Source organism: Amphiura filiformis, chromosome 13 (assembly GCF_039555335.1).
Source record: "Amphiura filiformis chromosome 13, Afil_fr2py, whole genome shotgun sequence".
NCBI lineage: Eukaryota > Metazoa > Echinodermata > Ophiuroidea > Amphilepidida > Amphiuridae > Amphiura > Amphiura filiformis.
Window position 1 is genome coordinate 32,556,957 of NC_092640.1, and position 139,010 is coordinate 32,695,966.

Genomic DNA, 139,010 nt, shown 5'->3' on the forward strand with positions numbered 1-139,010 from the left:
TCCCATCTGCAAAATGGGAGGATTCAGTGCGCAAAATCCCGGGGCCGGTAAAACGGCATTAATTTTCCGCGCGCCTAGAAAAAAAAAAAAAAAGGCATTAGGCCGAATGCAAAGCTATAAAGAAATGTTAAAATGAAGAAGTTGACCAAAATTTAAAACGGCACTTATATAGCAGAGATTATTGGGAACATGAAGGAAAGAAAATAATAAACAAAACAATAAAGCAAAACAAAAAGAAAACAAAAACAAAACAAAACAAGACAATGATGATTCATTCAGTACGCAAAAAATTACTTTTTGTCTCATATAAACTCAGCATGATTGCTATCTTCGGTAGACAGAAAAAATCAAAAAAAAATCATTAAACATAAAGAAAAAAATTAGAGGTATGAATCAAGGGCCTAAATGCTATCTACAGAAGATAGCAAGGAAAGCAAAAACATTCAAAATAATAATGTTCCCAAATAACTGCCTAACACGCGTTCTATAGATGATGATGATTCAGAAGGCAAAATCCCGGGGCCGGTAAAACGGCATTAATTTTCCGCGCGCCTAGAAAAAAAATCGGCATTTGGCCGAATGCAAAGCTATAAAGTAATGTTAAAATGAAGAAGTTGACCAAAATTTAAAACGGCACTTATATAGCAGAGATTATTGGGAACATGAAGGAAAGAAAATAATAAACAAAACAAAAAAGCAAAACAAAAAGAAAACAAAAGCAAAAAAACCCAAAAAAAACAATGATGATTCATTCAGTACGCAAAAAATTACTTTTTGTCTCATATAAACCCGGCATGATTGCTATCTTCGGTAGACAGTCATATCATTAAAAAATCATTAAACATGAAGAAAAAATGAGGTATGAATCAAGGCCCTAAATGCTATCTACAGAAGATAGCAAGGAAAGCAAAAAAACATTCAAAATAATAATTTTCCAAAATAACTGCCTAACACGCGTTCTAGATGATGATAATTCAGAAGGCAAAATCCCGGGGCCGGTAAAACGGCATTAATTTTCCGCGCGCCTAGAAAAAAAATCGGCATTAGGCCGAATGCAAAGCTATTAAGTAATGTTAAAATGAAGAAGTTGACCAAAATTTAAAACGGCACTTATATAGCAGAGATTATTGGAAACATGAAGGAAAGAAAATAATAAACAAAACAAAAAAGCAAAACAAAAAGAAAACAAAAGCAAAACAAAACAAAAAAACAATGATGATTCATTCAGTACGCAAAAAATTACTTTTTGTCTCATATAAACTCGGCATGATTGCTATCTTCAGTAGACAGTCATATCATTAAAAAATCATCAAACATGAAGAAAAAAAATGAGGTATGAATCAAGGCCCTAAATGCTATCTACAGAAGATAGCAAGGAAAGCAAAAAACATTCAAAATAATAATGTTCCAAAATAACATTGCCTAACACGCGTTCTATAGATTTTGATGATTCAGAAGGCAAAATGGGAGGATTCAGTGCGCAAAATCCCGGGGGCCGGTAAAACGGCATTAATTTGCCGCGCGCCTAGAAAAAAAATCGGCATTAGGCCGAATGCAAAGCTATAAAGAAATGTTAAAATGAAGAAGTTGACCAATATTTAAAACGGCACTTATATAGCAGAGATTATTGGGAACATGAAGGAAAGAAAATAATAAACAAAACAATAAAGCAAAACAAAAAGAAAACAAAAACAAAACAAAACAAAAAACAAGACAATGATGATTCATTCAGTACGCAAAAAAATTACTTTTTGTCTCATATAAACCCGGCATGATTGCTATCTTCGGTAGACAGTCATATCATTAAAAATCATTAAACATGAAGAAAAAAAATGAGGTATGAATTAAGGCCCTAAATGCTATCTACAGAAAATAGCAAGGAAAGCAAAAACATTCAAAATAATAATGTTCCAAAATAACATTGCCTAACACGCGTTCTAGATTTTGATGATTCAGAAGGCAAAATGGGAGGATTCAGTGCGCAAAATCCCGGGGCCGGTAAAACGGCATTCATTTGCCGCGCGCCTAGAAAAAAATCGGCATTAGGCCGAATGCAAAGCTATAAAGAAATGTTAAAATGAAGAAGTTGACCAATATTTAAAACGACGCTTATATAGCAGAGATTATTGGGAACATGAAGGAAAGAAAATAATAAACAAAACAATAAAGCAAACAATAAAGCAAAACAAAAAGAAAACAAAAACAAAACAAAACAAAAAACAAGACAATGATGATTCAATCAGTACGCAAAAAATTACTTTTTGTCTCATATAAACTCGGCATGATTGCTATCTTCGGTAGACAGTCATATCATTAAAAAATCATTAAACATGAAGAAAAAAAATGAGGTATGAATCAAGGCCCTAAATGCTATCTACAGAAGATAGCAAGGAAAGCAAAAACCATTCAAAATAATAATGTTCCAAAATAACATTGCCTAACACGCGTTCTAGATTTTGATGATTCAGAAGGCAAAATGGGAGGATTCAGTGCGCAAAATCCCGGGGCCGGTAAAACGGCATTAATTGCCGGGCACCTAGAAAAAAAAAATCGGCATTAGGCCGAATGCAAAGCTATAAAGAAATGTTAAAATGAAGAAGTTGACCAATATTTAAAACGGCACTTATATAGCAGAGATTATTGGGAACATGAAGGAAAGAAAATAATAAACAAAACAATAAAGCAAAACAAAAAGAAAACAAAAACAAAACAAAACAAAAAACAAGACAATGATGATTCATTCAGTACGCAAAAATTACTTTTTGTCTCATATAAACTCGGCATGATTGCTATCTTCGGTAGCCAGTCATAAAAAAAAAAAAATCATTAAACATAAAGAAAAAAATTAGAGGTATGAATCAAGGCCCTAAATGCTATCTAGAGAAGATAGCAAGGAAAGCAAAAAACATTCAAAATAATAATGTTCCCAAATAACTGCCTAACACGCGTTCTATAGATGATGATGATTCAAAAGGCAAAATCCCGGGGCCGGTAAAACGGCATTAATTTTCCGCGCGCCTAGAAAAAAAATCGGCATTAGGCCGAATGCAAAGCTATAAAGTAATGTTAAAATGAAGAAGTTGACCAAAATTTAAAACGGCACTTATATAGCAGAGATTATTGGGAACATGAAGGAAAGAAAATAATAAATAAAACAAAAAAGCAAAACAAAAAGAAAACAAAAGCAAAACAAAACAAAAAAACAATAATGATTCATTCAGTACGCAAAAAAATTACTTTTTGTCTCATATAAACCCGGCATGATTGCTATCTTCGGTAGACAGTCATATCATTAAAAATCATTAAACATGAAGAAAAAAAATGAGGTATGAATCAAGGCCCTAAATGCTATCTACAGAAAATAGCAAGGAAAGCAAAAAACATTCAAAATAATAATGTTCCAAAATAACATTGCCTAACACGCGTTCTAGATTTTGATGATTCAGAAGGCAAAATGGGAGGATTCAGTGCGCAAAATCCGGGGGCCGGTAAAACGGCATTAATTTGCCGCGCACCTAGAAAAAAAAATCGGCATTAGGCCGAATGCAAAGCTATAAAGAAATGTTAAAATGAAGAAGTTTACCAAAATTTAAAACGGCACTTATATAGCAGAGATTATTGGGAACATGAAGGAAAGAAAATAATAAACAAAACAATAAAGCAAAACAAAAAGAAAACAAAAACAACACAAAACAAAAAAACAAGACAATGATGATTCATTCATTACGCAAAAAATTACTTTTTGTCTCATATAAACTCGGCATGATTGCTATCTTCGGTAGACAGTCATATCATTAAAAAAAACATTAAACATAAAGAAAAAAAATTAGAGGTATGAATCAAGGCCCTAACTGCTATCTACAGAAGATAGCAAGGAAAGCAAAAAACATTCAAAATAATAATGTTCCAAAATAACTGCCTAACACGTGTTCTAGATGATGATGATTCAGAAGGCAAAATCCCGGGGCCGGTAAAACGGCATTAATTTTCCGCGCGCCTAGAAAAAAAAATCGGCATTAGGCCGAATGCAAAGCTATTAAGTAATGTTAAAATGAAGAAGTTGACCAAAATTTAAAACGGCACTTATATAGCAGAGATTATTGGAAACATGAAGGAAAGAAAATAATAAACAAAACAAAAAAGCAAAACAAAAAGAAAACAAAAGCAAAACAAAACAAAAAAACAATGATGATTCATTCAGTACGCAAAAATTACTTTTTGTCTCATATAAACTCGGCATGATTGCTATCTTCGGTAGACAGTCATATCATTAAAAAATCATTAAACATGAAGAAAAAAAAATGAGGTATGAATCAAGGCCCTAAATGCTATCTACAGAAGATAGCAAGGAAAGCAAAACACATTCAAAATAATAATGTTCCAAAATAACATTGCCTAACACGCGTTCTAGATTTTGATGATTCAGAAGGCAAAATGGGAGGATTCAGTGCGCAAAATCCCGGGGCCGGTAAAACGGCATTCATTTGCCGCGCGCCTAGAAAAAAATCGGCATTAGGCCGAATGCAAAGCTATAAAGAAATGTTAAAATGAAGAAGTTGACCAATATTTAAAACGACGCTTATATAGCAGAGATTATTGGGAACATGAAGGAAAGAAAATAATAAACAAAACAATAAAGCAAACAATAAAGCAAAACAAAAAGAAAACAAAAACAAAACAAAACAAAAAACAAGACAATGATGATTCAATCAGTACGCAAAAAATTACTTTTTGTCTCATATAAAAAAAATAAAAAATAAAAATAAATGTTGGTATTTATACAGCGCCTTTCACATGTGAACATGTACCAAAGCGCTTTACATTTATTCCGCCGTCATTAGAATATGTCAGCTGCCATACAATGCCCAAGGCATGCTCATACCTTTGGGCGGCGCTCAATGGACAGTATTCATAAAAGCGCATATAAACTCGGCATGATTGCTATCTTCGGTAGACAGTCATATCATTAAAAAAATCATTAAACATAAAGAAAAAAATTAGAGGTATGAATCAAGGCCCTAAATGCTATCTACAGAAGATAGCAAGGAAAGCAAAAAACATTCAAAATAATAATGTTCCCAAATAACTGCCTAACACGCGTTCTATAGATGATGATGATTCAAAAGGCAAAATCCCGGGGCTGGTAAAACGGCATTAATTTTCCGCGCGCCTAGAAAAAAAATCGGCATTAGGCCGAATGCAAAGCTATAAAGTAATGTTAAAATGAAGAAGTTGACCAAAATTTAAAACGGCACTTATATAGCAGAGATTATTGGGAACATGAAGGAAAGAAAATAATAAATAAAACAAAAAAGCAAAACAAAAAGAAAACAAAAGCAAAACAAAACAAAACAACAATGATGATTCATTCAGTACGCAAAAAATTACTTTTTGTCTCATATAAACCCGGCATGATTGCTATCTTCGGTAGACAGTCATATCATTATATAATAACTAAACACATAACAGCACTGGGCAGCCATTCGATGATGCCAATGCCTTTATTCGTTACGTAATTAAAACGCCCAGTCAGATGTATTTCACACCTACCAAACACAAGTCACCCAATTTCGAAAACTGGACGTTGAATGTACACTCTCATGAATATTGATTGGCAACATTTTCCAATATGTCAGCGCTCTAATCGGAAACAATAGAACAACAGACCCTGCAGAGCGTTGCTCATAACTGTTTTTGTTCCTGGCTGGTGGGTGGGGGAGACACATGTGGTGGCTGGCGGGTGCATCCTTGTAATGTGGATGTACACACAATGTGTTTAAACAGTGCAATAGTATATCTTTTTATGTAATTGCCCCAATGGGTTGGAGGAGTCACACCTTTTGGTGACAGTGTCTTGATGCTTCTGACTCTTCCTGGCTAGCCCATTGGGTCTATTTTTACTTTTGTTTCCTTTTGTATGTATTGCGTAATTTTACTTTGGTTTTTGATGTATTTTTAGCCGAATTTGTAAAATAAATAAAAAAATAAATAAACTGCTAAATTGTAAGGGAGTGTTCAGAAATACTCTGGTGGGGGGCTGGAAAATATGTAGGGGGGTCATAAAATTTTAGGAGTTCTGAATGGGGGGGGTTAAAAATTTTTGGGTGGATGAAAAGGGGGGGTTAAAAAGTTTTTCGGCACGTAGAGGGGGGGGTGTAAAAAATTTCGCGCGCGTTAAACCAGAGCAAAAGTACATTTGATATAGTGTTAAAAATTGTCTTGTCTATAACTTAATTTTGAGGTTTGTGTCAGCAGTCAGTTCTTTCTGGTCAGCTCTTTAAATCACTATTTGAAACTGCAATTTCGTATTTCGTCTGTGCCCCCCCCCCCCGACCAAGAAAACTGGCTACGCCCCTTTATTTTGGGCTAAAATAGATTTTTCACGCTTCGCCGCAACAAAAAGTCCCAGTAAAACCAGAACAAAATATACTCGTCCCTCGACCCCCCACCTAAATTGTAATGCTTCCGTCGCCACAGATTCCAATCATAAATGTATGGTTTATTAATACTGGGTTGCATAAACATACTTATGTTACTTTAAAACATTTCCTCAATTCCACATATTCTATATATCAATGACATGGGTACAATTTCATTGCACATGAATACAAATTTTAGTATCATTAATATGTTTCCTCGGCCATTTGATGTAGAATGGCACATTATGATGGGGGGGGGGGGTCAAAATAGTTTTGAACCTATATGAGGGGGGGAGAAAAAAGTTTTAGGTCCATTAAGCTGGAGGTCAAAAAAGTTTTGGGTTCGTGAAGAGGGGGGTTAAAAAATTTTCGACATGAAAAAAATATTTTCCAGCCCCCCCACCAAAGTGTTTCTGAACACTCCCTAAAGTATTAAAAGTATACATATTTAAAATGGCAAAGACTCGATAAATTCATCTGTGAGGTCAAATTTGGGCCAAAATGCTCATTTTTTGCCAAAAATCCAAAAAAAACCGTTTTTTGGCCCACTTCTTTATCATTAATCGTAATAAAAAAAAATTCTTGGGCCAAATTTGTTTTTTTTGGTTAATTTTTAAAAACTAGATAAAAATATCTGGGAGCCGTTTTGAATTTCGACCAACTTTACACAAAAAAATACTGAATGTTCAAAAAAATCATAAAAAGTCACATTTTCGCCCAAATTTCAAATATTTTTGGTGAAGTTGGTCAAAATTTAAAAATATAAAAAACGGCTCCTAGATATTTTTTATAAATGACGATTCCTTGTGTACACATGAAAGAATAGGAACTTGATTTAATGGTGTAAGCCCTTGGAATGGAAAAGTAAGGCGTCTTTTGGGGGTGACAGAGCATGGGGTTGTTGGGTGACAGCGATGCTGGCCCTACATATGCGTCACCTCCAACTGGTAGTAGCCCCCTAACCCGGGCTGAGTTTAAATACATTCTCATTTGGGCAAAAAAGCTATTTTTTGGAGAAAATTACCAAAAAACATGTTTTTTTGCCCAAATTTCATTTTTCTTTGAATTTTGACCAACTTTGAGAAATTGGTAATAAAAAATATAATAAAAGAACCTGATTTTTGCCCAAATTTCAAATATTTTTGGTGAAGTTGGTCAAAATTTAAAAAAAGTCAGCTAAATTGTTGGTCTGAAGAATATATAATTTTAGAATGGCAAAGACGAAAAAAACCTATTCCCAAAATTTCAGTTGATTCCGATTTTGCGTTCACGAGTTATGCATGATTATGTGTATTACACTGCTCCATAGACAATGCGTTGTAATTTCGTTCTGGTGCACCAGAACGAAATTCAAATTTCACGATATCTTTGCTAAACGAATTAATCTGCAAGAAATATTTTGTACATAAACATTATGTAGCCAGATGTTTCCAGTGATGTAAAAATCTCAACATTTTTTGAGAAAAGTGGGGGATGAGGCTGTGGATCACGAAATGCCCTTTAAATACACGGCTTTCGGCTGCGAACCACTCGCAGGCTATGTTAGCACATCTATGACAATTTACAAAGGTACCAAAATCTGAAATTTGCATGATGCACTTATGGTCCATTGCAAGCCCGATTCGACCTTTGTGGCATTAAACCCAGTTAACAGGAAATTAATCCAGTAAATCGATTCAATAAAGCAAATAAGCTCATGCATTCGATCACTAACGGCAACCAGCTTCGGTCGATTACCCCAGCTGCAGCGTGTGTAAACTCTAATTTGCATAGAGGCTGTACGTGAAATTATTGATTGGCTCCAAACAAAGGATTTGAACCGGTGCACGTAATCATGGCGCAGTGCAGTCCATTCAATCAAATGTTGTCATCAACCTATTTGATCGCAGTGCATTGTTATGTGTGTGAGACGAACTGTCGCGGTTGATTGCAATCAAACAAACGATGTCTTATGTATTACTTTGTTCCGTGATGAAAATCGTGATGTTTTATTTAATCACTCTCGCAAAAATGTATTTCTTTTGTAGGCCTATTACTTTGTTTTGTGATGAAAATCGTGATGTTTTATTTCATCACGCTTTAAAACAAACGATTTCTTATGTATTACTTTGTTTCGTGATGAAAACCGTGATGTTTTATTTCATCATCACGCTCTAAAACAAACGATTTCTTATGCATTATATTTGTTTTGTGATGAAAATCGTGATGTTTTATTTCATCACGCTCTAAACAATAATTATAGTTACATGCATTTCAAGAAAAAAATCTTATTAAAACGGTAGGCCCTATGTTGTTTAGAAAAAATGTAGAAAGTGATGATGATGATGATGTCGATGATGATGATGATGATGATGATGATGATGATGATGATGATAATGATGATGATGATGATGTCTCCAAAAGTGTCCCGGTTTTTTTTTCTTGCCGTAAATCGTGCGTAACCATAAATAATTTAATAATCAATAATTAGTTCCGTTACGGCCTTCACTAACTAGCTACTAACTTGGGTTATGGGCCCTGATTTTCATGTTCACTGTCACTTACTCATCAGCGAAGTACGACCCTTTGTCAATTACCTACAGTACCAAATTTCGGCATACTATTTAAAAACTCATCATGATGATCGAACAGAGAGTACTTTAAATGTAGCTTGTACCGTTTTCGTGTGGCATTCTTCAGAAGTGAGCGGTCCGTTTACCAAAATTTTCGGTCAAATCTCCATTCAATTAACACGGGATTTGGCTAGCTATGCCTTGCCCTCACTCACTGTTTTACCAAAGTACGAATATTTCTGAACATCTAACCTAGCTGTAATTTTAGGTCATGTTAGAGAAATATATTTGCTAGAAGTTTTTGAGAGTACTTTTAATATTGGCCGGTTATTTTTCACACATTGACGTTAACTAGGCAAATGCCTATCCTTTTAACGTGGCACGATTTGTAGAGGTCACAGCTCAATGGTGAGAGCACTGTGTATTGTGTATAGGAAAACGGACAGTAACTGCAGTATGGATGATTTTTACGATCGTCCGGATGAGCAAATCACAGAATGTGCCTGTGTGTATGAAGAATTCCTGGAAGAGAGACATAAATTTTGATGGGTACATATGCCCCAGGGGCAGGGGGGGGTTGGGGGGCACTCCAACTTTGGAGGTGACGCGCACATGCTCTGTCACCCAAAGACCCCCTATTTTTCCATTTGATCTGTCACCCAAAGACCCTTACAAGTTCAATTTGAACAGCGATTTTCATTTATCACTGATTTTGTTACTTATTTTGAAAAAACAAAGAAATTTGAAGCCATTTAGGGGCTGTGCAATAATTATCAGCCCCCGGGGGGTAAAATTTCCGAACGGTTCGCCAAAATCGCTTGCCCCCCCCGGCCCGCCAAAAATTCTTTGCCCCCCCAATAACTTGAACATGCCAAATTTTTGGGATCCCAAATTCCAAACTTTAAATGGTCTAGATGTATGTTGCGAGCGCAGCGAGCAGGAAAATTGGCATATTTAAGCATTTCCGTACCGTTTTCCTAAGCCTTTTAGAGCGTTTTATTAAAAAGGCGCCCGTGAATGCGCGTGCAAAAATCACTTCCCCCATCTCGGCTTGCCAAAATTGCTGGCCCCCCCTTCGGCTCGCCAAAAATTTCTTGCCCCCCCAATTTTATCCTCCCCCCAGGGCTCATAATTATTGCACAGCTCTTAGAACTAGAAATTAGATTTTTGAGGTTTCTGTGGCACTGTTTTGGCTCTCACCAGAAGATTCCATTTAAAAAAAAAAAGGTCATGTTCTCACCCAATGACCCCATATTTTTTACATTACTCTCACCGAATGCCATATATCGCCCTCACCCAATGACCCCATATTTTTTACATTTTGCTCTCACCGAATGCCCCTTAGTGCGAAAGTGCATGCCAGCCCTACACCTATATCCATTTCATATTGAAGTGCCCCCCCCGGCTCCCCTGGAATTCAGAGATGCTATGGGTTTTGGGAGCTAGTCGATAGTGTACCTGTACAAAGGGGTTATTCAGTGATGCGAACAGCAAAAAAAAAGTGTCTTACTTGGTTTTCTGATTGAAAATGGTCTTTCTGGGGGGAGCATACCCGTATCATCATTTGTGTTAAGTGCCTCCCCCCTGAAGATTCGAACCATCAGCAAATTCTTCCCCAATTTAACCCCATCAACATTGAGATTTTAGCATAAGTATAGAAAGCTCAATATTTTCTCAGTATACATTTTTAAGCCTCATGTTTTCACCTGGATGGTATGAACAAACCAGAAGAAATGTCTTATTTCCATGGTAATATACCTCCTGTACTATTACACGGGCCATTGTTATACACATGTTTGCTTCTAATATCTAGAATGATTTATATGTGATAAGCCTTCACAAACAAATTCAATAAGTAAGTTCTGGTATGTGATGTCATAGAGAGCAAACATTTGTACAATATTATAAATTGATACGGTTTCACTTTTGTGAAAGTTCTGATGTGTTTGAAACGGGTGATGACTATTTATGTAGCAATGACCCCCTTTGGGTACGCCCATTGCAGGACCCACATATTGATCCTATATGGATCCTAATTTGAGGCACCCCGTAGGTACCATGCATGCTGCCATTCCTTGGTTATGCTTCAAGTGGAAACTCTACAACATTCACTTTAAATAATTAGACATTCAAAAATAAGTTTCAATTTCAAATTTTATTGCAAGAAATAAAATAACATTTTTCTTTCTTCAATTACCAGCGTACATTTCGTGGCAAAAACATTCTGTGATATTAACTCACACTATAGTAGCTTTTATTGTTTATGTGATTACTTACAGGATACTTTTTTGGAGCAATATATTTCTGTTGTGCTCGCACTAAGGTTTCTCTGAAAAACATGTGATTTACAATGGTGTAATTTCAGGCAAAAGATTTCTTACAACTCCTTACTCACACTAAAAACGTTTCTTTTTAGTGAGAATTGCCATGGGTTTTTTTATTCATATCACTTAATTATCTTTGGTATGTTTTATGACGTGGTTTACAAGATGTTTTCTAGCAAAACATTTCTGACAGTACTCACACTGAAAGGGGTTTTCTTTGGTGTGAGTTTTCATATGCCTTTTAAGATTACTGTTCTCACTAAAACATTTCTGACAGAACACACACTGAAAGGGTTTCTCTTTGGTGTGAGTTCTCATATGCCTTTTAAGATAACCGTGCTGATTAAAGCATTTCTGACAGTACTCACACTGAAAGGGTTTCTCTTCGGTGTGAGTTCTCATATGATTTATAAGATTACCGTTCTGACTAAAACATTTCTGACAGTACTCACACTGAAAGGGTTTCTTTTTGTTGTGAATTTTGATATGTCTCACGAGTAAAGTTTTTGTAGCCAAAAAAATCTGACAGAACTCGCACTGAAAGGGTTTCTCTTTGGTGTGAATTCTTCTGATATGTTTTACAAGGTTACCTTTTTGGGAAAAACATTTCTGACAGTGTTCACACTGAAAAGGTTTCTCTTTGGTGTGAATTCTGATGTGTTTTACAAGTATAACTTTTTGTTTAAACCGTAGGTACCATGCATGCTGCCATTCCTTGGTTATGCTTCAAGTGGAAACTCTACAACATTCACTTTAAATAATTAGACATTCAAAAATAAGTTTCAATTTCAAATTTTATTGCAAGAAATAAAATAACATTTTTCTTTCTTCAATTACCAGCGTACATTTCGTGGCAAAAACATTCTGTGATATTAACTCACACTATAGTAGCTTTTATTGTTTATGTGATTACTTACAGGATACTTTTTTGGAGCAAAATATTTCTGTTGTGCTCGCACTAAGGTTTCTCTGAAAAACATGTGGTTTACAATGGTGTAATTTCAGGCAAAAGATTTCTTAAATTACAACTCCTTACTCACACTAAAAACGTTTCTTTTTAGTGAGAATTGCCATGGGTTTTTTTATTCATATCACTTAATTATCTTTGGTATGTTTTATGACGTGGTTTACAAGATGATGTTTTCTAGCAAAACATTTCTGACAGTACTCACACTGAAAGGGTTTTTCTTTGGTGTGAGTTTTCATATGCCTTTTAAGATTACTGTTCTCACTAAAACATTTCTGACAGAACACACACTGAAAGGGTTTCTCTTTGGTGTGAGTTCTCATATGCCTTTTAAGATAACCGTGCTGATTAAAACATTTCTGACAGTACTCACACTGAAAGGGTTTCTCTTCGGTGTGAGTTCTCATATGATTTATAAGATTACCGTTCTGACTAAAACATTTCTGACAGTACTCACACTGAAAGGGTTTCTTTTTGTTGTGAATTTTGATATGTCTCACGAGTAAAGTTTTGTAGCCAAAAAAATCTGACAGAACTCGCACTGAAAGGGTTTCTCTTTGGTGTGAATTCTTCTGATATATTTTACAAGGTTACCTTTTGGGAAAAACATTTCTGACAGTGTTCACACTGAAAAGGTTTCTCTTTGGTGTGAATTCTGATGTGTTTTACAAGTACAACTTTTGTTTAAAACATTTCTGACAGTATTCACACTGAAAGGGTTTCTCTTTGGTGTGAATTCCGATATGCTTCACAAGGGCATATTTTGTAGTAAACCATTTAGGACAGTACTCACACTGAAATGATTTCTCTTTTGTGTGAGTTCTAGTGTGACACACAAGGTAACATCTGTCACGAAAACATTTTTGACAATATTCGCACTTGTAGGGTTTTTCTTTGGTATGAGTTCTGATATGCCTTTTTAGATGAGAGTTATGACTAAAACATTTCTGACAGTACTCACACTGATAGGGCTTCCTTTTGGTATTCAATCTGTTATTACACCATAGCTTCCCATGGCTATTCAAATGACTTTTAAGGTTACCGTTTTTGACAAACAGTTCTGAGAAAATTCACTTTTGTATCTACGAGCTCGCACATATTTAATAAGATGTCTGTTTATGTGGGTTTTCAACTTATCCAAAGAATAATGCTCGATTCCACAAAATGCACAAGTAAATGGCTTTAAACGTTTCATTATCATCCTCCTGCTGTATTCATATGGAGCTTAAGATGCACCCAATAAGATTCAAAGATCTGAATTAGTTACTGTGTGCACATTAAACCCACCATGGAAGCCAATTCTACATGAGGTGTCCTTGAATGGAAAAGCCAGCAATACAAGACCACAGTCCTCACTGGCTACTGTCTTTGTTCTGTCCAATCCTCACTGGCTTCTGCCTTTGTTATGTTTCTGTAACTTCTAATCGAAGATATAATTAGTGGATCAATACCCCTGAAATATCAAAACAAATGAATGCCTGTTTTAATTGCTTATATTGCTCTCCCAGCAGATCCTGAAGAGAATTGATCAAAAATTGAATTCCCTCCTGTCATCAGGTAGTGTAATAAATAAATAATTTTCATCATAATACAAATCAGACTGCTTTTCAGCTGATCTTGAAACTTTATGTTAAGACCCAGGATTTAAATTGCATGCCGAAATATTTTAATGGTGTTTGCAGGTTAGTCAGCTAGGTTGGTTTCCGTGTGCCCATTTATTAACTTATGCGCTGAAACTACATGAGCTCCATCCAGCATATGAAAAACCCAACCAAGTCCATGGAAAGTGATTTTGAGAAAACTAATCAAAAATGTGTATCATTTTAATTCCTTAGATTTACCTGGTAGGGCAATTAGTTTTACATGCAAATGAGTGGGTTAAACTGTATTAGGCATGACGATTAGCATTTCGGGAACTTCGTGGAGGGGGTCATTTTGTATGGCGGACTTAGATTGTTTTTTGAATCACATAGTGTATTCAAAACCGTTTGCTCTGGGTTTTTTTCTTGTTCTGTCCCCATTCAGCTTCATTTTTGCGTTTTTACCACTTATTTTGTCATCACTGTTGCTCACCTCAATTTAGCATGTCAGTCATCTTGCCCTGTTTGCGAAGGCACTATAATAATATGTATGGACTTGGGTGATTTTTGGGTTTCCCATACTCAATAGATGCACGTAGAGGATGGATTTGTGTTGTTCTTTTATAAATATGATAGGCCAATGTATTTAAGCAACAATTTCCTGTGATTAACTCAATTTGGCCAAATTATGGACTTGGGTGGGTTCTGTATTCAGGTATTCATATGAATACATGAATACAAAAAAAACCCAGTCCATGGGAAGTGATTTTGAGAGAAAAACCTGTGTATCATTTTAATTCCTTAAGTTAGATTTACCTGGTCAATATGGTAAGTTTTACGGGCAAATGAGCGGATTAAACTGTATAAAGTATGACGATTAGCATTTCAGGGATTTTGTAGGGTTCATTTTAAATTTTGGACTTGGGTGGTTTTTTGAATCATATACAAAGACAACAATGTTGGAATGAGATTACCACTAGTAAGATAATACAAAATAAAGCACACAGGTATGTATAATGTTGATAAGCATTCTGCCATGTAATATAAACCACACACGTTCCTTTATTAAACCCATTTTTTCTTTTCAAAAGTCACTCTCCAGCAATGAATGTGTTACAAGTGAACTTTTATACATACTGGATTTCAATCAATGTGTTACAAGACTCAAATCACGGAATTGGGTGGTTCTTTCATACATGCTATTTCTCACATGCTCAATAGACACAGATGATGAATTTAAGTTGCTCTTTCAAACATATGACAGGCCTATGTATACCAACAATTTCCCATGCTTAACTCAATTTGGTCAACGTATGGACTTGGGTGGGTTTTGTATTCATATATTCATATATATCTTCAACATAAATTGAGCGGCATCGTATGCGTTATACCAAGTTTATTTCCCAAGTGCATTTCCTTCAAGTTGATTTCAAATGGCGAGGGCGAACAGTGCAGTGTGGATTACCACCAGCAAAATTATTACAGTAAATACACATCTTTCGAGTGGATACGAAAAGTAGACAAAAAAGATACCCTAAATGCATTTGAGACGATTTTAAAAAGTACTCCTTTTTCATGAAATTATGTAATGTGCCCAACAACAACAATTAAACCTGTTTACACGCAGGTGTACATCATTATCCTTGTGTGACAGGACTGACCGCATCCCACCCCAATTTTACAGCAGAAATTTGGACAATATTCGCACTGATATGGTTTCTCTTTGATGTGTTCCAAGGAATTTTATGACAAAAAACTTCGAACAGTACTCACACTGATAGGGTATATGTTCTAGTGTGAGTTCTGATGTGGTATGTGAGGCCTTACCTTTGAGCAAAACATTTCTGACAAATAAACACACCGATAAAGATTTGCTTTAGTGCGAGTTCTCATGTGGTACATGTGAGAGCATAACTTTGAGCAGTAATTTATTTTTCACAATGCTCACACTAAGGTTTCTCTGAGAACAATGGTATATAATTTCGGGCAAAATATTTCTTACAAAACGCATTACTGACACTGAAAGCGTTTCTTTTTAGCGTGATTTGCAGTGGTTTTTTTTTTCATGTCACTTATCTTTGGCATGACTTAAGATGTGGTTTACAAGAACATATTTTCTAGCAAAACATTTCTGACAGTACTCACACTTGTATGGTTTTTCTCCAGTGTGAGTTCTCATATGCCTTTTAAGATTAGTGTTCTCAGTAAAACATTTCTGACAGTACTCACACTGAAAGAGTTTCTCTTTGGTGTGAATTCTGATATGTCTCACAAGTAAAATTTTTCTAGCAAAAAAATTGTGACAGTACTTGCATTGAAAAGGTTTCGCTTCAGTGTGAGTTCTGGTGTGGTTTACAAGGACCCTTTTGTCACCAAAACATTGCTGACAATATTCACACTGAAAAGGCGTCTCTTTGGTGTGAATTCTGACATGGTTTACGAGGACACCTTTTCGGGCGAAACATTTTTGACAGTATTTACACTGAAAGGGTTTCTCATTGGTGTGAATTCTGATATGCTGCACAAGGGCATTTTTTCTAGTAAACCTTTTATGACAGTACTCACACTGAAAGGATTCTTCTTTTGTGTGAGTTCTAGTGTGGCACACAAGGTAACTTTTGTCACCAAAACATTTTTGACAGTATTCGCACTTAAACGGTTTTTCTTTGGTGTGAGTTCTGATATGCCTTTTAAGATCAAAGCTCCGACCAAAACATTTCAGACAATATTTGCACTGAAAAGCTTTCTCATTGTTGTGGATTTTGGTGTGGTATGAAAGGCCACTTGGGTCAGCAAAACATTTCTGACAGTATTTACACTGAAAGGGTTTCTCTTTGGTGTGGATTCGGATATGGTTCATAAGGTGATATTTGCCAGCAAAACATTTATGACAGTACTCACACTGAAAGGGTTTCTCTTTGGTGTGAGTTCTGATATGGTATGTCAGGCTATAGCGCTGAGTAAAACATTTCATACAATATTCACACTGAAATGGTTTGTCTCTGGTATAATTTCTGATATGTTTCACCAAGTCAATTTTTCGGCCAAAACGTTTCTGGCAGTGCTCACACTCGTAGGGCTTCTCTCCGATGTTCAAACCGTTATTACATTGGTACGATATCTTACCATGGCTATGCAAATGTTGTAATAGCTTGCCGTTTTTTGACAAACTTTTCTGACAAAATTTACTTTTATATCTACGAGCTCGCACATATTTAATAAGATGTATGTTTACGTGGGTTTTCAATTTGTCCAAAGAATAATGCTCGATTCCACAAAATGTACAAGTAAATGGCTTCAAACGTTTCATCACCATCTTACTGCTTGCAACATGTATTCGCATGGAACTTAGATGAACCCAACAAAATCTTGAATTACTGTGTGCACATAAAACCCACCATGGAAGTCAATTCTAGCTGTGGTGTCCTTGCATGGAACAGCAAGCAATACAAAACCATATGCAGTCCCTTGTTCTGTTCAATCTTCACTGGCTTCTGTTGCTCTGTTTCTACTTTCAGCAGTTTCTTATTGACGATCTAGTGGATCAATACACCTGAAATGTCAAAACAAATGAATGTTTGCTATCATTGCTTGCAATCCCTGCAGATTGCATTAGAACAGTATTAATCTCCACTGACACCCCAGGCATATTTTCACGAAAACGAGCACTACAGTCCAGTTATATCAAGTTTCCAAAGTAAAACGCTATTTATAGTATACCTGTATCTATCAATCCAAAGGTTCATGGAAATGAATGAGGTGTCACTACCTAGTATGGAATTTTGACATTTTCAGTGCAGTGTGGCTATTGTCCAGGGTTTTTTCATAACAATAGAGTACCGAAGTGTGACATCATAAAATTGTCTTTTTTTGCATTTCAGCATTTTCATGACCATATTTCAGTAGAACATGATGAAAAACATCCACAGTTCAAATTTGGTGGGAATCAGATCATGAGGGCCCGAGATATGGCCGCATGAATACCTAATTAGCTCCATTGAAATCAAATTGGCCTGGCTTATAACTGTTTGGAACAGGCCAATTTACAATGATTTCTCAATGGGGCTAATTAGGTATTCATGCGGCCATATCTCGGGCCCTCATGATCCGATTCCCACCAAATTTGGACTGTGGATGTTTTTCATCATGCTCCACCCATACATGGTATTCAAAACACTTAAATGCAAAAAAAGTTTTCGTCATCACTTCGGTACTCTATATAGCATGGTCCAATACATTTCAATGTGTTTAGGGGATGGGGTATGAACGTTTGGAGAGTATTTATTGTGGGACATTAGAGCACATCAGACATATCGAATTGCATTCTGAATAAAAAGAATGTCCTGATATCAAGTAATTTAGATTTTATGAAATTCGCAATGTAATACACATATGGCAAATGATTAAAATTGTGTGGAAAATATGGCCCATGAATGATATCGTTGGATATAGCAAATTTTATGGCAAATGATCACAATTGTGTGGAAAATATGGCCCATGATATCGTTGAATAGAGCACTTTTGGCTAATGTATTAAAACTTGTGATATCATACGTCAATTCGTGTATAGGAAACTTGCTGCATGTGAATATATGTTATCAAAACATGACAGTATACTGCAATGTATATGACGAACGGGGTGATGACTGCGTGATGGGGTGATGGTCATGTACCGATGACCAGGATCATACGCGGATCATACGCCCATTATAAGACCCACATATTGATCCTACATTAAAATTGGATTTTAACTTGTGGATCCCCAATTTCAGGGTAGGTATACCATGTATAGTAGTACATGTACCATGCATGCTTGCATTCATTGGTTATGCTTCCATTGGGTACAGGAGTGTATGGAAACCTCTACAAGATTCACTTTAAATAATTAGCCATTCAAAAATTTTCAATTTCAACTTTTATTAGCTTTTATTGCAAGAAATCAAATCTTAATTTTCCTTTTCAATTTAAAGCGTTAACAGTAAACCTTTCACTGCAAAAGCATTTTCCATACTAATTACACTGTAATAGCTTTTATCGTTCATGATTTCAATTTTGGAGCAAAATATTTCTTCAAATATTTATTACAATTACTATGTGTCTCCTTCATATGTAGGAGTTCATCTGAAAACTTTTAAACTTTAAAACACCTAAAAGATATTGTGATTTCTCACCCAACACAAACCTCTACACCTACAATCAAAGAAATTAATGTTGGCACACTTGGGCATACTAAATGTAAATTGCCACCCCTCTCCCCAAGTTCAATGTTGATGAAAGCACTTTTTCCATTGGGCTCTCCAGTCTCACCAACATTGATTAAGGGGGGAGGGGAAAGGAGAAGGTGTGTATTTCTCATCAAACATAGTTATACTAATTTCACTTAACTATCGGAGCGGCAATGAAGAGTTCCAACATATTGTCACGGTGTGCCAACTAACTATTAAATTTGTTGATTATCTGAGGCGATACGCAAAATATGACATCTAAAGTTCGTTTTTGTCTCATAACTCAACATCAGAATATCGTATGAACTTCATATTGCACACGATGTGGGAGTGGACCATGTGCTTTAGAATGAGTATAAAATTGTTGATAAAAAAATTGGTTAAACTTTTGTTACTCACAACTGAAAGCATCGCCTATGCTAAATTACGTCATATTTCGTAATAGCCTCTAAACGGCAAAAAATTCATCTAAATGTAGTTTTGAACACATAATTCAACAACGGAATGTCATATGAACTTCAAATTGCACATGATATGGGAGTATACCATATGCTTTGTAATCTTAATAAAATTGTTGATAAAGAAATTGGCTTTTTTTAGGGAGCGGTCAGTGAAACATCCCATAAGCTACACAAATTTCATGATTAGTTCTCTAAGCTGTCACGCGCAAAGTTAGTTTTTGGTGCTGTATCTTAAGAACGGGAAATTGTATCAAACTTTTGTTACTCACAAGTGTTTGGTAGTTACTCTCCTTTTGAAATATGTTACAAAAATTTTGAGGGCAAACAAATTTGTTTATTTAGGGAGTGGTTATTGAAAACATCCACAATGCTGCGTTTTATATATAGGCCAAAACACGTTTTCTAACAATAGGCGTATATTAACACGCTGTTGCATATTTCTTCTTAATTATCATAATTATTTTAGCACGAATTGCTGTATACGAATACTGGGTTAGTCCTAATTCAACGCCTAATTCTTGTTGTAAACAAATAACATAACAAAGTCAGGAATTGGTCATAGATCATTCATTACATAATTATGTATTAGTTATCTTCAGTAGAGCATGGGTCAATGCGTACACATAACCGTGTGATAAGAACTTGAACTGTTAAATGTGCACATTATACGTTGGCCTCATCTTGTTTTGTTCTTTCTTCATTTATTTATTTTCCATAAATGATTGTTAATATCATTCACCATTTTAACTTTAAAAAATATATATTATAACTGTATTGATGAAAGAATAAAAGGTTTCCATCTATTTCAAACATGATGAACCGGCAATTTAAGTTATCAATAAGGAATTACACCGGAAATATATTAAATCAAAGAAAAAAATAACAACATTGTCATTCAGATAAGTATGGCCAAATTAAAAATTAACAATTAATTCCAATACAAGTAACCTTTTGAGTGGGAAACAAACAAAAAATTGCGCCAAGTTTTGAACCGTGTACCTCTCGATTGTGAAGCGACCTCTGCTAAACGGATAGACGTGAAAATGGTCTTCATTTTAGGTCATAATGGTTGTCATCATAAAGTTGCAGGATCATTCAAGCAAACGGTATTCCAAAACAAACGCTATTGAATTCAATGGCAATTGCACGGTAATCCATTTATCATTAGCAAGAAATAATAGAAAAGGTTTTTTTTGGTGGATTATCGAGGCATATCGTCAGTTACTGAGCAACGCCATTATATTTTGAGGTGTTTCTGTACACAATATGAATATATATCGTGGATTACCGAGTCAATTTGCAAAACTTCATGCATAGCGCATAATTTATTCAGTTTACACAATAGTTACAGAAAAAAGTATTCAATATACAAATCCTGCCATGAGAAGTTCTGGTTAAAACTATGGGCCCGAGGTGAGATCAATAGTACTATTTTCCTGAGGGGCGCAGCTCCGAAGGAAAATCTTACTATAATTCACCAGAATCTGTACATCTGTCCGTCTGTCTGTTTGTCTGTCTGTCCGCCTCTTTTCTCGGAGACTACGCGTCGCACGTTCCTCAAACTTGGTGGGTGGGTGCAGCTTGGTATGAGGAAGAACGAGTTTATATTTTTTAAGGTCAAAGGTCAAGGCCGGGGTCAAGTCCAATTGAAGTCTAATTTCAAATTGCCCCTATGGAGCTCAAACTTGGTGGGTGTGTTGACCTTGGACTAACAAACAAAAGTTTCCACGGTGACCTTTTCGTCAGACCTACGGTTAAGAGGTCATAGGTCAAAAAAAGGTAGAAATTTCAAATTGCCCCTATGGAGCTCAAACTTGGTGGGTGGGTGGATCTTGGACTAACAAACAAAAGTTTCCACGGTGACCTTTTTGTCAAACCTACGGTTAAGAGGTCATAGGTCAAAAAAGGTAGAAATTTCAAATTGTCTCTATGGAGCTCAAACTTGGTGGGTGTGTTGACTGTCCGTCTGTCTGTTTGTCTGTCTGTCCGCCTCTTTTCTCGGAGACTACGCGTCGCACGTTCCTCAAACTTGGTGGGTGGGTGCAGCTTGGTATGAGGAAGAACGAGTTTATATTTTTTAAGGTCAAAGGTCAAGGCCGGGGTCAAGTCCAATTGAAGTCTAATTTCAAATTGCCCCTATGGAGCTCAAACTTGGTGGGTGTGTTGACCTTGGACTAACAAACAAAAGTTTCCATGGTGACCTTTTCGTCAGACCTACGGTTAAGAGGTCATAGGTCAAAAAAAGGTAGAAATTTCAAATTGCCCCTATGGAGCTCAAACTTGGTGGGTGGGTGGATCTTGGACTAACAAACAAAATCCACGGTGACCTTTTTGTCAGACCTACGGTTAAGAGGTCATAGGTCAAAAAAGGTAGAAATTTCAAATTGTCTCTATGGAGCTCAAACTTGGTGGGTGTGTTGACCTTGGACTAACAAACAAAAGTTTCCACGGTGACCTTTTCGTCAGACCTACGGTTAAGAGGTCATAGGTCAAAAAAGGTAGAAATTTCAAATTGCCCCTATGGAGCTCAAACTTGGTGGGTGGGTGGATCTTGGACTAACAAACAAAAGTTTCCACGGTGACCTTTTTGTCAAACCTACGGTTAAGAGGTCATAGGTCAAAAAGGTAGAAATTTCAAATTGTCTCTATGGAGCTCAAACTTGGTGGGTGTGTTGACCTTGGACTAACAAACAAAAGTTTCCACGGTGACCTTTTCGTCAGACCTACGGTTAAGAGGTCATAGGTCAAAAAAAGGTAGACATTTCAAATTGCCCCTATGGAGCTCAAACTTGGTGGGTGGGTGGATCTTGGACTAACAAACAAAAGTTTCCACGGTGACCTTTTCGTCAGACCTACGGTTAAGAGGTCATAGGACAAAAAAGGTAGAAATTTCAAATTGCCTCTATGGAGCTCAAACTTGGTGGGTGAGTGGACCTTGGACTAACAAACAAAAGTTTTCACGGTGACCTTTTTGTCAGACCTAGCCAAAGGACACATCCTGATTCTGAGATCTGCGAAAGCCAATAATTATGATAGCCGAAAACCGCGAGATACGGGTAACCGCCTAGTAGTATTAATTGATCTCAACGAGGGACCATAGTTTTAACTAGAACTTCGAATAAAGGCAGTGTATTTGTTTTATATACTTCATTAATATGTTCTTTGTTCATTGATTGGTTAAAAGAATGTTATTTGACGTTTTGACCCTCCAGCTTCTATCCTGAGTGAACACCACGACCAATTTAAGCACAACCTATACTTTGAATTCAAAAAAATTGAATAGGCTAAAAATCGGCCTAACCAATTACAGCAGCGAGAAATCACGCTATGGCAGTTTAGCGTGCGTGAACTGTTCCATCACATCGAATGCGCACGCACCAAGGCATGGTCAAAAGTACTATTTACGGCTTGGAGGTACTATTTACGGCTTGGAGGTACTATTTACGGCTTGGAGGTACTATTTACGGCTTGGAGGTACTATTTACGGCTTGGAGGTACTATTTACAGCTCATCCGGGACATCGAAAATACTATTTACGGCTTAGAGGTACTATTTACGGATAGGAGTACTGATGGTAGAACTAGTTTTGATCATGTGATCCACTTTTAACCAATCAATGAACAAGAATATATGTATGAAGTATATAATATGCACCATGGATTAACATCTTTAACGTATTAGTACAATGATTCAAGTCTTTATCACAGTTGCAAATAATAGTCCAGTGGTGTGGTATGTGGCCAATAATCTGGAGGTACCGGGTTCTAAGGTTGCTGTTTTTTATTTGTGTCTTCAAAAAAATTTGTCAGTTTTTCAACTGATATATTTCTTTGGCATACATTTCTGATGTGGTTTACATGGTACCCTTTGAAGACGATATTTCTGACAGTGTGACTGAAAAGCTTTCTCTGATGTGGTATGAATTCTGATGTGGTTTTGGGGTACCTTTTGAGGAAAACATTTATGACAGGACTCACACACGGGGAGAGGCACTCGGATATGACAGCAGACACCTTTGATAACATTTTTTCAAATACCCCCTGATCCACAGATACCAAATGAAATTTTTAATGCATTTTCCCCCAAAAAAGACCTCCCTAAACTAGTGTGTCTATACTTTGATCAGCTCGTAATTGGTGGGAAATGTTATGCTTTTACCACCAATATTAAGAATGATCATAGTTGACCTGTTGGCTCTATATTTTGCGAGTTAAAGAAAGTAGACAAAGTATGTGACTTGAATTAACAATTCGTGATGCTTGTGGCGATCGAGTGAACACCTCCCCCCCCCCCACCCCCATGGCGACAGTCCTGTTCTCTTTGGTGCGTTTCAAGGAATTTTGCAGCTTAAAAAAACTTAAGACAGTACTCAACTGATAGGGCCGGGTGATAGGGTTTCTCTTCAGTGTCGAGTTCTGATGTGGTATGCGAGTCCTTTCCTTTAAGCGAAACATTTCTGACAATATTGACACTGGTACGGTTTCTCTTTGGTGTGAGTTCTGATGTGGTTAATGTGAGGGCAATACTTTGAACAGCATGCAGCAATTTACTATTAAAGTGCTCACACTAATGTTTCTCCGAGAACAATGGTGTCATTTCGGGCAAAACGTTTCATACAAATACTCACACTGAAAACATTTTTATTTAGCGTGAATTGGAATGTCTTTTTTTTTAATACCACTTATCTTTGATATGACTTAAGATATGGTTTACAAGAACATATTTGTTAACAAAACATGTCTGACAGTGCTCACACTGAAAGAGTTTCTCTTTGGTGTGAATTCTTATATGTTTCTTATATGTGTAAAAAGGAAACTTTTTCTAGCAAAAATGTCTGACAGTACTAGCACTGAAAAGTCTGGTGTGGTTTGAAATCCAAGGACACTTCTGTCACCAAAACATTGCTGACAATATTCTGATATGCTTCGCAAGAGCATTTTTTCTAGTTAACCATTTATGACAGTACTCACACTGAAAGGATTTCTCTTTGTGTGAGTTCTAGTGTGGCACACAAGGAACTTCTGTCACTATAACATTTTTGACAGTATTCAAACTTTTTTTTTTTTGGTGTGAATTCTTCCGATGTTTTACAAGGTCACTATTTTGGGCAAAACATTTCTGACAATATTTACACTTATATAGCTCACAACGAAACTTTTTCAAGCAAAAATTGTCTAACAGCTACTCGCACAGAAAAGTTTTCTCTTTAGTGTGAGTTCTGGTGTGCTGCACAAGGTTACTTCTGTCACCAAAACATTGCTTACAATATTCACACTGATAGGGTTTCTCTTTGGTGTGAGTTCTGATGTGGACTATAAGGCCAGGTTTTGCGGCAAAACATTTCTGACAGTAATCACACTGAAAGGGTTTCTCTTTGGTATGAGTTCTGATGTGGTTTACAAGGCCATATTTTCTAGCAAAACATTTCTGACAGTATTTACACTGATAGGGTTTCTCTTTGGTGTGAGTTCTGATATGACATGTCAAGGTATTTTGATGAGTGAAACATTTCATACAATATTCACACTGGAATGGTTTGTCTTTGGTATGAATTCTGATATGTATTACCAAGTCCTTTTTTGCGGCAAAACGTTTCTGACAGTACTCACACTGAAAAGGTTTCTCTTTAGTGTGAGTTCTTATGTGGTATGCAAGGACATTTCTGTAACCAAAACGTTTCTGACAGTATTCACACTGAAAGGGTTTCTCTTTGGTATGAGTTCTTATGTGCTTTACAAGAACATTTTTTCCAGCAAAACATTTCTGACAGTAATCGCACTGAAAGAGTTTTTCATTGGTGTGAATCCTGATATGGCATGTCAAACTACGGCGATTAGCAAAACATTTCTGACAGTACTCACACTGAAAGGGTTTCTCTTTGGTGTGAGTTCTGATATGGCATGTCAAGCTATCGTGCTGAGTAAAACATTTCATACAATATTCACACTGAAATGGTTTGTCTCTAGTATGACTTCTGATATGTTTCACCAAGTCAATTTTTCGGGCATAACGTTTCTGGCAGCGCTCACACTCATAGGGCTTCCCTTTTATGTTCAAACCGTTATTACATTGGTACCATATCTTATCATGGCTATTCAAATGTTGTAATAGCTTACCGTTTTTTGACAAACTTTTCTGACAAAATTTACTTTTATATCTACGAGCTCGCACATATTTAATAAGATGTATGTTTATGTGGGTTTTCAATTTGTCCAAAGAATAATGCTCGATTCCACAAAATGTACAAGTAAATGGCTTCAAACGTTTTATCACCATCTTACTGCTTGCAACATGTATTCGCATGGAACTTAGATGAACCCAACAAAATCTTGAATTACTGTGTGCACATAAAACCCACCATGGAAGTCAATTCTAGCTGTGGTGTCCTTGCATGGAACAGCAAGCAATACAAAACCATATGCAGTCCCTTGTTCTGTTCAATCTTCACTGGCTTCTGTTGCTCTGTTTCTACTTTCAGCAGTTTCTTATTGACGATCTAGTGGATCAATAAACCTGAAATGTCAAAACAAATGAATGTTTGCTATCATTGCTTGCAATCCCTGCAGATTGCATTAGAACAGTATTAATCTCCACTGACACCCCAGGCATATTTTCACGAAAACGAGCACTACAGTCCAATTATATCAAGTTTCCAAAGTAAAACGCTATTTATAGTATACCTGTATCTATCAATCCAAAGGTTCATGGAAATGAATGAGGTGTCACTACCTAGTATGCAATTTTGACATTTTCAGTGCAGTGTGGCTATTGTCCAGGGTTTTTTCATAACAATAGAGTACCGAAGTGTGACATCATAAAATTGTCTTTTTTGCATTTCAGCATTTTTATGACCATATTTCAGTAGAACATGATGAAAAACATCCAGTTCAAATTTGGTGGGAATCAGATTATGAGGGCCCGAGATATGGCCGCATGAATACCTAATTAGCCCCATTGAATCAAATTGGCCTGGCTTATAACTGTTTGGAACCAGGCCAATTTACACTGATTTCAATGGGGCTAATTAGGTATTCATGCGGCCATATCTCGGGCCCTCATGATCCGATTCCCACCAAATTTGGACTGTGGATGTTTTTCCATCATGCTCCACCGATACATGGTATTCAAAACACTGAAATGCAAAAAAAGTTTTCTGTGACGTCATCACTTCGGTACTCTATATAGCATGGTCCAATACATTTCAGTGTGTTTAAGGGCATGATGGGGTATGAACGTTTTGACAGTATTTATTGTGGGACATTAGAGCACATCAGACATATCGAATTGCATTCTGAATAAAAAGAATATGTCCTTCTGATATCAAGTAATTTAGAATTTTTGAAATTCGCAATGTAATACACATATGGCAAATAATTGTGTGCAAAATATGGCCCATGATATTGTTGGATATAGCAAATTTTATGGCAAATGATCACAATTGTGTGGAAAATATGGCCCATGATATCGTTGAATAGAGCACTTTTGGCTAATGTACTAAAACTTGTGATATCATACGTCAATTCGTGTAAGGAAATTTGACATCAAGTCTTGCTGCATATAAATATGTTATCAAAACATGACAGTATACTGCGATGTATATGACGAACGGGGTGATGACTGGGTGATGGGGTGATGGTCATGTACCGATGACCAGGCTCCTTTGGATACGTGGATCATATGCCCATTGTAGGACCCACATATTGATCCTACATTAAAATTGGATTTTAACTTGTGGATCCCCAATATCAGGGTAGGTATACCATGCATAGTAGTACCATGCATGCTTGCATTCATTGGTTATGCTTCCATTGGGTACAGGAGTGTATGGAAACCTCTACAAGATTCACTTTAAATAATTAGCCATTCAAAAATTTTCAATTTCAATTTCAACTTTTATTAGCTTTTATTGCAAGAAATCAAATCTTAATTTTCCTTTTCAATTTAAAGCGTTAACAGTAAACCTTTCATTGCAAAAGCATTTTCCATACTAATCATACTGTAATAGCTTTATGATTTCAATTTTGGAGCAAAATATTTCTTCAAATATTTATTACAATTACTATGTGTCTCCTATATGTAGGGGTTAATATGTAAACTTTTAAACTTTAAAACACCTAAAAGATATTGTGATTTCTCACCCAACACAAACCTCTACACCTTCAATCAAAGAAATTAAAGGATATCTCCGGCAATCATAACATTATGCCTTATATGTTAGAAAAATAATTATCAAGCATGAATCACATGGTTTTATTTAAAACAAACTCATATTGACCATAAAAAAGAATAAAAACAGTCGGCTTTCAACATGCGATATTCAAAATTCAATGACGTATTGGTTATTTGTGCTCAATTGTGGTCAGCCTTCATTGTATTACTGGGACGTCATTGCACTCGACAATTTCGGCGCCCGGGAATTTTGAATATCGCGTGTTGAGAGACTGTTTTTATTCTTTTTTATGGTCACTATGAGTTTGTTTCAAATAAAACCAAGTGATTCGTACTTGATAAATATTTTTCTTACATATAAGGCATAATGTTGTGCTTGCCGGAGACTCCCTTTAATGTTGGCACACTCTGGCATACTAAATGTAAATCGCCACCCCTCTCCCCCAGTCCAATGGTGATGAAAGCACTTTGGGCTCTCCAATCTCACCAACATTGATTGAGGGGGGAGGGGAAAGGAGAAGGTGTGTACTTCTCATCAAACATAGTTATACTGAGGGACCATTCACAAACACTTGTAAGGGGGGCCCTGATGCAAAAAAAATTTCATCACGAAAGTGTTTCGCCCCCCCCCCCTTTACAGACCTCAAAATTTCAGGGCCCCTTTTTGACATGAAAATTATGGGTCAACCCCATAGAAAAGCATATAAACTTAATTTTTCCAGGAAAATTTGTGGTCATTTTTTCAGGGCCCCCCCTTAGCAGGGTCAAAAATTTTCAGGGCCCCCCTTTTTGCATCAGGCCCCCCCTTACAAGTGTTTGTGAACGGTCCCTAATTTCACTTAACTATCGGAGCGGCAATGAAGAGTTCCAACATATTGTCATGGTGTGCCAACTATTAAATTAGTTGATTATCTGAGGCGAACGCAAAATATGACATCTAAAGTTTGTTTTTGTCTCATAACTCAACATCAGAATATTGTATGAACTTCATATTGCACACGATGTGGGAGTGGACCCTGTGCTTTAGAATGAGTATAAAATTGTTGATAAATAAATTGGTTTATTTAGGAAGTGGCCACTGAAAGCATCTCCTATGCTAAATTAAGTCATATTTCGTAAAAGCCTCTAAACGGCAAAATATTCATCTAAATTTAGTTTTGAACTCATATATAATTCAACAACGGAATGTCATATGAACTTCATATTGCACATGATATGGGAGTATATACCATATGCTTTGGAATCTTAATAAAATTGTTGATAAAGAAATTGGATTTTTTTGTAGGGAGCGGTCAGTGAAACATCCCATAACCTACACAAATTTCATGATCAGTTCTCTAAGCTGTCACGTGCAAAGTTAGATTTTGGTGCTATATCTTCAAAACGGGAAATCGCATCAAACTTTTGTTACTCTCAAGTGTTTGGTAGTTACTCTCCTTTTGAAATATGTTACAAAAATTTTGAGGGCAAAGAAACTTGTTTATTTAGGGAGTGGTTATTGAAAAAATCCACAATGCTGAGTTTTATATAGGCCAAAAAACACGTTTTCTAACAATAGGCGTATATTAACACGCCATTGCATATTTCTTCTAAATTATCATAATTATTTTAGCACGAATTGCTGTATACGAATACTGGGTTAGTCCTAATTCAACGCCTAATTCTTGTTGTAAACAAATAACATAACAAAGTCAGGAATTGGTCATAAATCATTCATTACATAATTATGTATAAAATTAGTAATTATCTTCAGTAGAGAGCATGGGTCAATGCGTACACATAACCGCGTGATAAGAACTTGAACTGTTAAATGTGCACATTATACGTTGGCCTCATCTTGTTTTGTTCTTTCTTCATTTATTTATTTTCCATAAATGTGACGTGTCATGTCAAAAGGAGACACTTTTGGGCAGGCTATCAATTTTGAGGTTTTTACATATCTTAAATATAGATATTTTGCTCCACAACGCCGTTTTCCCCAATGAAATCGACATTCCTAAGCGAAGATATTGAGTTCACAAGTTATGGTATTAGAAAGTTGGAAATTGAGATATCGGCCTTTTAAAAATATTATTGACTATGTTGAGAGTAGGAATTACCTTGAAAAAATGTCTCAAAAATACAAGATGTCAGTTATATTCCGGTATGAAAATATCAGACAATATTTTAAACATTAATAACATCACAAATTCGCAACAAACCCAAATTGTAAAAAAATCACCCCCGCTCAGATTTTTGGCTATTTCTCCATTTGCGATCCTGCCCAAAAGTGTCTCCTTTTGACATGACACGTCACAAATGACTGTTAATATCATTCGCCATTTTATCTTTAAAAAATATATATTATAACTGTATTGATGAAAGAATAAAAGGTTTCCATCCATTTCAAACATGATGAACCGGTAATTTAAGTTATCAATAAGGAAACACCGGAAATATAAATAAATCAAAAAGACAAATATATTAAATCAAAGAAAAAAATAACAACATTGTCATTCAGATAAGTATGGCCAAATTAAAAATTAACAATTCCAATACAAGTAACCTTTTGAGTGGGAAACAAAACAAACTAGACTTAGCTGTGGTCTAAGACCACGAACACAGCCGTGTTGTGACCCCTAATGACCTTTAACCCCAAAATATATGAAAACGCCCATAGACATTGGCTAATGTCAATGCATGGGTGTACGTGGCACAACTTTGCTATGTTATTTGTGGCAGAATGGGCATTTTGAAGGTTTTTCGTCTCAGACCGGAAGTGACCCCTTAATGACCTTTGACCCCAAATAAAAAAATACCACATATGAATTGGGTAACCACAATTCATGTGTGAAAATACCGTTACTGTCCTATGTTTTTCTTAGCAAATAAAAATTTTTGAAGGTTTTTCGTTTTATACCGGAAGTGACCCCTTAATGACCTTTGACCCCAAATCGGTGAGGACCCCATAGACACTGGGTAATAAAAATTCATGTGTGCAAGTGGTGTCACTGTCCTACGTAATTTGTGGGAGAAGAAGCATTTGAAAGGTATTTCGTTTTATACCGGAAGTGGCCCCTTAATGACCTTTGACCCCAAATCTGTGAGGACCCTATAGACACTGGCTAATAACAATGCATGTGTGCAAGTGGTGTCACTGTCCTACGTAATCTGTGAGAGGAGCATTTTGAGTTGAAATCACGTTTTTGACCCCTATGACCCCAACGTGACCTTTGACCCCACGAGTTTCATGTGACATGTAGGGGCATGGTCAATGATGGTTTTGACCAAGTCAGGTCCAAATCGGTGTAAGCATATGAGTGCTAGAGCAAATGTAATGGTCGGCAGAAAGAAGAAAGAAAGAAAGAAAGAAAGAAAGAAAGAAAGAAAGAAAGAAAGAAAGAAAGAAAGAAAGAAATAAATAAATAAATAAATAAAGAAAGAAAGAAAGAAAGAAGGACCTGTAAGAAAAAAAAGACACAGCCGTGACGTTACGTCACGGCTGTGTAAAAATTGCACCAAGTTTTGAACTGTGTACCTCTCGATTGTGAAGCGACCTCTGCTACCTTTAAGCTAAACGAATAGACATGAAAATGGTCTTTCATTTTAGGTCATAATGATTGTCATCATAAAGTTGCAGGATCATTCAAGCAAACGGTATTCCAAAACAAACGCTATTGAATTCAATGGCAATTGCACGGTAATCCATTTATCATTAGCAAGAAATAATAGAAACATTTCTGACAGTGCTCACACTGAAAGAGTTTCTCTTTGGTGTGAATTCTTATATGTTTCTATATGTGTAAGGAAACTTTTTCTAGCAAAAATGTCTGACAGTACTAGCACTGAAAAGTCTGGTGTGGTTTGAAATCCAAGGACACTTCTGTCACCAAAACATTGCTGACAATATTCTGATATGCTTCACAAGAGCATTTTTTCTAGTTAACCATTTATGACAGTACTCACACTGAAAGGATTTCTCTTTGTGTGAGTTCTAGTGTGGCACACAAGGAACTTCTGTCACTATAACATTTTTGACAGTATTCAAACTTTTTTTTTGGTGTGAATTCTTCCGATATGTTTTACAAGGTCACTATTTTGGGCAAAACATTTCTGACAGTATTTACACTTATATAGCTCACAACGAAACTTTTTCAAGCAAAAATTGTCTAACAGCTACTCGCACAGAAAAGGTTTCTCTTTAGTGTGAGTTCTGGTGTGCTGTACAAGGTTACTTCTGTCACCATAACATTGCTGACAATATTCACACTGATAGGGTTTCTCTTTGGTGTGAGTTCTGATGTGGACTATAAGGCCAGGTTTTGCGGCAAAACATTTCTGACAGTAATCACACTGAAAGGGTTTCTCTTTGGTGTGAGTTCTGATGTGGACTATAAGGCCAGATCTTCTAGCAAAACATTTCTGACAGTACTCACACTGATAGGGTTTCTCTTTGGTGTGAGTTCTGATATGACATGTCAAGGTATTTTGATGAGTGAAACATTTCATACAATATTCACACTGAAATGGTTTGTCTTTGGTATGAATTCTGATATGTTTTACCAAGTCCCTTTTTCCGGCAAAACGTTTCTGACAGTACTCACACTGAAAAGGTTTCTCTTTAGTGTGAGTTCTTATGTGGTATGCAAGGACATTTCTGTAACCAAAACGTTTCTGACAGTATTCACACTGAAAGGGTTTCTCTTGGGTATGAGTTCTTATGTGCTTTACAAGAACATTTTTTCCAGCAAAACATTTCTGACAGTACTCGCACTGAAAGAGTTTTTCATTGGTGTGAATCCTGATATGGCATGTCAAGCTACGGCGATTAGCAAAACATTTCTGACAATACTCACACTGAAAGGGTTTCTCTTTGGTGTGAGTTCTGATATGGCATGTCAAGCTATCGTGCTGAGTAAAACATTTCATACAATATTCACACTGAAATGGTTTGTCTCTAGTATGACTTCTGATATGTTTCACCAAGTCAATTTTTCGGGCATAACGTTTCTGGCAGCGCTCACACTCATAGGGCTTCCCTTTTATGTTCAAACCGTTATTACATTGGTACCATATTTTACCATGGCTATTCAAATGTTGTAATAGCTTACCGTTTTTTGACAAACTTTTCTGACAAAATTTACTTTTATATCTACGAGCTCGCACATATTTAATAAGATGTATGTTTATGTGTGTTTTCAATTTGTCCAAAGAATAATTCTCGATTCCACAATATACACAAGTAAATGGCTTCAAACGTTTCACTACCATCCTGTTTGTAACATGTATTTACATGGAATGTAAATAAATTAAAAAGATCTTGAATTAATGTGTGCACATAAAACCCACCATGGAAGTCAGTTCTAGCTGAGGTGGAACAGCAAGCGATATAAGATCACAGGCCTCACTGGCTGCTGTCTTTGTTCTGTTTAATCCTCTCTGACTTCTGTCTCTGTTCTGTTTCCACTTTCAGTAGTTTCTAATTGAAGATGTATATCCGTGGATCAACAAACCTGAAATGTAAAACAAATGAATGTTTGTTATTATTGCTTATTGCATTCACAGTAGATTGCATTAGAACAAAAATGAAGTTTGCATAAGGTCAAAAAAGAAAGGTTTGTCTCAAAGCTCACGGGTGTTTTGAAAACAGTTTTTTTTTTACTCCCCGACTTTTTTATGGTATCTTGAGAAAAAAGTGTGTTTTGCCGAATTTTTCCGGAAAAAAATTAAAAAAACCCATAGTTTTTTTAAATAAAAAAAATGTCTGCATTTCTTTTTTCCAAATCACGCGATTTTACAAATGCGCGCAAGCTTTGAGACACACCTTTTTTTTTGCCTAATACTTATAATATTTTTATCAAGCAAACCTATCATTACGTTTATTTCATTTGTGGAGACGTTGGTAAATGATAATAGCTGGGTACAAAACTGCATAAAAGGGGGCATGATAGGCAGTCCATGCAGTAAAAGACAAATGACAACCAAGTTGTATCTTACTCAAATGTTTCCGACTACATATAAAGCAGTCAAAGACATTTAAAATTAGCAGTCTTGTGAAGTCACTGTAACTTTAGAGAGTCAACATAATTATACTAATACCTGGAAAAAAGTAGAATACAAGAATACAAGCAGTCACAGACAGGGGTGGCTTTTCCATTGGGATAAATGGAACGGAGTCCCACCCTGATTTTCACAGCCTTAATATTACAGTGGATATTCTTTGTAGGCCCTCATTTCTGGTGAATTATATACATGTATTTATATCAAGTGTGCATCAAATAATAAACTCCCAAGTCCCAACTCTGATAGCTCCCCCAGAGCCTAATATTTTCATTGAAAAAGAGCATTTTCCCGATATAAATCTTAAGTCTGACCTGTTCTAAGTGTATGACCATTCAAAAAATTATTTCTAATTGCCAAGCAAGTTTCCTCAAGAGACTAGATACTTGGTTAGGTGCATGATTCTGGGTTATACCTACATATAAAGAGAGTTTCAGAGGAATTGCAATATATGGCCAATTTTTATTCATTACACCCTTATATTGGTATATGCCAAAACAGGTCAACAAATGGCTTACAACATTGTAGTGAAGATTTCATTTACAAAATTTGTGCAAGAGCAGATGATGCATAACTAGGTAAGATTGTTGTTGAAATCTCATTGATTCCCCAAATCTGAGGATTTTGAGAAATATGATGATCAGCAAATGTTTTGAAAATTGAATTTAACACATCAAATTTGTCCAAAAAAATTTAAATTGTATTTTCATGTCATTTTGTTAGGGGCTGTGCAATAGTTATGAGCCCTGGGGGAGGGTAAAATTGGGGTGCAAGAAATTTTTAGCGAGCCGAGAGGGGGGGGGCAAGCCAAGAGGGGGGGGCAAGCAATAGGCACACATTCATGGGGCGCCTTTGAAATAAAACCCTCTAAAAAGGCTTCCAAGGAAAACTGTACGGAAACGCTTAAATATGCTACGCTCGCAACATACATCTAGACCATTTTAGGTTTGCAAATTGGAATCCCAAAAATTTGGCATGTTCAAGGGGGGGCAAGCAATTTTTGGCAGGCCGATGGGGCGGCAAGCGATTTTTGGCTAGCCGCTTGGAAATTTTACCCCCGGGGGCTCATAATTATTGCACAGCCCCTCAAAACTATCACTATTGCAGGAGTCAACTATACTTTATAGTTAGCCCCACATCAAAAAACACCAAAAGGCCGTGACTAGTCACAGACCTAATATGTAGGCAAGAGCTAATTTGCACATATCACATGATCACCAACTGCCATTTCAAATTTGGTAAGTACCATGCATGCTGTTATATATAAGTAAGCTTGCTAGATGATTACAAAACGAGGTGGGGTCAAGATGTCAAGAGGGCTGAATTTACACAATTTTCATTCCGTCTATCTTGTTCTCACTATGGCAATGTTGTTCCCGGGAGCAGTCTACACCCTTGCCATTCCTTGGTTATGCCTTGGGGGGCAGGAGTGTATGGAAACTCAACAAGATTCACTTTAAATAATTAGCCATTAAAAAATAAGTTTAAATTTCAACGTTTATTGCAAGAAATAAACCTACATGTTAATTTTCTGTCTTTAATTTAAAGTGTGGACAGTATATACCTTTCCTAGCAAATTAGCTTTTATTCAGTGGCATAGCATGTGCCTCCCCCAATCGATTGCAGAATTTAGAAACGCTCAAAGGAAATTTACCCCAAAACAGCTTGCGCCCCTACCCCATATGATGACCAATGCTACGTCACTGGTTTTATTGTTTATGAGAGAACTTACAGGATACTTCTACAAGGTGTCCCAGAATGATTTATACCGCGTTTGAACAAAATATCAAAGATATATAGTCAACAGTGTATCTAATCTTAATAAGTGCAATACAATGCCAGACATATCTCCTACTTATTCTGTGACTTTCATGGAAATGGCTTGATTTGTTTTCGTGTGACATTGCTATTACTGAAAATGGACGAAAGCGGCATGTGTGTAATTTACAGTGCAAAGGCATCATAACACATGGATCCTTTATCACCATCGTCCAGCCACACTGTGCAATATAAGGCCAAAAAAAAAAAATTGTTGTGTTGCCCTCAACCGTCCGGTCCTAAATCCTGAAAAATCAGGGTCGCAATTTTTTTTTTTTTTTTTTTTTTTTGGAATGATGATTTTTACAGATTTGTTCAAAAAATCAATGTTTTTCACTTAAAATTAATATTATATTGAAAGACTAACAGGTATCCAGAAGTCAAAATTGACAAATGTCCCTAATTGAAGAAGCATTATTTAATATTTATGGGATTTTTAAAATCTGAAGGTTAAAAAAAAAAAAAAAAAAAAAAAAAAAGAAATCCGACCGCCCGACCCAACTTTCCCATTTTTCCATTTGAGGGCAACACAACAATATTTTTTTTTTTTGGCCTAATGGAGAAATCCTACATTCTGTTATAGGAAATACACCAAATTTGGCACAGATGTAGAGCTTAAAATGCCAAATAATTCTTGATATGGGATTAAGTGAAACATTTCAATATGACATCATATATTTAGGTTGAAAAACATACTTTTTTTTGTGATTTTTACCCCAATTATTACCCAAAAATGCCACTATTTCCTCCGCAGTTAATTTTAATCTTCTTCGTCACATAGCTGTGGGTTTGCCAATATACTGTGGACATAAATGCATGCTGTGACACTAAGGACGAACCTTCTCTTTTATGAAAAATCCATCTCTGCCGGCATTTCAAATGATGAAACTCACACACCGCAATTGGCTTCAAAACTGCCGCCAAAGAAAGAATAGTTTAAAGTCACTCAAGCGTAGCAAATCCTTTATTCCATATAAGGATTGCTTCGTAACATCATAAATAAACGATAGATATCGACTATTTAGTAGAAGTAAGAACAGGGCACAACAAATATACTGCATAACATTTTCCAAATAACTTTGTGCTGAAAGGTTAGTAATTTGACAGATTTTCAAAATAGGTTGCTTTGTAAAAACTTGGAATTCACCATTTTTATGCAATCCTCTCTAACTAGAAACGTCCAATTTTTAAAATCTAAAAAATCTGAGAAAGCTAAATATATGTAGAACTTATTACAATGCAAAATAATATGACCAATAAAAATGCCGTTTATACCCAAAAATTTTTATCTGTCCCGGTATAAATCATTCTGGGACACCTTGTAGATATCAATTTTGAAGCAACATCTTTCTATAAAGTTAGTTGAGTACAGCCAAAATGGCTTGCTGAGCTCAGCCAAGCTTTGCTTCCTTCACTGGTGGTCTTCGCTAGAGACTTTGATGCTAACAAGCAAACAGTATACCAGTTTGCTGATATGTATCAGAGCCTTCAGCAAAACAGCAGGAATATAAATATGACTCGATGACACAAGCATAATAAATTTCCTTCGTATTCAGTAAGAACATAACTACTCATTAAACAAGCACGTCTGTGGTTGTTTACGGTCAATAGAAAGGTCCATGAGGTGTCAAGGGGCTGTAATTCAAACATGGTCGTAAAATAGTTGATTGTTTGGGGGTCGTAAAATAGTTGATTGTTTGGGCAACTGTGGTATCAGAGCAATGAGTGTAAATTCACCAAAACCAGTTTTTTACAGCCTTTTATAGGGTTAGCATTTGATATAAAATTGGATGATTGAGCCCATATTTATTGGTCAAGCTATGAGTTTTAAAATATTATAAACTCATAACGAGCCCAATAAATATTGGGCGTAAAGCATCCAATTTTATCATTGTTTAGGATCCAATATTTTCATACACTTGGATTCATCAAAACATGCTAACAGCTGGGTACCCCTTCGCTAGAATCAGTAACCGAAGGTAGCGAAGTGTGACTGAACTTTTTTTTGGCTGCCTTCCCTTAATACTCAGTATTATAATTACTATGTGTTTCTTTAATACACAGGCATTCCTATGTTCTATTGCGATTTCTCACCCAGTGTGAACTTCTACACCTAGGTCAGTTTGGCGCACAATTTGTGACAGTAGGGGCTGTGCAATAATTATTATCCACCACCCACCCCCACCAAGCAAAAAACATCTAATATACTAAAAGTGTTTCTCTTCAGTGTGAGTTTTGATGTGAGTTTTACTAGTGTGGTGTGAAAGGGCACTACTATTACCAAAACATTTCTGACAGAACTTGCACTGAAAGGGTTTCTCTTTGGTATGAGTTCTGATGTGGTTTACAAGGACAGATTTTCTAGCAAAACATTTCTCACAGTACTCGCACTGAAAGGGTTTCTCTTTGGTGTGAGTTCTGATATGGTATGTCAAACTAATGCGCTGAGTAAAACATTTCATACAATATTCACATTGAAATGGTTTGTCTTTAGTATGAATTCTGATGTCTCAACATGTTTGTTTTGTGGGAAAAATGTTTCTGACAGTACTCACACTGAAATGGTTTCCCTTCAGTGTGAGTTCTTGTGTGGACTTTTCTGCCAGCAAAACATTTCTGACAGTATTCACACTGAAAGGGTTTCTCTTTGGCATGAGTTCTGATATGGTATGTCAAGCTATGGCGCTGAGTAAAACATTTCAAACAATATTCACACTGAAATGGTTTCTCTTTGGTACATGTATGAATTTTGGTATGTCTCACCAAGCAACATTTTTGGGCAAAACGTTTCTGGCAGTGCTCACACTCATATGGCTTCTCTTTTATGTTAAAACCGTCATTACATTGGTACGATATCTTACCATGGCTATTCAAATGCCTTTTTAATTTACCATTTTTTGACAAACTTTTCTGACAAAATTCACTTTTGTATCTACGAGCTCGCAAATATTTAATAAGATGTTTGTTTATGTGGGTTTTCAATTTGTCTAAAGAATAATGTACAATTCCACAAAATGCACAAGTAAATGGCTTCAAATATTTCATTACCATCCTGTTGCTGCTTGCAACATTTATTTACATGGAACTTTAGATGAACCCTACAAAATTCATAAGACCAAGATCTTGAATTAGTAACTGTGTTCACATAACACCCACCATATGTAAGTCAATTCTAGCTGTAGTGTCCTTCAATGGAACAGCGAGCAATACAAGATCCCAGCCCTCACTGGCTGCTGTCTTTGTTCTGTTTAATCCTCACTGACTTCTGTCTCTGTTCTGTTTCTACTTTCAGTAATTTCTAATTGAAGATGTATATCGGTGGATCAACAAACCTTAAATGTAAAACAAATGGATGTCTGTTATTATTGCTTATTGCATTCCCAGCAGATCGCATTAGAAAAGAAAAGAAGTTTGTATATTGCCCTTTTCCGACCGACCTAAAAATCTGAAAAATATGGTCTTGTTTTTTCCCCTTCATATTTGCATTTTCATAAATTTGGTGTAAAATTCACCAAATGTTTTGCCCCTTGCAATTCCCATCGCACAACTCTGGTATATTATATTAACAACTTGATCCTGGAAAACTTTTATTGGTAAGGATTTTATTTTGTAGTGAGCTAGCGTTTGAAAAAGAGGTAAACCGACCAACAGACTCCAACTTTGGAGTTTAAAAGCATTATAAACTTTATTAGGCCTTAGATTAAGATAAATTACAAATTCCTCTAGGCGATTGATAAAGGTATGGCATTCACCCTTTCATTTGAATTACTGAATTCATTTTATTAGTCTTTCATGTGAATTACAATGGTAACCATTTGAAGTACTAAATTAATTTTATCAGGTCTTGTGCATTACAATGGTAATTGTACATGGACACAAAGAGAATAGCTTTATATGCCTGCCGACAAGCATATTCAGTACATGTACTTCTGACAATATTCACACTGCCAAGGTTCCTTTTTGGTGTGAATTCTGATGAGGTTTAGTAGGGCACCTTTTAGGCAAAATAGAGCTGACACTATTCAACCTGACAGTGTCTCTCTTTAGTATAAAGGTGTCTCTTTGATTTGAATTCTGATATGCTGTTTGGTGTGAGTTCTACTAGATTAATTTTTGGGGTAATAGAAAATGAAGAATTTCTGACAGTAATGACTTAAAGGGTTTCTCTCTGGAGTGAATTATGACATATCTTTAAGATCCCTGTTATCCATAAAACATTTCTGGCACAGTACTCAGACTTCCATGTTCAGTATGTTTTTTGTAATGGAAGGGCAAATGCAGCTGCACTTCTACCAGCGATAGTTGACATCTTGGGGTACACAAAAATTCATGATAGCAATTGAACCAGAGTTACCTTTGGTGGGAAAAGGTCATCAAGATGGTCAAAGGTCAAATATTTGGCTTCTCTATGGGGTCAACAAACACAAAAAATTCTCCAACATATATTACAGAGCAAACTTTTAAAACAAAACCAGCAATATTCAAAGATGTTGATCAAATACTGCGTACACCTCAAACCTACCATGGATGGAAGTCCAGCAAAGATGTCCTGGAGTGAGCTGCAATACAAGACCAAACTCCTTCCTGGCTAATTCTGTTTTGGTCCTGGTTTTATAGTTTCCAAATGAATATCAAATGAATATCAGTGGATCAGTATATCTGAAATGTTAAAACAACATTAATAAACTTTTAATATATCTTTTGAAATCAGATATTGATTCTTTACCCTATCACTGCTTAATGGGAAGAGATAATAAATATACAATTAATAATAACAATAATATAATAATAAATACAATTTAGGATTTAGGATTTGTTACATGGAGATAACCAGTGATTTTCTGTGCAAAATATGTTGGTTAACTGTTCCACCAAATGATCATTTAAAGTCATAATGTGAGATCTTATAATATAAAAGTGGTTAATTTTTTTCAAAGTTGATTTTTTTTTCATATTTGTAATGCTTAAACATATGTCCCAACTTGCACCTAAATGCAATCAGCCAAATTTGTTGTGTTTGAAGGTCAACAGAGCAAAGTTGGACACAAAGTCATATTCTTTTTTAGACTTTATGTCACACTAGTTAGATTTCTTTCACTTTACATTTTTTTCTTTACATTGCTATTTCAGCTAAAATGGACGGCAGCAACCCTTTCCAGCAGTTATTACTAATATCATTTAAAAAAATAACACATTTAAAATTTGACGGAAATCATACATTATGACTTTAATAGTGCATTTCATATTATAAATAGCTCATATTTATAAATACATGTACCAGTATTTCCATCTGTGTTAATCAACATTCCTATTGACTACTGCTTGCAGATGTATGTTTAGACTAGAGTGGCAAGTTTTCCGTGATTTAAAACACCGAATTCCACGATTTTCCGTGCGTGGTTCTAAATACTAAATTCCATGATTTTCCGTGATGTAATTTCAATTCTGAGTTCACATTCAGGGTAAAAAGAAGTCATTTGCATTATCTTTTTAGTTGTTTTAAGCCTGATATCTTTGAAGACGGACTTCATTTTCATTATTTTAACCTCAAATCTCTTTATTTTTTCTTCATTTTTATTTTTCTCCGCAAATTTCTCTAGTTGAGACCAGTGTCTCCATATTATACAATTACAGTCTTATTTGACATTGCGTTTTGTTACCTGGAGAGATTTAATCATGCCTTCCCTCCTCCAAACCAAATCGATACTTAATAACTCTTGTAGTGAGGGATCAACATTTAACCACAGCCTCAGGCAAAACCCACTTCCTGGGAACCAAATACCACACAAGGTTATTTTTATGTAATTTTTATGTAACTCATTGACCCATTTGTGTTATATACTGCCTCTAGCTACATGTATGACATCCTTGTGATCTGGTCAACTCATTGACAGATACGGACCTCAGGAGGGAATTCAATTTTTGGATCAATTCTCTCCAGGTAGTGAAACGTAATGGGTGCAAGAATACAATACTACTATATGTACATGTATAACAGTGTAAGTTGTTGCTATGAAATATACCTAACATTTTAATTTAGTGAACCTAATTCATTTCATTATTTGGAGCAGATGGTAAATGACAATAGCTATAGGTACAAAACTGCATGTTAGCGGGCATAGTAGGCGGTCCATGCGGTCAAAGACAAATGACAACTAAGTCGTTTCCTTTCAAATGTCTTCGAGCAGTTAAAGACATTTAAAATAAGCATTCTTTAGGTGCTGTAGTCACTGTAACTTAGACAGTCGACATGTAAAACCAAATAGTCTAAGACAAATTCAAAATTTGCAGTCATATTGAAGACCCTAATAGGTAGTCAAGGACTAATTTGCATAAATGTCACATGATCATCAACAAATACCATTTCAAATGTGACCCCTCAGCACAACTGAGCCCGGATGTCGCCATTGCCACTATTGAGATATGCTCCATTGAACTTAACAATAAACAATACGAAGCAATGGATTTATTGACTGTTTTATTGATTTTTCGCTACTTTGTCAAGTACTATAGACATGGTATACATCATTTTAAAGCTAATTTCAAGCAGAATATTTTGGTTGAATATCTCAAAAATGATGATTGGCGACATCCGGGCTCAGTTGTGCTGAGGGGTCAGAAATTTGCTGTTAACAGGGTTGCCAAACCCGCGATTTCGTAGCCCATTTGGAGTATTTTTGAAGATTTTTCCAGCGACTTTTGACAATTTCTTGTACCATAGAAACCAATGGTTAAAAAAAAAATTGGGCTACTTTTCAACATTGGCTCCCGCGACTTCAGATAGTTTCCTGTCCCATAGAAACCAATGGTAAAGAGAAAAATTGGGCGACTTTTCGATTATTTGACCCGCGATTCCGGCTGAAATCTTTTGGCAACCCTGGCTGTTAAATTCAATCTGTACAGAAGATGGATGTTAGAGGGTTTTTTTTAAAACTTTTTTAATTCAAACATTTGTACAATAGGAAATTGTACAATACAGATGACTACAATGTATGAACAATAAACTGGTGGCTTCTGGACTAGCTGCATGCAGATAGGTAGAATTGTATAAGATTATGATTTGAGTCGGTATATACTCTACATGATCACTGCAAACCAGTGTATATTCATGTACTTACTGTATTCAAAATTAGTTTCAGTGGCAACCATTATATGTGTACATCCATATCAAAACGATGCACTTGTCGGTTGCTACATGTGTCTCATTTCACATAATAGCTAGGAATAAATACTAGGCTCATATCAAGTGCAGGTCATTTCAAACCATCCCCAAGTCACATTGTTAAAGAATGTTCTCTGTATTCCTAAACCATGTGACTTGGGATGATTTGAAGTGACCTCCACTTCGGAGATGAGTCTGGTATTTATTCCTAGCTATTATGTGAAATGAGACACATGTAGCAGCCGACAAGTGCATTGTTTTGATATGGATGTACACATATTATAACATAAACATATTGTATGGAGCACCATGCAAGTATCATGTCAAAAGGTGCAGCATGATAATGGCGGGGTGGGGCTACGGTAATGTGTGTATCATTTTGGCATGCTAAAAATGAGCATTTTATAGAAGGTCTCAATGTGGGTTCATCAAGCCACATTAGGTTCAACTGCCTGAACAGAATTGATCACAACTTGGATTCCCTCCCTCTGTCAATGCTAACGTACCCAAATGTCATAGCTGTCAGTGTATGACACAGATGGGTCAATGAGTTACAATTTACATAAAATGACCTTGTGTGGTGTTTAGTTCCCAGGGAGTTTCCATGAGGCATGCAATTTTGATTAACTGTTGATAACTCACTACAAGAGTTATTACCATCAATTTGACTGAAAAAGGAGGCGAGACACGGTCAATAATCTTCAGGCAGTGGAATCTAATAATTTTGGCAGATAATTTTGAAGAGACATGGAAATAGCATTATGACAGCATATACTAGTGCCATAGATATAGTCCAGTCAAAGTGGGTTTTGACTCACCACTAATTGCAACAGAATTTTTTTCACTGCTATAAATGTCAGAGATGTCCCCTGAACAGCATACAAAAAGTATACTAAAATATACTTGGTGGAATGGTAGTTTTTGGCGGGAAAAGGTCATACAGGGTCAAATTTCAAAATCGCTCCAATCATTTTAAAAACTATACCAAATTATTCCTCTAGTCATAAGGATTCAGAAAAAGTATAGTTTGCCATATCTGTGATGTACGGTTCTTGAGTTATAACCGAAAAGGTCAAAGGTCAAATGTCGGGTTCAACAGAGGTCAAAAAACTAAAAATTGTCTGATTTTAACCAAAATGGTCTCAAATTGTTCGGCTTGCAAACATAATTCATTTAAAGAATATTTGCACTGTTTGGGTTGTTTAATTAAATGCGTAACATCGAAAACTAGGTCGGGTCAATAGAGGTCAATGGTCAATGACCTCTTTTACCCTGCTACCTAGGTAACGAAACATCCAAGATATGGCAAACTATTCTTATTTTGGAGTGTTTTTAAAGGACGAACACATTGAGACCATTTTAAGGCGATCGGAGCATTTTTTCTAAGTTGACCCACGTGGAGCCCAAAATTTGACCTTTGACCTTTTTGCTTATAACTTGAGAATGATACATCACAGATATGACAAACTATACTTTTTCTGAATCCTTAAGAGTAGAGGAATGCTTTGGTATAGTTTTTAATAAGATTAGAGCAATTTTGAAATTTGACCCTGTATGACCTTTTCCGCCAAAAACTACCTTTCCACCAAGTATATTTTAGTATATTTTTGGTATGATGTTCAGGGACATCTCTAAAATGTATAAAAGTGAAAAAAATTCTGTTGCAATTAGTGGTGGGTGACACCACTAATTTGTTTAGATTGACTGGACTAATAATAATAATTTATTTCTTCAGGGCTTTGTTTTCAAAATTTTGTCACAGTGAGTGGCCTATTTAGCCACAACACAAACATGTTACAAAATTCGAAGTTCATAAGAAAGACCAGTACATTACAGACTGTATAGTCTGTCCACATAGAAGTACAAAGTAAATAGACCTCAGAAACTGGAGGTATGAGAATAATTATTTCAGGGAAATGCTTCTTTGGCGCGCCAACTGCTGCACGATTTGTGCACCACACTCTTCACGCGTTGCGTCGCGCTCGCGTGTGATGCAAAGCATCGACCTCCGACGCCACAGATTTGGTTTGTACTTCTAAGTGGACAGACTGTAGGTTCCACAATTTCGGTATTATTTCCTGTTATGGCAAACTGCATATTCCTCAAATCATGAATATTCAAATCAAATTGAACAGGTGATGACTGGTTATGTACCTTTTGACCCCCTTTGGGTACGCCCACTGCTGGACCTACATTATACCGTAAAACCTCATCTACAAGCATATAGAGTGTCTTTGATGAAAGTTAAATTAATATGAAGCAGTCGTTAATATGCCAATACAATACATTGGTCTTACAATAGTTCTTGTTTATATATGCTTGTTGTGGTAATTTATTTGCTCAAACTCCATATGTTATCAATATTTTCGATGGATGATGCCTAAATTAATTTAGCCTTCATTAAAAACACTATATGTGACCATCCACCACAACTGAGCCCTGATGTCGCCAGTGCCACTATTTAGATATGCCCCATTGAACTTAACAATAAACAATAGGAAACAAAGGATTTATTGACTGTTTTATTGATTTTTCACTACTTAAATGTCAAGTACTATAGACGTGATATACATCATTTTAAAGCTAATTTCAAGCAGAATATTTTGGTTGAATATCTCAAAAATGATGATTGGCGACTTCAGGGCTCAGTTGTGCTGGATGGTCACATATATGCTTGTAGATAAGGTTTTACGGGAATTGGATTTAACTTGTGGCTCCCAAATTTCATGCATGCTGACACGTATAAGCAAGCCTGTTAGATGATTACTATATGAGGTAGTCAAGGTGTAAAGAGGGCTGAATTTACACAATTTCATTCCGTCTTATTTTCACCATGTCAATATTGTTCCAGGGGACAGTATACACCCCTTGTTATTCTTTGGTTATGCTAAGAGAGGGTACAGGAGTGTATGGAAACTCTGCAAGATTCACTTTAAATAATTAGCCATTTAAATGATAAGTTATAATTTCAACTTTTATTGCAAGAAATAAACCTACATCATAATTTAGAGTGTAGAGATTTATATGTGTTGGTAGTAGATATCAAAGATAAGTTTAAAACTAGTTGACAACACTCACATTTTTTTCGGAATAATTTCAGAGTAACCATACTCCGTCATCAGCGGTGTGATACTGGTGAATGAATTATGACCTTTACTTCCTGTTGACAATGACCTTTTTGGACCTTTTGTCAGGTGTTTCTAGAAGTAAAGTGTCATAGATTTTGGAAAGTTCTCAGCCCCTGTCCCTATTAAGGGTGGGCTGGTCTCATTCTTGATGAAAATGGCTTCTCTCACTTTTATTGACAATAGTTCTTTCTCTGCATTGTATCGGCGTTGTCAGTGTCAGCATCATGTCCTGTGCGCTTCTGGTGCTCTGCAATTGCTGATATATTTGAGGCGGTGTCTGCAGCGTGTTCTTTTAGTCTTTCTCCTAAAACTCACATCATTTCTCCAACATATACTTTGTCGCATTTTCATTCTTAATAGGGACGGGGGCCAAGAACTTTCCAAAATCTATGACACTTTACATCTAGAAACACCTGACAAAAGGTCAAAAAAGGACATTGTCAACAGGAAGGTCATACCATAGATGAACTCCTGGATGGGGCAGCTTTAATTAGCATGAGGCCGCATTGATATGTAAATAGCGTATTGTTATTTAAATTTGTGCCCAGACGTATTGAGGGCGACAGTCATGTTATCCAGACGGAGAATGGCTGCATATACCGGGCATGTCAATTTGCTGAGTGAAGGCTGATAATCACCTTTCTGTATAGGTAATAAGCTAGTATATTTCGTGTACCAGTTGGTTATAACAAAAATTAGTATCATATTAAATATATTAAATGTATAAACTGAAATTTACATGAATTTGAAGAGCAGAGCTTCGAAATGTAGCTAAGTCAGGTGATGTGAAATTCTGCTGCGTGACCCCCTCTGCGTGGTAGAATTATATTCATAAAACATTGAATTTAACAGATATCATGGGTAGACAACCACGATCTATCAGCATTTAAAATATATGTTAATTAACAAAGATAAATAATAAAGAGTACAAATGGCAATTAACTAGTAAACAAGCCTGAAATCTTAAAATGTTGCCACGTGATTTCCCGAACACATGATATGTCAACATGTGACCACTATTCAGATTTACCGTAAATATTTGGAGTATGCTTGCACATCATGCACATACACTGTGCATTTCTTTACTTCGTATAAAATCAATAATTCATGCTGGGAGCCAAGTAACATTGTCTGCTCAGTGCAGATTGGTATTTTATTTTACTTGAGAGCATAATAGAAATACATAAAGACGAATAAGGCGCCATGATGGAAGGTCAGGTCGGGTATCAAAGGTTATTATAACTTAAATACTACTTGTATTTCCCACCTTGCCTCTGTCACATATTTCCTTCATATTATTGACAGCAAGTCCTAATTTTGACTTTGCTATTGCAAAATGTCATTTCATATCAAATTAGTACTTTCTTTGAAAAAACATATCACTGGTGCCTGATGGGAATACCCGTCCGCCATTTCATTAAACTGGATCGTTTTCACCTGTTTTGTGCCCAGATGTATTGGGGGCGTGCTATATTCTCATTGAACAGGCAAAGTTCTCAAAACTAACAACGTTGTTATTTGCCAAACTCAATTAACATGATCCAAGGGGTCGAACATGAATTATTCATAACGAGCTATAACGGATCAATAACTGGCCTCACTTTCTAGCTAGTAAACCAGCTGAATTTTTCATAGATTTTGCGTTGCTAATAGAACAACCGTGAATTTAATGTCACCCCTTGGTCATACATCAGTCATTCACCAGTATCACACTGCTGATGATGGAGTATGGTTACTCTGAAATTATTCCAACAAAAACGTGAGTGTTGTTAACTTTTCTTTCATACATGTTAATTGTATTTCTTTAATGTAAGTGTAAACATCTTTCCCAGCAAAAGCATGTTTGATACTAATCACACTGCCAATGGTAAGTTTTATTGTTTATAAGATTACTTACAGGATACTTCTACATTTCAATTTCTATTAATTTAGGGAGTACATGGATTGCAGAGCTCAACAAAGCTTTCCTGCTTTCACTGACGGTTTAGCTTTGTTAGAGCCTTCGATACTAACAAGCAAAGCTCTGTATACCAGTTTATTGATATGTATCCGAGCCTTCAGCAAGCAGCAGAATTATAAATATGTGTCGATGACACAATCATAATCAATTTTCTTTGTGTACAGTAAATACATTACAAGAGCAAGAACGTCTGGGGTCGTTGTCGGCAGTCAATAGAAAGTCAATTTGAGCATGGTCGTAAAATAGATTCAACTGATTTTGGACGATCGTGGTATCGTTACAGTGTGTATATTCACTGAAGCCTGTCAGTTTGTAAGATTTTGCTAGAATGCGTTACTGAAGGCAGCAAAGTGTGGCTGAGCTCAGTGAACCATTTTGGCTGTCCTCTCTTTGGTATGAGTTTTGATGTGGTTTACAAGGATATATTTTCTAGTAAAACATTTCTGACAGTACCCACACTGAAAGGGTTACTCATCAGTCTGAGTATTTTTCATGTGTCTTTTAAAAGGTGTATCTTAAATGTGAGTTCTGATGTGGTTCACAAGGTTGCTTCTTTCACCAAAACATTTCTGACAGTACTGACACTTAAGGTTTTTCTTTGGTATGAGTTCTGATATGTCTTTTCAGATCACAATTCCGACTAAAGCATTTCTGACAGTACCCACACTGAAAGGGTTTCTCATCAGTGTGAGTAGTTTTCATGTGTCTTTTAAAGGGTGTATCTTTAGTGTGAGTTCTGATGTGGTTCACAAGGTTACTTCTGTCACCAAAACATTTCTGACAGTACTCACACTTATAAGGTTTTTCTTTAGTATGAGTTCTGATATGTCTTTTCAGATCACAATTCCGATTAAAACATTTCTGACAGAACTCACACTTAAAAGGTTTTTCACTGGTGTGATTTCTGGTGTGGATTACAAGAAGACTTCTGTCACCAAAACATTTCTGACAGTATTCACACTGAAAGGGTTTCTCTTTGGGGTGAAGTCTATTGAAGTGTTTTACAAGGTCATTTTTTTGGGTAAAACATCTCTGACAGTACTCACACTGAAAGGGTTTCTCTTTGGTGTGAATTCTGATATGGGGTATAAGGTGTCCTTTTCGGGCAAAACATTTTTGACAATACTCACACTGAAAGGGTTTCTTTTTGCCGTGAATTCTAATATGCTTCACAAGGTCATTTTTTACAGTAAAACATTTCAAACAGTACTTACACTTGAAGGGTTTTTCTCTAGTGTGCTTTCTGGTGTGGTTTACAAGAAGACTTCTGTCACTAAAACATTTCTCACAGAATTCACACTGAAAGGTTTTCTTTTTGAAGTGAATTCTGATATGGGTTTCAAGGTGCCCTTTTGGGCAAAAACATTTTCGACAATACTCACAATGAAAGGGTTTCTTTTTGTTGTGAATTCTAATATGCTTCACAAGGTCAATTTTTATAGTAAAACATTTATGACAGTACCCACACTGAAAGGATTCTTCTTTTGTGTGAGTTCTAGTGTGGGATACAAGGTAATTTCTGTCACTAAAACATTTCTGACAGTATTCACACTGAAACGCTTTCTCTTTGGTATGAGTTCTGATGTGGTTTACAAGGACATCTTTTCTAGCAAAACATTTCTGACAGTACTCACACTGATAGGGTTTCTCCTTGGTATGAGTTTTGGTGTGATGTGCAAGGGCACTTGGGTCACCAAAACATTTCTGACAGTACTCACATTGAAAGGGTTTCTCTTTGGTATGAGTTCTGATGTGGTTTACAAGGACATATTTTCTAGCAAAACATTTCTGACAGTACTCACACTGATAGGGTTTCTCATTGGTGTGAGTTCTGATATGGTATGTCAGGCTAGAGCGCTGAGTGAAGCATTTCATACAATATTCACATTGATATGGTGTCTCTTTGGTGTGAATTTTGGTATGTCTCACCAAGTCCATTTTTCGGGCAAAACGTTCCTGGCAGTGCTCACACTCATAGGACTTCTCATTGATGTCCAAACCGTTATTACATTGGTACCATCGCTTACCGTCGCTATTCAAATGTCTTTTTAGCTTACCGTTTTTTGACAAACTTTTCTGACAAAATTCACTTTTGTATCTACGAGCTCGCACATATTTAATAAGATGTATGTTTATGTGGGTCTTCAATTTGTCCAAAGAATGATGCTTGATTCCACAAAATGCACAAGTAAATGGCTTCAAACATTTCATTACCATCTTGCTACTTGTAATATGTATTTACATGGAACCCACCAAAAATCAAAAATCCTGAATCAGTGTGTGCATATAAAACCCACCATAGAAGTCAATTCTATGTAGCTGTAGTGTCCTTCAATGGAGCAGCAAGCAATACAAGATCAGTCCTCACTGGCTTCTGTCTAGTGTTCAATCCTCGCTGGTTTCTGCCTTTGTTCTGTTTCTAATTTCAGTAGTTTCTAATTGAAGATATATTTCAGTGGATCAACAAACCTGAAATGTAAAACAAATGAATGACCGCATTAGAGCAGAAAGAAGTATATTGCCCTTTTCCGACCGACATAAAAAATATGGTCACATTTTTTCCCCTTCATATTTGAATTTTCATAAATTTGGTAGAAGTTTAGCTAAATGTTTTGCCTGTTAATCATGTTGCAATTTACATTGCACAACTTTGGTATATTAACTTTATATTGTCTTCTGGCTTAAAAGAAAGGCGTTACTTGGACGATGTGCGCGTGTAGCGCGCAAAAAATTTGTGTTTGACACTATTTTCGGCCATGATCTGGGTGAAAAGGGCTCCATTGTGACAATGTGCATGATCGGGGTGAATTTTGTGGAAAAGGGACTCCTTGCCCCTTTTCTTTTCCTTTGCCCTCTCCAGATTTTGTCTTTCATTTATTGTCAGAGGGGCACTTTGTTCTTTCATTTTTCGTCGTTGGTGTGATATGCACATTGCGCACCTTAATTACCGACTTAACCAAAAGAAGAAGAAGAAGAAGGACACTCTGCCCCCCTTGCCCCCCAAGCACTGGCTATGCTACTGCCTCAAGTTATAGACAATTTTTAACATTTTATAGTTATATATCTCTGACTATTGAAAGATTTATCAAAATACATAAAGCACCTTATCAAATGTACTTTCGTTCTGGTTTAACTGGAACATTTGCATGCGCAGCGCGCGAAAACTTTTAACCCCCCTTTACGTGCCAAATTTTTTTAAATCCCCCCCCTGTTCATACATCCAAAACTTTTTAACCCCCTATTCAGAACTAAATTTTATGACTCCCCTACATATTTTCCAGCCCCCCCACAGAGTATTTCTGAACACTCCCTAAGCATTGTATTTTATCATGTTTATGGTGAGCTAGCGTTTGAAAAAAAAGTATGAGGTAAACCGACCAACGGACTCCAACTTTGGAGTTTCGCGAGTGGACATAAAATAGGGAAAATAAAAGTCGCGAAAAATAACCTTTTGCATTAGAATTCTATTGTATCAATATCAAAACCGCGAAATTTAATTCTCGAGCAATTGACAAAATCTTCCAAATCGAGAAAATATTTTACAGTATCTTACGAATTGCCCTGTGGTACCTTATGGTGGACAGAATTTTATTTAAATGAGGATGAATGACGTAGTATTCGATAGGGTCTATTCTGAGTTACAGTGTAAAATGTTAATGAAGGTTGTATTCATCAGTACCTCAAGTTGATGCGACATGTATCTTATTTTATAGTCAATCAGCTTTTAAACCAATCAATAATCCTTAGATGTCTATAGAATTGAATACCTGAGTGGAAGAAGGGCCCAACTCCATCAAAACAGTTTTTGAGATATTAAGAAAAAACTGTATATTTGGAAAAGTTTTATAGACAGAATGTTTTTATCTTCAGGGGACCTTTAATACATGAACATACAGTATTACATACATTTGAAATCATATATGATGTTTCCATGGCAACGGTACAGGTCTTAATACATGCTGGAGTTGGGCCTTTCTTCCACTAACATACTGCAAGTGCCAGTTCTGCAAGCAGATGTGTTGAAATAGCTACAGAATTTTGGAAATTATCCATTAATTGCACAAATAGATATATAGAAGCATGTAATATGTTAGCAAGAAAGTTTATTGTAGTGAAAAACAAAATTCCCCTTTAACCTAATAATTTTGGAAGAACAATTAATTCCATGAAAACCATGATTAAGTGTACGGGCGACTATTTAGAGAGTGTATTTTGGCTCATCTTTCACACACAAGGAAAAACAGTCTGCTGGCAATAAAATGCTGGATCTAACCTATTTTTGTAAAAATTGGAGTTGGGCCCTTCTTCCACTCAGGTATTCAATTTTAATAGCCCTGGTCTTTGTTTGCTTTGGCTAAATCCTGTTCAAGCAGTGGTTTACAAAGCATTGTATTCTAGGTATGTATAACCAACATTTGAACCTCGTTGACTTGGAGATGATTTGAAGGGGCATAGCTGCACTGCTATAGATCAGCAATAGTTGACATCATGAGGTACACAAAAACGCATGATAGCAATTGAACCATAGTAGCCTTTGGCAAAAAAAGGTCATCAAGATGGTCCAAGGTCAAATATTTGGCTCTACAATGGAGTTCAACAAACACAAAAAATGCACCGGCATATTATACAGGGTAAACTTTTTTAAAAACCAGCAATATTCAAAGATGTTGATCAATTACTGCGTACACCTCAAACCTACCATGGATGGAAGTCCAACAAAGATGTCCTGGAGTGAGCTGCACTACAAGACCACAATGCACACTGTCTTGTCTTAGTCCTGGTTCTATTGTGCTCTTTTAGTGTAGTTTCCACATGGATATATCAGTGGATCAGTATATCTGAAATGTTAAAACATTAATAAACGTTTAGTATATTTTTAAATCACATACCTTATTGGTAAGAGACAATCAGTGATTTTCTGTGCAAAATATGTTGCTACTGTCTGTCCAATTAAAAAGGCATTTCGTGATCCACAGCCTCATCCCCCCACTTTTCTGAAAAAAAAGTTGAGATTTTTATATCACTGGAAACCTCTGGCTACATGTTTATGTACAAAAAAATTCTTGCAGATTAATTCATTTAGCAAAGATATTGTGAAATTTGAATTTACAACACATTGTCTATAGAGCAGTGTAATACATAATCATGCATAACTCACAAACGCAAAATCGGAATAAACTGAAATTTTGGAAAAAGCTTTTTTCGTGGATATCTACTGAAAAATATCATAAAAAGAGGATGCTAGGATCAGGAAATACTCCTTTAACTTAGACACCCGGTTTTTATGATTTATTTTGAAAAGTTTTCACTTTGGCAAAAAGTCATGAAAGAAAAGTTGCAAAACACTGTCAAACCTAACAGAAAGCGATGAAAAAATATTTTTCCTTGTCTACTTTTATTCAATTTTGATCGATTTACAGCAAGATATCTGGGTCCAGGTGAATATTCCTAATGACTTGAAACTTTTGATGGGATAATCTATTTACAGTAAGGGGTGTTTGACCATTGTAATCATGCATATTGATATAGTGATACCACCATTTGTTCTTTGTTCCATAACATCGATGCAATATAATAATATGTTTTTACTAATTCACAATAACTCAAAAGATGTCACAGTTGGTGCATTATATGCCATAGAAGTGATGTCATAATCGGATTAACTACCATAGCAATGGATGAATACAATTTTTGAATATTCCGCGCTGTACTACAGGCAGGTTGCACTCATCACCTGTGTATGCCTGCAATCATAGATTGAATATAATACCACTCTTTTACTAAATCTGACAGGTGCGAGTGATTAGTATTTCTTTTAACATCTATGGTTCAGTGTATCGGTACCGCGTGAACGTTGTAGTGCGGGCGATATAATCAGAATTGTATTCATCTATTGCTATGGTAGTTAATCCGATTAACTACGTCACTTCTACGGCATATAACAAATGATAGGGTAAGTTACCATGCTTCTGGAATGTATTGTGGATTATACTCCTCACCAATAACATCATAGCATTCATAGGGCATACAATTTGTATTTATTATAGAATTGGGCCAAGCCACAAGCATGCACAGAATAAAATTCAAATACCATGCTGAATTGATGTAATTGGCTGAGGGACAGCTGGGATCTCTGAAGTAATTAATACACTAAGAATAAATATGCCAATGTTTTGATGAGAAGTGTAATTAATTTACTATTCATCCATTCACTAAAATAATGGTGTACACCCAACTTCTACCGGATTATGTTGAGAAAAACCTTCCAATTTCAATAGAATTTCAGGTAATCTGGGGTCGATGCTTTGCGTCACACGCACTGCGTGTTAAAAAAACGCGACAAGTAAAGAGCGTGGTGCGCTCAGCAAGTACAACTCGTGCAGCAGTTGGCGCGCCAATATTCTCATACCTCCAGTTTCCGAGGTCTATTTACTTTATTTATGTGGACAGACTGTAGGGGCAATTACTTTGTGCATAGACCATGCAAGTTGAATCATGGTGAAGTGATTTTAGTGAATTGTGATACCGGAAGTAACTATTGCGTAAAGTATGATTTTATGTAAACAATAGCCGGCAAAAAAAGGTTAAACAATCGTCTAAAGCTTGGCGTAACTGGGTAATTGAGTTAAGTATGAAATGCTACAGTATTACTGAAGTGGCTAAAAGCTGGAAGTCGTTCAACATCTTGGGTAAAGATCATTTGGGCAAAGCGACATTGGCCAACTTTGAAGAATAAAAACACAAGAAACTTCAAAGATTTTTTAACATGGCAGCCTCCACAGTGCAAGTTGAAAATTGGTGACGTTTTGCAGTTTTTATAGCCATTTTAGTTACTTGTGAGAAGTTTATAAATGGGTAAATAAAATGTAAATGAAATTATTGTGTTTTGATGGTTATTATTATACAATATAATATGGTGGGCCATCTTTGAATACACCACCCTATATTCTGATTTCCACAAATCATGAATATTCAAATCCAATTGCACGGGTGACTGGTTATGTACCGTTGACCCTTTGGGTGTGCCGTGTGCACACTGCAATACCCACATATTGATCTTCTGTTATATTATAAATGGATTTAACTTGTGGCTCCCCAATTTCATGGTAGGTACATTACACAATACCAATAACCATGCATGCTGACATATATTATAAGCAAGCCTGTTAGATCGTAACAGTGAGGTGGACAAGGCATTAAGAGAGCTGAATTTGCACAATTATCACTCTGTCTTGTTTTCACAATGGCAATGTTCCCAGGAGCAGCCTACACCCCTTGCCATTTCTTGGTTATGTTCAGGCTTGAAATGTGTGTGGTGGAGGGGGGCAGGGGCAAACGGCCTAAATTGTCAAAATGTGGCTGCAAAGAACAAAAAATAGGTCATTTTGCCAAAAGGTGACCCCCCATGCGAGATTCACTTTGAATAAGCAGAAACTCAAACAAGTTTAAATTTGAACTTTTATTGCAAGAAATACCCCTACATGTTAATTTGCTTTTATTAGTAAACAGTATATACCTTGCAAACCATGTTTGATACTACATGTAATCACACTGGTAGCTTTTGTATAAGGTTACTTTCAGGATACTTCTAGATCTATCACCATTTTTTAACAACATATTTCTATAAAAAAAATTAGGGAGTACAACCAAAATGGTTTGCTGAGCTCAGCCAAGCTTTGCTTCTTTCACTGAAGGTTCAGCTTCACTAGCCTCTGATACTAACAAGCGAACAATATAACAGTTTGATGTATCAGAGCCTTCAGCAAAGCAGCAGGATTATAAATAGGGGTCGATGACACAAGCATAATCAATTTTCTTTGTGTTCAGCAAGTACAAAATTACCCACTAAGCACGTCTGGGTCATTGTCTGCACAGTCAACAGAAAGTTAATGAGGTGTCAAGAGGTTTTCAATTCAAGCATGGTCGTAAAATAGATTTTTTTGGTCAATGGGGGTATCAGAGCCGGGATCAGAGCGGTGTGTAAATTCACCGAAGCCTGCCAAATTTTAACAGGTATGGGTTTGGGCTTTGCTAAAAGCCAGATACCCCTTCGCTGGAATGTGTTGCTGGAATGTGTCGCTGAAGGCAGCGAAGCGTGGCTGAGCTCAGTGAACCACTTTGGCTGTCTTCCCTTAATACAGTGTGTCTTTAATACAGTGTTCCTTTGGTGTGAATTTTGATTTGGTCAACTTCATTAAGACATTTTTTCTAGCAAACTATTTATGACAGTACTCTCCAAGGTTTCGCGATTTTTTTTTGTAAAAAAATTGATTTGATTTCAATCTTTTTTATTATTATTCCAAGAACTGCTAAACCCCATGATAAAATCAAAAGAGACCAGTGGAATGATAGACATACATCTCAATAAAAATAGGCCCTGTGGAAAGTGGTGCATATCGACAGTAAAATAAAAAAATAAAGATTCAAAAACCATGAAGTGTCTGCTTAACAGTGGTGCAAAAATGACCCAAATCCGTTCATGTGTCACTGAGATACAAAATGTAATTAAGTTTGTACAAATAGACACATTTTTTTACCATTCCAATGGGTTAAAACACATTAACAATAATTGTAGCTTATTATAATTTAAGAAAATGCCAAGGGTTGCCGAGTAGGAGTTTAAAATCAATCAATCAATCGCCCAAAGAATGTTTTTCACCATGTTTCTCTTTGGGTTAAGGGCTGGGGTATGAACGTTTGGACAGTATTTATTTTGGGACATTAGAACACATCAGACATATCGAATTGCATTCTGAATACGAAGAATGTCATTCTGATATCAAATAATTTTGATTTTTTGAAATTCGCAATTTAATACACATTTTATGGCAAATCATTAACAAGAGCACCACTGGTGCTGTAGCTCATTTGTTATGGGTTATGGTCAGGAATACCATGCGTAGCTATGTATAGCCATGCATAGATATGTATAGCCATGCATAGCTATGTATAGCCATGCATAGTTATGTATAGCCATGCATAGCTATGTATAGTCGTGCATAGTATAGCCATGCATAGTTATGTATAGCCATGCATAGCTATGTATAGCCATGCATAGCTATGTATAGCCATGGATAGCTATGTATAGCCATGGATAGCTATGTATAGCCATGGATAGCTATGTATGGCCATGTATAGCCATATGTAACCATGTCATGGCCATGTATAGCCATGTATACAGGGCTGACAACTTTGAAAAACACATTTCAGTATTCTCAAAATCACCATAGTGCTGTGATCAAGCACAAATCAGCATTTTGAAAATATACTTACGGTTCTCAAGATATTTATTTATTCAAGGCATTTATTTATTTGTACCTTTTGCTTGTCGAGTATCCTTTGATTTTATTTTGTTTAATACAGTTTTGTTTGTATATTTAATGTCTTGGATGCACCATCGAATAGATGAGTGCCACTGATGTAAAAGCAATTTCCAAATAAAAACTTGAAAGTTAAAAACTACAACACTTTCATGGTAAATGGCATGCATAGCTATGTATAGCCATGCATAGTTATGTATAGCCATGCATAGCTATGTATAGCCATGCATAACTATGTATAGCCATGCATAGCTATGTATAGCCATGCATAGCTATGTATAGCCATGCATAGCTATGTATAGCCATGGATAGCTATGTATGGCCATGTATAGCCATGCATAGCTATGTATAGCCATATGTAACCATGTCATAGCCATGTATAGCCATGTATAACTATGTATACAGGGCTACCAACTTTGAAAAAACACATTTCAGTATTCTCAAACCTCAAAATCACCATAGTGCTGTGATCAAGCACAAATCAGCATTTTGAAAATATACTTGCAGTTCTCAAGATATTTATTTATTCAAGGCATTTATTTATTTGTACCTTTTGCTTGTCGAGTATAGCCATGCATAGCTATGTATAGCCATGCATAGCTATGTATAGCCATGCATAGCTATTTTTAGCCATGCATAGCTATATGTATAGCCATGCATAGCTATGTATAGCCATGCATAGCTATGTATAGCCATGGGTAGCTATGTATGGCCATGTATAGCCATGCATAGCTATGTATAGCCATATGTAACCATGTCATAGCCATGTATAGCCATATATAGCTATGTATAGCCATGTATAGCCATGTATAACTATGTATACAGGGCTACCAACTTTGAAAAAACACATTTCAGTATTCTCAAACCTCAAAATCACCATAGTGCTGTGATCAAGCACAAATCGGCATTTTGAAAATATACTTGCGGTTCTCAAGATATTTATTTATTCAAGGCATTTATTTATTTGTACCTTTTGCTTGTCGAGTATCCTTTGATTTTATTTTGTTTAATTAATACAGTTTTGTTTGTATATTTAATGTCTTGGATGCACCATCGGATAGATGAGTGCCACTGATGTAAAAGCAATTTCCAAATAAAAACTTGAAACTTAAAAACTACAACACTTTCATGGTAAATGAAATAAATAAATAAAATTTTGCACACACATCTAATTTTCCTGACTTCATATTTCAAACAAGTGCTCCCTTCAATCTTCAGAACAGGGAAAGGCCACTAGCCTAGTGTTTACCCCCAGCACTTCCCTGTTCAGACCATGGAGGTAGTAGAGAGTTCAGACTTTCTGTTTGTCTGTTTTGTAATGTCAGAGAGGGGTTGTCATGGTCCCATATACTGATATACTAGGCCAGTGCATGGACCTACCTCCATGGCCAGTGCCAGTCAAAAGGACATTTCACCTTGATTAAATGTTTACATAACTAATTGGGTCAAGATGTGTGATATAAAGTGTCAATGAGTGAGATGTTTGTTCATAGACAGGATTGCCAACCAACAATTTGGTAGCCCAATTAGTTCAGATTTGGGAGAATTTGAGACACTATTTGCTCATGGCTCATGCACAGAAGTAAGGGCCTATAGACAGCACAAGCCCAATTGGTGCTAAAAGCAACACTGAAAAGCAGACATTGTAGCCGCACTAAAACAGTAAAGTTCAACAATCTCTTTTACAAATTCAGCACGATCAAGGAGTTTGTACAGTGTTTGTAATATGAAAAGCACCACAAACAGTCTACATAGGAGACTATTCCATGAAATTAGGTAAAACTTTTTGTAAGAAAATGCTCCAAAAATGATACTTTCCGTCCAAATTTTTTTAGCTAAATAAGTAACAATCATGAACCATCATGCAAAGATCGCCGCCTCAAATTACCAGATCCATAGCTCAAACGATGTAGCAAGAGAAAGAAAAAACATACAGAAAAATAGACCATGCCTAGAGTTCATTGTGCTAACACAATGAGCTAATAATTGATATTTTTGATATTTAACAGTACTCGAAGTAAACTTTATAAATCTGATGATTTATACTTAAAGTGTATGTAGGTGGGATGAAAAGCCGACGATCAATTGAAAATTTGGACCTTTCAGTATTGAGTATATGGATTTTTTCCAAAAACACCAAAAAAAATTAGGTCTTTTGGGGAAAAAATCCATATCTTCAATATGAAAGGTCAAAATTTTCAATTGACCGTCGGCTTTTCCTCCCAGCTACATACACTTTAAGAATATATCATTAGATTTATATAATTTACTTCGAGGACTGTTATATATCAAAAATTTGAAAAATATCAAATTTTTATAATTTGTCATAAAATTTGCATTATATCGTGATTTTCAAAAAATGAAAATTATTTGATATCAGAAAGACATGCTTCGTATTCAGAACGTAATTCGATAGGTCTGATGTGCTCTCATGTCCCACAAATAATACTGTCGAAACGCAATAAACGCTCATTCTAGATCCCTTAAGGGCTCGGATAGCAACGTTTGCACAGCATTGACTACATAACTCGAGAATCACATGACCGACAGAAGTATATCTGTAATATGAATGCCATATTTGCCAAAGCTCACTACCATTCGCAATATGATGTGAACTACCAAATCGCAATGCCTGATGCCTCTTTTCTGTTATTAATGTTGTTTATCAATTTTTGTTTATTTCACCATCAATACTATCACCTGGACATTTCATTTTGAGGGAACCAATTCCTTTTGAATCAGCCACTTCAATATAAAGTTCAGCCCTACTGTTGCTTGACAAATGTATATATGAACAGCAACATTTTAACATTTTTTGTGGGACCTCAGAGCACATCAGGAATATTGAATTGCATTTCGAAAATGAGGAATGTCCTATTGATAGAAGTGGATAGAAATTTTGACCTTTCATATTGAAGATTAAATTTTTTCCCCCAAAACACAAAACACACACAAAAAATGAGACTTTTTGGGAAAAATATCTTCTATATGAAAGGTTACAATTTTCAATTGATGGTCGGTTTTTCACCCCAGCTACATACCCTAAGGGGTCATGTCACTAAATGCACGTTAATCATTGTGCAATTCATTGGACAATATTGCACAATGCCTGTATGCACTGATTGAAATATCATCGTGCAGTTGGCTTTGTATCAACTTCACTGTAGCCTGCAATTATCTGGCCCATTATGGTCCTTTTCCCAAAGGTACTAGTAATCTGGAGTTGGAAGTAGGAGTTGACCTTGTGCTTAACCTTCCCTATAAAAATATATTCCCAGTGCACATTCTCAGATTTGGCTGCCAAAGTCCAAACAGTTTGCCTATGTTTTACAATATAGGGTCTATGGTTTTACCACAGGATATGATATCATGTTATTATAATTTTTGTTAGTTTGTTACAAAATACAAACTGTGTTAATTATCTATTTTATGCATTATATTATCCCACCAAAATATACTTTTTTCTGAGTTATGCATTCTTTATTATAGGTATTGCACTTAGATATTTACTGTATCTTTATATTATAATAGCAATGCATTCATTAACATGAATTTGAGAATGATGAAAATTGTCTTTAAAAAAAATAAACAAGGGCCATCCACTCTTCGAAGGTAAGACGATAGTATGTTTAATTATGTATCAAAAAAATAAATATTAGTTCTTTCCATTACCATTTTTAAGAAATCTGTCTTCTATTTTGATTAATATTTCATTTCAAATATTGACGGCTAACTCACAATTCCCATGAATTATCAGTTACGATTGGAATGAGAATATGAAGTAAAGTATGATTCTTGTAACTTTCATACATCCTACTACCTAACTTAATGCTATATGTACAAGATCACATTGACTTCAACATTGACTGATATTAAAACCATTGCCAAATAGAAGAAGAATAACACAAAATGCATAAAATATAAAGTAACAATTTCCTAAATATAAAATAGGACAAGGTCTATTGTACATTATAGTGAGCTGTGCAAAAATTTGAATGCCAAATTTAGATATTATCCACCCAATTAAAAATAACATGGGTCCATAAAACTGGTTCTATATTTATAGGCCCCTATTAAACACTTATGGGTCACAAAATGCTCAAATTATTGCTTGATGGTAATCAATCAAGATCAATATTTAGGGATATGTAGAACATTTGGAAAGAAAATCATGTTCATACTATCTTACAATGTATCCATGTGTAAAATAAAAATACATGTTTTAAAGCATTACGAATGAATGTGTATGTTTTCTGGTTTATAGTAGAAACATATTCACGTAAAAATATAATAATTTGGCTTTGCAGAAGAAAATTCTGAGAATGACAACATCATCACATGTGTCAAATATCACTGGCTTGTGTTGCACTGACTGTGAACTCCCTGAGGTAATTACTGCGCTATTAGGAGGGAGACCAGTTCAAAGTCATTTATAGGTCAACCTCCTCCTGCGTGCCAGTGCTATGCAGCAATTTCCAGTATACGATGTTAATGTCATCGTGCAATTAGCATTGTCCCATTGTGCAATTTTACACTATAATCAGCAAAATTGCACACAGAAACTGCGTGCATTTAGTGACATGATCCGTAAGTACATATTATTAGATTGATGAAGTTTACTTCGAGGATGGCTAAACATCAAAAATATAAAAAATATCAAATTTTAATAAGTTGCAATAAAATGTGTGTTAAATCGCGAATTTCAAAAAAGGAAAAAATAAAAATTTGACATCAGAAGGACATTCCTCGTATTAGATATGTCTGGTGTGCTCTTAGGTCCCAACAAATACTGTGCAAACGTTGCTATCCGAGCCCTTAACCCAAAGAGAAACATGTGATAAACATTCTTTGGGAGTATGAGAAAGGTTTTTAACACAAGTCAACACATACATAAATGACAGCCAGTGAAAAACTTTCACTGACTATCCAGGATTTGAACCTGGGACCTTTGGATCACCGGACCGATGCTCTACCAACTGAGCTAGTAAGTCAGATGGAGAAGAGCAGTGATGTTATTATCTATTCTTTGGGGAAGAGCAGTGATGTTATGGAGAAGAGCAGTGATGTTATTATCTATTCTTTGGGAGATTGATTGATTTTAAACTCCTACTGTGCAACACTTGGCATTTTCTTTTTCTTAAACTACAATTATTGTTAACATGTATTACCCCATTGGAAGGGTCAAAAACTGTGTCTATTTGTACAAACTTAATTATCTCAGTGACGCATGAACGGATTTGGATAATTTTTGCACACTTCATGGTTTTTGAATCTTTAAAAAAAATTTTTTTAATTTTACTATCGATATTTTAAGTTTTGCACCACTTTCCATAGGGCCTATTTTTTATTGAGACACCGTGTACATGTAGGCACAATCCTATCAGGTATTTACATAGAATCAAAACATGTTTTCAAAGAAAAAAATGGTAAAATCATGGGAAAAAATTCTGCAACTTGAAAATAATTTTTATCAATAGATAAAATGACATTGATATAATTGTCTAAAATGTATAGAAGCATTACAAATGAAGTAAAACAGTGAATTCATGATAGAAATTTACTTAAATTTATCAAAAACTGAAAAAGTTAAATCAATTTTTAGTGTCTCTAGTGTGAGTACTAATGTGGCGTACAAGGACACTTCTGTCACCAAAAAAATTCTCACAGTACTTGCACTTATAAGGCTTCTCTTTGGTATGAGTTCTGATGTGGTTTATAAGGACATATTTCCAAGCAAAACATTTCTGACAGTACTCACACTGATGGGGTTTCTGTTTGTTGTGAGTTCTCATATGCTTTTTAAAATTACTGATCTCACTAAAACTTTTCGGACAGTGCTCACACTGATAAGGTTTCTCTTTGGGGTGAATTCTTTTGATATGTTTTGCAAGGACATTTGTTCTAGCAAAACAGTTATGACAGTACTCACACTGAAAGGGTTTCTCTCCAGTATGAGTTCTGATGTGCTGCACAAGGTTACTTCTGTCAGCAAAACATTTCTGACAGTACTCACACTGAAAGGGTTTCTCTTTAGTGTGAGTTCTAGTGTGGCGCACAAGGACACCAAAACATTTCTGACAGTATTTGCACTTATAGGGTTTCTCATTGGTATGAGTTCTGATGTGCCTTTGAAGATCACAATTGTGACCAAAACATTTCTGACAGTACCCACACTGAAAAGGTTTCTCTTTAGTGTGTGTTCTGGTGTGGTTTGCCAAGACACTTCTATCAGCAAAACATTTCTGACAGTATTCACATTGAAAAGGTTTCTCTTTGGTGTGAATTTTGATATGGTTCACAAGGATATTTTTTCTAGCAAAACATTTCTGACAGTACTCACACTGAAAGGGTTTCTCTTTAGTGTGAGTTCTAGTGTGGCGCACAAGGACACTTCTGTCACCAAAACATTTCTGACAGTATTCACACTGAAAAGGTTTCTCTTTAGTGTGTGTTCTGGTGTGGTTTGCCAAGACACTTCTGTCAGCAAAACATTTCTGACAGTACTCACACTGAAAGGGTTTCTCTTTGGTGTGGATTTTGATATGGCTCACAAGGAATTGTTTTCTAGTAAAACATTTCTGACAGTACTCACACTGAAAGGGTTTCTCTTTAGTGTGAGTTCTAGTGTGGCGCACAAAGGCACTTTTGTCACCAAAACATTTCGGACAGTATTTGCACTTATAGGGTTTCTCATTGGTATGAGTTCTGATGTGCCTTTGAAGATCATAATTGTGACCAAAACATTTCTGACAGTACTCGCACTGAAAGGGTTTCTCATTAGTGTGAGTCCTGATGTGGTATGCAAGGACACTTCTGTCCACAAAACATTTCTGACAATATTCGCACTGAAAAGGTTTCTCTTTGATATGAGTTCTTATATGTCGTTTAAGATTACCGTTCTCACTAAAACATTTCTGACAGTATTCACACTGAAAGGGTTTCTCTTTGTGTGAATTCTGATATGGCCCACAAGGAAATGTTTTCTAGCAAAACATTTCTGACAGTACTCACACTGAAAAGGTTTCTCTTTAGTGTGAGTTCTTGTGTGATATGCAAGGACACTTCTGTCAGCAAAACATTTCTGACAGTATTCACACTGAAAGGGTGTCTCTTTGGTATGAATTCTGATATGGTTTATAAGGACATATTTTCTAGCAAAATATTTCTGACAGTACTCACACTGATAGGGTTTCTCTCTAGTGTGAGTTCTTGTGTGACACACAAGGATACTTCTGTCCCCAAAACATTTCTGACAGTACTCACACTGAAAGGGTTTCTCTTTGGTGTGAGTTCTGATGTGATATGCCAGGGCACTTCTGTACGCAAAACATTTCTGACAATATTCACACTGATGATGTTTCTCCTTGGTATGAATTCTGATGTGTCTCACCAGCTTAATTTTCCGCACAAAACGTTTCTGGCAGTACTCACACTGATAAAGCTTTTCTTTGATGTTCACACTATTATTACATTTGTACCATAGCTTCCCATGGCAATTCAAATGTTTTACCAGGTCACCGTTTTTTGACAAACTGTTCTGACAAAATTCACTTTTGTGTCTACGAGCTCGTACATATTTAATAAGATGTCTGTTTATGTGGGTTTTCAATTTGTCCAATGAAATACTTGATTCTACAAAATGTACAAGAAAATGGCTTCAAACGTTTCATTACCATCCTGTTGCTGCTAATTAGATGAATCCAACAAAATTCAAAGATCTTGAATTAGTAACTGTGTGCACATGAAACCCACCATTAAAGTCAATTCTAGCTGAGATGTCCTTGAATGGAACAGCAAGCAATACAACACCACAGTCCTCACTGGCTTCTGTCTTTGTTCAATCCTCACCGACTCCTATCTTTGCTGTTTCTACTTTTAGTAGTTTCTAATTGAAGATATCAGTGGATCAACAAACCTGAAATGTCAAAACAAATGAAGGTTTTGTTATTGCATTCCCATCAGATTGCATTAGAACCAGTGTTCGCGTTTTAATGCGTCATTGCGTCTTGGACGCAAAATTTTGAAAACGGGTAAATTTGGACGCACTGAATTTGAAAATCCAAGGAGGTTAGGGGGTCCAAAAAATCTCAACTGGACGCATCCAAATCGCAGCCTGATTTGCTGTGTAGAAAAAAAATCCTCCCCATTTAACAATGTTAACTATTTATTCACATAAAGGTGTCATTAATTTTTAAAATCGGCCACAAAAAGTTGTTGTTTTTCGGAAAATCCAAGGCTGTGTGCCGTCAATTTTCAGTTCATATCGTTGCCGGTCATTATTTTAGCCTTCCAAAACTTTCAGAAAGTCCGGCATTCTAGGCTCCAAATTGCCTGAACAACCTTGAACAATATTCAAGAAGGAATAACATCCGTGTATTTGGCATACCACAGACAGAAAAGGAAGATACCAACGACAAAATCATCAAATTTGCCTCTGAACATCTTGATATTGATCTGACAGAAGAAGACATCGACAGATCGCACCGCGTAGGGACTGAAGACGGTAAGCGAGCTATCATTGTTAAATTTACAAGGCATGATATGAAAGAAGAAGTGATGAAAGCTAGACGAGCGCTGAAAGGCAAAAAATTGGTTATAAAAGAAGATCTAACCAAGGAACCACAAACTACTACTAGCCACCCAAGAACATGTACAATGTAAATACATCTAAAGCCTGGTCATGGGATGGCAAGATATTTGTAATTCAACAGGGAAATAAGAACATTTGTATCATTCGCGGCTATGCCGATATAGCAAAACTTGCCTGAACTGGACTATCATATTAAATTTGTAAACTCAATTGCATATACTGACCATATACTATGCATACTTGTTGATTTGTATCTATTTTTCCTTGATATTTTATTATTGTACAGTTAGGTATTACAAAATAGGTTTGTATTTTGCCCTTTCCGACCGACGTAAAAATCTGACAAATAAGAGTTGCGTTTTTCCCTTTTATATAGATCTGAATCTTCATAAATTTGGTATAAAATTCACAAAATGTATTGTGTTGTAATTCACACCACACAACTCTGATATAAAACCCAAGTCTGGCAAAACGTATTGTTTACCATTGTATTTTGTGGTGAACTTCAAAGTAAACCAACTAACGGACTCCAACTTTGGAGTTTAAGAGCAATTCAAACTTTATTTAGGCTTCTGGATGATTGATTATGGTATATTTTCACCATTCACTCTTTCATTTTTTGCCTGGCAGCAACCATGCGGCCTTATCCAGTACATGTACTGACAATATTCACACTGTCAAGATTTCTTTTTAGTGTTGACAGGGGTTTTATTGCACCATATCCCACAATGCAAATTGATTAAGGTGACCTTCAGGTAATGAATTTATACAGAATAAGTACAGTCTTAATGCATTATGATAGGATATCATCTAAGATAGCGATTTCTTGCAACGTGGTGGATATAATTAATGATAATAATAACAAATTTTGGATAAGCTTTTGCGACAGGAGTTCACCAGTCACCACAATTAGCAAGTTTTTAGTGGGTTTGCCATCGGGCAAGTTTGAAACTGTCAAGCTTTTGTCAGGAGAAGCTCTTGACTTCTTCAAGACAAAGTACCCAAGAAAGGGACATGCAGGCCGCCCCTTGCCTACTGATGACTCTGAAAAGAGCCGTTCACTGAATACTTTTGCATGCTTGACAAGCATTTCAGCACAAATAGTCATTTGAAAGATCAATTTAAGACCGATATTCAACTTCAAAACTTCCAAAACACCCTAGATTGAGCAACCGTATCCAGGGTTCGAATTCGTTTGGCTAATTCATCATAATCGGAATACTTCCATATACTAAAGCACTATAAAAAGTGCTATACAAATGCAAAATTGGGTAGCAGTTACTTCAAAATGAGGAGCAAACCGCTATACGATACAGCCAAATTCAAACCCTGACCGTATCTTTATTTGAATAATAAGCGCAGTGATTGGGATCAAGCCAAATGGGATCAAGCCAAATATTTTGACATCTGATTTGTCAAAAACATACTTTATAAATGTCTGTTAACAATAGGTTTTTTATACTGTGTGCCAGTAGTGGCGTAGCTAGGGGTTGTGGCACCCAGGACTAAGGATACATAATGGCACTCCCCCCCAATTCGTGCAACAATTGCGAGGCGCGCAAAATGTTGGACAAACTAATTAATTTTGGTTACTAGAAGTTGAATATCGGTCTTAAAATGTTCTTTCAATTGATTATATGCTGAAATGCCCTAAAATTTTGACTTGCATCGCTTGGAGGAGCGCAGAATCAATGCTGAATTGGTCAATTTGGCACCCCGTAAGGGTGGCGCCCAGGGCATGTTGCCCCCCCCCCCCTAGTTACACTACTGCTGTGTACACCTCAAACCTACCATGCATGGAAGTCAATTGTCCTAAAGTGAGCTGCAAGAGGTATAAGAATGTAAGACCACAATCCTCACTGGCTTCTCTCTTGGTCCTGGTTCTACTTTTATTAGTTTCCAACTGCATATCAGTGGATTGATAAATATCTGAAATGTTAAAAATAATTGGTAAAATATAGTCTAAATTTTAATTTTAAACCATATGTCATGTAAAAACAAGTCAAATAAGGAACGGTTGTAACCATGAAGGATGTTTCGTTACCTGGGAAACATCACAACATAGGTTGTGGTCAATAGGATGTAATGGGGATTGACCGTTATTGGCCAATTTTGTCAAAACAAAGCATTTTAGACAGTGCAAATGATTCCTTCTTTGACTTGTTTTTACATAACAAGCAACTTGAAACCATTTTCGTTGAAATCAGAGCATTTTAAATTTTTGGCCCCTGTGTGGCCAAAAAAACTGACCACCCCCAACATTTGACCTTTTTGCTTATAACTATAAGTGAAGGTGGTGTTGTACCCTTTGGTATGTAAAGAAACCTTTCAACTTGAGATTTAAGGAGTCCAAAATGGGAAAATCAAAAAATAAGGAGACCCTGGACGTGCAAACTCCTTAAATGCGACCCTGGCTAACGATATACAGGTACATTAAAGGATATAAATTGGATGGTAAATAAGCCAAATATTGCAAGAAATCTACTCTCTCGCTAGAATCCTAGCAAGCCCGCAAAAAAAATTACAGTCCATGCAAATGTAATATTGAAAACGTAAAATCCCCACTAGCAGGGACCGGCTAGTGCTAGACTCGCTTGCCAGTCCTACATGTATGCCGTACCTATGTATATTAAGGACTGGCTTACCGTACGCCATATTGGATGTCAATGGGAAATACACACTTATGCACAAATCAATTGTAGTCCCGGCCCCCAGGGCCTGGCAATAGCGGGTCCGACGGGACTTGGCGGGATGTAACAGCTCGATCAATGTGGGGACGTAGCGGGGGCGTGTACAGGGATGTAATACCTCTCAAACAGGCTGGGATCTACCCCAGGAGTGTACCCGGGACGTAATAGAAGAGTACTCACAACTGTGCCGGGTCGTATGCGGGGGAACACTCGTATGTTCTAGCAATTTCTAAGATGCAGAAACCATGTGGTGGAAAGATTTGGGTCAATATTGCCAAATATGGATTGGTGACGTCAGGTTTTTCCCCCAGGTTTTTCCGTTCGAAAGATTTTACCGATCCGACATGCAGTTGGTGTATGCCCCTTAAGGCCAGAGCAGGGTTCGCAGGTTTTTGCCGCAGGTGGAAAAAACCACGGTTTTAACCGCTTGGCAAAAACAGTTTTTGCCGGCAAAAATGGCAAAAAAAAAAAAAAGTGATTTGTAGTTCAGTTTTCATCTCAAAACACATTATTAAGTTACAAAAATAATTTCCTCAGTGTAACAAGGCCAGATTTTGTAATTATAAGTAACATTAAGTAAAATTAAAGGCATGCGTTTTCATTGCCCAAGTGCATTTAACCGAAATGTGGCATATATCAAATTCAAAACTTTTTCATTTTAAGGACTTGATGAGACACAAAATAAGTTGAATGATTCATTAAAAGTTGTGTGTTACTGTTTATGAGCTTTCTGTGTTACTTTTTAATATTTGAGTGACTATAAGTGAGTTTTTGCCAGTTTTTGCCATTTTTGCCGGTTTAAACCAGGCAAAAACAGGTTTTTGCCAGTTTTTGCCACCCTTGCCGGCAAAAACAGGTTTTTGCCGGCAAAAATCGAACCCTGGGCCAGAGTAAGGGGAGACACATTCGTCCACACCCGAATTTGAGATTTCTTGATATTTATCAACACTAAGATGTATTCTTTCACTTGAAACTGATAAAAATACAACTTCCTAATATTTACTTGTATTTTTGCTTGATTAATTTCACTCTTTTCAACTCTAAAAAGTCACATGGCTCAAGACAGCTTAGTAAATTGGCGGAAATAATGAGTCGGCAATGCGCCGAATGCGAAATATTGTGATTACGTTCGCGATTCAAGCGTCGCGTGGCGCAACTCTCTTGGCGTATGTCCAACGCAGTCAAGGCGCATTCGGTATGTTGTTAATGCCAGCAAATGTGATGTAAACAAAACAAAAAATTGCAGTAAAAAGCCACTTAGATTTTTTTTTTTATTTTGGATTTAGGCGCACTAAAAACAGACATTATATAGATTCATTGGTGCAAAAAGATGCATATTTAGACCATACACCAGATACAGCTTTTACAAGCGTGAAAGTCTTGCCGTTTTAAAATATAAGGATGTTTTGTGCATAATTTTGACATTTTTTACTAAAGCGTCGAAAAAAAAGCGTGCAATATTTGAAAAATAAGGCGAATTTAAAAAAATAAAAAAACCTTCCCTAAGTTCATGTCTCTTCTCCATGAAAAACTAACTAATTTTTTTTTACTCCGAACGGATTTTTTTTTAAGTTGTCACAAAAAAATTGGGGTAAAAAAGTGCATTTTTGTGATTTTTTCAAAAACTCGAGATTTTTGAACAAATCTGACGTCACGTCACCATGGGATTCCTTGACTCATTTCCTTTCCAAAAATGTATAGTTTTATATACTTTGGACATACAATTCAGAAATAATGATGCTCGTAAAGGTCCGTGTTCTCTCCCATTACTCTGCCCTTAACTTAATTTTTAACCTAAAACATGGAAGTATTATTGCTAAATATGTGTTTGAATTTATTTTCTTAATATTATTATTAAAATAAAAAACGATGAATAACAGCAATTTTATTAAACTAGTATTAGCCTATTTCACATTATAAAAATATGCGGTTCTCGAACCACGCGATCCCCCTGGCTGGGCGGTCAGTCCCGCGGTCAGTAAACTTGTACCTCAGATGACCCCTGGTGACCCCAAAATGACCTTCCAAAAATTTGGCTCTAAATGTAGACTGTACCCTCTAAGTTTCATGCCCATCAGAGTCTGATAAGTGTATGGCAAAATAATTGATATAATAATTTTCTATACACTTTCCTTCAAAGGTTGATATCAAATTTGATATCAAAAGTTTAATCAATGTGAGCAGAGGAGCCGTTGTTTGGAAATTCGTGCAATTTCAAAAATGACAAATTATGAATTGACCACGCAAAATCCAATTGATGCAACGTCCCGTACAGGAATCGTAAATTGTACACTTGCCTGTGCACAATTGAAAGAGCGGGGTATTTGATTTGCATTTTGACATGCATGGGTAAGGTCGTGCGCCATGAATTGGGGGCCAAATGCGTTACATACTAAAAAATTGAACAATTTACATGTTTTTGTACTTAAACTGATTTAATTCACAAACTGTTCATCAAAATCCTATAAAATTATATATCACTGTAAAGCTTAGAGTACCAGGAATGCACACGTACCAACAATTGGTCAATATACAGGGTGCCACAAATGTCATATAGGGTGGAAAAGTTGAATTTTGGTTCAAAAAGTATACTATTTTGTTCCTCTCTTATTTACTAACATAAACACCTGTTCTGCTAAAACCTTTTTAGATGTGCTAATAACATTGTAGGCTTGGGCCAGAGCCAAAATTACCGTTTGTGGCGGGACGGAATTTTGATAGGCCTTTTAAATTGTAGCTCTGTGCCTGTTTATTTTATGGATTCTTTATGTTCTTAATATAAACAAGTAAGTTACAGACTACATTCACACACAAGAAAAATAGTCCTAAGAATCAACATGTTGCCACGGTAACACAAATTCCTTGATGTGGCGGGACGGAATGATAAACTTCATGTATTTGTGAACACAGTACATTTGTTGAATTTTTATCAAAACTGGGATAAAACATTTGTTTCTAACATTGATATTAACTTCAACTATCCTTCTTTTGTTATGGGAGGAATTATAAAATTCACCCCCTTCTTTTATAGTATGTTCATTAATTTTTTTAAATCATGTCAATGTGGCGGGACGGAATGTGGCGGGACGGAATTTTGTCCACCATGTCAAAATCAAGAAAAAAAGCAATTGATTCACTTTAAACCTGACAAAATTGTTTTTTCTTTCACTTCCAATGAAAAATTATTGCAAAATATTGACTGAGAAAGAAATTTTTCATAGATTCCTGAACTTTAAAAAATCATCTCAAAATGTGGCGGCGCCGTGTTTTACACCAAAGACCCTGAAAATAGAATTATTGCTGGCATCCTACCACAAAAGGCCTGAAATAGAAGAAGTTAAAATGGTTTTGAGCCTAGCAAAGTTGATGAATTCAATTTTTATGTACTCAGGAATGTTTATTACCATAATAGTTGGCGTTTTACTAAAAAATTTTTTCGTCCCTTCCGAACATAAAAAATCACCTCAAAATGTGGCGGGACGGAATTTTACACATATTTTAATTTATTTCTTTATTTTTGCAAAGTCCACTGACATTTTTTTTAGTGCTGAAATTGTCTATACAGAAGACCTTTATAATACCATATAAAAACAAAAAATCCTATCTTTTTTAAATATGCAGTAACATCAAATTTAACAATTCCGTCCCGCCACACCAAGAGGGCGCTACGTGTGTATTTTATTGCTTGTATTCCAAAATTGACGGGCAAATTTTACTTTTTTTTTGCCGATTCATAATCTTTGGTAAGTGGTCTATTAAACCATAGGAGAAATTCACTCCTGTAACAATTTCTGAATTTTAGGTTGAGTGATGACCATTTTTGGCTCTGGCCCGCTTTCAAAAAAAGCAAACTTGCAAGGATGAGTTATGAGATACAGGGTGTTCAAAAGTTGTACATAATTTTTATGATTTTTATTACATTTTCAATCCAAACTTTTTTCCTCCATGCCTCACACAAAAACCAGTGGCATATATTTGAATTCCTCATCAAATTTCCATCTAACAAAAAATGTAAACTTTTACAGCAGTGGAGTAACTGCTTCAAGAAATATGACCTTCAGAACATTTCGGAGCATAAATGAATAGTTAACACAGTAAAGTATAGGAAAAGCCTAGAACCCGTGACACAGAATGCAGCACACTTACAACAAATTAACCTAGCTTGGAGTAAAACTGGTCAAATTGTAAACTAGACATCAATACCACAGCAATGGTACATAATCCATCTCAATACCTTGCTGGGTTACGAAGTTGCAGTAAAATATAAATTCGGGAGGCATGAAAAATCAATATTCCCTATACCGTACTTTAACACATGCCTCAACCGTAGGCACCTCAACCGTAGGCACCTCCACCCCTGACTCTGCATCGTTTGAATTGCAATATCGCAAAAAGTATACAGTGTGAAGTTTTTACTTTCCACAATTTTAGCTAGATAAATTAGCAACAAAATGAGCCCCAAACTAGCTCAGTACCCCTCTCCATTCTTGAGATCTGGGACAAAACGTCCTGAATAAAATGAAAAAATGTAACGCCTCCAACTTTTCCTATACCCCAATTCATGATGCACGACCGTAAACCTTTAACCTGCCGGCACTCACGCTAGCTCTGCTACGTGATACAATTCCCTATGTCATTTTTAAAATTGCATGAATTTCCAAACAACAGTTCCTGCGCTCACGATGATTAAACTTTTGGTATCAAATTTGGTATCAACCTGCGAGGGAAAGTACATAGAAAATTATTATATGAATTATTTTGCCATAAACTCATCAGGCTCTGATTAAATGGGGATGGAACTAGTGGAGACTTTTCTTTTTTGCTGTGTTTATTCAGTACCCTGTTGTCCATGGGTGACTGTACATTGTAGGAACCCATGGATTCGATCCATGTTACATCTTACATGGCATGTACATGGAAATAGTGCCCCACCCTGCAGGGACTAAGCCAGGACTGTAACATGTTTGTAACAGTTTCCAAAATTACATCCCTGGGTAAGTCCCCGATAATTTAAGACTCGGTTGAAACAAAATTAAGGATTGAATGCAATTAAGTGTGCAAAATGGCAAAATTATCGTCAAAGTTCTGCCGAAATCTGCACCCTTGCATGCTTTCAGAATTCGAATCAGGACAGGTGGTGGATGACATGATCGAGCCGGCAACTTGTGAAACCGCCCGGCCCGGCCGTATGGCATTTTTAATATATTTGGTTAGTTTTGTGGGGTTCATTATCGAACCCCAACGGTTTTAGCTTGTATTTCTATATTTATTAACATAGGCCTATTTGTTTGTGATATTTCAAGCGTTTTAAAATTTCAAAATAATCCCATTCAATTACACGGTTGACGATGAAAATTTACTGAATTTAGAGAATGCAATGTGGCCACCACCTGAGGCTGAATCAGGAATAAAAATATCCGATCTTTGCCAAACTTCAAAACACAAAATTACAACTTAAAACATACTATTGGCAAAAGGCATTATTACCAAACAAAATAGAATTTCTCAAAATATTGAAGAAATATGTTCATCTAGTGAAGTTCCTAAATGGTCAGAAATCCTTCAATTCAGTTCAGAAATTTAATTTCAGAATTTAATTGAAGAATTTCTTCTCGCCCCCATACACTGCTTATCACGTGCAGATACAGGTAGTGTATGTGCTTCGTCCGTGATTCGGAAGTCACGTAAAGCCGTTGGTCCCGTGTACAGGAAGAGTCAAACCCTGTGCACTGCACGTTAAGTGTCACTCGGAGCTATTCGAAAAGAGAATGGGGACCATCCCCGGTTCTGATATCTGCAATCAATCCTAGGTTCCAGGATCGTGCATAGGTAAACTGTGCACGTAAAGCCCGTGCGTTGATACTCAACCATTTGAGGTAAGCACGTATGGAAGGAAGGAAGGAAGGAAGGAAGGAAAGATCAGGTGTCAACAGGATTGAAGCTATTCAGAGGCAAGCGGCGAGATTCGTCAGTAACTATGAAAGAACAGCCAGCGTCACTGATATGCTAAAAATCCTGGAGTGGGAATCCCTCGCCACAAGGAGGCTGCTCAACCAGTGCTCGATGTTCTACAAGATCCATTTTAGCCTGGTGAACATACCATTCCCATCTTGTGTCATACCATCTACCCAACAAGTAGGTAACCCAGGCAAACCTTAGTTAACACATTTGCTAGTCAGCCAAATTCGCCGACAATGTCAATGCATTTTTACATAGAAATTTAAAACAAGTGCCGAAGAAAGAAACCTACATAAATGTTTTCTATACTTCACTTGACCCAAATATGTGATTTTTTATGGTGATAAGTCAACCGCACATGGAATTTTAGAGGAATTTGAAAAGAAAAAAAAATTAAAAAAAGCTGCTATCACAATGAGACTTAAGATCTAGAAACACCCCGAAATGCCGTTTTGGGGAATTTTGCTAGCTGAAACTTTTTGATGAAAGTCAATCTTTGACAAGATGTAACTTTGCTACGGAAAGTGCTATGAAAAAATGGTTTTCAGTTTTGGCTTTGTTTACTCAAGGGCTTTAATTTGATATATGAAATGATGCAGTTTGATGTTAGTCTAGATTTTTGGTTTTCCCTATAGCCGTGTACTCAATGCGCAGTCCCTAGCCGCCTAGTGAGTAGATTTTCTTGCAATATTTGGCCTATTTACCTTCAAATTTGATCCTTACATGTACTTTGATTTCAGAACAATATCCAGCGTAGTAAAAAAAAAATTTTTGGCGTTTCTGATCGTCACGATGAAGCATTTTCCAGGACAAAAATGGTTGCTCAGTTCTTCGTCTCATTTGTTTTTGTCGTAGGCAGGTGGTAGGTTAGTCTCGGCACACACTGTATGTGTCTATAGGAACGACGAACGTTAGGACCGACGCAAATTGGCTGTGCAGAGACTATCGTTTGATGGTGATCAATGACGTATTTTCACGTAACTTAATCAACCAGTCCTTCAACTGCTTACGCACGGTCATCGGGTTGTGCTTGTTCCTTCATGTTTATTGTTTTGAGATCGGGGCCTTGAGATTTAGGCTATTTTATTAGAACCAAAACAACAGCGGGAATCGTGTGTTAAATTGACATTGAAAAGAACAGGTGGGATCAGCGAAATTAACCTTTGTGCGCACGCGCAGTGAAATTTGTCATTTTTCATTCGTGATCATTTTTGTCGGACACGGGGAGAGGCGGCTTCTTAAATCATCTTTATTCGCCGAAATTCCAAATGATATTGCGTTTCAAGAATTTGGTAAGAATCCTAGTTAAGTTTCTGATTCTTATTATATGAGTACAGTTTTACATGCATCGTCCAAATTTCAAAGAAATTTTTTTAAATGCCACAGCGGCGCAAAGTCTTAAGCGTGAAAATCACATTCACACACAAAATGGGAAAAACGAGTCTCAGTGGACGAACGGCGTCCATGAGACTCAGCGAGTCTAGTTTGATGGCAAATTTGAATTCACCTAGCATACCTACAACAAGGAAGAGCAAACAATATCTTTAGCTACAATTCAATAACATCCAGTCTCGTGTGAACACGTACAAGTATTCGTTTTTTGTTCGAACCATACCCATCTGGAACCGTCTACCAACAACAGTGGTTCAAGCATCTTCTATAAAGCAGTTTAGACGCTGGCCCTTCCAGTGCTGAGGGAGATGCAACCCACCTCCACCCACCAGAAGCTGTAGGCAGCCATGGTTTTTTACTTGCACCAATGTAATTTTTGAGCACCCAAGACACTTCTGCACAGCACATTCTCCAAGGACAAGCGTCAGCTTACTTATGGAGTATTCATCTCAAGACTCAAGAAGTACGCAATCCAATTCCCATTCAAACGCGTTTGAAACTGAAAGTGCATTTAATCCCCAGCATGCCCAGTGCCAAATTCGAACGATTAAAACATCAGAAAAAAAGCCACCAAACATTCGAAATGCTTCTAAAGTTGATGATGCTACTAACATCATTTATAATCAAAAATAATTCATTTTAAACCAATTTTACGGGTTTTCTTTTAGGTATAATAGTCTCAGTTTTTACCTTCAGATTACGCGATCCTGCTTCCAGAGAACGCCGCCATTTTGTCGTATCAATTATTGTGAAAGTTCCTCCTCTTGAATAAGAGCACCGCAGAATTCACGGAGTAATTTCATGCGAGTTCACAAGTCTCTCAAACGAGTGTTCATGGGGGCTGTGTAATAATTACGAGTACCCCGGGTTGTTGAATTCTCAAAATGGTCTGCCAAAAATCACTTGCCCTTCCTTAACCGTGCCAAAAAATATTTGCCCCCCCACCCTGTTGATGTGCCAAAAACCATCCCCCTCTCATTATCATATTGTTAGGGACCGATCGTTATTTACGGCAGGGGGGGGAATGGGTGTTTTGGCAAAAATATCGACAAAAATTTCGCGTTCCCCCCTTGCGTCCGCTCAAAATTTTCGCGTTCCCCTTGTTTTCCCAATTTTCTCCATTTAAAATTTAACAATCCCCCTCTTGGTTCAACTAAAAATTTCAGGTTCCCCCCTCAAGACCACAAAAAAATTTCGTGTTCCCCCCTAAATTTACCCATTCCCCCCTGCCATAAATAACGATCGCTCCCTTACGGTAGCCTACCGTAGCCCCTATTATTATCATTATCATAAGCCATGGTTTAACCTGTAGGCCTAGGTCCTAATTCAATTTTTAAGTTGGAACATTAAGTAGGCCTAAACTTGACCACTCAAAACTTGACATAACATAAATACAGTTGAAAATTCTAATTTTATAACGTGATCCTAGCATCCTCTAGGCCTATTTATGTCATTTTTCATTAGATATCCACGAAAAAACCATATTCCCAGAATTTTAGTTGATTCCGATTTTGCGTTTGCGAGTTATGCATGATTATGTGTATTACACTGCTCCATAGACTATGCGTGTAAATTTCGTTCTGGTGTAAAATCTTCCCCCCCTTACAAAATAATGCACGATTTTGGGGAACACGAAAATCACTTACCCCCACCTTTGGCCGTGCCAAAAAATCTTTGCCCCCCCCCTTTACACATGCAAGATTTTGGGAACCCAAATTTAAAATCTTAAATTGTCTTGTCATACCATAACTAGCACGCCATCCATCGCAAAACTTATCTTACTATAAATAGGGAAATGTTGTATGTAGGCCTATGTATCTATCTATGTATCTATGTATCTATGTATCACGTATAAAGGCTCCGTCAGTTTCGATCCAAATGTCGCCAAATTCATACGGGGCATTGAACCATATACCGATCGAGACGGTTATGCGAAAATTTGGTTGGAAACGGTCAAGAATTGGCTGCAAAAACAGTGAAAATATGGGTAAAAACGGGGTTTTTGTTATGAAAATCGGTTACCAGCCTACGCGTCACTGCAGCTGGCCGGCAGCGCGTCGGCGCCGCGTGCGTAATGCGCATTACGCCAATGCGCGCGTAAACGGCGCAGAGCCACACGACTTGCGAGCCAGAGACCAGTGGACATGATCGATAATACGGAAAGAAGGAAAAATAAAGGACAAAAAAAGTACATGGGCGGGTCACGGGATACCGGGTGAACACGTCCGCAGACACGCTATGTGAGGACGTAATAAATACGGGAACAGATGTGTGTTGTATAAACAACATGAAGCGGTACTATAAAAAAAAAAAAAAAAAATTAAAATGGGGACAAAAAGGTACGAGTAATTAGGCCAACGGGTTAAAGTAACTAAATGAAACGGGAACGAAACAAAGAAGGAAAGAAACTAATCAGGAATTGTAAGAAAAAAAGAAGTTAAAATAATGAGAACAGAATTAAGTAAAAAACATGGAAACGGGAAATCACAAGCAGCAAAAAAAAAAAAGATGCTAAGGGAAATGTAGGAAAGAACAGATTTAGAAAATAATGATTCAATGATTCTACCTGTTCAGTATTTCTTCCTGTTGTAGTGAACGCTCCCATTTACTCATCTAGCGGGGACCCGCGCGAAGCGCGGGTATCCCGCTAGTCTTACTATAAATAGGGGAATGTTGTATGTATGTATCTATCTATCTCACAGACGTTAAAAGATCTAGACTGCCCTCAAGCGTTAGACTTCGACGAGCTAGCTGGCGGAATGGCGGCTGTAAGGTCATCGCGCACGCGCAACAGATGCCATAATTACCAGCCACCAGCTCAGCAGATGGAGATGGCGCGAGATCAATTGACACTTCAAACTTTTTATCCTGTATTATTTAAAACCAATAATATTCCTTGTAACTGCAGACAATATTGCAGAATGCATGAATATCGAATCGAATGGCAACTCCACCGTCACGGCCAATGCAACGCCGATGCGCCGCCGGTGAGTATCTCACGTCGATAAGCTTATCAGCCTTATGATTTTAGTATTTGTTTTATCATGTTTATCATGTTCATAAATGTTTAGTGCTAGCATTCCGAACATGAGTTCGCCTAGACATGTAATAGCTTGAATATATTCAAGCTTATAAACAGAAGCAGAAGTAAATTGTGTCAGTTAATAGCCTAATGATGATGAATTTCATTGTCAGGCTCGTTTCAGTTGATTTTAGTAGTGGCTGGGTGAGGGAAAAAAAGGAACAAAAATTGCTTCTTTTTTGGTAATCTCACGCCTAGGTAGTAAATCTCACGCAAAAAGCTGGAAAATGAGTAAAATCTCACGCATCGTCATGAATAATTTGTTGCTCCTACCCCCCCCCCGCTTTTCACATTCTCGAGCGCCGTGGCTCAAATAATCATGGTACAAAATGAACATTGGGAGTCGGCAAATCCCAGTACGCCTCTGTCTCACGCCAAGCAATTGCAAAAAGTTGACAGCCCTGTAGGTAGTCTTTGTTTGTATTTGCACACGAAAGTGGCGCATTCGAAGCTAGCCTAGACTGTTTACAGTCATCGAATGTGTGTCACTCGACTCATGGAATGGTCCCAAAATCTTGATGTATTCACCTAAAGTTTGGTACCGATAGTCATGGTAGTGATGTTCATGTAGGCCTGTAATACATTACAGTGATATCTGCCAGCTCGTATTAATATGGCCTACACAGTTTACACACAGCTGGGACTGGGTGCAGCACATACACCTATGTGAAATGTGCTTTGCATATTGTGACGGACATCATTGTGACGTGCAATTTTATGAATTTTCATGGGCGTAAGTTAACATTGACTCATGCAGTACAAAAACCCAAATAAGTCGATTGCCTTTTCGCCGATATCCGATCGCACTTTCATCTCAAAACAATTTTCTACCCACAAAGTATGTGCTGTGTGTGCCTATGCGTGTCACCGCGTACACTTTGCAAAAGCCTTCTGGTAACAGCGTTGAATTTACAACATGGATTTGCATTGCAATAAAAAATGCTCCACACTTTCAAATATATGCTAATTAATCATTTCGCTATTGCATGGGTGCAGGGCGTTAGTCCGACATGCCGCTACTCCGACACGCTGCTAGTCCGAAAATGAAAACCACTGCGCTAGTCTGAATCTGGAAAACACTCCTTCAGTCTGACATTGCGCTAGTCCGAATCTAAAAAATACTGCGCTAGTCTGAAACTAAAAACCATTGCGCTAGTTCGAATTTGAAAAACACTACTGCACTAGTCCGGATGATCTGCATGGATTTGGAAACACTGTGCTAGTCCGATATTCGGACTAGCGCAGTGTTTTTCAGATTCGGACTAGTGCAGTATTTTTCAGATTTGGACTAGCGCTGTGGTTTTCAGTTTTGGATTAGCGCAATGTGTTTTCCATATTTTCGGACTAGTGTATTTCGGATTCAGACTTTGGGCGTGGTGGACGTAAATAAGTGTTTTTAGAGTCGGACTAGCAGAGTGTTGCACTGTTGTAGCACTGGTTACGTGCTCATAATGACAATCCAACTCCCTAAACCACCGCTCCCTCGCGCTCGCAATTGGGGTACCACGGTCAGAGCGCTTCGCGCTCGCAATTGGGGCACCGCGGTCAGAGGAACGGAGCCAGTTCTACACTGTTGCAGTGGTTTTCATTTTCAGACTAGCGCAGTGTTGTCCAGATTCGGACTAGCGCAGTGTATTTCGGATTCAGACTGGCGGCGTGTCGGACTGAAAAAAGTGTTCTTAGATTCGGACTAGCGGAGTGTCGCACTGTTGTAGTGGTTCTCATTTTCGGACTAAGCGCATGCTTTTTCAGACTAGCACAGTGTTTTTCATTTTCGGACTGACACACCCCTGAGTAAAGGGAACTTGTGTAGTTAGAAGTTAAAATATGTTTCACAACAGCCCATAGAATGGTATGTGTGGTAGTAGCTGGTAGTATACCACAATTGGGGATGAGGCTATCCCTTTTCATAACATCTAAACGGAATATATTTCTGGCCTAAAATTTCACTGGGATTATGAGAAAAATGTGAGCTTTCTTCTGATACCAAAATCTAGGATATCAAAATGATAGGAAAAAGTGGGGGATGATACTTTCGATCAGGTCACCTATCTTTAAGTACGAAATTCTTATTTTGCTATGGAGAATACATGTCACATGTATGTACATTCAATATTTGTTTTAAAATCAAAAAATTGAATCGTTATATCTTGGTGAAATATAAAGGAGGAAATTAGGTATTTTGGTGATTTTGTTCAATTTTAAACGAAAAAAAGTTAATATTAATCATGATGATGCTAATTATGTTTTTTGTGTGTGTTTGGTTTGCAGTTGAACCAGCTTATCAATGTATGGAGATGTAAATGGATTGATTAAATCTATGAAGAGTCTGTTACCGGGGTCTTTGAAGACACAATTGATCTGTTGAATGTTGGGTACCGGTACTCGGTAAGTAGAGTCATGACAACAACAAAACTGTTATCATGCATTATGAATTGGGGGCAAAATATGTTACATCTCAAAATTAGAAATACATATGGCCATGCATCACCATGGTTCAAAAAGTATAGTTTTATTCCTCTCTAATTTACTAACTTACAAATTTTTCTGGTAAAACCTTTCCAGATGTGCTAATAAATTGCAGCCGATCAAAAAAAGCAAACCTGTTATGATAAGTTGCGTTGTCTAACTGAGATACAGGGTGTTCAAAAGTCATACATTTTACGATTTTTATGACATTATCAATCAAAAAATTTTCCTTCATGTCCTACATCAAATTTTCTCATCAAATTTTCATTAAATGATTTTGAACTTTTAAAACAGCAGGGTAAATCCTTCAAGAAATCTGACCTTTGGAACATTTTGGAGCATAAATGAATGCTTCGTACATTTTAAACATATAGGAAAAGCCTAGACCCATGGCACAGAATACAGTCACACTTGATACTTCCAACAAATCCATCAGTGCATTGCATAAAATAACATATTGATCATACATCAAATTGTTTTTTTATTTCAAGCTTTTTAAACATGTTCTTATTGTCTTGTTTCACAGGGGCATGATGATTTGCAATAGGGACCTCACTCACCTCGGGACATCAATCTACAATGTACTTCATGAGAGCTGCCATCGTTACAGGAAAAACCATGCTTTTAGAATGGGCGCACATATTCTTGTTGTTTATTCAACCTTCACATTTGTCACACAATTCTATAAAGTACCGTAGCAGCATTCAGCAAAAATCAGTTGTGCTGAATTAAATCACCTTTGGTAGTAAGTGACATTAATCAGACTATCTTTAAAGATCTGAAGATGGACTAAGATGGACTTTACATACGAATGACACTTATGTGTCGTGTTGAAAACTTACTTGTGGAAGAGGTAGCCCAGTCAAATTAAGGTAACTAAGGGCTTGACCCATCACTAATTGCAACACCTCTCAAACTTGAGACGAGACATGATATAGCTGTTATCTTCAGTAGATAGCACTATGCACTGAATAAGGCCAAGAAAAAATGTTTGCTTGCCCTCCAGTGGGACTTTTGCAGTGTGTTGGTCAGTTGGAAATTTTTTTAAATTTTTTTAATGACTCGCTACTGTATAGGCCTCTAGGCAATGAACATTGGTCATGTGGAAAGATACATCAATACTTCACAGTCTTGCATATTGAAGGTCTGAAGTGATTTTTAAAATCACTTCAGACCTTCAATATGCAAGATACACCATAGAAATTGATTCAATTAGAGCGACTGCACATTGATGCATGAATGGATAGTTATTAAATACAGTAGATAGTACTATTACACTGTAATCAGCAGATCAGTTATCTTCATAGCACTATGCACTGTAATCAGTTATCTTCAGTCGATGGCACTAATATGCACTGTATGATCAGCTGTGCGAGTTTACAGTAATGATTTTCTTGTCTTCAGTAGATTGCACTATGCACTGTAATAATTTGATCTGTTATCTTCAGTAGATAGCACTATCCACTGTAATCAGTGGATCTGTTATCTTCAGTAGATAGCACTATGCACTGCATAATCAGTATAGTATTTGAGTGTTACTTTCAATAGATAGTACTAAGTACTTTACACTGCATGATTAGTGGTGTATTTGTCTATCATCAGTTGATTGGTTCCATTTTTGTATCGCCTGAACTTCAGGATGGGACTTAGTAATCACTATTTCTGTCTGTCTGTGTGGATGGATTGATGGATGTGGGGGTGGGGTGTGGATGTGTGTGTATGTCCGGAGCTGTATCTAGGGAACCGTAAGACCTACGGGGACGCTACTAGGTGAGAGGAAGGATATCTGAGTTTGCTCAGTAACATATGTTTTCGGTAAAAAATATGCAAATTAACATAGCTAATTTGCATCATTTATGCGAAAATCAGCGTAAATTGATAGCGGCGTTTGTGGACAGACTACTTCAAGATCTGTCGGGTAACGGAACCTGGTGACAGAAATGATACACACCTGCTAATCACATGATTAGTTTTTCGGCGAAAAGTATGTGCATTTAGTTGTTAATTTACATAATTTATGCGGAACGCTTTTACAAATATGGTAGGAAATCTGAAGAAATTCGCCTTGTGGAGCTGTATCTGGGGATCCGTAAGAACTCTAAGCGCTATGATGATGAAACTTGGTAGGGGGTAGCATGACCAGAGGATCTCGACCTGATTCGGTTTTCTCGCAAAATATAGTAATTAAGTACCTAATTAGCATAATTTATGCATAAAATGCAAAAACCTATTTTCTCGGAGACTAAGTGTCACACGTTCTTCAAACTTGGTGGGTGGGTGCATCTTGACCCCAGACAGAACAAGTTTGTATTGGTTAGTGGGTCAAGGTCACCCAAGGTCATCCAGGGGTTATCTGAGGTCAAATTACTAAAAACTGTCGTATGGGCACTAAACTTGGTGGGTAGTCAACATTTAGGGACCGTGCATTCACAAACACTTGTAAGGGGGGGCCTGATGCAACCAGGGGGCCCTGAAAATTTTGACTCTCCAAAGGGGGGCCCTGAAAAAAATGACCACAAATTTTCCTGGAAAAATTGAGTTTATATGCTTTTCTATAGGGTTGACCCATAATTTTCATGTCAAAAAGGGGGGGCCCTGAAATTTTGAGGACTGTAAAGGGGGCCTGAAAAATTTTCGTGATGAATTTTTTTGCATCAGGCCCCCCTTACAAGTGGTTTGTGAATGGTCCCTTATAGTCAAATTTTTTAAAGGTAATTTCAGGGTCATCCCAGGTCACCCAGGGGTCATCTGAGGTCAAATTACTAAAAACTTGTATGGGCATGAAACTTGGTGGGTACAGTCAACATTTAGAGCAAAATTTTCAAAAGGTCATTCCGAGGTCATCCAGGGGTCACCTGAGGTCAAATTACTACAAACTGTTGTATCATGGGCATGAAACTTGGTGGGTTCAGTCAACATCTAGAGCCAAATTTTTGGAAGGTCATTTCGGGTCATCTAAGGTCATCCATGGGTCATCTGAGGTCAAATTATTAAAAAATATTGTATGGGCATGAAACTTGGTGGGTACAGTCAACATTTAGAGTCAAATTTTGGAAGGTCATTTCAGGGTCATTTGAGGTCACCCAGGGGTCATCTGAGGTCAAATTACTACAAACTGTCGTATGGGCACGAAACTTGGTGGGTAGTCAACATTTAGGGACCGTGCATTCACAAACACTTGTAAGGGGGAAAAAAAAAAAAAAAGGGGGGCCCTGAAAATTTTGACTCTCCAAAGGGGGGCCCTGAAAAATTGAGTTTATATGCTTTTCTATAGGGTTGACCCATAATTTTCATGTCAAAAAGGGGGGACCCTGAAAATTTTTGAGGACTGTAAAGGGGGGCCTGAAAAATTTTCGTGATTAACTTGTGATACAAGTGTTTGTGAATTTGTGAATGGTCCCTTATAGTCAAATATTTTAAGGTAATTTCAGGGCAATCCCAGGTCACCCAGGGGTCATCTGAGGTCAAATTACAAAAAACTTGTATGGGCATGAAACTTGGTGGGTACAGTCAACATTTAGAGCAAAATTTTCAAAAGGTCATTCCGAGGTCATCCAAGGTCACCCAGGGGTCATCTGAGGTCAAATTATTAAAAAATGTTGCATGGGCATGAAACTTGGTGGGTACAGTCAACATTTAGAGTCAAATTTTGGAAGGTCATTTCAGGATCATTTGAGGTCACCCAGGGGTCATCTGAGGTCAAATTACCAAAAACTCACATGGGCATGAAACTTGGTGGGTACAGTCAACATTTAGAGGGTCATTTCAGGGTCACTGGGGGTCATCTGTGGTCAAATTAGTAAAAACTGTCAAATGGGCATGCGACTTTGTTGGTACAGTCACCATCAGCCAGGTAATTGTGCCCAACTGAGAACCACCAAAATTTAGGTGTCAAAGGTCAAATTTCAATATTGGTCCAATCAAGCTCAAATTGAACAGGCAAATACCAAAAGTAATCGCAAAGGCAGGTGGACGCAAAAGCAGGCGAGACTCGTGGTTCGAGAACCGCCTTGTTTTCTATGCCCCCTGTGGTATCCACGAGGGGTCGAAGGTCACAGTGGGACCAAAACTGAAAAACAGTCCCATCATGTTGTAATGTATCTCATATTGTTCCTCTTATCACCAATGATCACGGGGAATAAAAATTGTATTGTCATATTTTTCTACAGTGCTTAGTTCAGGAGTTAAATAGGTCAAATGTCAAAACTTTTTCAGTGTTGCTAGTCTTCAGGAAATTTCCTGATTACAGGAAATTTTACTTGGGTGATCCTGTACAAATGTATAGGCAATGCACATTTTCAGGATATTTTTTGCCATTTCAGGATTTTTGACATCACTGACTGGCACAGAGGTCAAATTTTTAAAATGGTCAGATTTCATCGAAACTGGTGTCATATTACTCCCCTTAACATAAGAAATCTAAAGTCAAACATGTACTTAAGTAACAATTTTGGTATAATTTGTATTGTTCTGTCCCCTTGGCTTTGAGAGTTAATGTAGCCAAAGTCCAATATAGAAATATGTACTGTATATGCATAACCTTTGACCCATGATTTCATCCGATTCTGAGATTATAAATATTTCTCAAACAAATTATTTTCGAATTTCGGTTGTAGAGAGGAGTAATATAAGACAAAACAGTATTGAATCGGTGCATTTTGAAAATTTGACCACTATGCTAATGAGGTATTTGATATTTGACCTAATACCACATGAACTAAACACCAAGACTACTGAAATTAGAATAATTGTATCTCGCTGGCACATAACCAATAGTAAGTAACCTTCATGTAGCGTAGATAGGTCAAAGCCTGGGATATTAAAATTATTTTGAAGATGTTAATTGTGTGTATGCAAAAGTAAAAATGTTGTGTACAGGCTGAGTCAAAAAGAAGTAAACTCATGTTTGAGGGACTGTAACTCAAGATCTGCAAGGAATCTGTTAAAAATAAAAATACCACTGGAAAGCGTAAATTCTACACATTTAAATAAAGAAAAGAATTGTTGCAATTGCTCACAGCAAAATAAAGTTACACTCATTTGAATACAACCGCCCATTTTTGTAGCTGCACACAGCTGATTGATTTTCATCCATTTCAATTTCGACGAATCAGCAAAGAGCTAACAGGATTTATTGTTGAAAAGACAACTTTTGCTTTTAATTAATATTCAACAAAGTCCATGACGGTACTATAGTTTGTAGGGATACCAATTCAAGTCTTTACTGAGCGATCCGGCAGAAGCTTGATTGGGGAATGTTGGGTAAAGGATTGAGCTGATCTTTGGTCTTGCTGTAACGCATGTCTGACTCTAGCAATGTTCATTTATAGCAGTTCGTGGTCTGCCTGAAGCTTCCGGCTGTCTGTTCCTTGGTGTCCCATGCACATTGAGCTTGTTCACATTCTTATATACTGCTCCCTTACATGAAACCCGGTTAGCTGTAGGAAATTGGAGAGCGAAAAAAGGCGCCGAACTTCAGTGGGACTCTAAAGTTAGTTTCATGATACTTCGTCGACAGAAATATGCGCTCCCGTGTGGTAAATTGTGGTGCCATGTTGTCATTTTGCCCGTTTTATTATAATGTAGTGCAATGAGGTAAAATTCATATTGAAAAGAGCCCTTTAACATGTAGGAATTATTGATCGAAACCACACCTGCCACAGAACTTTATTTGCATTTGAATATCGCGCCTTACCAATCAATATAATAGGTAGGCCCCTAGTGAAACCGTGTGCAGCTACAAAAATGGTTGGTTGTATTCAAATGAGTATAACTTGAGTTTGCTGTGAGCAATTGCAACAATTCGTTCTTTTATTTAGACGTGTAGAATTTGCTCTTGCCAGTGGTATTTTCATTTTTAGCAGATTCCTTACACATCTCGAGTTACAGCCCCTCAAACATGAGTTTACTTCTTTTTGACTCAGCCTGTATGCAATAAATAAAATGACTCCCCAAATTTGCTTATGTTTTGAAACTGTGCTTTTGTTTGATGCATTTAGTGGTTTTTCTTATAAGGCTGTATCAAAATGATTGTTACCTAACAGTTTCCAGTACAAGTATATAATATTATGTACAAGACTGCAACACAAAATCACATATTAAATTTGGGGATTAATATATAATTTTTTGACAACTAATGTGTATCAATCACTTTGATGCAGCCTGTAATATAGCCTCCCATATATTTTTTGTGTGCCAGAATCTGAGAAATTAATTCTTGCTCCATTTTACCCTCCCCGAGGACACATGAATACTGTAAAAGTGGATATTTTCACAGAATATTAATATAATTATGCTTTTCCTGCTTAACTCAGATACCACAAAAATAATAATGCTCAATTGAGAATTATATTCTTTCATGTTTAGGACTGCTAGAATACTCACAAATTAAAAGAACCAGTAGTTGATAATTGGCAAAGCACACAAAATTACATACTGTGTGAAATTTCCACTTTTTATGTCAAAATTTTTTGTCATAGGCCAGAGGTTTAGGAAATTTGGTAAATATCTGCTGTGCCACAAAGACCGATAATTCTCTGGCCATGGTTAGTGATGGCTGGCAAAAGGAGGGAAACAGTGCTATACCCTAAGGTGACGAAAAAAGAAACCTGTTCTACCGGCCCGACCAACCCTGATTTTCCAAAATTTGGGAAACAAATTTTTCCTGTACAAATGATGAAATGAATGCCGAATATATCAGGAAAAATTGTTTGTTTGTATTTCCGTAAATTGCAAAATATTACAGATTTTGTTGATTTTAGGCCCAACTTTAAAAGGTACGTCCACCGTAGAACAAGTTTTTTTGCCGCCTTATCTACATGTATGAGGCAAAATAAATTCACACCAAAAACCAGATTCTTGTTCAGCAACTTATTTCTTATATTATTTGATAAATAAAGTTTGTAAAGAGTGAAGCTCAGACAAACTGGCACTCTAATAAAGGAGAGAAAATATCAGACAGTTCGGTTCGATTGATACAAAATGTAGCACTTTACACTGCATGATCAACAGTTTTCATGCCCCTTCAGTAGATAGCACAATATACTGTATAATCAGCTCCAACAAAATAGTACAAGGTGCTATATTGGGTTTGGGATTTTCTTTTGCTACATTAGTGGAACTATCACGATTACACATTGAGGGAAAATGCATTAGTTCAGTGATTTTGTTTATTTTTGACCAAAACAGGTGAATTTTTCATGGAAAAAAACTAAAATTTAAGATATTGGAAATAAAAAGTATACCAATGTATTGATATGAATGTGTGCATCAAAGAAGTGAATCATGGCAACTTCCTAAAAAGAAAGGTTTTTGACCTATCTGACCTCTTGAAAATCAAAGGTAAGCATAAAATGCTTGTTTTTGGCTTTAAAAATGCAATTTTGAGCTAAAAATTGTCATTTTTTTCCGAACATTTTATTGTTTACTTGCTATACACAAGTTTTTATTGCAACTAATATTATTTATATGAACTAGTACCACAATTTTAGGATAGTTGCAGGAGTCACAGGTTGGTCAGTTACGATAGCAACCACATTTCCCACCATTTTCAGTCAATTTTGGTGGCAAAACTGCAAAAACGATCATTTTATGTTGATCTTGATTTTCAAGAGGTCACCTTGGTAAAAAGCGTCTGGTTTCAGGAAGCTCTCATGATTGACTTTTTTGATGTGCACATTCATATCACTGCATTGGTATACTTTTTATTTCAAATATTTTAAATTCTTTTTAAAAATTTAATTTTTTACCTTGTAAAATTAACTTTTTTGGTCAAAATTGAACAAAATCATGAAAATAATGCATTTCACCCAAAATAGTGCATGAAGATATAAAGACAAAATTGTTTGTTAACAAATATTGAATACACATGTGACATGTATTCCCCACAGCAAATATGAAGTTCATACCATATTTCAGGGAGCGTTAAAGGCCGAAAGTCGGGGTTGTTTTCCTGTGTTTTTCACTCCCGAGCTTGCAGAAAATCCAAATACATGGGGAGAAAGTTAAATCTTGGGGGGTGAAAAATATTTTGCAGTGTAGTCAGGGGTAGGAGTAAGGTCCAAAAGTAGAGGTCAGAGTTCACCCCGAGCTTGCACATATTCCCAATATAGAGGGTGAAAAATTGATATTTTTAAATTTAGGGGTCATTCACCCCCCCACCCGATTGGGGATTAACGCTACCCTGCCACATTTACTTTCAAAGTTCTGTTTTAGTAATTGGCATTTTTGGTAAAAAGGGAAAAAATCACAAAACTACACTTTCAAACCAAATAATTCAGCTCACGTCACTTTTTAGAAATGCCAGCGGGTTAATCAGAAAGACGAGACTCTTATGGTTAATTTTAACCCAACTGGCACCTTTGTCCAAAAATTTGAGCACGAAATGGTGCCCGGAAACCTGGACTAGAGTTTGAAGTTGATCGGTTATTGCGCTGAAGCTGCACAGTGGATTTATGAATTTGCTTCTGTCCAGACAGCCAGCCAAACAAACAAACAACCAGGCAAGCAGACAGGCAACCATCTGGATGATATCATAAGCCCCACATATGTGTGTGTGTGTGGGGGGGGGGGGCAATACAAATAAAATAATGAAATAAATATTAGAATTTCTGTGAGGTGAGCCAAATCCACAGACATTTTTCAGGAATATCTTGTGGATGGAAAAGAGTAAAGTGTCAATAAAATGACTAAATGGGACATGAAATTGACAAATGTGGTCAAAAATTGGGCTTTGCCCCCACTAAAATTCTGGCTATGCCACTGGATTAGGATTAGTGCTGTATTTTTCTGGAATTGGGAGTAATTCCAACAGGATCCATTTCACATGCATCCATCCCACAAAAGCTAGCTCACACAAAAACATCAAAAGTCTATGAAATTCGAGTGTTACTTGTGTTCAATCACAAATTTTAGGTTGACAGATTTTGTGTTAACAAGTTTCCACTGTTTTTCCTAATAACACTGGCTCAGTTCCTGGAGCGGGGTAGGGCAATTGGTTAGTGCTAGGGAGGGTCCGTGACATCAGGACTGGACAGGTCTACTTCATCAGCATCTGAAGCTTCCTTCCAAATCATTGATGGTCAACATGATCAATAGGCTCTGCATTTTAAGTCATCCTGGCTGATGTTGAAAAAATGCAACAAACAACAATGTATCACAGGACTTCTCCAGTACCATCATAGCAGGGGAACTTCTCTTGAGCTGACCATTCAGGTGTTCAATCAGAACATGGATATCCGGGTAGATCTATGAGCTCTGAAAAACAGTGAGAGAGAAAGAGATCAAGAGAGAAAATTATAATCAATGTGCAGAATGCATTGAATTTTTTTTTCAAATTTTCAGTTAAAACATACCATGCACAAACAAGTTGACTGTCAGGGTTCCGTTTTTGCCGACAAAGTGGCAATAACTGGCATGCCTGGTTTAAACCGGCAAAAATGGCAAAAACTTACGTATAATCACTCAAATATTAACAAGTACACAGAAAGGTCATAAACAGTAAACATACAACTTTTAATGAATCATTCAACAAATTTTTTGTCTCATCAAGTCCTTAAAATGAAAAAGTTTTGAATTTGATATGCCAGATGCACTAAGTGAGCAATGAAAATGCATGCCTTTAATTTCTTAACATGTTATTTTTAATTACAAAATCTGGTCTTGTTACACTCCGAAAAATAATTTTTAATTTAATAATTCATTTTGAGATCAAAAATCTGAACTTTAAATCACTTTTTTAGTTTTTGCCATTTTTGCCCGCAAAAACCGTTTTTGCCAAGCGGTTAAAACCGCGGCTTTTTCCACCTGCGGCAAAAACCTGTGAACCCTGACCATCAAGTAGTGCATTTTCTGATTCACAACTAGCTTCCCATAACTTCAAATACTGACCTATCTCAGCGACACCTATAAGGAACAACAAAAAGGGCAGTGACATACATATGAATGTATTGCATGGTTTGGAGCCCACAAAATAGGGTCTGGACTCACACCGACTCACTGCTAAAAAACCCAAAGTTTTATACCCCTTAAAAAAGTTGTTCAATTTTTTCAATGACTATAGACCTTTTTCTGATGACGTCACCTAATCGATATTGGGGTCTGAGATGTAAACAAACAACACGTGCGTTTCTCACGTGTCCACAGTGTAAAAACACCAAATACAGCGTATTTTCTCCTCTGTTTTGTCATATTTCACTTTAGCTTCCATAAAATAATTGTTTAAACGGACTCTGTATACTAGTTACCTTTGTTCCAGTTTGTTTTGATGCCATAAAATACAAAAGATACGGAAAAACGCGATGCTATTTAAAATTCAATCTTTGTTTTTGTTTACTTTTTACACCGTGGCGAACTAAGCGCGTACTGCGAGCTGGAAATTCGCGCAGGGCGCCTAGCGTGGTATAAAGTTGATCGCAAGCGCCGGCGCCGGTATTTGCGCGTTTGGGTGCTGATGACTCGAATGCTGGACCCCAATATCGATTGATTGGTGACGTCTGAGAAAAAGGTCTATTCATGGGCATCTTTTTGCAACATGTTGCCAGTACTTGTAACAAACAAGGTGGTTCAAAAACAGTTAAATAGAGTGGGTGATGCTAAGGAGTTGGAGGTACCGCTTGGGGGGGTAACATAGCAAATAAGTCTCCATTGAGGCCTTTTCTAAAACAGTCAAATACAGTTGTGTTCACATTTTGAGTTACACCCGGTGTAAACTTACGCTAACATTGATGAAAATTCCACAATATTTTCCCTACTCCTGCCGCATATCCACACCTAGCCTACACAGAGCACTATGCCGACCAGTTCCACCAAGCATTCCGTCTGGTCGGCGTAAACATCAGCTACCACTTCCGGTGTTTCTGTGACCTTTTTTGCCGCCCTTTCTAATTACAGATAATATGTAATGTCTTAGTTCTGATCAACAAAAGGTCAAACTTACACCAGTTCTGCTGGGTGTACGTCGAACAATGTGAACACAACTGTTATGCCTGCATGCTCCCCTTCAAAAAAAATCATAAATAAATAAATTACCTGTTACATTGTATTCTTCCTCTGCTTCTGTGGTTTTGAACAGAAGTCATCATTCATAGTTTTAAAGCATAGCCAGAATCTCTGAGAAGTCCCTGCAGATGTTCATTCTCAAAAGTGCAGCTGAGATGCAATATACAACTGTCATCATGTTGCTTGATCAAGATTGTACTTTGAAGATTCTGCCCCTGGCGTTGATGATACTAAGTTACCTGTATTCATGAAATTAGGAGATTAAATATTAAATACATGATGGAAGTGCACTGCATTGTTGTCTTTGTTGACATATAATTATAAATGCATGATCATCTGTGATGAGTTTAAAACCTGAAAATCAGTTTTAGGTTTAACCTAAAATACACAGCAGATGGTACAAAAACTCAACTGGTAATGATATAGTAGAATACTGATTCCAAGAAAAAAAAATTTCAGTAGTACATGAAGTGCCTATTTAAAAATAGATAATAATTTGTACATATTTCACCATGCCTATTTCATACTTGCAACACATTTTCAAGTGTTAAAATGGCTTTCCAAGCATCAACTGGCATTCAAGCTCACTTGTTAAACATGGTGGTGTGTATAATACAAATAAATAATGGATGAATGGGCCTTGCAGTTAAATATTTTAAAATATTTTCGGTCAAATTTTTCCTCAATTTTTGGTGAAATTTCAAAAATATTGGCAAAATTGGGCTATTTTTTTATAAAAAAGAAATTGAGAGAATTTTGAAAAAGAACCCATCCATGGCGTGAAAAACGGTTTCGATGATATACCAAAAGGCGAAAATGCTACCAATGTTTGCAGCATGTCCCTGTATGGTCAATCATTTGTACTGAGTACCCCCGACCAATATATACATGTATCAGGGCTGCAGTGGCAGTTTTCATGCCCATTCAGTGAACATTTGCCTAATCCTACCCATGAAAATGCATAAACAATATACAATATGGCTCAAAATAGCTCAAAATAACATAAGCTTTGAATCATAAACAATCAAATCATATGTATAGTGGGTCTATGATACACCAGAAGGCCTAGATATGAGACTCTAATATGTAGTTCACCTCAAGTTCAGTAAATCGGTACTGATATGCACAAATCAATTATAAAAACTACTGCACATTGTGTCGACTACTGCACATCATGTGTGTGATACCTACGCTGAATGCGTGCATGGAATATTTTTATTTTGACTCACTTGTTACTAGAGAATTTGGCTTAATTTGTTGCTAAGCACCCGATGTCCACGCCCACATGTCCACTTAGAAGTACAAAGTAAATAGACCTCGGCAACTGCAGGTATGAGAATATATTCTTCAATGCAATGCGCCTAACTGCTTCTTTGGGGCGCCAACTGTTGCACGATTTGTACTTGCCGAGTGCACCGCGCGTCACATTTTTTTAAACACGCAGTGCGTGTGACGCAAAGCATCGACCCCAGGTGCCACAAATTTGGTTTGTACTTCTATGTGGACAATCGCTGTAGTCATGTACAGAGCTAGACTGCAAGTACATGCTAAATGCAATGTTCAAAAGATGACCGAGAAAATATGGGAATGAGTAGGCCTAATTAAAATCAAAATTGTAAGTGATTTTGTTCCAAACAAGTTTACCAAGTCAACAACAGCCCGTTCTTGAGGAAAATAATAATACATTGTTGTACTTCTAAATCTAAGCCAAGCCAGTGGTGTAGCGTGGGTCATCACATTGGGGGGGCACCGACCATGATATTGGGGGAACTGAGTCTGATTGGGGGCACAAGCCATTTTCCGGCAATTTTTTAATTTTCAGATCGATTGGGTCAGATCGATTGCCCCATGCCCCTATGAAACTATGCCACTGAGCAAAGCAATCGGTGTAAATCATTATTTATGATAATCGATCAATGCACTGACTTCATAACACATCTTTTTGTGAGAATAAAAATAAGTACCGTATGCCGACATATCATGCAAGCCTTGCTCGATAAGCCTAGCCACAAATTTGATCACCGATAGCTTCACATTTGAGGTTAGAGACCTTTGCATTTAAAAGCTAGTCTGATTTGCTGAAGCATGACACCGAATAGCAATGGAAGTTCAGAAGTAAACACAGCCGATGGGCGATCGCATAAAAAATGTTGCTTGTTCAAAATACATGATTAGGCAAATTAAAAAAAATACAGTTGACGGATTGAAATAACTTTAATCCAAATTTCAACATTAACAGAATAAAAATGTCAATGATGTCTGACTGAAAAACGATATCAACATACTCTATCTACCTCGAGTCACCGGCACTAGCTTTGAAGTTCAGTGTGGTCTTCATTTACAGCGTTACTTGCAGTGTGTGTACATTAGGCCAAGTAAAATAAAAAACATGTTTCACGTCCGGTTTTTGAAAAAAAGGAGGAAGAGGGGCTTTTATTTTTTATTTTTTATCATAAAATAGGTGTAAGTACCCATAATTAGAGCTGTTTTAGCGTATGCAATAATGCCTGGAAAAAGGAGGAGGCCTCTTTTTATTTGTTGTTCTGAGAGATAGGCCCCCTCTAACTCTCACAAAACCTTATAAAAGTGTTTCTTGTATATTAGCAAGGCTATAGAAAGCATCTCTACTTCCTAGACATATTTTTTGAAAAGTTATAACTGAATTTCAAAAAATAAAAATAAAATTGAAGAAACCTCAAAAAAGGAAGCGGGAGGGGACTTGAAACATGTTTTATTTTTTATTTGGCCTTATACTTTTACGCGCGCAATCAATGTGCCGCAGAAATATACATGCAAGAAACCAAGCTAAGCCAACGCTAGTACAGGGATATACATGATGATTTTTATTTTTGGGTGGATCATTATAGGAAATTGATGTAGAAAATACATGTCACCCAATGCACCACGCAATTGAATAGCAAACCGGCACTGCACAGTAGGCCCTACTGGCTTTTGGCTGGTTACCAGTTGTACTTGTCTATAGATGTAATCCACGATGAATCGGCAATCAGAGCCTACAAAGCGTGGCGCATATATCATGGCATTGGGAATTGGCGCAAATTTTTTACAGCGTACAATCAGTCATACCTAGAAAGGATCAAATTCAAATTGAGAAAATATTCTAGGTATGACTTGTTGTACTAAGCCAACATAGCACGCTCACGCTGAACTTCCATGACTTCAAACCTTTTGCCGGTGACCCAAGGTAGATATACAGACTATCTATAGCATCGAATGCATAACTACATAGTTGGCAGTGGTGATACAAACCTACCCTTTTTATTTCAAACCCACCCTTTATATTTTGTACCCTTTATACCAAAACTCCGAAACCCACCCTTTCTAAACGTGGTTACTGATAAGTGGTTATGGTGGTCCAGGAGCTGCAGATTTGCATCCAAAGAGAATTACATATTGAAGTTTTAGATGACCAAACACTACAGAATTGGATTTCAATACTTTCTTTGTGTTTCATTTTGTGTCATTCAATCGGAAATTACAGTAAGCTTTGAGATTGCATTGTTGACTTCTAAACCCACCCTTTTTATCAGTGACCACGCTTTATATTTGGACACACATTTTAACCAGAAATTTTTCAAACCCACCCTTTTAAGCATTTTGTGGACCCTTCAAACCCACCCTTTCTAAAGCGTGGGTTACCAACAGTGAACTAAAGTCTTATTCAGATTAAGCGTACATGCTAGCCGTCCAGCGCGTATTATTTGCACAAGGTCCAATGCACACGCTTGACGTCGCGCGCGTATACGCGATGGTTAAGCTGTCAAATGAAATCTGAATAAGACTTTATTGTCATGATTGTGTCATGTGCAGATTCAAAGCTGGAGTTCTCGAGTAAGGCACTGTGCAGTGCATGCAGTAAATAGTCGGCAGTTCGGCATAGTACAGAGCATACAGACTCGGTTCAGAGTTGACTGCCGCTGTGACCGTGCCGCGGACTGGCCCTTAAAGCTTAAACTTACCGCTGAAAACTTAATTTGTGGACTTGATGTTCCTTGTCGTTTAGTCTCTAATGGAGCAGAACAATTCTGCACCATTCTGGCGTACCTTTGTTTACTTTTTAATGAATTATAATCAAAAGATCAGTTCGCATCACAGTGGCTCGCATATCAGCTCGCATGCAATCAGTTGAAATTTGTAACCGGAAGTTGATGCGAACGTCGTGACCTTTAAAGACATCATAAATAGTACACATGGTTCACTCTTCTTTGCTACAAGTGAACTTCGACGTAGGAGACTGCGAAAATTACTTGCCACCAAGCGCCAAGTTTTTTGACGGTGATTCCCGATTCTTATGATCATGTGCTTAAGCAATGGTAGAGCGGTAATTAAACACGGCACCATGGCACTCGCTTAACTGGCTTGATCTATCTATCTATGTATCTGTGTATGCTATAAAGGCTCCGTCACTTTCGATCCAAATGTCGCTAAATTCATACGGGAGATCGATGAATATACGGGAACGTGTTTAAACTTTATTTGGTTGAAAACGGTCAAGAATTGGCCTCAAAATCAGTGAAAATGTGGTCCGTTGCTATCCAAGGTAAACAAAAAAAGCAGTCAGTTACTAAGCTAGGCCTGCGCGTCGCACGGGCGTATGAGCCGCTCGCGTAGCGCAGCGATACCGCGCGGGTAACGCAGCACTACGCCATGGCACGCGTAAACGACACAGAGTAACATAATGAATGATATTAGTACGGGTGAACGACCGTAGCGTAATAAATACGGGAAACAGATGTGTGTTAAAAAGTACAAACAACATGAAGAGGTAGGCCTACTATAAATAAAAAAGAAAACAAAATGAGGACAAACAGGCTGTACGACTATGTGGGTTATACTTAGTCACAAAATGAAACCGGGAATAAAATAGGCTAAAGAAGGAAAGAAAGAAACTCTTCAGGAAATGTAAGGGGAAAAAAAGCTATAATAAAATCAGGAAGTTTAAAAAAAAAGCTATAAAACTGAGGACAGAATTAAATAAATAACATGAAAACGGGAAATCACAAGCTATGCAGCAAATAAAATAGAAGCTAAAATGGAAATGTAAGAAAGGACAGATTTAGAAAATAACGGGAACGGGGTTGAATAAATAAAAAAACATGGTAACGGAAAATCGGAAGCTTAGCAGCAGAATTTTTTTTTAATGGAACAAAATTGGCCCATGTAGAAAAAACTAAAAAGAAAGAAAGAAGTTAAAATGGAAACGTAGGCTTAAAGAGGGTCAGGTTCAGATAAATAAAATTTACCTTTTGAATGATTCTACCTGTTCAGTAATTCCTCCTGTTTTAGTGAACGCTCCCATTTACTCATCTAGCGGGGACCCGCGCGTAGCGCGGGTGTCCCGCTAGTCTTACTATAAATAGGGAAATGTTGTATATATCTATCTATGTATCTATTAAGAAGTAACAGTATCACAGACAGCTATACAGTGCTCGATACCAATAAATGGTAGAGCTATTTTAAAAAATATAGACACAGATATTAATACATTTCACAACACTGTGTTTCACGCCAAAGCGATCATCAGGTGAATAAATTAAAATTGAAAAACACGATGATCAAAGGCCTTTCCAAAAACTCCGTAACCTAGCAACGCGTGCACGCGGTGTCGAAAAACACACCTGGCGCGAGTATGACGCACAACGGTAGGTGGTGACATAGGTTATGGAGAAAATGAATAGGCCTAAACATACCATATAAAACATTACTTTTTCTTAACACGGCTATGACGACATTTGCTTATCAGCTCACTTCTTTTGTTGAGCGAGATTCTTGGATTACTCATTTTTGAGTTTAAGATTGCCATTTTTCTTCTAAACAAAGGTTACAAATTCCTGATTTTCTCATTTTGGTGTTGGATTTTGAACTATATCCCAACTGATGTTGAACTTTTCATATTTGTGTTTAAGTCCCCAAACATATTTCGATAGTTCTGTCTCCTTTTTGTATTTTTCTAGCCGAAAAGACTTAGTGTGGTTGTTGTACCTTTCCTTAAATGTACCGCCTGCTAATCCAATATATTGCTTTGATTCATTGTCTGAGTTTACTGTGGCTTTGTAAACTATAGCTTGAGATAAGCACTTTCCACTGAGAGGACAGCTGTCCTTTTTTCTACAATTACACTCTTTTTCGGGTGGCTTATCGGCGCTACGTCTGATTTGTGCGTTGTGGGATTTCATAATCGCGCCTATATTTCTCATGCAACTATAACTTACTTTCACGCTGTTCTTGTTGAATATTTTAAACAGCTTGCTCCCTCTTGGAAAATGCTTATTAATTAGGCGAATAAAAGTACCTCCTACGTTTGTTTTAACGTTCTTACTAAATGGCGGATTAAACCATATAACCTTTCTTTTTCTGCTTTTATTCTTCTTTTTGCTATTATCTTGTTTCGTCGAATTGATATTCTCCTTTTCACTGTACTGGATTTTTTCAGAATAGCCACATGAACTTAAGGGGTATAATCCACGCGTCTAGTACGCACTCGTTTCTAACTGAAATTTCTGTGAAATCCTGTCCTCGCAGTTCTTACCACCACGCGCGCGTCAAACTAAAAACTGCGTGGAGTGTGCGCCAGGCGCTGGTAAGAAGTTCAGCTACGCGAGAGTACCGTGTTTTCATCGCCATTTACCAATGATTTTTGTAAAAGAAAGAAAGATAAACAAAGAAGAAAAGAAGGAAAGAAATAACTAAAGAAATAAATGAAGAAAGAAAAAGTTCAGGAGGAAAGAAAGAAAGAAAGAAAGAAAGAAAGAAAGAAAGAAAGAAAGAAAGAAAGAAAGAAAACTAGAAAAGAAAGAAAAGAGGAATAAAATGAAGATAAACAAAGAAAGACAGAGTGAAATAACAAAAAAATTAAAAATAAAGGAAACTAAAAAAAAAAATTAATGTAATCAATCAAATAAATAACAACGACAGATCACAGAAAGAAGTGAGAAAGAATAAAAAGAAGAAAGGAAACGAAAACAAAACAAAGACAGAAGAAGGAAAGGTAAGAAAGAAGGAAGACAGAATTAAATAATGAGGGAAAAGAAGGATAAAATAATAACCAAGATAACAAAATATATAGACCTAGGCCTAATTAGACTAAGGCGAGCCCATTTCAGAAATCCAAAAAATGTATTAATTATTTCATGGAAAAGAAAATTATGATGTAATTCAGTGGTATTAACGTTACACATCTCTCATTTGGTTACCTATAAAGTGTAACTTCGTAATGTAATGTAACACAATTTAACTCAATTTTGGTAAAGGTTGGGCAAGAGGAAATCAATAATACGTAAAATTAATATAGGCTATAGGTTTATATATTATATAAATAAAACTATGTCTATATTTTTATTTTGTTTCTTGGGCATACTGTCCATAAACAGGCACAGTAGGCGTACGAAAAAACTTAATAAAAGGGGTGATATCAAACGGCCTTTTTATTTGTCTTATTAACTAGTATTATATAACTTATTTATTATAAAGTAGTTTCTTATTTGACTGATTATTAATATAATGAAATTATTTCAATAGTATTTTAAGGTAAAATTCTGTAATTTGAAATATATATCATATGAAGATGAAGTCAATTTTTTTAAATGTCTATCTTCACATCTGACTTGTAGTCTACTGATCTACTGATAAGTTGTCCCAGCAAACACAAAAAAACGTTAAAACGTTTTAAACATTTGGGTTTTGATTTAAGTAAATTAAATGTTGGGTTATATAAAGGTTATGAAAACGTTTTAATACGTTTTGTATGAAAACACACTACAATAATATTTCTAAAGTGTTTTCAAAGTGTTATTGTAAAAATATGTTTTGCAAATAGTTTTTGCCAAATATTTTGTCAACACTGAAATAACATGTTAGAATGTTTGCAGTATAACGTTTTTGAGTGTTTTGAAAACGTTTTATACCCTTTATAACCCTTTAAATAACCAGACATTTAAACGTTTGCAACCCTTTCTAACCTTTGCGAATGATGTCGAAAATGTTTTGTGTTTGCTGGGTACATGCCTAAAATGAGATGATATTTGAGTAATATTAATATCATTCTAAACATGATAAATAACGGGATCTGCTAATAAAGTTAATAATTAAAGGCCTATTCAGTGATAGCCTGCAAAAAACTAACATTGTTTATAAATTGCATAGGAGTGAAGGATAAGTCATTAAAGTTGTCATAGGTAGGCCTACAAGTATTTTTGCTATATGCAAAACAACGAGAAAAAACGGCAGTATTGACAAAGTTCAAATTCAATTCAATTTGAAATTACAGATTCATGTAAAATATCTCATTTTGTTTGTTGGCTTAACCACTTTTGGTTTTCGATTTTTGAAGAACTTCATATATTTGAGTGAAACATAACTTAATGGATACTTTTGATTCAAGAGGGTTAATAAAACCGAAGAAAATCACCCCACTGTCATGTTGCAGGTGTTTGCGATATCATCTGCATACGCGGACAATTTAGCGCGTATGAGCTGCGACAAGTTTTTGCGAGTGACGCGCTATGATATCGCACTGGTATTTTGAACCAAAAAATATGCCATTTCTGCTCAAATTGTGAAAAAAGTAACTCGGTGACCCCCTTTTTTATTAGCTTTAATGAAACATCCTATCAGTGCGCATATTATATTAAAAAATCAGCAAAATTGTTGGGGTAGATTTTTTGTTATAATCGAAAATATGTCTAGATTTTTCATTTTTCCATAGACGCCTGTACTAATTTTTCCCAAAAACAGCCTTTTTTAAAATGGTTATTTCTCAAAAACGAGCTCAGTGACCCCTCTTTTTATTTTAGATATTCGAAGTATATCGATGAAAGTTAATTGGTACGAAGTTTAAGAAAAATTGTTGGACGGGATCTTGTATGGACTATGCCCCTTAACGCTTCGTTGTACGTTTCGGCTGCTTGGTCGAAAATCTCTTTGCTTGAGGACAAAGTAGAAATTCTCTTACTGATTGCTGCAGGTATATTTCTAATAATTGTTGGTGGATGGTTAGAGCTGGTGTTGATATATACAGGTGGATTGTTCGGCTTACTGTACGGCTTGTAGCTTCCGTTGATAAGATTCAGATTAACATCTAGAAAATTAACTGATTTAAGGTTCGTTTCAACTGATATTCGCAAGCCGTATGATTTGAAAATTTCTGTGATTTTCTTTCGCATTCTGTCTGCGTCACTTCCGGAACATTTTCTTAGAACAGCTAACCCATCATCGCGGTATAGTCCCACGCTTTCCGCTCCAAGGTTTGTTTCAAGGTCATAAAGTATGAACAAACCTACTAATTCGCAGATTTCAGCGCCATCGTAAGCACCCATTGCTACGTCAACGCGTTATCGTTACCTTTTTTGATCCACGCTCTGCCAAAATCGTCGAACAGGAGAGTCTTTCTTGCATGCATGATTGTGTTCTGTTCCAAGTCTGAAATACTTACAAACCGCTTGGCCCAGTTTAAGGCATCCATTAACAGTTTTTCTGAAATAGACGGGTAAAATTCTACTACGTCGAAGACGAGAAATGTTAGTTCCGTTTTTCTGTTTAAGCTGTTGAACCATTCTAGAACTGCAGATGTGTTCCGCCATTGTTTTACGTTCGATTTTGTCCTTATTTCTGCATTGATACGGTCTAACATTATTTTGCTAGCCTTTCCCAGTTCGCTTTTCGTTGGATTTATTAATCTGCATTTTGGATTCGTCTCAAAGTTATCTTTGTGGTCCTTTAAAGTAACGAAAGCCTCCTTATGCGTAGTTTTGTCTATTCTTTCTGTGAGGTTTAACTTCCCGGCAATACTACAAAATTCCTGATCAATTTCCGTTACTGTTTTGTCCTTCGCTAGTTTGTACGTTTGAGTTATGTTTTCCGTTAACAGTTTGCTATATTCAGTATTGTCCATTTTATAAATGTTTCTTGATTTATCAGCTTGCACGGAGATCTTATCAGATGAGTTTATTTTCCTAACATCTTCCTTCAGCTTGGTTTGAAATTGGTCACTTACTTGTCTAAATTCGATATTTTCCACCATTTTAAACATATCTTCCTCGAACTCTGACATGTCTTCTATTTGCGGCGGTGTCCGTTTTGATCTAAATCCAAAATGTCCATACTGATCAGGTTCTATGTCTTCGTCGTCGCTTTGTGATGTCTCTCCATTGTTGTCCTGGTTTAAAAGAAGAATGCCTTCCAGCGCATTCGTTTTATAACGCTTTCCACTTTCTCCAGAAGTTGCTTGATATAGTCTTTACTCGTCGCCATGGGTATGTTTTTGTTGGAATAGTTCATCGTGAAGGTTTCCATTTCCATTTCCATTTCCATTTCCATTGATCATCGTGTTTTTCAATTTTAATTTATTCACCTGATGATCGCTTTGGCGTGAAACACAGTGTTGTGAAATGTATTAATATCTGTGTCTATATTTTTTATCTATGTATCTATGTATCTATGTATGCCTATAAAGGCTCCGTCAGTTTCGATCCAAATGTCGCCAAATTCATACGGGAGATCGATGAATATACGGGAACGTGTTTAAACTTTATTTGGTTGAAAACGGTCAAGAATTGGCTGCAAAAACAGTGAAAATATGGGTAAAACGGGTTTTTGTTATGAAAATCGGTCACCAGCCTACGCGTCACTGCAGCTGGCCGGCAGCGCGTCGGCGCCTCGTGCGTAATGCGCACTACGCCAATGGGCGCGTAAACGGCGCAGAGCCACGCGACTGCGAGCCAGAGACCAGTGGACTAGACTGTCCCACAGTCTCGGTTCGGTCCGGCCTGGATAATGGAACGATAGGCCTACATAATAACATAATAGCCTATCAAAATATGTCATAGTCCTTCACCCCCCCGATTCTAAATACACAGCGCCCAAAACCAATTCACAGCGCCCAAAACCAATTCCTCTTTCTACACAAATTGATGCCACTACACTAATCACACCTCCTATATTGAACGCTAAATTTCAGTGACCGCTTGGTTGGTTTTTAATGCTATGTAATCTACATTACCAGTCGTTCTCCACGGACCCGAGGGAGGGTCTACCAGTGGACATGATAATACGGAAAGAAGGAAAAATAAAGGACAAAAAGGTACATGGACGGGTCACGGCCGCGGGATTATGATAACGGGTGAACACGTCCGCAGACACGCTATGAGAGGACGTAATAAATACGGGAAAAAGATGTTTGTTGCACAAACAACATGAAGCGGTACTATAAAAAAAAAGAAAATTAAAATGAGGACAAAAAAAGTACGAGTGATAGGCCAACGGGTTAAAGTAACTAAATGGAACGGGAACGAAAAAAAGAAGGAAAGAAACTAATCAGGAAATGTAAGAAAAAGAAGCTAAAATAATGAGAACAGAATTAAATAAAAAAACATGGAAACGGGAAATCACAAGCAGCAAATAAACAAAGAAGCTAAAGGGAAATGTAAGAAAGAACATATTTAGAAAATAATGGGAACGAGGTTAAATAAATAAATAGGCCTAACATGGAAACGGAAAATCACAAGCTAAAGCAAAAGAAACTAAAAAAGAAAGTGTAAGAAGAGACAGGTTTAGAAAAATAAAATGTACCTTTTCAATGATTCTACCTGTTCAGTAATTATTCCTGTTATGGTGAACGCTCCCATCTAGCGGGGACCCGCGCGAAGCGCGGGTATCCCGCTAGTCTATATAAATAAAAGGAAGTCGCTAAATCTTGTGCGCGAATAGACTCAGAGATGATTTCACTTTCAGCTCTGATTTATTGGTACATTGATCGGGTACATATTGCCATTAAACCATCTGAGGTTCATTTTTGCAAAATTGGTGGTAACTAAGAGAATAACATAAAAAACTGTCGTGTTGCTATGCAAAATCGATCGCAGTGGCATTGTGGGTAATAAGGACAGTGTGAACCGCGTAATAATATTTCCATTAAATAAAAAAAAAACCTTTAAAAGGGTTAAGCAGCGTCAAAGGAAATCTTTGAAATTTTGGAATCTGTGATGAATTTTTTGTAAGGGGGGGGTAGATGTTTTACTGTTGTATTTTATTACTTTTTAAACAATTTTGGAACTCAACATGTCCGATGTTTAGGATCTTAATACTGTCATATGATTATTCTCTCTTTTTGAAGGTCAAAGCAAAGAGCTTACTTTTTTTTTTTTTTAAGTTTTTATTCCCTGTTCTTGGAACTGGTGGAGGGAAAAAACATACACAATGGGCCACCAGTTCCCAACGATCATGAATTAAAACATAATATTATAGTCAAAAATTTTAAGAACAGGTACAAAGGACAATCACAAAAGAGACAAAGACGATGGACAAAGAGAACATTCACTCTTACAAACAAAACACAAGCACCAGTCTTGTGTCAAACAAGTGCACACATTACTTGGTTACACCCATCTTGATCCTGCCATAATCAGTTTGAAAATAATTGAAGAAAAGGACAACAATTTAAGATGCTTCAAGATCAATGGTCCATTTTTTGAAATGGAGCCGCAGTTTACCTTTACTTTCAGCAATTTTATACTCAATTTTCTGCTTCAATTTGACCATATTCAGAAAAGCATTGAAACTAAGGTTACTTTATCGTCAATATTGTGAGAGCTGATTGTATGTTACGGCTGTCTGGTTCAGATCGCTCAAATTGAAACAAACATATCAATAAATTGATTTGAAGTCGTAGTTGAATTTTCTGTATGACATTTATTAGAAGTATTTATCGAATAGTTTGCGATCTTATACTATGAATTTGGACAATCAAATAACACCCTTGCATTATGATCAATATAAGAAAGCAATCTCTAATGATAACAGACTGTCCATTCGTGTCAGAATGAAGATATAGCAACTATGGTAGGCCCACTTTTTTTTTTATTGTGAAAGCCCGTGTAAAGGGCGGATTATGAACGTGATTACTGCCGAAATATACTCAATATAGGCCTAAATATAAACAATTTCTTATTGAGATGCCTTCAACAATCATGACTCCCTGTTCTTTAGTCACGATTGATCACGAGTTAAAATTTTGATCCTCGGTCTCTAGAATTCTAACAACTATCATTACAAGTTGTCAACTGATAAATTGAACATGATAATGTGATTATGTAGGCCTATCATCAGTTTATGTAGGCCTATCATAGTTTCCGTAACTTTGAGTAAGAGCCTTAAATCAAATAATAATGACCCCCGTTTTTTTAGTGTAATTAAAACGTGATTTTGATTTAACTTTTAATCCAAAGACAAGGAATTAATTCATAATTTCCAATGGTAATTTTCATTAGCGAGCGAGTGATTAGTGAGTGATGAGTGAGTGAATTCTTTATAATGAATCAAAAGTATGTAGGCCTATAATGTAGGCCTATCATCAGTTGCCGTAAGTTTGAGTAAGAGCCTTAAATGAAATAATAATAATATGACTCCCGTTTTTTTAAGTGTAATTACAATGTGATTCTAATTTAAACTTTTAATCCAAACACAAAGAATTAATTCATATACATCGGAAATTATGGTACTCCTAACTTTCATTAGCCAGTGAGTGATGAGTGAGTGAGTGAGTGAGTGAGTGAGTTATATTTGAATCAAAAGTTTAAATCAAAATCATAATTTATATATTCCAATAGAGATGAACTTTCAGGAACGTATTTACAACGTGTCACAAATGATCATGAGTTAAATTTTGTATCATCAATCACGACAAGTTGTCAACTCATGAACTGAGCATATAGCGTATCGTATCGTAGCGTATCGTAGCGTATCGTAGCGTAGCGTATCGTAGCGTATCGTAGCGTATCGGCTACCATGACTATCCTACAGTTGAAAAATCATCATACAGGTGGTCTCACCTTAGTTAACCTCTATACTTACACTGTCAGTCAATACATACTACAAACCGGCCAACCCTTGCACAGACTGTTAAAAAGACAAACTATGCTTATTCTCTTTCTCAGTCATGTACTGCCATGCAAATCAAACTCATAACAAAATACAGCATGTGCATGCGCCTAACCTGTAATATTCTAGGCTCATTTGAGCTCGATTATCGTAATGTATTTTGAATGGTGTATCAACGAAAGTTGAGGAATATCACCTAATCGTATGCAAGCCATTTCAGTGAAATTAAGGGTACATGCCACAAAATAGCTCTCCATAGACTTTACGTGCAAAATAGGGGTCACGTTTTAGGCTATAAGTCGAGTTAGGTCTTACTTTGAAATATATATTTGATATCATCTTAATCAGAACAAAATTCTGCATAACATATCTGAAAATGACACAATATTTTAGGTCTACTTTTTGAGAAAAATAGCGCTATATAAAAAGACCCGATTTTCCCGTGTTTACGGCCGACTGCTAACCGCGTTTTGACCTCGTGTGTTCATGCGCTCATCATCGTAAACATCACTCAAATTTTCGCGTTTTCTGTTCAAATTAGTAGAGATCACATTCACAAGTTCTAGCAAAACACGATTTGCAATACTAAAATTGTTAATATTGTACCGATTTTGCACATTTTTCATGCAAAGTTGGGACTATAGTCGTGATAAACTTTTACCGGAAACCGCTTCACATGCGGATTTAGTGGTATGAACCCTTGAAGAGGCTAAAACATCGTTTTTAGGCCTTGAAAATGATTTCGTTATCTTTTTCACTACATTTTGAATTAATTGTAAGAAATTTTCGTTTATTTTCTTTCATACTTTAGACAGGATGTCGATTTCAAGCACAAGCATGATAGCCGACAATTGCCATTTTTCGTCATTTTGATGCACATGAATGCACAATGGTTGCTGATTTGCTATTTTCATGAAGATATTAATTGATGTTAAGAGTAAACGTTCTTTGAACATCTTTTACAAGTGCATAACTTCAAAATCAAAACATTCTCAGTACCTGCAGAATATTTAAAAAAGACAAGAAATGTCAATCAAGTAGGCCTACCCCCCCCCCCCCCCCAGCGTCACTTTTAACCCGTTTTGTCCAAAAAGCGATGTAATGAATGGCTATTTGAAATTAAATATTAATATAAATTAAACTTTGAATGTTATAACAATTTAAAATACTGGACAGTGGTATAAATAAAGCAAACTAGAAACTTAAATATCTTAAATCTAATATTTTATGTAATTTTATTAAAATTGAAGGCCAAAACTTGAGTTTAAATGACAAAAAAATTGGTTAAAAAATAACAATGATATTGATAAACTTCTTTGTAATTTAAACACCAATAAATAATGTTTTCAATATTTTGAAACTCTTCTTTATTCATATCAAAAGGTTTCAAACTTCTACCAAAATCGGAACTTTTATTAAATTGGAAATAAAAGCAGGCCTATTCGCGGCAAACGCACATACAGCGAAAAAAACAGGCGGCGTCCATGAACGCGCTTGTTGATGTCCGTCCTCTTTTATTTTATTCGCGTGCATTTTAAATAGACAAAGACGCGCGGAAAACGCATGGAATTGCTCCTTAAAGAGGCTAAAACATCGTTTTTAGGCCTTGAAAATGATTTCGTTATCTTTTTCACTACATTTTGAATTAATTGTAAGAAATTTTCGTTTATTTTCTTTCATACTTTAGACAGGATGTCGATTTCAAGCACAAGCATGATAGCCGACAATTGCCATTTTTTTTCATTTTGATGCACATGAATGCACAATGGTTGCTGATTTGCTATTTTCATGAAGATATTAATTGATGTTAAGAGTAAACGTTCTTTGAACATCTTTTACAAGTGCATAACTTCAAAATCAAAACATTCTCAGTACCTGCAGAATATTTAAAAAGACAAGAAATGTCAATCAAGTAGGCCTACCCCCCAGCGTCACTTTTAACCCGTTTTGTCCAAAAAGCGATGTAATGAATGGCTATTTGAAATTAAATATTAATATAAATTAAACTTTGAATGTTATAACAATTTAAAATACTGGACAGTGGTATAAATAAAGCAAACTAGAAACTTAAATATCTTAAATCTAATATTTTATGTAATTTTATTAAAATTGAAGGCCAAAACTTGAGTTTAAATGACAAAAAATTGGTTAAAAATAACAATGATATTGATAAACTTCTTTGTAATTTAAACACCAATAAATAATGTTTTCAATATTTTGAAACTCTTCTTTATTCATATCAAAAGGTTTCAAACTTCTACCAAAATCGGAACTTTTATTAAATTGGAAATAAAAGCAGGCCTATTCGCGGCAAACGCACATACAGCGAAAAAAACAGGCGGCGTCCATGAACGCGCTTGTTGATGTCCGTCCTCTTTTATTCGCGTGCATTTTAAATAGACAAAGACGCGCGGAAAACGCATGGAATTGCTCCTTGAAGAGGCTAAAACATCGTTTTTAGGCCTTGAAAATGATTTCGTTATCTTTTTCACTACATTTTGAATTAATTGTAAGAAATTTTCGTTTATTTTCTTTCATACTTTAGACAGGATGTCGATTTCAAGCACAAGCATGATAGCCGACAATTGCCATTTTTCGTCATTTTGATGCACATGAATGCACAATGGTTGCTGATTTGCTATTTTCATGAAGATATTAATTGATGTTAAGAGTAAACGTTCTTTGAACATCTTTTACAAGTGCATAACTTCAAAATCAAAACATTCTCAGTACCTGCAGAATATTTAAAAAGACAAGAAATGTCAATCAAGTAGGCCTACCCCCCAGCGTCACTTTTAACCCGTTTTGTCCAAAAAGCGATGTAATGAATGGCTATTTGAAATTAAATATTAATATAAATTAAACTTTGAATGTTATAACAATTTAAAATACTGGACAGTGGTATAAATAAAGCAAACTAGAAACTTAAATATCTTAAATCTAATATTTTATGTAATTTTATTAAAATTGAAGGCCAAAACTTGAGTTTAAATGACAAAAAAATTGGTTAAAGAATAACAATGATATTGATAAACTTCTTTGTAATTTAAACACCAATAAATAATGTTTTCAATATTTTGAAACTCTTCTTTATTCATATCAAAAGGTTTCAAACTTCTACCAAAATCGGAACTTTTATTAAATTGGAAATAAAAGCAGGCCTATTCGCGGCAAACGCACATACAGCGAAAAAAACAGGCGGCGTCCATGAACGCGCTTGTTGATGTCCGTCCTCTTTATTCGCGTGCATTTTAAATAGACAAAGACGCGCGGAAAACGCATGGAATTGCTCCTTAAAGAGGCTAAAACATCGTTTTTAGGCCTTGAAAATGATTTCGTTATCTTTTTCACTACATTTTGAATTAATTGTAAGAAATTTTCGTTTATTTTCTTTCATACTTTAGACAGGATGTCGATTTCAAGCACAAGCATGATAGCCGACAATTGCCATTTTTCGTCATTTTGATGCACATGAATGCACAATGGTTGCTGATTTGCTATTTTCATGAAGATATTAATTGATGTTAAGAGTAAACGTTCTTTGAACATCTTTTACAAGTGCATAACTTCAAAATCAAAACATTCTCAGGGTTCATACCACTAAATCCGCATGTGAAGCGGTTTCCGGTAAAAGTTTATCACGACTATAGTCCCAACTTTGCATAAAAATTGTGCAAAATCGGTACAATATTAACCATTTTAGTGTTGTAAATCGTGTTTTGCTAGAACTTGTGAATGTGATCTCTACTAATTTGAAAAAAAAACGCGAAAATTTGAGTGATGTTTACGATGATGAGCGCATGAACACACGAGGTCAAAACGCGGTTAGCAGTCGGACGTAAACACGGGAAAATCGGGTCTTTTTATATAGCGCTATTTATCAAAAAAAGTAGACCTAAAATATAGTGTCATTTTCAGATATGTTATGCAGAATTTTGTTCTGATTAAAATGATATCAAATATATATTTCAAAGTAAGACGTAACTCGACTTATAGCCTAAAACGTGACCCCTATTTTGCACGTAAAGTCTATGGAAAGCTATTTAGTGGCATGTACCCTTAAATAGGGAAGCATCGCCTGCGGGCGCTGCTTCAAAAACCATACGCAGAGCAACATTGCCCCGTTCTCTGCCAACTGCGAGGTGGCCAAGAAATAATTCAGGCTATCTAGATGCACAACAGCGCATAATTTAATAATGATCTTACGAGCTTTTCGTCCCTACATTACAGGTTGATCTCGATAACTTTTCAGTCTTTGCGGACTTAGCATTTTTTCCTATCTTCTGATACACTTCTGATCCCCGGTTCTGGTGATACATGAAATTGTGATAAAGCCCTCAGCCGCAACAGCTTGTAAAGATATATCTATAGGAGGCCTTACGATCCCTCCGTTTTGGAACTGTAACCATGGTAGGTCTAACTCTTATTTCAAATCCTAACCCCAAGACATATTTCTAACTCTAATAGAAAATCCTAACCCTAATACGTATACCCTATTTTGTAACACCAAATCAAAATTCTAAATTATACACCTGAAGACCTCTAAAAACGTATGGATAGCCATGTTAACGCTTGCTCTTCAGAGTCTAAGTATTTATAAATGAAATTCTATCGAGAACGCCCATTAAAGTAATTTCTAATCCCACCGATTGATCATAACTGAAAAAAAATATGAATCCATAAATTCCACAGTCTTAGGTGTCATCTGAAATTTATAAAAGGGATACAGAGCAGAATTTAAAAGCCAAAAAAATCGGCAATAACGAGACACGAACTCTAGACCTCGTGATCACAAGTCAGTAACCTAACCACTACACTGTAGCAGAACTGTTGGTAGTCGTGCGAATTTATTTATAATAAGGATAACAATAATTAATGACGCAATAACGGTCTACCAACATAATATAACTTCAAAAGGTAATATCTATTTATTTTACACCATGGTAGACCGTACTAATTTGGCTTATGGAGAAATAATTACCTATATACATATCGCAGACACAAAGATGTGTAATGTAACCGTGCATATTTTTAAAAACAAGTGAGATAAATGCAGCAAAATAGGAAAAAACCATGGGTTTTAACACAATACAGTAGCATGGACAGAGCATTAAATACACTGAAATCGATTGCGATTATAAGCTTCCCCAGTGGCTCATGGTTAGTTCTACCGCTTCTCACCCGAAGATCACAAGTTCGAATCCATGTAATGCTGTTATTTTTTCTTTCTTTTTCTCTTTTATTTCTTTTTCTTACTCCGTTACTTCAATTGAGGTAGACCGCATTCTTTTAAATTATAAAAAAAAACCAAGTATGCACGGGTTTATTTTTTTTTCTAATCAAGAGATGTTGCGTTTACTTTTATTTTCTTCTATGGAGTAAATGTTGGTGAAAACAATAATTCACACATTTCCAATTTACCTTTTTGACACTTACAGTCATGAATAGTAAACTTAAACAGGGCCCAAAATATGGTTTTAAGATTTTAAAGTGACCAGTCTCTAAATTTCGAAATTAATGATAGAAACTTCCACGGTTTCAAATTTGGTATCAATTATTCCTTCATTCATTCATTCATTCATTCATTCATTCATTCATTCATTCATTCATTCATTTATTTATTTATTATCTATTTATTTATTTTTCACTCATTATAACAAAAATTATCTTATTTACTTTGTGTGTACAACTACAAATGTGTTAGAACACTTATGGAAAACGTACACTATGTTATGGCCTTATTTCCGTAATTTTTAACGTGATGAAATGAAGGTTTTGTTTGGTGTCAAGTCTATATTTTTTCCTCCCCCTTCCCCACCAATCAATGTTGATGTCACTATACTAGGCGCGCGTGATTTTAATGTGATGAAATGAAGGTTTTGTTTGGTGTCAAGTCTATATTTTTTCCAAACACCTCAATCCTCCCCCCTTCCCCACCAATCAATGTTGATGTCACTATACTAGGCGCGCGTGACCAAAAAAGTAGGACTCAACATTGATCGGGGGAGGGGGGACTCAACATTGATCGGGGGAGGGGGGGGGGGGGCTTATCTTGGCACTCACATAAAATTATTTGATTTTCCACCACATTATATAAGGGTACGGCCACTTCATGTATTCTACAGTGCGTTATGTGCATAGCATAGTCTATAAGTTGCTTAAAATGACGCTGTATTTCCAAAGAGTAGTGATTTAGTCGTCAGAAGTACATGACATTTGTATGAAATGATTTGTTTGAACATATTTACAGCATTAATCCCAAACCTTAACCATAATACGTATACCGTATTTTGTAACCCAAATCAAATTCTAAATTATACACCGTAAGACTTCTCCAAACGTATACCGGCCCATTTCATCGGCTGCCGAATTTGGCACCTTACTTGGTCCGGAGACTAAGTCCCAGACCCCAGGCTGCTTGGGTAGCAATGTTAACGCTTGCTCCACGGAGTCTAAGTTTTAAAGACTGAAATTCTATCGTGATCGACCAGTAATGTACGCAGATCTACACACCCCATTTACCGCCACTGCATCAAGGTTGCATGCAGCCAAGAAATTAAGGCTACGACGCGTGACGTGAATCAGGTCTTTGCGTCATCACTAAGGTAACGTAGGAAACAGTGGTCTGGTAGTCTAGAGTGGTGATAGTGCCTGCGTGGAGACCCAGGGTGCAGACAGTCAGTGTACAATTTCATTATTTATTCTAGGCCTATGAATCGTCCGGAAATTGAGGAATATATACGGGAAATGCATTGCACTTTATTTGGTTGAAAACGGTCAACAAATATGGTTAAAACCGGAATTTTTTTCCCGGGCCTTTTTTATTGTCAAAACTCAGTGGTAGCGCGTACCATAACTAACTGGCAGCGCGTTGGTGTTAGTGCGTTGGCGTACAAGGGATGTGACTCGCACGCACGGGTCGCATATGCATAGGCCAACTTTCCGTGCCAGAGAAATAGAAAAGATAAAAAAAACCCCTTTAAAAGGGTTAAGCAGCGTCAAAGGAAATCTTTGACATTTTGGAATCTGTGATGAATTTTTTTGTAAGGGGGGGGGGGGTAGATGTTTGACTGTTGTATTTTATTACTTTTTAAACTTAATACTGTCATATGATTATTCTTTGTGTTTATGTCTTATTGAGATGCCTTCAATCAATCATGACTCCCTGTTCTTTAGTCACGATTGATCACGAGTTAAAATTTTGATCCTCGGTCTCTAGAATTCTAACAACTATCATTACAAGTTGTCAACTGATAAATTGAACATGATAATGTGATTATGTAGGCCTATCATCAGTTTATGTAGGCCTATCATAGTTTCCGTAACTTTGAGTAAGAGCCTTAAATCAAATAATAATGACCCCCGTTTTTTTAGTGTAATTAAAACGTGATTTTGATTTAACTTTTAATCCAAAGACAAGGAATTACTTCATAATTTCCGATGGTAATTTTCATTAGCGAGCGAGTGATTAGTGAGTGATGAGTGAGTAAATTCTTTATAATGAATCAAAAGTATGTAGGCCTATAATGTAGGCCTATCATCAGTTGCCGTAAGTTTGAGTAAGAGCCTTAAATGAAATAATAATATGACTCCCGTTTTTTTAAGTGTAATTACAATGTGATTCTAATTTAAACTTTTAATCCAAACACAAAGAATTAATTCATATACATCGGAAATTATGGTACTCCTAACTTTCATTAGCGAGTGAGTGCTTAGTGAGTGATGAGTGAAATCAAATAATAATGACCCCCGTTTTTTTAGTGTAATTAAAACGTGATTTTGATTTAACTTTTAATCCAAATACAAGGAATTTATTCATAATTTCCGATGGTAATTTTCATTAGCGAGCGAGTGATTAGTAGCGTATCGTATCGTATCGTAGCGTAGCGTAGCGTATCGTATCGTAGCGTAGCGTATCGTAGCGTAGCGTAGCGTAGCGTATCGGCTACCATGACTATCCTACAGTTGGAAAATCATCATACAGGTGGTCTCACCTTAGTTAACCTCTACTTACACTGTCAATACATACTACAAACCGGCCAACCCTTGCACAGACTGTTAAAAAGGCAAACTATGCTTATTCTCTTTCTCAGTCATGTACTGCCATGCAAATCAAACTCATAACAAAATACAGCATGTGCACGCGCCTAACCTGTAATATTCTAGGCTCGTTTGAGCTCGATTATCGTAATGTATTTTGAATGGTGTATCAACGAAAGTTGAGGAATATCACCTAATCGTATGCAAGCCATTTCAGTGAAATTAAATAGGGAAGCATCGCCTGCGGGCGCTGCTTCAAAAAGAAAGTAGGACAAAACTGAAAAGGTAGGCCTACTATGGATGGGTTATGGGTACAGGGTTGTGGATTAGAGTAAATAAATAAATAAATCTATATAAATAAAAGGAAGACGCATATGCATAGGCCAACTTTCCGTACCAGAAAAGAAAAGAAAGTAGGACAAAAAGGGGTAATGGGTTTGGTTAAGAGATTACCAAAATGATAAAAATCGTAAGGATACGGGAGGCAGGAAGGAAAATAAAAAATGAAAGAATAAATAAATAAATAAATAATTCATGAAAAAGGAAGCTAAAATAATGAGAACAGAATTAAATACAAACGGGAAATCACAAGCTATAACTTATAAGCAGGAAATATGAAAAATGGGAACAAAATAATAGAAAAAAAACCTAAAGCTAAAAGGACAAATCTAAGTAAGGGTAGATTTATAAAATAATGCATATGAACGGGTTTCAATAAATAAATAACATGGGAACGGAAAATCACAAGCTAAGCAGCATATATCTATTGGAACAAAATAGATTTATGTAGAAGAAACTGAAAAGAAAGAAAGAATAAAATGAATAAAAAAGAAAAGAAAGGGAAGACAAAAAAGATACGGGTATTATACAGGTTACTAAATGAAACGGGAGCAAAATAAAGAAGGAAAGAAAGAAACTAATCAGGAAACGTAAGAAAAAAAAAAAAAAAAAAGCTAAAATTAAAAACTAATCAGAAAATATCAGAAAAATGAAGCCAAAATAATGAAAACAGAATTAAATATATTAATATAAATAACGGGAAATCACAAGCTAAGCAGCATAAAAAAGAAGCTAAAAGGGAAACGTAATAAAGGACAGATTTAGAAAATAATGGGAATGCGGTTAGGCCTAAATAAATAAATAACATGGAAACGGAAAATCCCAAGCTAAATAGCAATTTTTTAATGGGAACAAACTAGACCCATGTAGAAGAAACTGAAAAGAAAGAAAGAAAGAAGCTAAATGGAAATGCAAGAAGGAACATGGTTTAGAAAAATACAATTTACCTTTTCAATGATTCTACCTTTTCAGTAATTCCTCCTGTTTTAGTGATCGCTCCCATTTACTCATCTAGCGGGGACCCGCTAGTATATAATATTTTGGAGTATAAGATGAGCAAATTAATTACCGATACAAGCATATACAAACAAGACCAATCTATTGTATTGGCATATTCACGACTGTCTCGTATTTAGCTATCATCTAAAACACACTATATGCTTGTAGATGAGATTTTACGGGATAGTGCGAGCGCAGCGAGCAGGTAATTTTCCATATTTGAACGTTTTCTACACCTTTTAGAGTGTAGGCCTAATATACATGATATAGAGATAGTCCCCAAAAAATATGTGCCAAAATTCGCTCCCCTCGACCTGCCAAACAATTTTGCCCCCCCCCTTTAGTCGGGCCTGCCAAAAATCTCCCCCCCTTCCCTATAATTCACCACCTCGGGGATACACATGATTATTGCACCACCCCTACAGGCTGTGCTATAGCCAAGATTTGTTTGTTATTTATGTTAATTATTTATGCCCATGGGGTGGTGAATGGTCTATACCAAAAAGATTTGGCAACCCCGGGGGAGCAATCAGAATAAATGTGTTGTCATCCGGGGGGCACATCAAAAAGTTAGTGGTGGATATGTTCCCCCTGAATTTTGAGGTAGTAGGTCTTTGCAAGGGAGCTGACGGCGTTCCGGTAAAATGGGGTCTTTTGGAGCTGCGAACAGTCAAAATCAAGGGTCTTTCTTGGCTTTCTGGTTTAAAATCGCCTTAAAAAACCAAGAAATATGAGGAATGAGTAATTTGGGGTTCTTTTAGATCGAGTTGAAATTATCAAAATCAGAGGTCTTTCAGAGTACGGGTCTTTCGGAGCTGCGAAATCCAAAAAGGGGGGGTCATTCTGAGGGCATACCTGTAGCGTATATAGGGTATGGATTTGACAGACATGAGGTCGGCGATTACTATTTAGGGTATGGGTTTCGAGGACATGAAGGGCCTTTTTATTGACCACTTTTTGTGTCATTTCAACCATTTCGGAAAAAATTAAGTAATATTTTTGAAAAATTACGCAAAACATGGGAAAACACAAAAGAGTGAATTGAAATTCACGACAGATGGGCGATAGGTCCAGGGCCGGATTTATCTCTTTGGGGGCCCTGGGCCAGCCCAAAATTTGGAGTTTTAAACTATTTTAGCCCAAATTGAAGCTGAATTTTGCTATAATAGGCCAGAGCGCGAGAAGCGCGCAAAATTTTACAATTTTTGTACACTAGTTTGGCCCAAAACTGGTGTTTCTCGGCTAAAATGGAAGATGCACAAATTTGGGGGCCCTGGGCCCATCTGGCCCTATGGTAAATCCGGCCCTGGATAGGTCAGTGAAAGGGATACTTTTTTATGGTGGTCAGTGAATTGGGTGCCCAAATATTATTGGTCAGTGAAAGGGGTCCCTTTTTTACAAGAAGGGCATGCAGTGATTTTCATTGGGGTTTTTTGGTGATAAAGTGTTCATGCAGAAAGTGTAAAAAAGGGCAATTTTTAGGGGCTGTGCAATAATTATGAGCCAAAAACGATGTCCAATATACTATGTACAGAAATTATTATAAAGAAATTTAATTAAAAACAGGACCCAGAATAATTAATACAGAAAGAATTCAAACAAGCTCTAACTGAGTGTAATGTATTTAGTGCCGTGCCAGCCATCATGTCCATTGTTACTATTGTTGCCCGGGGGTAAAATGAAGGTACGGGCCCCTTTGATTGGCGATGACGTGCAGAACTTCATAAGTAGATGTGGGGTGGGGGTGGGGGGTGTATGTGTGGGAGCATTTTAACCACATCATGCATCAGTGGCGTAAATTTCTGTGTGACATAATTGGAGGTTGGGGACCGTTCATAAATACTTTGGTAGGGGGGCTGGGCACTTGGAATTTTTGGAGTCAAAACTTTTTTGCCCCCCCTCCAGAGAACCTAAAACTTTTTGCCCCCCCCCCTCTTTAGACATACAAAACTTTTTGACCCCCCCTTTCCAAGAGGTTAAAAACAGTCTGGGGAGGGGGCTACTCCATTTGCGCAAACTCAGTCACAATTATAGGCCGTGTTTGTTCATACATTTATTTATAATAGGCCTGTTTCCTAAAACATTAAAATTAAGGTGTTTTTCACATTCTGTGACTTGTATGAAGTTTAATTTCAATTTATGCATTCTAATGTTTTGAAAATTAAGTTTCATTCTTATAACCAATAATTAAATAAAAGTAACACAAAAAAGGGAAATTGACAGTGGCGTAGCTATAGGCTTGTGGCACGGAGGGCTAAGGATAGGTGTCGCTCCCGATTCTTGAAATAATTATTGCGCCCGGAGCACAAATAGGGCCTACCACTCATTAATTTTGGTTATAATGAAGTTGAATATCAGTCTTAAATTGATCTTTCAAATGACTTTGTCCTGCGCGCGCGAAAATTTTGACTTTCATCGCTTAGAGGGGCGCAGAATCGATGCTGAATTGGTCAATTTGGCGCCCCCTAAGAGTGGCGCCCAGAGCACATGCCCCCACCTGCCCCCGTCGCTATGCCACTGGAAATTGAGAGCAACATCTGGGCACATACTCTAGATTTTTAATATTAATACTTAAGACTTGTTTATCTGGGGTGTAGCCAGCTTTCTTGATCAGGGGGGAAAATATAAATTTCGGGGCAAAGACAAAAAAAAAATAAATACTGGTTGCATCATTTTGACCCGGTATTATCAGTGGGATACATACATAGGCCTATACCCTTTTCTTATAGCGACTGTAGAATACATGTAAAGTCTTTGAGATTCCAAAAAGGCTTTAATGGGATAACCGGTAATCCAAAAAATGTATTTTACACTATTTTGGGCCATAATCGGGGTAAAAAAGGGCTTTATTGGTTACATATGCGCGCGTAGCGAGCAAAAATTTTGTATTCTCTTGTTCTTTTGGTATTTTCTTGTTAAAAACTTTTTTGACCCCCCCTCCTTTAGTAACCAAAACTTTTTGGTCCCCCCTTTGTGCAACCCAAAACTTTTTGTGTCCCCCACACTTTGCCCAGTCCCCCCACCAAAGTATTTATGAACGGTCCCTTGGCGTAAAACTCTTTGAACACGTTTTGAACAGTGGGGTAGGTTTCTTTTCGACATGGGGGTGGAGTTGGAAAAAATTGTGAAGTATATAGTCAATCCAGCACAATTTGGCTACAGAATAAGTTTGTGGTACAAATGAATTTTTTTGCTATTTTGAAGCTAAACTGATGAAATATGGTGTAAAGCATAATAAATGCGCGCGAAAATTTGAACTTTTGGGGCTAAAATAGGCAAATATAGGGTTAATTTGGTCAGAATTATCAGGCGTCAACATTGGGGATGATTGTATGGACCATCCCCTGGCAAAATATTGGGGGATTTACCCCCGGATCTACGCCTATGGTTTTGAAGCACGCAAAATGTACAATTTGAATTCAATGGCGTCAATTTTCTAGTGTCGAGTTTCGAGTCTTGAGTTTCGAGTCTCATATTCGAGTTTCGAGTCTCATATTTCGAGTTCCGAGTCTCATATTTCGAGTTTCGAGACTCATATTTCGAGTTTCGAGTCTCAAATTTCGAGTTTATAATATCGCGTTTCGAGAAATACAAAAAGGGATTAAAAAAAAAAGCAATCACAAAATATTTATAAAAAATTATTCGAAACTCGAAAATTTGACTCGAGACTCGAAGATAAGCAACAACACCAAAATGAGTCAAAACATTATTAAATCTCGTCAATATTGGTTTTGTTTGATAGATATTTTTATTATCTTTCATTAGACATAAAAATGTGAATATCGTGGCTTTGTTTGTGCACATTGTGGGTGTACTTTTATTTATGAGTCTACATTGTGAGCGTATTTAGGCATTGTGGGGGTAATGTAATACAATGCACATTCGCAAATGGCATTTTAGGGCCTCTAGAGTGGGTATACCCTCAGAGTGACTGTGTATGCCACCATCAGCCACTATCAATGAATGTTCATACCTATTTATACCCACAATGTCATGTTGTACCTACAAACATACAAGATACACGAACGAACCCTATGGAGTACCCCATGATGTAACTCTTGTAGGTAGCATACTGCAGTTACTGTCCGTTTTCCTATACACAATACACAGTGCTCTTTCCCATTGACGCGTGACCTCTACAAATAGCCTACGTTAAAAGTATGGGGATATGCCTAGTTAACGTCGCTGTGTGAAAAATAACCGGCCAATATTAAAAGTACTCTTCTAAAGTTCTAGAAAATATAGTTTTGTAACATGTCCTAAATTTTTAGCTAATTTAGATTTTTTGGAAATATGCGTACTTTGGTGTTTTAGTTAATGTTATAGGTAATAGTACATTGCCTAGTTAACGTCGCTGTGTGAAAAATAACCGGTCAATATTAAAAGTACTCTTCTAAAATTCTAGACAATATAGTTTTGTAACATGTCCTAAATTTTTAGCTAATTTAGATGTTTGGAAATATGCGTACTTTGGTGTTTTAGGAAGGATATGTAAACGGCAGATAACACCAAAAAATATGAAGAAATTATTTCCAAACCGTGTTAAGTCTGCAAACCACCATGTTTCTCATTTTCAAGAACGCTGGTTAACAATAAGCACGTATTGTCTCATTTCGTAAACAAAGACCACACACAATTGTTCTCTAGCGGTCGCTTTATAATCGTTCACCCAACTGAAAGTATAATCCTAGCTCATTGCTCCATTGTACGTGTAAAGCAGACACATATGTTGTGTGTATTTAACCAGAGAAAATATGATTTAATCAGTTGAGCTGTTTTCAATGAGTGTTATCTTGGTTTAATAGCTTTTAATGGGGTTTAAGTCCTGCAAAGGTCGAGTTGAATTCTACTGTAGACATGACTGCATCATGGGGGGTGCGTCCGTCCGGAACTGTATGGAGATCCGCAAGACCGACAGGGACGCTACTTGATGGTGGATGGCAGCGAACCTGGTCAAAGCATGGAGGTATATAAATAAATGGAGAATGATCGCCAGAATTCTAATCTCTTAAGTGGAGATTATCCGATTACCTCTATTCAATGAGTCACCAAACTTGAATGACTAGCCACTTCAGCCAAGCTATTGATCTCCACGATGGTTATGAGACTCTACCATGGTTCATTGATCGTCACTCCCAAAATTTCCTCATAGGAATTGACCCTACATTGACCCGTACCGGAAGGCTTGTAAAAGAGACTGTATAATGACGTCAGCTAGTCAATTAGCTGTTCAAAGTCGCCAGTTTTGATAGCTTATAGTTTCAATGTATGATTGTGCGAAAACCCGATGAAATTTGGATGTTCTGTTCTCAAGTTATGAAACTGTTTTCAACACTAGTTGTGCCGTAACTTGACAAATATACTTAGTTTTCATGTTCATATATTAAGCTATTAAGGGGGTCTGAGGGAGTTCAAATATAGTGCAAATGAAAGCAAAACGTTTTTACCTTCCGATTGCGAAAAAATTATTTTGGGCCAATTTGGGCCAATTGAGTTAAGAGCGAGTAAAATTTACCGGAAGTACTTCGGAATTCAGCTAAAATCTTTTCATCATCATTAAACTTCTCATTTTATAATAAATAATTATCACTATTTAGGCCTAAATGATTATTAATATTATTAGGGGCCATCATTTTCTTTGGAGGGGGTTCCAAATAGGCCTATACGGGGGGGTCATAACTTTTTGGAAAGAAAAATAGGGGGTCATAGCCTAATTTTAATTTTTCAAGAATCATGACCAAAATGTAGGGGTCACAATACGACCACAGATATAGGCCTACAGATAGGGTGTTTATTTTTTTCAAAAGACTGATTTCAATGCAATTTTTTGGCGAAAATGACATTTTGATATTAAATTTTCTGAAACATGAGCACTTTCCAATAAACATTATAAGTAACTGCATTTAGCACCCCATTGAAATAAATGACCAGTGAAACAGACTTAACAATGTAATCAGCTTAGCATAATCAATATCCCCTGAAATTGCCTATTCAACAATAATTGGTCATAACCAACGTAGTACAAAAGATGCTTGGCTAGATCATTCTCCATTTATTTATATACCTCCATGGTCAAAGGATAAGGATATCTACTAGTTGCACACTTGCTTAATAGATTTTGATCACAAAATATGGTAATGAAGGTGGTAATTTGCATTTATCTGCACATATACGGTGTGCAAAAAGTTTGTTCCGCCCTTATGGTGGTATTGGATACATTTTCTAGAAATTAGGAAATGCTTTGAGCATGTTAGAGTAGGGCAAAGTACACAAAGTACACTGACCAATATGCCTTTTGTTTGAAGCAAATCGGACATACGGTTTTCATAATATTTCAATTGATATGTTCTTTGTATCTTATTGTTTTGATCAATAATCAATGTAGTTAATGAGCTAAAATGGCTGTAAAGGCTCATTAATATGTAATTTTTGCCAATATTTTGCTAAAAATCAATACATAAATATTCAGGGAACTTTTATTTTGTATACTTTTGCCTTGAAATTTGGCCAAAGTGTTTCTAATAAGTTTAATGTTTTATATAGTGAACCCGCCCTCTAATTTGCATATTTGCATAATTAATGAGCTAATTTGCATAAATCCTAATTAATTATGCAAATATGTAAATTAGGGGGTGGCTTCACTATATATTACATTAGAACATAATTAGAAACAATTTGACCAAGTTTCAAGGCAAAAGTATACAAAATAAAAAATACCCTGAACATTTATGTATAGATTTTTAGCGTACTATAATGATGCTAAAATTAATAACTTTCTGAGACAGAGAGATGTATACCGTGTGCAATTAAGTTCGTTCCGCCCCTCTCAAAAAGCATTTATAACGTGTTTAAAATGAAACACACAATGCATTTCAAGGCTATTTGTTATTTGTTATGTTCTCACATTAGTAGAGATGTTAAACAAATTTATTTGAAGTCATAGTATCCTTGGTGGTGAATCACAATGATCACCTCCAAAGCATGCTTTCCCCATTTACGGCTATACCGTCCACTAATGGCACAAGAAATATTCCTCATTCTTGTCTAGACTAACTTCATACACTCTGGACTCTGTAAGTGGTGTTATGATTTTGTAATAAGGAGTTTTAAAAATCCTTTCTTTTAGAATAGACCACAATATTTCTCTATTGGGTTAACACCTTCTTCCTCCATTCTCTACCGGGATTCTCTAGCAATTTCTCTCTTCTTGAACAAGCCATTGTCGTTTTTTTTGGACGCCATCTTTAAAGTCTCTGAGGTTTGTGGTTCTTTAAATTCCTCAAGACACACGTCTGTTCACACTACACATGATGCAGTCATGTCTACAGTAGAATTCACCTCGACCTTTGCAGGACTTAAACCTCATTAAAAGCTATTAAACCAAGATAACACTCATTGAAACAGCTCAACTGATTAAATCGGATCTTCTCTGGTTGTGCACATGTGTCTGTTTTATATGTGCGGTATCGCAATGAACTGGTATAATACAGCTTCAGTTGGGTAACCGATTATAAAGGAAACGCAAGGAAACAATGGTATGTGGACCTTTGTTCACGAAATGAGACAATGGTCTGCTTTTTGTAACCAGCATTCTTGAAAATGAGCAACATAATGATTGTTGACTTAACACGGTTTGGAAATAATATTTTTGGTGTTATCTGTCGTTTACATATCCTTCCTAAAACACAAAAGTGCGACTATTTCCAAACACCTAAATTAGCAAAAAATTTAGGACATGTTACAAAACTATATTTTCTAGAATGTCATAGAATACTTTAAATGTAGCTTGTACCGTTTTTTGTGGCATCCTTCAGAACTGAGCGGTCCGTTACCAATATAGCTCAATATTTTCGGTCAAATCTCTATTCAATTATAAACACGGGGAGTTGGCTAGCTATGAGCTAGCTATGCCTTGCCCTCACTCATATTTTACCAAAGTGCGACTATTTCTGAACATCTAAACCTAGCTGTAATTTTATGTCATGTTAGAGAAATATATTTGCTAGAAGTTTGGAGAATACTTTAAATATTGGCCGGTTATTTTTCACACAGTGATGTTAACTAGGCAAATGCAATATACTTCTAACATACACTATTGGTAAAGGTCGCGCGTCAATGGTGAGAGCACTGTGTATTGTGTATAGGAAAACGGACAGTAACTGCAGTATGAAGAAAACTAAAATGGCTGGAGAATTTTTACAGCGTGTATGCCTTAAGAACATTCATAGCAAGTAATTCTGGGGGCAAAAGCTGATGGTGCTCTAACTATAGTGATAATATGCTTAGAGCAAACTGGACGTAAGGTGCATAATTGCATGGTTATGGAGGCATTATGGAAGTGCTCTAAGCATGTTTTAAACAGATTAGTTAAGTAGAGGAAATCACACTGACCAATGTGCCTTTTGTTTGAAGCAAATCGGACATACGGTTTTCAAAATATATCAATTTATATTTTCTTTATATCTTATTGTTTTTATCAATAATCAATAAAGTTAATGAGCTAAAATGACTAGAGAAGCTCTCATATAATTTTTGCCAATTAGTGGTAATTAGGTGAGATACTTAGGGATGGGGTATGGTGTGGTCGGGGTTGGGTAGGGGTTGAGTGGGACAAGGTGGTTAAGGGTAGGGTCAAAGGTCAAATTTTAAAGTTGGTCCAATCGAGCTCAAATCCTACAGGAATGATCCTTAGAACATTCTAAACATGTTAAAAACATTTATGACACCAAAGGTCAAAGTTTAGGGGTCAATATGGGTCAAAGGTCAAATTTTAAAATTGGACCAATCAAGCTCAAATTCAAATTCAACCAGAACGATACGACATTCTTAAAATGTTTAAAATATTTATGACCCAAAGGTCAAAGTTTAGGGGTCAAATGTCAAAATTGGTCCAATCAAGCTCAAATTCAACAGGAACGATCCTTACAATGAACCCAAAGGTCACAGTTTAGAGGTCAAAGGTCAAACTTCAAAAATTGGTCCAATAGAGCTCAAATTCAACAGGAATATGATCCTTACGACATTCTTAACTTATTAAAAGAGCTCAAGGGTCAAAGGTTAAATTTTAGAGTTGGTCCAATCAAGCTCAAATTCCACACATGTAAAAACATTGACCCAAAGATTAAAGTTTATGGGTCAAATTTGGAAATTGGTCCAATCAAGCTCAAATTTAACAATGAGCCTTACGATAATCTAAACATGTTTAAAATATTTATGACCCAAAGGTCAACGTTTGGGGTTCAAAGGTCACACTTCAAAATGGGTCAAATATAGCTCAAATTCTTTGAATCATTCTTAACCTGTTAATAATATTTATGACCCCAACGGTAAAAGTTAATGGGTCAAATGTCAAATTTTACAATTGGGTCAATTGTGCTCAAATTTGATAGGAATGATCCTTACATTCTAAACATGTTTAAGATATTTATGACCCCAAAGGTCACAGTTTGGGGGTCAAAGGTCAAATTTTAAAATTGGTCCAATTGAGCTAAATTCAAACAATATTATGTCAAGATCATTTTGGGGTGAAATCGCTATTGTTGCAGGTTCATGAAATTTTGTGGGAACGACCACTGAAGTGAGACAAAAAATGTAAAGACCATTTTGGGGTCATTCGGAGTCAAATCACCAACAACTGTTACAGGTTCATTTACTTCCACCAAAAGTTATCGCAAAAGCAGGCGGTCATGAAAGGTTGAAAGCAGGCAAGACTCATATGGTTAGAGAACCGCCTTGTTTTATTATTTTTCTATCTCCCTAAATAAAAATGTCAAAGAATCTAAATCATTGGAAACTTTTAAAAAAATGCAGCTCTAATTATCTGATCATACAATTCTTGGAGCAAGTGTAATAGTCTCTAGTTATTCCTTTTCCCCTTTTTTCTGCCCTTTTTTTAAAAACGGGTGGTCAATGCTCGCCTTATTGACCTTTGGAACCATTCCCTTCATAATCATTTGCTTTTAAGCGGCTTCTGAAGACGTACTTTTTTCCAAATGTGTAATTATTGTTGTTGTTTTTATATTGTTTTTCTTATGTTTTTGTTTTGGAGCAAAAGCGCTGTGTTATTTGTAGAGCGCTATATAAATGTGCTTTAATAATAATAATAATAATAATTTCATTTCTTTGTGGTAATAAAAAGTACATGTAAACGTGCGTATTTGGGGGGCTTTGGGGCGCCAGCCCCCGGGTCAAAGTAGGGGCGGCAAAAACGAAGGGGCGGCGGAAGAAGGGGCGGCAAAGGGGGGGGCTGAAAAAATGACCATAAATTTTCCTGGAAAAATGGGAGTTTATATGTTTTTCTATGGGGTTGACCCATAATTTTCATGTCAAAAAGGGTGTGCCTGCGTACTTTTCCTTTTGACAATCAAACTGGGTTTGTCTCTTAGTTTTGAAAGGGTTCCATTCTCTGTACGGGGAGATGTACTTGTGATGTTGGGCCTTGCATCACCGCCTTGCATCATAATATTGAATATTCTATTACGACGCTTTAGTGTTGGGAGAGATGATTTCTAAGTATCTGCCCACTGGTTTCTGCCATTAGGTTAATAGTCCAATAAATCCCATAACAATCGTGCAAATTATGTTAAATTTGCTGTATTAGCAGAGATACAGTATTAATAATAGCGCTGATCATTATAGGCTATGAAGGCATTTCAACAGCATCCTTATTTGGAGGGAAAAGGTTGTTGAACTTTTACACAGAGGTCAAGTTCAAAATTGCTAGGACTTTGTTAAAAACAAAAAACAAAAGCAATGTGTTCTTCTGGTCATTAGGATTCAGAAATAGTACAGTTTGACCTATCTACAATGTAATTTTTAATACTCGAGTTTAATTGTAATGCGAAAGACATAAAAGAAATCGTGTATGACAAAATGCCTCTGTTCTATAAAGAGGTTTTAAAAGCTTGGTATACACTGCAAAACAGACAAAGGAAAAACATTTCTGTAAACAATAATACTGTATTATGGGGCAATACAAATATAAGACATAAAAATAAAGTTCTTTTCTTTAAGGAATGGATTGATGCAGGTGTAATACGCATGAAAGACATTGTTATAAATAATAGGTTTTAAATTTAAATGAACTATCTCAAGTTATCAAAAATCCACTGAACATGTTCTTATTTCACAAATTAATGCATGCTATTCCAAAAAACTGAAAAAAAGAGGTCAGGAGTAATTCTATGCCCTCCTGTAAAGAAAAATCGTTCACTATTTTTGAATTTCGGAATAAGCAATTTAAACATATATCCATTCTTGAAACGAAAGAAATTTATAGTATGTTAAATACTGATCTGGAGAAGCCGGTGTGTATTCAGTATTGGGAAAAACATGGTGTGTATGCAAGAGTGTGGGAAAAGGTATTTCAATTTAAAATTCGAAACAGAATTGAAAATAGATTGGGGCAATTCCAATTTAATGTGTTATACAATCTTATTCCATGTAAAAGGAATTTGTATTTATGGAAACTTAGTAATTCAGATACATGTGACTTTTGTAATAGTACAGATAATTTGGAACATTTCTTTATGTGTTCAAAGAACAACGTATTCTGGATTAAATTTTCAAACTTTATTTGTCAAATGGAAAATTGCAACTTGTTTAAAATAAACCTGGAAAACATTTTATGTGGGTGGGATATTGAAAATAATGAAAAACATTTAGCTAATATTTTAATTGTTTTGGGGTGTTTTGCTATTTACAAATCTAGAATAATATACAATGATACTGGAAAATCTGTACCTATATTGATGTTATTTATTCAGGAAATAAAAAGAATTGATCAAATAATGTTGAATACAAAACGAAAACTGAGGATAAATATAGATAAAGAAAAATGGAATTACAGTAAAATATATTGGAATATTAAGTAATGATACTACATTTATAATAATGGTAAGAAGAAAGAAAAAGAGAAAGAAAGAATACAGAAAATTTCATAAATAAAGGCGTAAGCTAGACAATTTATTTGTCAAAGATAAAAAAAAATCTACAATGTAAAGTTATTGAGTTCCGAGCAAAAATGTAACAATGTGACATCATAGGTCTAATTTTGGCACCACGTGGAGCAAAATTGAAACATGCCCCTATTTTGTTAAAAACGGTCACGTAACCTTAATTGTTTACTTTCCAAAATATAGCTGCGTCAGTTAGTTGGTGTAGAATACGTGGAAGAAGATGGAATAGTTCGGGCGTTAACATTTGACTCGTGGGGACTGGACAGAATTGACCAGAGGGATTTACCCCTAGATGGGAAATATAACCCGAAAGGTAAGCAGTGGCGTCGCTACGGGGGGGGGCATTTGTCACCCAAATATTTTTGCAAAAAGAATTAGTAAAGAAAAAAGGGCTAAAAAATTTGAAGAACTGTTAAAAAATGGTACTATACATTGCTTTTAGGGTGCTAGCGCCTAAAATCCTTTTTTTTTTTTTTTTTTTTTTTGCTCCTCACTTTTTCAAACCACCGAAAAAAAAATTTGGGTCAACCTTTTCGGGCTGTTGAGGAAGGGGCGGCAAAATGTGATATTCTTCAGCCCCCCGGGATAGGAGCGGCCACGGTACGCCACTGATGTATATTGGCTGTTTCGGTTGTTTTTTTAATTGTTCTAAACGAAGTTGAATTGTGAATTTCTGATAATCAAACGGCCCAAATTATATAATACAAACAATAATAACACCCATTTTGACATGTTTATTTGGCCATCATGGTGTGCATATCATTATCATTGAGTGCCTTCCACACACTGATAAAGTATATCTTTGGTGTGAGTTTGACTTCTGAAATGATTTAGGGACGCACCATTAGATTCTCAGGATGGGGGTAGGAAGTTTTTGAAAAAAAAAGCTTCACCCACTACATGAGCAAAAAAAAAAAAACCTTTCCCCACCAACACTAAAAAAACCCAACTTTCCCCACCTAACAGTAAATGCATGAAATAAAATAAAAAATCGCGGCCTTCGGCGAAAAAAATATCTTTCCCCGACCCCAACTTGCTACGCCCCAGTACTATCTAATGGTGCATCCCCTTGCATTATGAATACGAAGAATGACCTTCTGATGATTTTGATTTTTTTTTAAAATTCACAATGTAATACACATTTTATGGCAAATGATTAAAAATTGATAGGCCTATTCTTGATATTTAACAGTAGGCCCTACTCAAAAGTAAACTTTATTAATCTGATGATTTATACTTGAAAAGTATATGTAGGTGGGATATAAAAGCCGACGATCAATTTAAAATTTTGACCTTTCATATTGAAGATATGGATTTTATTTCCGAAAACACCAAAAAATTAGGTTTTTTGGGAAAAAATCCATATATCTTCAATATGAAAGGTCAACATTATCAATTGATCGTCGGCTTTTCCTCCCAGTTTAATACACACACTTTAAGAATACCGTAGAAACCCGTCTATAAGGAATAGAAGCGACTGTGATGATAGCATATTTCACGCTAGCGCCCTCCACAATATTATATCATTATGGAATTTGAGCAAATCATTTACCGACACAACCAGGTATACAATGTATTATTTTATCTTTATTTCGCATCTCACGAGCATAGCTCACTTGGCAAGGCATAAGACTTTGGTTCTTTAGATCGGAAGATGGTGAGTTCGAGCCTCATCACGGTCACACAAACTTTTATAAACAAAATATTGTTCAAACTTTTCATTTATATTTTCTTGCATTTTCTAAAGACTCCTTTCGTGATCATTTTTTTTTCATATTTAGTTTAATTTATTCTATTGTTTTTCTTTTATTGTTTCTTTTCTTTGTCTTTTTTTTCTTGTTTAATTTTATTTTTTCTTTATTTTTCTTTGATTCATATAATATTGGCAGGATAAGGAGAGGAGGGAACTAAAGACCCATTCAGTGATTTGCTCATCCGGACGATGCTAATCATCAAAATTCACCTTTGTCATTGTCATAGATGTGGTAACATAGCCTGCTAGTGGTTCAGCAGAAAACCGTGTGACACATAATATACATTTGGCTACATTTTATTATACGATAAATAAGAATTTATTAAACATGGTAACAAATATTCTCTAGCAGATCGGTTATACGATGGAACTGGTAGGCATAGGCCTATTATAAATTCGGGATATTAAATATCTTCCTGACGAGACAGATCTGCGCATGTGGTCAAAGACGATTCCTTACTAGCCACAGACCGTCCGCTGGAATTAGTTGAACATGAACCATTCGCTATGGCTGTTGGTCGGACCTCTCATCTCTCCACATCGATTGTGACCTATAATCCCCGACATTGCCCTTATGAACTCACATCCTCCTGTTTTATTCAATACGCTGGCGAAGTTACGTAATAATCGGATTAACTACCATAGCAATAGGTGAAAACAATTTTTGAATATACCGCGTTATACACTGATACGTTCAGGCGGTACCTCTTCATTGAACCATATCATGCTGCACCTGTAAGATCTTTGAAAAGACCAGTATTGTATTCAATCTATGATTGCAGACATACACAGTACAGGTGATGAGTGTAACCTGCTTGTAGCGCAGCGCGATATGTTCAAAATTGTTTTCACCTATTGCTATGGTAATTAATCCGATTAATTACGCAACTTCACCAGCGTATAATGGCCGAATAAATTCTGACCATCACTTGGCTTGTTGGATTCGTCTATACTACAATTCAGTATCGAAGTTACGTAATGTTACTATGTCAACGGGATCACGCGCTTGAGTTATGAACCACGATCGAAACAATCACCACACAAAGTATATGGCACTTGAAGGCATATCAAAATAGCGTGATCCGGTAACCAAGAGAATTACGTAACCACTTCGATGCTGAATTCGCTGTCGAAGTGACGTAATAATCGCAATAACTACCATCAAGCAGATTGCACTAATCACCCGCGTATGTCACCAAACATAGATTGAATACCACTCTTTTCATAAATACTAATCTTACATGGCGAGTGATTAGCATTTCTTTGACAACTATGGTTTAATGCATAGGTGCCACGTGAACGATGAAGTGCAGGGCTATATATTCGAAATTGTATTCATCAATTGCTATGGTAGTTAATCCGATTAATTACGTCACATCGACAGCGAATAGCCTATAGTATGGGTTCAAGTGGAACAAAAAATAGTGTATGTCCATTGCTAGCTATGGTAATTAATCATGTTAGTGTTTACATCACTACTTCGGTGAAGACAAGAGAAGTGTGCCTTCTCTACCAACGCCTGTGATATAACAGGTGCAAGCGAAACAAAATTGAATGACCAGAATAGTTTCCTTTGTCAGATGAATTGATTGAAGTTTTTGAAGACACTCTATTCTTGATGGGACAATAGATTCAAATATGGAATAATTATTATTCCTCATCTATTTTTTTATTGAAAAAACTGCAATTGTGGCAACAGAACAATATTTATTTTGATTTCATTTCAAGTAGAAACAAAATCGTGCTTAAGCCAAAAACGCACCCTACCTACCATTCCTCAAGAATTGGGATGGCACAAAGGTGCAACATAGGTTTTTTATTGCAAAGACGAGGACAGACAAGTAGTTACAACACATCTGTCTAACCGTGGGTTTCGCTATTATTTAGAATAAATGCTTTTACTAGTTTCTATAAAACCACAAAATTACTAAAAAAACTATAAAAAAACTATAAAAAAAAAAAATTAAAAAAACACCTAAAATTAAAAAGTAGAAAGGTAGATTTGAAGAAAGATAAAAAGAACATGTCAAAAAGTTAAAATTAAACGAGAATGAAAAAACGGAACCGGTGCCCGGACCATGCTCTCTTCAGCATGTCTTCAGTTCCAAAGTCTGACGCTCTATCAATTGAGCTATACGATCCTGATATACGAAACAGTCGTTATTATGTCAATACAATTGATTGGTGTTACAACATACTTAGATGGAATGCATAGCCACCCAGTGCCAGTATATATTTGCTCAAACTCCAAATACAACAAGCAACCAATTTTATTGAGGGCGTTTCTTAGGTATATCCTTGTAGACGGGGTTTTACGGTATATCATTACATTTATAAAATCTACTTCGAGGACTGTTATATATCAAAATGTGAAAAATATCAAATTTTAATAATTTGTCATAAAATTTGTATTATATCGTGAATTTCAAAAATTAAAATTATTTGATATCAGAAAGACATTTTTTGTATTTAGTATGCAATTCGATATGTCTGATGTGCTCTGATGTCCAACAAAAAATACTGTCGAAATGCTCAAAACGCTCATTCCAGATCCCTAAATGGCAGTAATCACACCAAAACGGTGTTGATGTGGTATGGGCATGCACATTTCTGACAATAATCACACTGACAAAACTTCTTAAAAGGGTTTTGCTGTGAATCATGTGGTTTATTTACAAAAAGCGTACAGTTTCGGGCAAAACATTTTTTACAGTCTGTATAGTACTCATTATTGAAAGCGTTTCCCTTTAGCGTGAATAAGCCAAATCGGCATTGGAAGTTTGCAATGCACTGTGGGATAGTTTTTGCAGTTTTGTGACACTTTGCCCTCTGACCTGATGGGAAATTTCAGACAAATTGGTTTTTTGGGCGTACAAAATATAATCTAAAATGTTTTACAAGAATGCAAACAGACCCAAGAAACATTATTATTGAATAAATAATTATTTAAATATTTTTAATGACAACATTTTGACAATAATAGGTAAATTAATAATAATTACAGCAATTTTCCCGATATGTCAGAGGTCAAATATAGTGTTCCAAAATTGCTCTCAACAAGAGCACCAATGGCGCTGTGGCTCTGTGCTTTTGGAGACAGTGAAAGTCGAATGTGAAACAGGTGAAACCATTCGAGTATATGTGACATATATGTGACATATCACATATACATTCAATGGGTACATCTGGTCGGTTGGTAGCTATCTCATTTGCAGAGCATACAATGATACATCAATCAATTTTGGGAATTATTATTTAGCCACATGGATCGAAACGGGTGGAATTGGATGGAAAAGGGTCCAAATGGGTTGGAAATATTCCAAATGTATCAAAATAGGCCTATGTCAAGAAAAGCGTTCATCTGAATAAGGTTTTGGCTCTAATTGGTGACTACCCTCCAAGTTTCAGACTTATACAACAGTCAGAGATGTCACAGGCTGACCAAAAAAAATCCTGAACTTGCTACATGTAAGCACAGGAAAGGCCATTTCAGAGGGTAAAAAGAACATTTCAAAACTCCTGGCTTGTTCTTCACTTTTAATAAAAAGTGCTTCCTTCTTCCAAAAAACATGCTTTAAAGTTTCTAGTTTTATGCACAAAAGACACTCTTAAAAATGTTTTTTGGCTTTATTACATGACCAATAGCTACCAATATGGCTGATGTTGATGTGAAGCAGAGCAATAAGGCCATAATTAATCCTTTTTTGTGCTTGGCATCCACTGCCTCCACTACCTCACCAACCAGCACCACATCCTGTGCCTTGACGGTCAGCACGGCAAAAGAGACCATTTTGACATAAAAACCTGTTTTAGACTTTTTTGAAAAAATGCTTCCTTCATCCTTAAAAAAGTGGTTTTAAATGTTCAGTTTCCCATACTTTTGTACACGAGAGACATTCTTCAAAGTTTTATTTTGGCCTAATAACATGGCCTACATGACTGAAATTGATATAATGCGCAATATAAAAACAATGATGCATCTAATTTTTAACCACCCCCTTCGGGTATGTGGGAGGGGGACCACATGGCGGGGGTACTAATGTACATGAAGAATACATTGTATGATAATAGTAATTTGTTAAACAATAAACATACAGAGTGATGTCACTACAAATTGGGACTAAAATAATAGGCATATCCCAAGGGAAAATGTTGACTGTACCTACCAAGTTTCATGTCCATAGGCCTGTAAGAGTTTTTACTAATTTGACCTCAAATGACCCCTGGATGACCTCAGGTGACCTTGAAATGACCCTACAAAATTGGGCTCTAAATGTTGACTGTACCCACCAATTTCAAAAGAGACCACTTTTGACATAAAAACATGTTTTAGACTTTTTTGAAAAGATGCTTCCTTCATCCTAAAAAGGTGGTTTTAAATGTTCAGTTTCCCATACTTTTATACACGAGAGACATTCTTCAAAGTTTTATTTTGGCCTAATAACATGGCCTACATGACTGAAATGAATCTATTTAATGCGCAATATAAAAACAATGATTCCTCACATTTTTGACCCCCCCTTTGGGTATGTGGGAGGGGGCCACATGGCGGGGGGGGGTACTAATGCGCATGAAGAACACATTGTTTGATAAGAGTAATATGTTAAACATGCAGAGTGATGTCACTACAAATTGGGACTAAAATAGTAGGCCTATCCCAAGGGAAAATGTTGACTGTACCTACCAAGTTTCATGTCCATATAAGAGTTTTTACTAATTTGACCTCAAATGACCCCTGGATGACCTCAGGTGACCCTCCAAAATTAGGCTCTAAATGTTGACTGTACCCACCAATTTCAAAAGAGACCACTTTTGACATAAAAACATGTTTTAGACTTTTTTGAAAAGATGCTTCCTTCATCCTAAAAAGGTGGTTTTAAATGTTCAGTTTCCCATACTTTTATACACGAGAGACATTCTTCAAAGTTTTATTTTGGCCTAATAACATGGCCTACATGACTGAAATGAATATATATAATGCGCAATATAAAAACAATGATTCCTCACATTTTTGACCCCCCTTTGGGTATGTGGGAGGGGGCCACATGGCGGGGGGGGACTAATGCGCATGAAGAACACATTGTTTGATAAGAGTAATATGTTAAACATGTAGAGTGATGTCACTACAAATTGGGACTAAAATAGTAGGCCTATCCCAAGGGAAAATGTTGACTGTACCTACCAAGTTTCATGTCCAAGAGATTTTACTAATTTGACCTCAAATGACCCCTGGATGACCTCAGGTGACCCTCCAAAATTAGGCTCTAAATGTTGACTGTACCCACCAATTTCAAAAGAGACCATTTTTGACATAAAAACATGTTTTAGACTTTTTTTGAAAAAATGCTACCTTCATCCTAAAATGGTGGTTTTAAATGTTCAGTTTCCCATACTTTTTTACACGAGAGACATTCTTCAAAGTTTTATTTTGGCCTAATAACATGGCCTACATGACTGAAATTGATATATATAATGCGCAATATAAAAACAATGATCCATCTAATTTTTGATAACCCCCCTTCGGGTATGTGGGAGGGGACCACATGATGGCGGAGGGGGGGGTACTAATTAGAGGTTAATAACTGCGCATCGGTTATTTGGAGGGCATTGTGAAAAATCTAAACATTTTGCCTTTGGAACCGAGGAATATCCCGAGGGCGCAGCCCCGAGGATATTCGAGGTCCAAAGCAAAATGTTTAGATTTTTCACAATGCCCGACATATCTTCGATGCAAAGTTATTAACCTCATTCATAACTTTCGTCACTTTGATCTTTTAACTTTACAAAATAACACAAAATTTTCCTCAAAAGTTTGTAAAAATAAACAATTCTTACATCTTCCCTTTCCCAAAATCGATCAGGCTAAAACAAAACGGCCAATAACAAAAGTGCGTATCAGGATCTGTGCAAATATGGTAGCGGGCAATCCAAATACGGCAGCCAGCGCGCGCAGTTCGTTGGACGCACAATACGGCGCACGCAGAAGTCAATTGTGTGCGACATTGGAACAATTACGCATTTTGCGGTCAATTGTGAGATATTAATGACCTCGATTTGCGTTCGCGTTTTCACAAATAATAAAATATGATTGGATCGCACGCATCGCGTTTATTAATGAGGTTATGAATGTGCATGAAGAATACATTGTATGATAAGAGTAATTTGTAAAATTCGGTATGTTAAACATACAGAGTGATGTCACTACAACTTGGGACTAAAATAGTAGGCCTATCCCAAGGGAAAATGTTGACTGTACCTACCAAGTTTCATGCCCATATAAGAGATTTTACTAATTTGACCTCAAATGACTCCTGGATGACCTCAGGTGACCTTGAAATGACCCTCCAAAATTGGGCTCTAAATGTTGCCTGTACCCACCAAATTTCATGCCCATACAACAGTTTTTACTAATTTGACCTCATACCCCTGGTGATCCCGAAATGACCTTTCAAAACTTGACTATATACCCATCAAGTTTCATGCCCATCCGACAGTTTTTACTAATTTGACCTCAGATGACCTCTGGTGACCCCGAAATGACCTTCCCAAAATTTGGCTATAAATGTTGACTGCACCTACCAAGTTTCATGCCCATATGACAGTTTTTACGAATTTGACCTCAGATGACCCTTGGTGACCCTGAAATGACCTTCCAAAAATTTGACTCCAATGTTGACTGTATCCACCAAGTTTCACGCCCATCCAATAGTTTTACTAACTTGACCTGAGATGACCTCTAGTGACGCCGAAAATACCTTCCCAAAATTTGGCTATAAATGTTGACTGTACCCACCAAGTTTCAAGACCAAATGGCAGGTTTTACTCATTTGACCTCAGATGACCCCTGGTGACCCCGAAATGACCTTCCAAAAATTTGACTCCAAATGTTGACTCTACCTACCAAGTTTATTGCCCATAGGCCTACGACAGTTGTTACTAATTTCCGAAAGCAGCCATCGATCGGGTCAAATAATTGATCTTTGTAACTTTTTTCTGATTAGAAAGTGATTTCCTGTTGTCATTGATCCCTTGCCATTCCTTTTGATTTCTCTCAAAATTTAGCTCATGTTTAATATTGCACAAGAAACTTTGCAACCAATGATTTCTGAAACCACTAATTTCAGTCACATTTGAATTCAATAATTATTATGTACATTATTTATGTTCATTATCTAACATTATTTGAACTTTTCTATTACTGCCACCCCCCCGCCTTTGTTCATTCATAACTGTGACGACCTTGAGAGTTGAGACCATCCAATCAGAACAGATCAGAATCGATCAATACGCCGAAAGGTCATGACCTCCTGGTTGTAAACAAGCAAGCTACAGTCTAAAATCATGGCGAGATCGGGTCCATCGACGTAACATAGATCAAATAAACCGTGGTCTTGAATTTCTTAAGAAGGCCTGGCCTAGCCTAGCTCGAGATACTCGAGCTAAAATACAGGTTTACATTTACTATCTTACATTATCTTGCTGTATTTGAGCTAGAGCTCCAAACGACAAGCTTCCGGGTTTTTGGAGAACAATACTGTTACGTAAGATGAAGAAGAAACCCCCATATCAAAATATAATAGGTATCGGGATAGTCTCTGATACTAATACCGGAATAGTACCCGCTACCTAGTGGGATATTAGTATCGGTATAGTATCCGGATATGTTTCACATGCAAATTTTTTGTCCATATATGGACATATAGTATCGGGATAGTATCCGATACTGTTACTGGGAGACACTGATAAATAGTATCGGAATAGTGCCCGATACTAGTATCGGGATAGTACCTGATACTAGTATCGGGATAGTATCTGATACTATTTGTTTCGCATGTAAATTGTTTTGCCCAAATATGGTCATAGAGATATGTCCAGAGATTTACATGGTATATGAACAAGGTCACTGGAAAATTTCAAATGATTATAGTTGTACATACATTAAATGTGAAATGTGTAGCAATTGATTATATTGTACATACATGCAGCATTGAAATTTGTGGCAAAAAGCAATTGAAAATGTACATTATGAATGCTACATTGCATGCTAAAAACATATAATATACACATTCACATTTATGGCATGCATCAGCTGATGCATTGAGCACCATGTTGTCTTGGGTGCAGAATTCAACATACTCCGTGGTTTGATATAGCCTACATTGCACGATGTTCTTAAGCTTAAACTAAATTTAGATAAAATAAAAAGTTCTGTTCAAAAACTGTCACCCAATACAATCATACCTGTATTGTGAAGCCCAGAAATAGAACACACTGTACAATTCTTTGTACAACAGTATATATTATCCTTTGAATCAGAGGAACTCATTCCTTGACTGTATAGCAATTTGGCTCCAAGCCGATATGGCAGTTATTCTAATTAGTCATGTGACATGGATTGGCGCCAGCTGAAAGCGGGTACTATTCGATACTATAGTATCAGATACTAGTATCGGGATAGTATCGAATAGTACCACTATACCGATACTAGTATCCAACTAGTATCTGCTAGCAGATACTTTCGGATAGCTCCAGAATACCTACCGGATACTATCCCGTATAGTAGCCGGAACTATACCGATACCTTTTCTTTTTGCTATGGGCCCGCCTCGGAGCCCGCCCTACTCATTATTTCATTGTACTTATTGCAATTTGCCTCCACACATTACGTAATCAACAGAAAGCTTTTGTGAGGATTAGTGAGTGGATAAGAAATTGACAGTGGAGGGTACGAAGGACACGCCGATTGTTAGTTGTCAATCATGAATTGCCATAACGTATTAATATTTTACTGCATGGCATTCCGCAAACACCAAGACAAATTATGCCGTATTTTTCCCAAGATCATCTCATATGAAGTAAGCTGAATGCGATCTGTACTTTTGTAACATTCCGATCGCTTTTGATCACCTATTATCATGATTATCGGCGAATTTGCTTGAAAACACCTGAGTTCATGTTGTGTAAACATAATTAGCATAGACACAAATGAAATTACGATGCAATACAATGCAATTTGAATGCGCAGCAGATCTATAGAAATAACGTTGCCCGGTTTTATGCAGAATTAGACCCTGTCTGCCTGGCCTAAAAACAAAGTTAATTTTCAGAAGAAAACATATCAATCTTTGATATTCTAAAGTATAAAATTGTTGTGCAAAGTGGAACATCATTTATTTAGACTGTTTTTTCTATGTAAAAATACGAAAATTATTCAATTTTGCGAAGAGAGGTAAAATAAAGTTCATTGAAAATATAATTTTTCCTCTGAATCATGTCCACAATATGATTAAATTGACTGTTTTTAACTAATTTATATTCTAACAAAACTACAAAGAGTGTGATGAAATACGAACATTTTGCATGACTACATGACCGGGTACATGACTTTCGGTCCCGCTTTCAGTCCGTGTTTTGCACAAAAATGGAGGTCACAAAAATATGTGCACTTGCGCAAGGAAAAAAAATCCACTAGGAAATTGATTTACCCGATTCATTAGTTCAGATTTATTCAAGATTCAGACATGTTCTTGGCCATTTTTTGGCATTCCTCAACTATTTCTTTATTTAAATTGTAAAAAAATAGTTAAGAAAAGTTATGAAATCGTAAATATCTGAATCTGAACTGAATCCTGAGAAATTAACCTCCGTTGGTTTCCGTCACTTTCGCGCATCTTAAATTACACAGACCAAAATAATCTCTAGCACACACGGGGTACCACAAAACAA

The 139,010-nt window shown here is 36.5% G+C and overlaps 1 protein-coding gene and 2 long non-coding RNA genes across 7 annotated transcripts; all 3 read right to left on the bottom strand.

Moving 5' to 3' along the window:
- Window positions 1-11,077: 11,077 nt before the first annotated feature.
- LOC140168253 (uncharacterized) lies at window positions 11,078-76,508 on the bottom strand. 5 transcript variants are annotated; one of them, XR_011861167.1, is made up of 10 exons: window positions 76,445-76,508; window positions 67,506-67,643; window positions 64,877-65,039; window positions 52,504-52,642; window positions 50,102-50,273; window positions 38,711-38,886; window positions 33,026-33,189; window positions 25,887-26,041; window positions 17,241-17,395; window positions 11,078-13,715 (listed from the first exon to the last, which is right to left on the bottom strand). It is a non-coding gene; the product is annotated as an uncharacterized lncRNA (long non-coding RNA). The 5 variants fall into 5 exon arrangements; XR_011861168.1 differs by lacking the exon at window positions 11,078-13,715 and adding an exon at window positions 40,077-40,213 and having other exon boundaries at window positions 14,882-17,395; XR_011861166.1 differs by lacking the exon at window positions 11,078-13,715 and having other exon boundaries at window positions 14,882-17,395.
- Window positions 62,682-64,615, bottom strand: LOC140168718 (uncharacterized). The gene is made up of 3 exons (XM_072192128.1): window positions 64,595-64,615; window positions 63,138-64,107; window positions 62,682-62,701 (listed from the first exon to the last, which is right to left on the bottom strand). Exons 1-3 carry the CDS (start codon window positions 64,613-64,615, stop codon window positions 62,682-62,684), a joined length of 1,011 nt encoding a protein of 336 aa, XP_072048229.1.
- Window positions 76,509-89,620: 13,112 nt separating the features above from the next.
- Window positions 89,621-96,385, bottom strand: LOC140168254 (uncharacterized). Its single transcript, XR_011861171.1, has 3 exons — window positions 96,284-96,385; window positions 92,334-92,542; window positions 89,621-90,560 (listed from the first exon to the last, which is right to left on the bottom strand). It is a non-coding gene; the product is annotated as an uncharacterized lncRNA (long non-coding RNA).
- Window positions 96,386-139,010: the final 42,625 nt, after the last annotated feature.

What these genes read in the sequence shown, in the direction of transcription:
- LOC140168718 (XM_072192128.1), bottom strand. Translation starts at nt 64,615, where the DNA reads ATGGGAAGCTATGGTACAAAT. An exon ending in TGGGAAGCTATGGTACAAAT is followed by an intron (nt 64,108 to 64,594) that starts GTAATAATAGTG and finishes ATGTTTTGCTAG; the next exon opens with AAAACATTTCCTTGTGGGCC. An exon ending in TAAAGAGAAACCCTTTCAGT is followed by an intron (nt 62,702 to 63,137) that starts GTGAGTACTGTC and finishes TAACTTTTTCAG; the next exon opens with TTTTTGATAAATTTAAGTAA.